Raw genomic sequence first — 121,003 nt, 5'->3', positions numbered from 1 at the left:
TGTGGACGCGTTCATGACCAACTTTCTGGGAGGTCCAAAGTGACTCGTGTAACAGCAAATCATGTGTTGTAAGTGCCTGGCAGTGGTCCAGGTGGTGTAGGGGCCCTGTCACTGGTGCTCTGCAGTCTGGGGCCCCAGCCCTTGCTGTTCTGTACTTTCATACTGCTGTCCCTGGTGCCCTAGTCCTTGTGTCCTGTACCGAGCTGCCCCTTCAGTCCTGTGATTTGGTTTCGATGTCCCCGGTACTCTCTAGTTTGGTAGTCCAGTCCCTGGTATCTGATGTTTTTATTCCGAAGTCCCTGGTGTCCTATAATTTGGTCTCTGTTGTCCATTGGAAGAAACCACAAGATACCAGAGGAAAAATATCCTTACCCTTATCTGCAGGGTTGGGTTGATATGCTGGTTCTGGTGACAGTAACCTATCTATCTGCAGGGCTGGGGTGATATGCTGGTTCTGGTGACAGTAACCTATCTATCTGCAGGGCTGGGGTGATATGCTGGTTCTGGTGACAGTAACCTATCTATCTGCAGGGCTGGGGTGATATGCTGGTTCTGGTGACAGTAACCTATCTATCTGCAGGGCTGGGGTGATATGCTGGTTCTGGTGACAGTAACCTATCTATCTGCAGGGCTGGGGTGATATGCTGGTTCTGGTGACAGTAACCTATCTATCTGCAGGGCTGGGGTGATATGCTGGTTCTGGTGACAGTAACCTATCTATCTGCAGGGCTGGGGTGATATGCCGGGTCTGGTGATAGTAACCTATCTATCTGCAGGGCTGGGGTGATATGCTGGGTCTGGTGACAGTAACCTATCTATCTGCAGGGCTGGGGTGATATGCTGGTTCTGGTGACAGTAACCTATCAATCTGCAGGGCTGGGGTGATATGCTGGTTCTGGTGACAGTAACCTATCTATCTGCAGGGCTGGGGTGATATGCTGGTTCTGGTGACAGTAACCTATCAATCTGCAGGGCTGGGGTGATATGCTGGTTCTGGTGACAGTAACCTATCTATCTGCAGGACTGGGGTGATATGCTGGTTCTGGTGACACTAACCTATCTGCAGGGCTGGAGTGATATGCTGGTTCTGGTGATACTAACCTATCTATCAGCAGGGCTGGGGTGATATGCTGGTTCTGGTGACAGTAACCTATCTATCTGCAGGGCTGGGGTGATATGCTGGTTCTGGTGACAGTAACCTATCTATCTGCAGGGCTAGGGTGATATACTGGTTCTGGTGACACTAACCTATCTATCTGCAGGGCTGGGGTGATATGCTGGTCTGGTGATACTAACCTATCTATCTGCACGGCTGGGGTGATATGCTGGTTCTGGTGACAGTAACCTATCTATCTGCAGGGCTGGGGTGATATGCTGGGTCTGGTGACAGTAACCTATCTATCTGCAGGACTGGGGTGATATGCTGGTTCTGGTGACAGTAACCTATCTATCTGCAGGGCTGGGGTGATATGCTGGTTCTGGTGACACTAACCTATCTATCTGCAGGGCTGGGGTGATATGCTGGGGTCTGGTGACACTAACTTATCTATCTGCAGGACTGGGGTGATATGTTGGGGTCTGGTGACAGTAACCTATCTATCTGCAGGGCTGGGGTGATATACTGGTTCTGGTGACAGTAACCTATCTATCTGCAGGGCTGGGGTGATATGCTGGTTCTGGTGACAGTAACCTATCTATCTGCAGGGCTGGGGTGATATGCTGGTTCTGGTGACAGTAACCTATCTATCTGCAGGGCTGGGGTGATATGCTGGTTCTGGTGACAGTAACCTATCTATCTGCAGGGCTGGGGTGATATGCTGGTTCTGGTGACAGTAACCTATCTATCTGCAGGGCTGGGGTGATATGCTGGTTCTGGTGACAGTAACCTATCTATCTGCAGGGCTGGGGTGATATGCCGGGTCTGGTGATAGTAACCTATCTATCTGCAGGGCTGGGGTGATATGCTGGGTCTGGTGACAGTAACCTATCTATCTGCAGGGCTGGGGTGATATGCTGGTTCTGGTGACAGTAACCTATCTGCAGGGCTGGGGTGATATGCTGGTTCTGGTGACAGTAACCTATCTATCTGCAGGGCTGGGGTGATATGCTGGTTCTGGTGACACTAACCTATCTGCAGGGCTGGAGTGATATGCTGGTTCTGGTGATACTAACCTATCTATCAGCAGGGCTGGGGTGATATGCTGGTTCTGGTGACAGTAACCTATCTATCTGCAGGGCTGGGGTGATATGCTGGGTCTGGTGACAGTAACCTATCTATCTGCAGGGCTAGGGTGATATACTGGTTCTGGTGACACTAACCTATCTATCTGCAGGGCTGGGGTGATATGCTGGTCTGGTGATACTAACCTATCTATCTGCACGGCTGGGGTGATATGCTGGTTCTGGTGACAGTAACCTATCTATCTGCAGGGCTGGGGTGATATGCTGGGTCTGGTGACAGTAACCTATCTATCTGCAGGACTGGGGTGATATGCTGGTTCTGGTGACAGTAACCTATCTATTTGCAGGGCTGGGGTGATATACTGGTTCTGGTGACAGTAACCTATCTATCTGCAGGACTGGGGTGATATGCTGGTTCTGGTGACAGTAACCTATCTATCTGCAGGGCTGGGGTGATATGCTGGTTCTGGTGACAGTAACCTATCTATCTGCAGGGCTGGGGTGATATGCTGGGGTCTGGTGACACTAACTTATCTATCTGCAGGACTGGGGTGATATGTTGGGGTCTGGTGACAGTAACCTATCTATCTGCAGGGCTGGGGTGATATACTGGTTCTGGTGACAGTAACCTATCTATCTGCAGGGCTGGGGTGATATGCTGGTTCTGGTGACAGTAACCTATCTATCTGCAGGGCTGGGGTGATATGCTGGGTCTGGTGACAGTAACCTATCTATCTGCAGGGCTGGGGTGATATGCTGGTTCTGGTGACACTAACCTATCTATCTGCAGGGCTGGGGTGATATGCTGGTTCTGGTGACACTAACCTATCTATCTGCAGGGCTGGGGTGATATGCTGGTCTGGTGACACTAACCTATCTATCTGCAGGGCTGGGGTGATATGCTGGTACTGGTGACAGTAACCTATCTATCTGCAGGACTGGGGTGATGTGCTGGTTCTGGTGACCCTAACCTATCTATCTGCAGGGCTGGGGTGATATGCTGGTTCTGGTGACAGTAACCTATCTATCTGCAGGGCTGGGGTGATATGCTGGTTCTGGTGACAGTAACCTATCTATCTGCAGGGCTGGGGTGATATGCTGGTTCTGGTGACAGTAACCTATCTATCTGCAGGACTGGGGTGATATGCTGGTTCTGGTGACAGTAACCTATCTATCTGCAGGGCTGAGGTGATATGCTGGTTCTGGTGACAGTAACCTATCTATCTGCAGGGCTGGGGTGATATGCTGGTTCTGATGACAGTAACCTATCTATCTGCAGGACTGGGGTGATATGCTGGTTCTGGTGACAGTAACCTATCTATCTGCAGGACTGGGGTGATATGCTGGTTCTGGTGACAGTAACCTATCTATCTGCAGGGCTGGGGTGATATGCTGGTTCTGGTGACAGTAACCTATCTATCTGCAGGGCTGGGGTGATATGCTGGTTCTGGTGACAGTAACCTATCTATCTGCAGGGCTGGGGTGATATGCTGGTTCTGGTGACAGTAACCTATCTATCTGCAGGGCTGGGGTGATATGCTGGTTCTGGTGACAGTAACCTGTCTATCTGCAGGGCTGGGGTGATATGCTGGGTCTGGTGACACTAACCTATGTATCTGCAGGGCTGGGGTGATATGCTGGTTCTGGTGACAGTAACCTATCTATCTGCAGGGCTGGGGTGATATGCTGGTTCTGGTGACAGTAACCTGTCTATCTGCAGGGCTGGGGTGATATGCTGGTTCTGGTGACAGTAACCTATCAATCTGCAGGGCTGGGGTGATATGCTGGTTCTGGTGACAGTAACCTATCTATCTGCAGGGCTGGGGTGATATGCTGGTTCTGGTGACAGTAACCTATCTATCTGCAGGGTTGGGGTGATATGCTGGGTCTGGTGACACTAACCTATGTATCTGCAGGGCTGGGGTGATATGCTGGGTCTGGTGACACTAACCTATGTATCTGCAGGGCTGGGGTGATATGCTGGTTCTGGTGACAGTAACCTATCTATCTGCAGGGCTGGGGTGATATGCTGGTTCTGGTGACAGTAACCTATCTATCTGCAGGGCTGGGGTGATATGCTGGGTCTGGTGACACTAACCTATCTATCTGCAGGACTGGGGTGATATGCTGGTTCTGGTGACAGTAACCTATCTATCTGCAGGGCTGGGGTGATATGCTGGGTCTGGTGACAGTAACTACTAGAAGACAGACCAGGAGTCAATCTCAGGAACAGAACTACAGGCACCAGGTGACACCTCCACCAGCAGGGTAAATGGAGCTTTGATGTAGATCGGAAACTCCAAGACATCAGTCCTTCTCCAGAATAGGAGAATCACAACAGCCTTGTCTTCTAGAGAGGATAAGAAGTAGGAGAAGACAATGGAGGGTGCTGTGGCAGGAGTCAGACGTCAGGGGCCCGTCCAGTTTTTTGCTTCCTCTCCTGTTTGTATTTGTAAACCTGAGAGCCCTGTAACCGGGATGAACATGGCGGCTCCTCCGCTCCCTGCTGTAATAATATCCAAGTCTGACAACTACAACAATTAAGATGCAATTACTGAAACCTCTTTCTCCAAAGACAGGACGTCTGTTTTTACAAGTATTTACAGAACACGTTGGCTCCTGTACAAGAAGACAAGAAGGACTCGCCGCCTCGTGGAGACTTACTTTTATGTAGACACAAGTCACATGTCAGTGCGTGTGCCAGCCGTGCACCCTGACAACTTCATTCACTGCTGCTCTGCATTAGCTCTGACACCTCATCGGCGCATCCTTCACATACAGCCATGAAAACGCCCAAATCTGCAATAAATGGGGAGGGACTGCCGAGGATTGTTATAGTTGTATTCATTGTAGCGGTCATCTATATGTGACGTCCCCCTAAGTACTAGAAAAATGTCCAAAAGATACGAATCCCTGGAGTCTAGTGAGTAATAATAATATCATACCTCCCAACCATCCCGATTTCCACAGGACAGTCACGATTTCGGTGCTCCCGCCCTTAAGCGTCAGAGCCTCAGTGGGCCCCGTCAGTCACACTACAAAACACAAGCGACTACATTCAGTAATATCGAATACAGTCATACAGAAAATCAGAGAATTGGAGCTTTACAGATTTGAAGACATTTTATGGAAACAATATTGCAGCATTATTATAAGATGACAAACCATCGCTTCCTCCAACTCCAACAAAATGGTACAACATTCAGCGCATATAGAGGGACAGTTTTTGGTCGTTTTTCTTGCACTTTTCACGTAGGCTCCCAGCCACAAATTTGTATCCCAAATGGGGGCAACACAGTGGCTCAGTGGTTAGCACTGCAGCCTTGAAGTGCTGGAGTCCTGGGTTCGAATCCTGCCAGGAACATCTCCAAGGAGTTTGTATGTTCTCCCTGTGTTTGCATGGATTTCCTCCCATTCTACAAAGACATACTGATAGGGAAAAAAAAGTACTTATCGATCCCTATATGGGGCTAACAATCTACATAAAGGTTATAGATAGGTTCCTGATACAGACACCCTGATAAATTCCTCAGGTGCACAAGGTGAAGACACATGTTTCTGGAACAAACCTTGTGCAGTTGAGAGCAAAGGAAAGGTCCAGATACTGAACTCATTACCTAAAAGGGATTAGGGTGTCATCTTTGGTGTCTACACAATGGGGACCTCACTACAAACTCCATCATACCACTGGTTTGACACTATGCTCCTCTGGCGAGGAATTATGACTAGTTATAGTGCATAGTTATTTGGTTTCAAGATGGATTGGTGTTTCCCCGCCCCAGGAGACTGGGAGAGTTATCTGGCCTCACCTTGGGGGAAGAGGGGCTCTCTTTTGGTTTGGATTGGTTTGGAATTTCTATCTTTAATCCCTCTTTATTTTATGGTATTGTATTATGCTTTGTAGCCGCATTTGCTTGTCACCCACTGATATATATTTCTGTATATGTTAAATGGCTAGTGCCGACCCATTCGCGGTTAATAAATGTATAAAATTTAGAAAGCTCGTTTTGTATTATCCTATAAGACCCGGACGATCTTGGGGCAAGAGTGGAAAGTAAGGAATACGGCTGATCGCCATGTGAGCCTTGAGGCTTTGGTGAGGCGGTATCCTTCACAACCCCCACAAGATCTAAGCATGGCAGAGAGTTAAAGTGCCCCCCCCTATCCGTGCCAATCACAGTGCCCCCTTTACATTTCCATTCCTATAATTCTCCCATAACCATGCCAACCAATTTCCTTATACCAGTATAATCCACTGGGGAATGGGGCTGAATGAGCCTCTGCAATACCAGATACAGACGGGAGAGTGGCTCCTATCTTCCTCCTAATAGCAGACAATCCCTTTAAGTCACAGAGTTTTCCAAATTCATGTATCACCCCCCATAATCTGAAAAAAGATGATGCTCCATCCATATGACTCCTCCCCCTTACAGGCCGCGCACCTCTCCAGTCTTTATTAGTGCTGTCTTCTTACAGAATTCTGCAGTGGTGACAATCTCACGGGGTGACAGATATCAGCCGCTGAGCCACCGCCGCAGCCACCGCCGCTACCAATTACCGACACTCTACCCCTAATGAGCCATAGAAGAAATCTCCGTTCTCCCCGTCCTGACCTTGTATTGTCTATGTGGTTATTAATAACTTACGTGTCAGGACTGCCACGAAACAGGACGGGTATGCACAAGGGCTCTGAATTCTGACACATATTTTATGGAATTCGGAGTGAAATGGGTTAATAACTTGTCCTTGAATTTCTGCAGCGTGTGAATGCCGAAAATGTGGAATTTCACAGCAGCAGCAAACGGAGACGACGAGAATCTACCGTGACCCGATGACACAAACAACACAATCTACGAGGCTAAAAACTTTCCCACGGCTCAGGCCCTGCACCACTTTACCCCCCACTACCCCAGCCAGTGAATGCCCTGTACAGGTAGGTACCTATGGTATATCCTATGTATACAGCCATATATACCGAGATGAGAATATCCCTTTTAAGAGGTCCTCCCACTATATACACCTTCTCTATATTCACGCTCTTACTTTCCCACCCAGCTGCCATCATTCTGTTCTTGGCTACTGGAGGAGATTCAGAGCAGCATCTCCATTTGTCCCATGGCTGGAGCTTTAGGGTTGCTATACCTACTAGCCAAACTTTGGCTGGGTCTGTTCAGTCAGAAGATTGGGATGCAGAACCAGCCAGGGCTCTAGTTCAGCCTCCAGACATGTGCAGCGTATTGTAGTCTGACACGTACATTGCTCCGGTGCCTGTGATTACATTTGTATCCAGGCTCTGTGTTCTCTGGACTCATTCCCAGTATCTTGCCCTCTTTATCTCCCGTTACTGATTTTGGCTCGCTCTCCTGGCTAACCCTTCTCTTTATCTGTGATATCATGGACTCAGTTTTGGATTGGACTTCTGATATTCCTCTGATTTCTTTTCGTCTATTCTAGTACTTTCCCAGTTTTGACCCTGACTCGTGTTATAACCTATTACAGTTTCATTAAAGGGATTCTACCATTAAAACACATTTTTTTCTCGTTGACATGTAGGAACAGCCTTAAGAAAGCCTATTCTTCTCCTACCTTTAGATGTCTTCTCTGCGCCGCCGTTCCGTAGAAATCGCTCTCCTGGTTAACCCATGGCCACAAGAAAAATGGCCGCTTACACAGTAAGTAAGCGGCCATTTTCTTGTGGCCTGTGGGAATGCGCAGTCGACTCCGCCCAAGAAGATGCGTGAAGAGGACGTGCCTGAAGAAGATGGAGGCGGTGCTGGAGAGTTCTCTCGCAGCATTGGGGACGCCCCCTGTGCTGTTTCAGCACTGGGGCCCGCCCCCAGTGCTGTGAGAGAACTTATTTGCATACCGACAAAAAACGGGATCTCTACGGAACGGCGCGGCGGAGAAGACATCTAAAGGTAGGTGAAGAAGAGCCTTTCTTAAGGCTATTCCTATGTGTTTTAATGGTAGAATCCCTTTAACCTGGAAGAGCAGCTTTTTTCTTACACTTGTTCAGGAGCTACAACCTGGATCCTGAGAAGCCAAGTCCATCTTACCTTGCGTCTGGCTCGGGTTAGCTTTAACCTCTGTGAACCAGAGTGGTGTAGCTTATTGTCTAGCTGCCTGGTGATCCTATCAGTTACCTCCAGCATATTAGGAGATCGTTGTATAGGAATCAGGAGAAAGGGGGTCCACAAGTGCCCCATGTGAATGGAGTGGGGGCCAGATCTTCAGCCAACTCTCCATTCTCTTCTATGGGACTTCTGGGATGGCTAGGCCTGTGCACTACTGCTCCCCTCACATGGGGCACTTATGGGCCCCAGTTCTCATAACCATTGGGAGTACCAGTGGTCAAAACCTCAATGTTCATACTGGACAACTTCAGTTTGTCCGCCCCTCTTACCTTAGACTAGCTCCCCCAGTGGACATTATAAAAAACTGAAATGGCTCCCAGTCTGAGAAAACATCTCCTGATAGACGTTCACTGGCTCCGAGCCATTTCCACCATTCACATCTAATACAATGAGAAATTCCGTCACCTACTCGCCGGTGGATGACTCTGCAGAGGAAACTGACGGGGAGTTAATAGAAATATATCCTGTGATTTTCATGTGTGAGGAATACAACAGCTGTTTGCGATATTGACCAGGCGGGCCAACAACAACACATCGGAGAGAATATTGGATCGATTAGCGGCGACCGCGCCTAAAAAGCGTGGAAAAGCCATTACCATCGAAGTGGCGGCTGCAGAAGAGGCCCGAACAACACATCCTGATGGGTCAGATGGTCCGTCCTTAATATAACCGCTAATCTCCCAATCTACAGATCCATCATTCATCCTGCCAAGTCATTCTCATAAATACACCGCAAACCCGGCCAAGAAAAATATTCCCCGTGAACTGATGCCGCTAAACCTGCTGCGGGGAGCCATGAATCCATCAACAGGTCGCAGCGGCCAAAAACACCTCAAATAGTGTCCGGTGTCAAGTGATATTACTGTGTATAGCCGTGGCCTGGCGGAGGATTATGGGGAGCCCCCGACAAGGCTTAGGATGGCCCTTCATGTATAAGGCCTTTCAGGCTCCTGACTGACATTGTGCTGTTACATTATAACTTGTCATGGCTGCAATAGCAGATATGGAATAAACACGGCTACGTGACAAGACGATGAGATACGGCAGGACATGGAGGTATATACAGGCTGTGTATGGTATATAGCAGTACATTTACCACAGATGTTACACCTGTAGTCTGGATACAAGATGAGATACGGCAGGACATGGAGGTATATACAGGCTCTGTATGGTATATAGCAGTACATTTACCACAGATGTTACACCTGTAGTCTGGATACAAGATGAGATACGGGAGGACATGGAGGTATATACAGGCTGTGTATGGTATATAGCAGTACATTTACCACAGATGTTACGCCTGTAGCCTGGATACAAGATGAGATACGGCAGGACATGGCGGTATATACAGGCTGTGTATGGTATATAGCAGTACATTTACCACAGATGTTACACCTGTAGTCTGGATACAAGATGAGATACGGCAGGACATGGAGGTATATACAGGCTGTGTATGGTATATAGCAGTACATTTACCACAGATATTACACCTGTAGTCTGGATACAAGATGAGATACGGCAGGACATGGAGGTATATACAGGCTCTGTATGGTATATAGCAGTACATTTACCACAGATGTTACACCTGTAGTCTGGATACAAGATGAAATACGGCAAGACATGGAGGTATATACAGGCTCTGTATGGTATATAGCAGTACATTTACCACAGATGTTACACCTGTAGTCTGGATACAAGATGAGATACGGCAGGACATGGAGGTATATACAGGATCTGTATGGTATATAGCAGTACATTTACCATAGATGTTACACCTGTAGTCTGGATACAAGATGAGATACGGCAGGACATGGAGGTATATACAGGCTGTGTATGGTATATAGCAGTACATTTACCACAGATGTTACACCTGTAGTCTGGATACAAGATGAGATACGGCAGGACATGGAGGTATATACAGGCTGTGTATGGTATATAGCAGTACATTTACCACAGATGTTACACCTGTAGTCTGGATACAAGATGAGATACAGCAGGACATGGAGATATATACAGGATCTGTATGGTATATAGCAGTACATTTACCATAGATGTTACACCTGTAGTCTGGATACAAGATGAGATACGGCAGGACATGGAGGTATATACAGGCTCTGTATGGTATATAGCAGTACATTTACCACAGATGTTACACCTGTAGTCTGGATACAAGATGAGATACGACAGGACATGGAGGTATATACAGGCTCTGTATGGTATATAGCAGTACATTTACCACAGATGTTACACCTGTAGTCTGGATACAAGATGGGATACGGCAGGACATGGAGGTATATACAGGCTCTGTATAGAATATAGCAGTACATTTACCACATATGTTACACCTGTAGTCTGGATACAAGATGAGATACGGCAGGACATGGAGGTATATACAGGCTGTGTATGGTATATAGCAGTACATTTACCACAGATGTTACACCTGTAGTCTGGATACAAGATGAGATACGGCAGGACATGGAGGTATATACAGGCTCTGTATGGTATATAGCAGTACATTTACCACAGATGTTACACCTGTAGTCTGGATACAAGATGAGATACGGCAGGACATGGAGATATATACAGGATCTGTATGGTATATAGCAGTACATTTACCACATATGTTACACCTGTAGTCTGGATACAAGATGAGATACAGCAGGACATGGAGGTATATACAGGATCTGTATGGTATATAGCAGTACATTTACCACAGATGTTACACCTGTAGTCTGGATACAAGATGAGATACAGCAGGACATGGAGGTATATACAGGCTCTGTATGGTATATAGCAGTACATTTACCACAGATGTTACACCTGTAGTCTGGATACAAGATGAGATACGGCAGGACATGGAGGTATATACAGGCTGTGTATGGTATATAGCAGTACATTTACCACAGATGTTACACCTGTAGTCTGGATACAAGATGAGATACGGCAGGACATGGAGGTATATACAGGCTGTGTATGGTATATAGCAGTACATTTACCACAGATGTTACACCTGTAGTCTGGATACAAGATGAGATACGGCAAGACATGGAGATATATACAGGATCTGTATGGTATATAGCAGTACATTTACCACAGATGTTACACCTGTAGTCTGGATACAAGATGAGATACGACAGGACATGGAGGTATATACAGGCTCTGTATGGTATATAGCAGTACATTTACCACAGATGTTACACCTGTAGTCTGGATACAAGATGAGATACGACAGGACATGGAGATATATACAGGATCTGTATGGTATATAGCAGTACATTTACCACAGATGTTACACCTGTAGTCTGGATACAAGATGAGATACGACAGGACATGGAGGTATATACAGGATCTGTATGGTATATAGCAGTACATTTACCACAGATGTTACAGTTCGGTCTGTAGATCTTTACACTTGTAGGTTGGTGACATCCCCTATAAATGGTGGATTGGTGATAAATCTAGTGACCGGGCAGGACCAGGTAGTGTTATCATTTGGTGGCGGCATTACTGGGGGACCCTTGTGTATGGGGGAGCATTATCCTGCTGGTACCAGTTGTCCGCCCTGATATGAGAGATAACACATGTGGCAGGATGTCCTGTACATAACACTGAGCTGTGTCCTCGTATCACTACCAGGGGCGAGTTCTGGCAATGGTTGTGCACCGCGCCATTCTATAGAAGAGGATCGAAACGTAAAATATATAGGGCTGAATCTGGTAAGGAATCCTAGTTGGCCAGATGTTTACTGATGAGTCAAACCCTGTGACATTGGTTGGGATAAGTCCAGGACAATCAGGATCGTCGCGTTCTGAGACACTTATGAAGTAATATCCGACTTAGCGGATGGAAGGCTTAATTGTCAAAACCCAAAATGAAGCAAATGAAATGTAAATCCCGTCAATGTTTGTTGTTACCTTTGACCTTTGGAGGAGGAGTCCTGGAAGTGATGATCCCGCCCCCACGGATATAGCCCTGATCACAACATCATCCAGTCTGTCTTGGATGAAATGAAGAGACAGATGGATTGGAGCGAACCTACATCTACAGAAGATCTGTGCTTATCTCTCCAAGATGGCAGCGAGATCCCTGCCCAGTTCTGCATGTGTTTCTAGAATATTTGACACTGTTTTGGAGGCAATGTGTCTCTCCTTGGTCCTATCTCCTTTTTGGCACTTATGCATTGATTGCATTAATCTAACCGGAAGGGGTCATTGATCGTTCTGGCTCCATTTGTCCAACTACGACCCCTTACTCAGCCCATGGAGACTGATATTCCTTGTGAGCGTCACAGAGACACGGCTCTGACCCTCTGGTAATACCGCACCACAAATGTCAGCACATTCCCATGGAGCTATTGTCATTTTATTTCCCCTTATACATTGAGTACAAAAAGTCACCTTCCTTGCAGGCTGCCACCTCCTGACTCCACATCTCCCAACTCCAAAAAAGCAAACACAAGACAATACGTTTCCCTACCTGCTCCCACCAGTGCACACTAACAATGAAAACAAGACTGGCCCGGCGGGTTGTTGCTGCTGCAGCAGTTTTTATTCTGCGCTATGATAATCTTTTGCTTGGCAGAGGAAGTGTATTGATATAGAGCGAAAGAAAATAAAATGGAGTTTTAACTCTACAACTACAGTGATGGGAAAAGAGAAAGGTCAGACATCTGTCAGAGCGTCAGGGGCCGAGCCAGAGGGACCAGGCGGCCTACAATGAAGAAGTCTGCAGCAAAAACAAATCGGCTGCACCCAACACAATGGCTGGAAGTGATGAAGACTCCAACTATTCCCATCGCCTCCACCTCCAGGCCTGTGTGACCGGAGATAAGACATCAAGTGCCGCATGGCATGAGAAAATATATCATCTATCTATCTCCTATCTATCTATCTATCTATCTATCTATCTATCTATCTATCTCCTATCTATCTATCTATCTATCTATCTATCTATCTCCTATCTATCTTCTATCTATCTATCTATCTATCTATCTATCTATCTATCATCTATCTATCTTCTATCTATCTATCTATCTATCTATCTATCTATCTATCTATCTATCTCCTATCTATCTATCTATCTATCTATCTATCTATCATCTATCTATCTATCTTCTATCTATCTTCTATCTATCTATCTATCTATCTATCTATCTATCTATCTCCTATCTATCTATCTATCTATCTATCTATCTATCTATCTATCTATCATCTATCTATCTATCTATCTTCTATCTATCTATCTATCTATCTATCTATCTATCTCCTATCTATCTATCTCCTATCTATCTATCTATCTATCTATCTATCGTGTTGGCCATAAGTATTGGCACCCCTGCAATTCTGTCAGATAATACTCATGTTCTTCCAGATAATGATTGCAATCACAAATTCTTTGGTATTATCTTCAGTTAATTTGTCTTCAATGGAAAACCACAAAAATAATTGTCAAAAAGACAAATTGGATATAATTCCACAGAAAACATAAAAAAGGGGGTGGACAAAAGTATTGGCACTGTTTGAAAAATCATGTGATGCTTCTCTAATTTGTGTAATTAACAGCACCTGTTACTTACCTGAGGCACCTAACAGGTGGTGGCAATAACTAAATCACACTTGCAGCCAGTTGAAATGGATTAAAGTTGACTCCACCTCTGTCCTGTGTCCTTGTGTGACCACATTGAGCATGGAGAAAAGAAAGAAGACCAAAGAACTGTCTGAGGACTTGAGAAGCAAAATTGTGAGGAAGCATGAGCAATCTCAAGGCTACAAGTCCATCTCCAAAGACCTGAATGTTCCTGTGTCTACCGTGCGCAGTGTCATCAAGAAGTGTAAAGCCCATGGCCCTGTGGCTAACCTCCCTAGATGTGGACGCAAAAGAAACATTGACGAGAGATTTCACCGCAAGATTGTGCGGATGGCGGATAAAGAACCTCGACTAACATCCAAACAAGTCCAAGCTGCCCTGCAGTCCGAGGGTACAACAGTGTCACCCCGTACTATCCAGCGTCAGCGTCTGAATGAGAAGGGACTGTATGGTAGGAGACCCAGGAAGACCCCACTTCTTACCCACAGACAGAAGCCAGGCTGGAGTTTGCCAAAACTTACCTGAGAAAGCCAAAACCGTTCTGGAAGAATGTTCTCTGGTCAGAGGAGACAAAAGTAGGAAAAGGCCTCAACATAGAGTTTACAGGAAAAAGAGGCCTTCAAAGAGAAGAAGACGCCCCCTACAGTCAGACATGGCGAAGGTCTCTGATGGTTTGGGGTTGCTTTGCTGTCTCTGGCACTGGACTGCTTGACCGTGTGCATGGCATTATGAAGTCTGAAGACGACCAACACATTGTGCAGCATCATGTAGGGCCCAGTGTGAGAAAGCGGGGTCTCCCTCAGAGGTCAGGGCTCTTCCAGCAGGACAAGGACCCAAAACACACTTCAGGTCAGCACTAGAAAATGGTGGTGAGAGAAAGCCCTGGAGACTTGTAAAGTGGCAGCAATGAGTCCAGCCCTGAATCCCATAGAACACCTGTGGGGGAGGGGGAGAGATCTCTTGGTGGCCGTTTGGAGAAGGCCCCCTTCACATCTCAGGGACATATTTATGCAAAAAGAGACACAGGAATAGAATGTTTGGTGGGGGGTAGACGGTAATTGGTACACACAAGTAAACAAATCATCAGTTCACAAGGCCCTTATCAGTTCAATGAGTGGTCTTTATTGACTACTTTGATTAGTGATATTATGGCTTGTTCCTGTAGAAGGACATAAACCCATGTGACAGATTCAAGTCCCCTGGAGTGTGCCAAACAAAGTCATCCTCTTATATTCATACACTTTTCTGTCTTTCTTGGATTTGAAGTTTCTCCTTAAAACAAAATTTTTTTTATGTCATTGATGATATTATGATCTTGATTGCAAAAGTGTTCAGGCACGGGGAGGTCCATTCTCTGCTCCGTAATCGTGTGACGGTGTGAATTCATCCGCATTCTAAGTTTCTGACCAGTCTCTCCTACATACAGGCCCCCAGTGGAGCATTTGGTGCATATTATTAAATACACTACATTAGTTGTGCTGCAGGTGTAGGTACCTGGGATCTTGTAATCCTTGTTAGAGTTGGGGATCTTTATCTTGTTGGTGGTCAGTATGTGCGGGCAGGTTTTGCACCTTTTCTGTCTGCATGGCAGTGGCTGATGCTGTCTGTGGTAGGGAGGTGCGAAGAGCACCGAGTTGGAGATACCACCAGAGCGTGATCCACCGTGGGAATGGGATTAGGTGAGTATTTTTCTTTATTTATTACATTATATTATTATTGTTTATTTATATAGCACCATTAATCCCATAGTGCTGCACATTATTATATTAATTCCATGGTGCTGCACATTATTATATTAATTCCATGGTGCTGTACATTATTATATTAATTCCATGGTGCTGCACATTATTATATTAATTCCATGGTGCTGTACATTATTATATTAATTCCATGGTGATGTACATTATTATATTAATTCCATGGTGCTTTACATTTGGGGGTTACATACAATACACAGAATATACAGGTAGATATAATACTAACAATGACTGACTGGCACGGTGGGGTAGAGGGCCCTGCCCGCGAGGGCTTACAATCTATGGGGGAAGGGGGTAGAGACAGAGGGAGAGGGGGAGACTGTACAGATGGCGGTGCGGTGATAGTGTTATTGGAGGTTGTAGGCCTTCCTGAATAGGTGAGTCTTCAGGGCCTTCTTGAATCCTGTGATTGTGGGGGTCAGTCTTATGTGTCGTGGTAAGAGAGAAATCTTGGAGACGGTTGTGTGAGGAGCGGATGAGAGAAGAGCAGAGCAGGAGGTCATTGGAGGATCTGAGGTTACGTGTGGGCAGGTAGCAGGAGATTAGGTCGGAGATATATGGAGGGGACAGGTGAGGTCAGAGATATATGGAGGGGACAGGTTGTGGATGAGGTCAGAGATATATGGAGGGGACAGGTGAGGTCAGAGATATATGGAGGGGACAGGTTGTGGATGGCTTTGTATGTTAGCGTTAGTAGCTTGAACTCAATTCGCTGGGCTATGGGTAACCAGTGGAGGGACTGGCAGAGGGGAGCAGCCATGGAAGATCGGGGGGTGAGGTGGATTAAGCGAGCAGCACATTTTAAGGTGGACTGGAGGGGGGCGAGGGTGTTTGCTGGGAGTCCATGGAGAAGGGTGTTGCAGTAATCTAGGCGGGAGATTATGAGGGCCTGGACGAGCATCTTGGTAGTTTCCTGGGTGAGGAAGGAGCGGATTTGATGGATGTTCTTGAGCTGGAGGCGGCAGGAGGTGTTGAGGGTTTGAATGTGTGACTTGAAGGATAGGTCAGAGTCCAGGGTTACCCCAAGGCATCGGGCCTGTGGGACAGGGGTAATTGTGGTTCCATTAACTTTGATAGATGGGTCAGGTGGAGGGGCCATACGGGGTGGGGCAAAGATGGTGAACTCCATTTTCTCCATGTTGAGTTTGAGAAAGCGGGAGGAGAGGAAGGAGGCTACGGCCGCTAAACAATCTGGAATTCTGGCCAGCAGAGAGGTAATGTCTGGTCCAGAGATGTAGATTTGGGTGTCGTCGGCATAGCAGTGGTACTGAAAGCCGTGAGATTCTATGAGTTGGCCAAGGCCAAGGGTGTAGATGGAGAACAGGAGGGGTCCTAGGACGGAGCCCTGGGGGACGCCTACAGAGAGAGGGCGAGGTGAGGAGGTGGTGTGCGAGTGGGAGACGCTGAATGTGCGGTCAGTGAGGTATGAGGAGATCCAGGAATGGGCCAGGTCTGAGATACCAAGGGATGAGAGAATTTCTAACAGTGGGGGCCACTGCGGGTACCTTATCTAATTTGGGGGTGTCTAAGGCGATCTTATATAATGTAAAGCGGATTCCGCGTTAAAATCTGCCTGCAAAAAAACCTCTGTGCGAACATACCCTAAAAGTGGGCGCCCACCTATGAAGCCTTTGCCTTAAGCCCACACACGTGTTGCAATGGCCCTGGTTACATTTGTCTCTACTTACACAGTTGAGGGGTTTGTACAGTGTATCAGCCCGGAGCACAGAACAGGAGACAGGTTTGGTCATGTATCTCTTGTGTTTACTATGAAGCATCTTTTTATTCTCACCCCCTGTCACACTCCTGGGAGCCGCGCTCCTTCCATCACACGAGGTTAGCCTCGCAGGCGTTTTTTTTTTACACAATATTGTTTGCTCTGCAGCTTTTCTAAGCTCCTGGCACATTGACACCAGTGCACATCAGGATTTTCAATCTATCACCTACCGATTTATAAGAAAACAAATAAACTGCACCAATCCCGCAGAAAATAATAGGAAATTCTTCAGACATTCTGTTTTTGCTGGACTCTCCGGGGGCCAATTTTTATATAAGCAATTCTAGGAATTGTTTTTGGAACAGCAAAGTATAAAACACGGAATTCTATTCGATATTGAAGTGAATAGAAAAATAAAGCAGCACAATAACAAAGGATACCGTAACCTTATGAAAACGGAGCCGGTCCTCAATAGTGTGCCCTTCTATAATGCAGCAGGTAAATGTTTTTGGGTTTTTTCATAGGGTGGTTTTTGTAAATTCATGTTTATCACTATAAGGCAGTATACGGAGTCTTAATAAATCGATAAAAGAGGACCATGGGGGGCTGTAACGTAGTACCGCAGGGGTAGGCAAGGCACACATAGAAGATACACCATTGCATCAGAGTGACTCTGATCATAAGCCTTCTTTTTCTTCTCCTCTTGGCCCAGACCAACATGACTACTGCTTCCAATCACACGTATGCACAATTTGCTGCCCAGTCATCTAAGGCTCCGTTCCCACAGAGTAACGTGCCGCTCATTCTGACACGTAAACACGTGTCAGAGTGAGCGCTGTAAAACAAAATCCCATTGACTTCAATGGGTGCCGTCTTACGCGCATTACCCATTGAAATCAATGGGGGGCTTTTTAACCCATTGATTTCAATGTGTAAGACGGCACCCATTGAAGTCAATTGGATTCTGTTTTACAGCGCTCACTCTGACACGTGGCAATGGAGCCTTAGATTCCTCATCTTTCCATGATCCTTCTTACTTTCTCAACACAAACTTGACATTCTGGTGCCCTACCAAAGTCATCCCACTGCGTCCCCTAATACAGTGCCAGCTGTACAGTACCCAGAGTCCCAATTGCAAATTTGAATATAGTGACATAACTAGAACCAACCCAAGCATTATACTATTCGTCATCAAAATAGTAACTATATAGACAGAGTTGCGAAACATTGGGAATGGGAATGTAACTAAAGGCTCACAGGCCCTAGTGCAAAAGCTCAAGCTTGGGCTACGCTTCCTCATCTCTCAGCTATATATTGTAGCAGATTTTACATTTCTCTTTTCTTCTCTATTTGGCCCTGACCACTATAAAGAATTGTTTACAACAGGTCTGTGCACATAAGTTTCTTTTTCCCTGTCAGTGTCCCCACATTGTACTCATGCCCCCTTTTGTGCCACAGTTCCCCCATAGAATCCCACCTTGAATACTGATCAACAATTTTTATTTTTTTTACATAGACTGATTTTTTCTGACAGTGAAACGCTGAGTGTTATACATCTCCTTCCCCTGTCTCATGCCAGTGCACCAGAGGGCAGGGGAAATAAATTTACAAATGCACAGACTGCCAGCTATCAAAGGAAATCAGAAAGGAGATCAAAGAAGTGCATCCAGCCTTAGTGTGGTGAGGGTGACCGGACTGTTCTTCCATCTTGTTGCTGATTGTCTTCTTCCATCTTGTTGCTGAATGTCTTCTTCCATCTTGTTGCTGATTGTCTTCTTCCATCTTGTTGTTGATTGTCTTCTTCCATCTTGTTGCTGATTGTCTTCTTCCATCTTAATGCTGATTGTCTTCTTCCTCCTATCCTGTCAACTCCTCTAGGCCATGGTGTAAATGAAAGGGGACCCCTCTTAGACTCACTCCTGTTGAAAATTACTGCCTGGAATACCAAAACAGTAGTGGACTGACCACATAAATATACTCCCACACCTACTACCATACCCAACTTCCTTATCTTTCTCAATGGGAAACAAATTTAGGCTCTATGCTCTCCAAAGTACAGTGGTCATAAATTTTGGAGGTGACCTGTAAAAGTGTCCAAAACACTCTAATCTTGGAAACCTCCTTTAGTCTAAAGACCCACGTTGAGCTTTTTTGGTTGCAGATTTTGTTGCGGTTTCTTGAGCCAAAGCCAGAAGTGGATTAAGTTGAAGGGAGATGTATAAGCGTTTCTAATATATTTCCCATTCCTTTTGTAGACATGCTTGGCTTTGGCTCAAAAAACAGCATCAAAATCTGCAACAAAATAAGTTGCGTTTCTGCAACGTGGGGCCTCAGCCTTAAGATGTTGTTTTTTTTAAAACTTGTGCCTACAAGGACAGCCAAGCTGTGCCAAACTACCCAAGGCCCGGGAGAGGTGAGTATAAGTGTTGAAGGCTATGCAGTGCTCTGCTACTGATTTATATCAGCCGCCATATTGGCACTTCAGAACAGACCTGCACAACCTAATTACCAGTGATGGCTCGCGACCCCTGGCAGTCTTCACACGACCCCCCCAAGGAGTTGCAACCCACAGTTTGGGAAGCACCGGTCTACAATTCTCCCTTTAGTTTGGATAGTGACTTGATATTATTTATAAAGATACATTTTTGCTATTATAATACAGTAATATCCAGCAATAGATTTAGGATACAGGTTATACACTGTCTTGCCCGGTCTTATTCCAGGGTTGAACGCTTCCATGAGTGTGGAGGTGTCAGGTGTCTGACAGGTAGCGAGAGCTCGGGATACAGAGCAGGGAGACATAACGGCACATTTCCATAAGATTTCGCACTTCGGAGGATGGAGGAAGCGAAGCCTGTGTTTATTTTAAAATCCCTTGTGTTTGCGTTTCAAGTTAAGTGAAAGGAAACTTTTAGTGTTTCCTTATCATCCTTCTGGGGATCTTGAAAAGGAGAACTAGGCCAAGTTCGGAAGGAAAGGAAGCTGTGAACAAGCAAACATCTTTCTAACAGACATATCAAAAATGTGATTATAAGGCAATAAACGGGTGACAGAAATTTAGTATCGTCAACTTGCCAAGTGGTCTGAAATTCCTGGAAGGGACTTGGGATTTATACACCGATCCTCTGCCTTGTTTTGATCAGAGTTCAAGCCTCTTAATTTACTTTATTCAGTTTTCACCTTTATGGAGAATCAATGTGCCCTAATAGATCATTGCCATCAGAGAATCGTCTGGCCATATATCAGTATGGTAGGCAAATGTCCCCCATAACAATGATTTAGCCGGCTCTGCACAGACTGGTCAATCAGAGCACCAGAGGATCCTCCAGTGGACCCAGACTATAACATAATAATGGTCCAGCAGAAGAAACCTGTTACGAGCCAACAAAGTTCTGAACTAGGGGCTGGCTAGGTTAGCTCCAAAAACAGGTACAATGTAGAGGAATAGCAAAAACGGCCCTGAGCAAACAGCTCTTCTCCACAGGGCCAAGTCTGGCTCTGGACGTCTTCACCAGAGCCCCTAGTGGTGGGATGTATTTGGCAGATTCCTTCGGTCAAAGATAACAATAAGTGTGAGAGCAAAGTGCACTTGATGCACCACAAGTGAACTCACCAGAGAAGAACTGGAGCTGAAAAAAGGCCCGAAGATGTCTATAGGAGCAGGAGTCACCTCCAGGGAAGATGCCGCAGATGGTCACGTGGTCGTCGATCCGGTTGGCAACGAGAGGTCAGCACGATACAGAAAGGTCAAGCAGAGGAATGGTCAACAATCCAGTTTAGCAACGTGAGGTCAGCACAGTACAGAGTCAGGATCAATGGAGAGGAGTCTAGGAGGAAAGCATGGCTCGTCATAGAAAGGAGTACCGGAGAACAATCGTAAGACAGAGGCGGGAATCGAGTATCGGAGCCAGGAGGTCAAACACAGAGGATACAACAGGTACAGGGTAAACACTTACTTCCAGAGAACTGAGTAGCCAGCGGTGCAAGAGAAACAAAAGTGTGCTAATAAAGGTTCGGGACAAACAAACAAACAGCGCTTAAAGGGAAACGTACAGAAATCCAGCACGTGCATGTCGCGACTGTAGAGTCACTTACTGCTCCTTAGACAACATATAAGGTATAGGCTGTGAAGATGTCATCATGGTGGTCCGGGGCCAGAAAGAGAAGGAAAATGTATGATTGAGACATGACAGACAGTTTTTGCCTGTGGGCCCGTGAACCTTTAGGCTAGGGATACACTACGAACTGAGATTTAGGCTGCGACTTAAACTGCGTGACCGAACATCGCCGCATTGCTCTGCAACCCCTTTGCTCCTATTAGTGAATAAAGTTGCAATGCGACCTCAAGTTCAACATTTTTGAGTCACTGGGGGTCGCAACATGAGTGAGTGACACCGCAATTTTTGCGTAGCTCTAGTTACGCCCTTGTCTGGTGCGCTGACCCTTATAAAGACTTCATAGGCAGATACAGATGGAACCCCCTTTATTTGGTGTCTGTATACATTCACCCATGTCAAGCTTTCTTCTGCAAGCGCGACTTTTCTACTGTTACTAAGTAAACAAACACAACAAGAAAGTATCTGCATGTTTTTCTACCTTATAGTCAATGACGGAGGGGGCAGCCGTGGACTTTAATAATGTTATTGTGAACATACCCTAAGAATACGACTTAGTGCAATAAAACACAATACAATGCAAACTAATGAACGCGCCTAATCTGCCCCGCAGGGCACTCGTCGTCGCTTCGATAAATTCGTCTTACACGTATCGGGTTTATTGAGTGATGTATAAGCAGCCATTGTGCTGTGTATGTCGGAGCAGCGTCACGTGAAATGGTCAGGACAACCCAACATTAGCCGTGCTGCAGATGTACAATAATAGAATATTTAGCCTGAACAATATATACACTCATGGGAAAAATCTGCAAGTCTGAACATGCACGTGTGTGATTAAGGAGGGACAACTCAATAATGTTATGCTCCACTGGAATGTATTACGAGATATGTTTATAACCTGAGCGCAAAGTCGTAAGCTGGAGAACAAACACAAGACAATATCCCATTCACTCCTTACCTTGGTATCCTATTGGTGGGAGGGTTGTTCGGTCACAACTACCCTCCAAAGCAGAGACGTAGCTAGGGGTCCACAAACCCGTCCTAGTGGGCCTCCAACTCAGGTGCACTGATATTATCACTACACTACAGTGCTATTTTGCTGCAAGATGCTATGTTGGGTCTTCGCCTACAGAAGTGTTTCAGACTTGTCAATTGATGACTTGGCTTTACGATAGATCAGTGGGGTTCCAACACTAAACCAATCACAGTGGTGTACAATGTAATGCTTGAAATCGTAGCCCAGCCCCATTCACTTAAATAGGACTGAGATGAGGAAAGACTATATGACCTATAAATGTGATATCTCAAACATCTTATCCGTGGGATCCTGGGTGTCAGACACCTGCTCTTCTTCAATAGATAACCTAAGGATAAGTCATCATTTGACAAAGCCTGGAACACCCCTTTAAGGTCAATTCTTGCATTTGGTTAAAACATACAAAATCAATGCCCATGATATGTAAGAAATGTTTCTCAGCAGCTACACCATCTTACTCTCCTAGCTGCAGATTGTCCTAATCCCCAATCCGATTGGCACTGGCCAATGCAAGGTGCAGAGAATTTCTTCTGGTATTTACCCTTTAACCCCTATACAGGGATCTGGACTTTGAAGCCCCAGTCCTGCATAGTCTTGGATTGCCAAATATACAGTATACAGGGCCTAAGTAGGAATTGTCAGCTACCTCTATCCTATGACTCAGCTCCCATGGTGCCATAACTGCAAGTGTCCAAAACCCTGCCCAGATAAGTAGATTTACCAGCTATTGCCTTTTGCATGGGGATGGGATTTTGGCTACATGTGGCTGCCCCAGCATGGACACGCATATCTGTAGTCAGTGGGTATGTTTAGTTTGGCTAACAAGTTCTTCAACACAACGCTCTGATGCCCCAGGCCGCACATGTCATGAGGCAACATGAGACAACAGTCTCAGGCACAAACAGGAGCGAGGATCGGTGAGTAGAATTGTTGTAATAATAGGTAGTGGCACAGGGGGAGGTGCAAAAAAAAACCCCCCGTTGTACTCACCTTGTCTCACCTCTCCTGGGTGTCCAGCGCACCCACTGGTGTCCTCTTCAGACCTGCAACTCATATCACATGCACCAGCCCGAGAAGCTTAGAAAATTTGAGTTGAATCAAAGGTGCAATATATTGTACAACATATGGCACAAGATAAGGTGCAACATATTGTGTGGGTACCAGCAATATACTGTGTATCTTTTTTTTTCTTACAGGTTGCCTCAGGCAGCAGTGAGACTTGGTTTACCCCTGCTGATGAGAAAAAGACCACCCCTTGAAGGAAGAGTCATGGAAATAATGATACGGCCCACACAAAGTCTTGATCTCAACATCATCCATTCTGTCTACGATGACGTGAAGAGACAGATGGATTGCAGCAAGCCTTCATCCACCGAAATTCTGTGTTTAGTTCAAGATGGCGGTGGGAACAACCTCCCTGCCCAGTTCTGCCAAAACCTGATGCAAGTGAACCTAGACTAATTGATGCTGTGAAGACAAAGGGCGCTCACACCAAACATGGATGGGATTTAGATTTCTCTTTTGTTCACTCAATTCATTTTAATTAACAAAACAATTAACTTCTAGTATTCTTAGTTTGCACACATACCTAGAACTTTTGCACAGCATTGCCCATGCCTGGGATTTACCATAGAAACAACCCAAGGACCGATTATTATTATGTAGTCATTTTCTTCAATGGCCCATTGTACACCAGATAATGAATTTACCTTCTGGTGAGACCTGCACGATCCTCTTGGCAGTGCTACATAGTAACACTGCATTCTTATTCTGCAGCATTTTTTTGCACACCTGCCTAAAACTTTCGCATGACTCTGCGTAGTACTCTGCTAATGTACCACCAGCTTCCTGCACCATTAATTCTATCAAATCTATTCCCCAACTTTTCTTTCCACATGCTATTATCTTGTCGCGCCGTCGTTTCCTTTTACATTATAGTCTTGTGCTGATATTTTCTCCCTACGCCCACTGCCCTATTTCCCCCCCACTCTATATGGGCTTCTCCCACTATTTTCACAATACTCAGTCAGAATCATTTCCTCTTGGCTTATATCCTGTTACATTAATCCCACCTCAATACTCTTATTAGTAACACAATGATACTCACTTTTCCTGCCACCTCACAATAGACTCTCAAAGCTCTGCTCCTCCTTACACCGGCCGGTCCTACACAACTTTCTCTAAACACATTTTCCACGGCGTTATTGTACTGGTTCCTCCTTACACCGGCCGGGCCTACACAACTTTCTCCAAACACATTTTCCACAGTGTTATTGTACTGGTTCCTATACGACAGTATTCTGAGGCCTTTATGTATGTCCAGTCCGTTTCGACTCTCCCACAATGGAGTGACTGTTTAGGTTTTCAGGCTTCTCATTGACATGTTCATGATTCCTGTCACTTTATGGTTGCTATGTCTACTAGCCAAACTATGGCTGGGTCTGCTCAAGTCGTCAGACACAGGGCCGATCAGACCAGACTTCTGGCTCAGGATCTAATCCAGGTCTGAGGTGGGACAATTAAACCTGGCTCTGGCCTGTGATTTCTCCTATTATCTAGGCTCTCTGTGCTCTTAGCACCCACTCCTTATACTATGCCCTGGTTTACTGATTTTGACTCGTTCTCCTGGTTATTGCTGATTCAGATTTATCTGTCACCTCTTTGACTTGATCGTGGCCATTCCAGTACTCGCCTTCTTTTTGACCACTGTTGTTGCCAGCCAGTCGTTTCCTTATTTACTCCTTAGCTTGCAATGTGCTCCAGGGCTGCACCCTGGCTTCCGAGAAGACAAGTCCATCCCACCTTGCAGTGGGCTCTGGTAAATACCTTGGAGTAGACTTAGACTGTGAACTGAAGCGGTGTTGGATTATAGATAGCTTATTTTGCATGCATATCAGAGAATAGCTTAACTCCTTGCTGACATCCGTTGTAATAGTATGGCAGATACCGTTACTTTAAAGATGGCACCACAGCATAGGCACTGGGTCTCCTATGTATTACACAGCAGAGACCCAGCGGAAATACCTGCGATCTAAGTCATCACCAGTTGTGGGCATTAACCCTTCTGATGTCTTGGTCAAATGTGACATGAGGCAATGGATCACCAGTGACATGTTGGTACCACGTTGTTTAATGAGATTGATGTGCCCTAGAATGAGATCCTGGGACAGTGTCCTGTATCCATGACAAGCCGCCCATGCCTGTCTTCCATACATCTCTATTACAGGCTAAATAGAATTTCTCGACATACTGCAATACATTAGTACTAGAGTCTATTATATTGGTCACCAGACCCCATAATGTACAAAACATAAAAAAATTACATATTTAGGCATCCCAGTGTCACATAAAATATTTTTCCCATACTTTTACGGGTGTCACAAAAACTGTATAAATTTGGTAGCGTCCTAATAATAACGACCGTAGAATATTAATAACGTATTATTTTGGCTGCACAGTGATTGCCATAAAACGAAAACTATAAGAAAATGGCGCGAATGTCTTCCATGGAACTGTTACATTCATGCAGCAGAGGCCAAAAAACAAACAGGACCAGGCCTCGTCCTGAGATTTGGCCTGGGCTCACGGCCCCATATATGGACCTGTGATGATACACATGCATGTGTATGGGGCCATAAAACGAATGTGTTAGGGTGCTAAAAAAACACGGCTCGTACACGATAGTATGCATGGAGCCTTAGGGATATGTTCATACATAAGAATTTGCTGTGGATTTAAGGGCAGATTCCGCAGCAGATTCCACCTCTTCTTCCCATTGTTTTGAATAGATTTTTTCAGCGTCCTGCTCGAGCTTGCCGTGGATTGTGTGACGGATTCAGCCGCCGATTCTGTGGCTCGAGACGCCCTGCTGATTAGATCCATTCATCTAGGCCTAATCAGCAGAGGAAAGTCGTGTTGGGATGTCGATGCCCTGCAATAGCATTCTGTGGAGGTTAGACAACGACAGAAAATGATGAGGAAATTGTTGACAGTTCTCGACACCAAGTATTGTACAATACAGTATGGGGCATTTGTCAACTGCGCTATTTTTGGTGTGCCTTTTTTCAAGTGAAATACTTCCTTGTGGCCATTTTACTACGAGGTGCACAACGCATAATAAATCTTGTGCAAAATCACCTCCTACATGAGACAATTAGGGGGAATTTATGAAGTCCTGCTCTGCAGAACTTTCGCGTTAAAAAGTAGCAAAATAAGAATTTTCAACTTTTTGAACTCAATTGTGAAAAAAATTCACATTTTCTTTACACCAAACACTCCACATTTGAAAAGAAGGTGTGATTAACCTGTATAGCTATCCGTATTCCAGATTTATGTACTGAGATGTCTTAAAAACTTTGGTGCAAAATTTACCAAACATTGGATAAATTTGGCATAAATTACAGTCTCCAGTTTTAGTCTTTTACTCCTCATCTTCCATTAGCCATCACTTTACTGTAATCCTGTTACACAGCCACACGATTAAATTTACACCATTTTGGTGAATGTCTCATTTTTTAACCCCTTTTATTCAAATTTTTTTAAGAGGTGAAACATTAAAAAAATAACGTTGGTTCGGCCATCTTTTTTTCCACTAAGGAGTTCACTGTATGGGGAAAAATCTTTTTAGATGTTTTGCAGTATGGGTGGGGATACCTAATATATTTGACAGTCTCTTGATTTTTATTTCTGATCTACCGAAACAGGGTTGATTTGAAAGTTTTCTATAGGCTCCCAGCTGTCATAGTAATAGATCGGGGGACGGTGATTGTCACAAACATAGTGGCGCACATGTGATGCTGGTAAACAGACGCTTCAGTAAAACATTCCCTCATTACGATTATGGCCGCCTTGTCTCAGCTAGTTGGTGACTATAACAGCAGCTCAGCTTCTGAATGGTCATCATGTTTAAAGACCTGACATCCATCATTATAGTACTGTGGATGTTGGAAAAGGGTTAAAAATTCCCCTTGTAATACATCTCCCCCATACTGCTGTGAGGTATTTTGGGCTTTTGTTACACTACTCAGGCAGTGAAGTGCATAAGCACTAGCAAAAAAGTGCCGAGTGATTTAGGCTAGAAAATAGGCACTTGGATAGTATGTCTTGCAAAAGTAGTTTTAAAATCATGAAAAAAAGCAGCATATGTTTGATGAATGGCCCCTACTGTCTGAAAAATCACATAGTGTGATAGGAATAGTGTGGTAAAGGCAAAAGATGTAAAGCAGAACTATCAATAAAAGGAGGGGAGTAAACAGCCATAGCTGTAAATATTGGAGAACTTCGTAGATAAGGAGGGTGAAAGTTTTATGATTGTCTGATTGAGATCTGGTCCGTGGTTGTGATGCCCCCACCAGGTCTGAGGGCACATTCCATCTACTGTTCTTCACAATCATACCTCTTCTGAGTCTGTCAAAGGTTGTCATTGATTTGTACTCTTAGACTCAACTGTCTGTTAGATGGCGGCCATCAACAAATGAAAAATATGACGTATAAGGCCTAAGAGACGACACTTGCAGTCATGGATGTATTAGTTTTCATTGCAGATCCTTGAATTTTTGAACAATCCTGGCCCAATGGGGAAATCTTTAAACACATCTGATAAATTTTCTGTGTTTTTCATAAGGAAAAATATCTTTGTACCGTTCATATCCTTGGAATATTATAAATGTGAAAGTTTGTTTGTTCCTCAATCACGCAAAAATGGCTGAACGGATTTGCCTGAAATTTGGCACATAGATAGATAGGAACCCCCGATTAACATATAGGCTACTTTTTATCCCGGTAAATGACGTCACTACATGATTGTTAAGCACAAATTTACACACACACTACTTTTGAGGACCTTTGATGACATCACAGGCCCTTCAGCCGTCCCATAGGATCACACTGTGTGGTGGGTGGATCTACACGCTAATTTGGGGGTGGAGCTAAACAGGAGGTAGTCGGACAGTGTGAAAGCATACACTGTATGTACTCTATATACTGCTGTATACACTGTATGTACTCTATATACCACCAAGGCTAGGAATTAGAGTGCAAGCTCTGTATACACAGACACTGCCAGGACACTCAGACAGCACAACCCCTGTGATTGCCCGATGTAGCCGAGCTGAGGCAGCACGGTACCACAGCTTGCTCTGCTCTCCATACAGATGTGCATACAGCTGGGGCTGCTGCGCATATGCACAAATGTAGCAGAGCCGACATACGGACGCCGCCAACCACATTTGGCTAATTATAAGCGGCTCATCGCCAACAACAACCCGCAGACGACGTCGCGGGCAGAAGCTAGTGGCTAACTAAATTGATGTCAGATTGTAAGCTTTCGAGGCTGTAGGCTCCTTCCTCAGGCATAGTTTAAACACAATTTCTGAAGGATACATATTTATGCAAAAAGAGACACACGAATAGAATGTTTGGTGGGGGAGTAGATGGTAATTGGTACACACAAGTAAATAAATCATCAGTTCACAAGGCCCTTATCAGTTAAATGAGTGGGCTTTATGGCTGCTTTGATTAGTGATGTGATGGCTTGTTCCTATAGAAGGACATAAACCCTTGTGACAGATTCAAGTCCCCTGGAGTGTGCCAAACAAAATCATCATCTTATATTCATACACTTTTCTTTTGTTTTTGGATTTGAAGTTTCCCCTTAAAAACCAAAATTTTCTTGTCATTGATGATATTATGATCTTAATTGCAAAAGTGTTCAGGCACGGGGAGGTCCATTCTCTGCTCTGTAATCGTGTGGCGGTGTGAATTCATCCGCATTCTAAGTTTCTGACCAGTCTCTCCTACATACAGGCCCCCAGTGGAGCATTTGGTGCATATTATTAAATACACCACATTAGGTGTGCTGCAGGTGTAGGTACCTGGGATCTTGTAATTCTTGTTAGAGTTGGGGATCTTTATCTTGTTGGTGGTCAGTATGTGCGGGCAGGTTTTGCACCTTTTCTGTCCACATGGAAATGTTCCTGTGTTAGTTGGAGGTGATAGTGAGCTGCTAATCACCATATTCCTGAGGTTTGGTGGCTGTCTATAGCACAGGAGAGGGGGGTCTGGAAATATGGATTTTAGACAGTCGTCTTTTTGCATTAGTGGATGTAGTTTGCGTGTGATTTCTCTCAGCGTCTCCAGGTGTGGATTGTATGTGATGACCAGGGGCACCTGATTACTTTCCTGTTTGGTATTGTATTTGAATAAATTCAATCTTGGTATTCTGTTGGCTCTAGTAATTTGGTTTTTGATTATTTTTGGATGATAACCTTGCTTCAAGAATGTGTTTTGGAGGCTGCCAAGGTGTTTGTCCCTATCCACAGGGTCTGAACATATGCGATGGTATCTGATAGCCTGGCTGTAGACAATCGAGTTCTTTATGTGTTTAGGATGAAAAATGTCCCATCTCAGGTAGGTTGGCCAGTCCATTGGCTTCTGATATTGTGATGTCTCAATTTTGTTGCTCTGTATCTTGATGACTTTGTCCAGGAAGTTTATTTCAGTGAAGGATTAATTGAGCGTCAGGTTGATGGTGGGATGGAACTGGTTGACATGTTCATGGAAGGTTTTCAGCTGTTCAGACTCCGTTCATTTGGTGACTGCATCAACTTAAAACAGACTGGCACAGCAATGGGGAGTAAAATGGCGCCACAGTACGCTATTCTTTTCATGGCCAAGCTTGAGAGCGACTTCCTATCCACCTGCACCACCAGGCCCCGGGCCTACTATCGCTTCATTGACGACATCCTAATCATTTGGCCTCCACCTATTATACTCACTTTGACATACATTTGGCTATGTTTGCCTTAGAAAGCTAAAAACTGGACAGGTTCCTAAGAGCCCTGAAGGTGTTCTAGACTATGCTTTAAACCAATCTAAATGATGGTTCGTATCGAACTTGCTCAACTCGAAACAAATCTTGGACCCAAGCCACCAAAAGAAATGATGAAAGATTTGTCCTTTTCTAGACATGCGACAATGCTTTGGACTAATTGAATTTTGTAAAGGTTGAAATTTGTTTCGGTTAGATGTAGGCAAACAGATCGCCATATTATGCAAAGTGAAATGTTTATAGCCACCACTAAGGCCTTATTCACATGATAGTGAAAAATGGCTGTGCGATGAGCAAATTTTTTCACTTGATTCAAGTTTTCAATTCACAAATTGGGTTAAGATACGCCGCCAGCACGCACATTGGTCCATGCTTGTGATTTTGTAGGTTGAGATTTTGGAATAGCTAAAATAATTTGCTTATGGTATTCTATCAACAGAAAAATATAGCCACCGCTAAGGCCTTATTCACACGACTATGAAAACTAGCCTCATGATGCTCGACATGCCCATGTGACTGCTGGTGACCCAATCACAGGCCAAAAAACAATGGGACAGATATATAAAGGCTGGTGGGGTCTACGTTAGTCTTCATATCTCCTGCGCAGGTGGAGGTTGCACTTCATCAGGAACACGACTCCTTATAAACCAGATGCAGCCTTTGCCGGCCCATGTGCCTGTACTGAAATCTACGCCAGCTTATAGCGATCCTAACATCGGCGTACAAGGTAAGGTGATAAATCTGCCCCAATGACAGTGCATCAATCTCTGTTAAAAAAAAACTGATTCATTCTGACGCCCCCATTAAAGTCAATGGGTCCGTATTTATCGGCTCTCAAAATAGCCATTAAAAACGTTGGGTCAGAATAAAAAAAGACCAAAGAAATTCAAAGGTGCGTTAAAAACGGATGCAAAACAGAAACGGACAAGAAAGGGAAGCGAAACAGGCTTTAAGCGCGGATCGATTCGGCCATTTTTGACAGCCAGGTACAGGGGTGAACCTAGTCTTTGTGCCGCCTGAGGCGGACGTCAGAAAGCTGCCCCCCCCCCAAAGAAGGAGGATGGGGGGGAATGGAGGGGCGGAGCCAAGCTGAGTGGATGTAGCCAAGCTGAGGGGGGCGGAGCAGAGGGGGCGGATCGGAGCGGGTGGTGTTAGCAAGCAGGGAGAGGACCTGCTTTCTGCTAAGCGTGAGGGGCAGCCACTAGAGCAGCGCTGCGTCCACAGGGCCGCCCCAATCCACCGCTTGGTGACGGTGACGCTAAGCCAGTCCATGACAGCTTGCCCTGTACTTGCTTAGGACAGCAAAAATGCCGCCCCCCCCCCCCTCCCGAAGCCCCGGCATAGCGCCACCTGAAGCGGTCGCTTCAGGTTGCCTCATGGGAGGTGCGGCGCTGGCCAGGTAACAGACGCGGCCATGTTCCTGAGGTCTAAGGCCCCTTTATGCAAATCTTTTAATCGCACATAGTGAACACACTGAACGGCGTTTTTTCGTATTAAGCATCCATAATGGGGGTTTGCCGATTGGTCACTATGTTCCGTCTGCGATACACACGACTGTAGTCCACGACCAACGCACAACAGTCGTAACAATTTATAGATCGAATATCTCCGTTCACGGCCATAACTATAGCGTTGGGTCTTCATTAGAATTCCGTCGTCCTCCATTTTTCTCACAGAAAACCGTCGTTTGGTGATATTTTACCTCAGAACCATCGCCCGTCCCCCTCAGATTTACATGGAGCTCAGTATTGGGCGGTCATAACTGATAAACATGACCCCCAGCCCTGACTGAGGAGACTTTCTGTCAGATAGTGGCTGCTCTGCCGGCTGACGACCCCTCCGCCCTCCCTCAGCGCCATCATGATGGGATCCCCCCTCTGCCCAGGTCCTGGCAACAACCATTACTGCGTCACTCAGTGCACCGGCTGTAACCCCGCCCAGCGAGCTCAGCCGTGGCCAATCAGCGCTCAACGTTGACTTTGGCCTCGCCCCTTCGTTATAGACAGCTGCATATTATCGATATCGTGCACCGGCTGTAGCCCCGCCCACAGAGCTCACCGGACAGCCTATCGGAGCTCATCTTTACATGCGCCCCGCCCACCCCGTAGACTGCTGCATATTAATGAACTGCGTCAACGGAAGGCCGAGGTGTCGGGAGAGGAGGCCGGTGTCCAGCTCCTCCTTCACGGGATATACACTTGTCAGCTGGCCGAGCCCTGCCTCTCGCTATATATACCGGGGACACTGCGCCTGAGCGGCCTGATTACTGGGGATCCCGGTGTGTGTGACCTGCCCTCCCCACAGAAGGCGGAGGACACCCCCTTTAATCCAACCATTTCCTGGCAGTGGAGCCCCCAGGTAGGAGCCTTTCTGATATTCCAGTGACCCCCATGACCTCCTGCGACCAGTAGACCCTCGGAGCTTGCACTCTAGTGCACCTGTCTGCAGAGCTGCTGCATCTCTTACCTCCTGTTCACATTACAGCGCTTGTTGTCTGATCATCAGCCATTATTGGTGTGTATAGAATCCTTTCCAGTGCACTTGTCTGCAGAGCTAGCAATCTAATACCTGCCCTTATGTTTGGGGCTGCACAGCTGTCATTTCACTTGACCCTGTGTCTTCAGAGCTTGCACTCTAATTCCTAGCCTTGGTGTTATCTGCAGTGTTGTCAACCTAACCCTTGCTTTCACACTTGTCTGAAGAGCTTGTTTTCTAATCTCTGACCTGACTTGACTGATTTAACACTGACTCCTGCCAGTGCACTTGTCTGCAGAGCTTGCACTCTAATCCTTGCAGTATGCTCTCTAGTCCCTGCCGGTGCACTTGTCTGCAGAGCTTGCACTCTAATCCTTGTAATATGCTCTCTAGTCCCTGCCAGTGCACTTGTTTGCAGAGCTTGCACTCTAATCCTTGTAATATGCTCTCTAGTCCCTGCCAGTGCACTTGTCTGCAGAGCTTGCACTCTAATCCTTGTAATATGCTCTCTAGTCCCTGCCAGTGCACTTGTTTGCAGAGCTTGCACTCTATTCCTTGTAATATGCTCTCTAGTCCCTGCCGGTGCACTTGTCTGCAGAGCTTGCTCTCTAATCCCTTTCGGTGCACTTGTGTGCAGAGCTTGCACTCTAATCCTTGTAATATGCTCTTTAGTCCCTGCCAGTGCACTTGTGTGCAGAGCTTGCTCTCTAATCCTTGCTTTCACACTCCTTTTCATCTATTGCCCTCTAGTCCCTGCCAGTGCACTTGTCTGCAGAGCTTGCATTCTAATTTTTGCTTTTACTCTCCTATGTTCCTGCCCCTGCCAGTGCAAGTTTTGCAGTCTAATTTCTCTCCTAAGCTCATGTACAGAGGTCCTGATATCCCTGTGCTTGTCTGCAGAGCTGACACTCGCTAGTACATTTGCCGTTCTGTCAATACTAGCAGTCTTTCAGTCACTTGGTCAAAACTGCCTTGGTAAAAACAGCGTACAGATTTGGTGCACCAGGTGAAGTGCTGGATGGTTTCCACCTAGAGAATTAAGAAGTTGCATTAAAACCGTATGCAGTTTTTTGCCAATGCACTGTATGAATGCAGCCTTATGTCACTGTGGCCCAAGTCCAAAGCTTGTATGTCATATCCAGCTGTGCTCGTTTCATGAGCTTTTGGTGTACCTGTCTATAGAGCTTGCACTCTACCCTGTGGGTGACCTTGCGTGGTACTGATGCCACTAATACCGCTCCCTGCACTGACTAGGCCAGGGACATCTTGTCGTCTTATCAGTTGCACTGAGCAGTCATCTATTGTTTGTCTCCAGATGTCGGGGCTGTGCATCATCCCATCTGCTACACCCCATGTCCAGGGTATGGTGCACTCAAATGGTTGCAAAACTACAAGTCCCAGCAGCAGCAGCTATTGTACACCCCTATGGATTCCATTTCAGGGCACTTCCTATATCCTTGTGGGGCACATATCATCTTGGGGTTGTTAGAAGAGCTTGCATTCCTGGTTAGAGCTGGTGCTGTAGGGTTGGGACAACATGAGCATGTCCTGAAGTGACCTGAAGATTGTGGAATTTATTGTAGTTCTTGCCATAAAACAGGGCACTGTAGGTCCTCGTAGGGTATAGGCTGATCCCGGGAGGACTGTCCTATTGTCCTGAGTATATGGCATGTTGAACAAAAATCCCAAGAACCATGTAAACAGGTGCCCACCTTTTCGGATCTCTTAAATATTGGTCAGGTGACCAGGTTGACTCCGTTGCAAGCCTCGTTCCGTATTTTGCACAAGTATCGTGTCTCTGGATCAGTTAGCAGTTTTTTTTTTGCTGGTGTAGGGTGATTTATTGTTGTGCTGTCCAAGATTTACAGGGTGCTGACATAGTCACACAGCCCGCACGAAAACTTTACGTCAGGCCTTGTCCCCAGCAGGGTCACAGACCAACCTGGTGCTCAGTATGGGATAATTTCACACGAAGCCAAATATGTTTTTGGAGGGTGGGAGAAAAACCAAGGAAAATGCTCCTAGAAAATCCTTGTAGCTCTCGTCCTGGATGGACCTATTCGGACTCTTCAAGGGATATACCATGATGTCTACCTCTGACATTCTGGTCTGTTATAGTCCAGGCTCATCTGTTGGTCACGTTTGAACAGTTTTGGTTCCTCATCTGAGCTTTCACTGTGTTGGGACCAGGTCTGTGGCGTCGACGGCCCAATCTACTGACTTCTCTAGTCAGAGCCTGAGTCTGACTAAGACTACAACTCCACAGCCCTGTTTGGCAAAAAAAAAATACTCACATCTATTGTAATGGAGTATTTGCATGGTGCCTTGTGGAAGGTTTTGGTGGATGGATATAAATTCTGATTTCAATTGGTCTGAGATAATGGCACAATATTGGGGTATCCAGGGCTATGAGATTCCCGGCTGATCTAGGTGGTACAAACTGGCACCTTATAGTGGGGTGTCTATTGCAAAGTGGCATGGGAAAGAAGGTGGTGGTCTGATTCTGAATTCCTTGGCCCTTAGACCTGATTTGGTGCCAGTACTCGGTCGCCTTGACTAGTGCATGTTGTTGGTTTGTGTATGGCCAACCATTAGTCCTAGTAATCCACCTGCTTTCCCTTGGCTATGAGGCTATATCTGCATGTTCTCTAGCTATATGTCCCTGTACCCTGCGGCCACGGACTTAGCGTAGTTTCCCTTTAGGCAAATCTTAAGGCAGGGACGGAGCAGAGTTTATATCCTAGGTATATACCTGGAGATCATTTGTCTCCGACTACCGGCTAATTATAGAACATGTGGTCAGATGTTTTGCTTAGATGTCGCCCTGCGGTCCGGCTCCTATTCACGGCCAGTCAAATGATATGGGGCACTCGGAGGAGAAGGAGTGACCCTATATCTTCACAGTGACCGGGGAGCCCTAGTGGATCCTCCTCCTTGGCAAACATTCCTTCCTTCTCATCGACCGGCTGGTCCTGCTCCTTGTCGTATGTAGGAAACTGGACACTGCAGAACCTACCTGGGTCAGTATATAATGGGACTGCCGCGATAGACTGTATACAGTCCTATTGCCATGTTGTTACTGCATTAATATGGATACATTGTTGTTGTCTAGCTTTATATATAGTGAGCAGATTCTTGTCATGGCTATAATGAGTATCAGAATGGAGTTTGTCATTGGCCACATCATTGGTGCTTTAGCGTGCACACAGTCATGGTGCATACATTCCAAAGCGTTAAGTGACTCAGTGGGCTCTGCTACATGTGCACGTGGCTGTGCGCTCTGCTGCACGATCCTCTTGTGTTTTCTGCGGCAGCCTATGCCTCGGTAGCCCTGTGTTTATATCTACATGGTGAGTATGTGCCGTCGCGCCTCCTCTTTGCAGCATCGATGGTGTTATTGCTGATTCAAGGTTATGAGTACACAGCTCCAGCTGCGAATCGTGTTAACCCTTCACGGATACCTCTGGCGTATTCGTATTGCGCCACTTACCGCAGTATTAGACGCGTTTGCCGTGTGTGAGGTTAGATGCTGATCCGGTCAATTCTTCCGATCTGCTCTCAATGATAGAAGCCGATGACCTTGAAAGTGAAATCCCTCGTGAAACGCGTTTGTGTGTAATCTTCGCCGTTGTGCAGTTCTCGTTCTGTGCGATGGATTTATTACAATGGATCTTTATTCGATGTCTATAAAGGGTTGGTGATAAATATCCCCCTCGGAGGGGCCCCGCACTGCGCTGGGCTGCTCGTCGCGAGGAGCGCTGGAGGTCTCCCTGAGGCTTCTCGAATTGTGGGAATTGATTCTAATCAACTCCGGCCCCTCTATTGGGGTTAATAGTGACCCCTGCTTGGGGCATGACTTGGCCATGGGCATCAGTGAGTCACTGGGCTCAGGAAGACTCGGCCGGGTGTTTGACTACATTGCGGTGACTTCATGGTTCTAGTAGTTCAGATCTTCAGTGAATGTGCAGGTTAGACATTGAGTATCTCGGAGTCATCTGCGGGAACCAGTTGTGCCTCATACCTCTGTGACGTGACTCAGTGCCCGTATATGTATACGCTGCACGCCATTGGTAAATGATAGGTCTGTATATAAAGTAAGTGAACCCTTCATAGGCTGGAGCGATGTGGACACTTCTGTTGTGTGGCTGGAACATATATGTACCATGCAAACGAATGCTGTCGCCGGTGAGATCCCTGCAGTATCCAGAAGGAATAGGCGAAAGCAACCCAAAAAGTTACACTCTTAAAGGGGTTTCCAGGTTTGCACTTTAATGACCTGTGCTTGGGGTTAGGTCATCAATATGTTATTGGTTGGGGTCTGACAATCAGGACCCCCACCAATCGACTATCTGAAAAGGCTGTGGCAATGATAACCTGTCCAGCAGTTTAATGGTATAGCAGCAGCTCAGTCCCATTCAAGTGAACAAGGCTGAACTGCAATACCAAGCACGACCACTGCTATATACAGCGCTGTGCTTGGTATTTAGTATAGAGGCCGCAGAATTCGCCTGGTCACTGCAGCTTGTTTGTGGGGGTCCCGTTGGTGTCTGACCCAGGATTGGTTAATATACAAGTCCTGCAAAATCCCTGTAAGTTTTAATGGAGAATCTCGTAGGAAAAGGAGGGTCTGAACTGGAGTTTAACTTTAGACTATAGTCATATGTCCGTGCTGACTCGGCCATGGTGTTTATCACCCGAGCCTGCTCTGCTTTACTCAGATATTACTTGGCCATGAAGTCCGGCTGTGTGAATAGGGCTAATGGTGGCCACTTACCTGCTGCGTATCCCGTACAGGGCCAGCACAAGCTTCACCTTCTTCTGGATCACATTGCAGGATAAGATGACCTAGATAGAAGTCTCTACAGAGGCAACGTATCGGTACATGGAGGTCGTGCATATATGTAATGCTACTTGTTGGTGACTCCTCGCACTAGCAGGGGGGAGACCTAGGCCCCCCTGCCCACTTTAGGATGCCTATTGACTGCTTTAAAGGGAACCTTACTCAGACCTCCATGTCCATGGGGATCCCACACCATACTGGTTATTTCAGGTACCCCTTTTCTTATGATCGGTGAAGGGCTCTCCACCAGTCAGCAGGTGATGCTCTATCCAATGGAATAACAGGACAGATCAGAGTGTGAGCTCTTGCACCAACAGCTCCCTATAGTTTCAGCTGTAGTGACCCCTTAATATGAGGACATGGACCCTTATACGGAAGTGGATGCGGTGTCTGTACCCTGCGCCCTCAGACATGGCAGTCACCCTGCAGCAGTGAACCTGTGACAGCCAGCAGTTGTGTTTATGTACAGATGGGGGATGGGCTGATGACATCACAGGACTTGTGGAGGTTGGCTCCTCTGTGTAGGTGTGCGGCTCCTCTGTGTAGGTGTGCAGCTCCTTCTCCTCCATCACACGTCATGCTCTGGACTGTACCAAAATACTTGTTCTGGGTCATAACCTGCAGAGGGGATGATGGCTGTAGTAGTCGTGGTTGTAAGACCCTGTTCCCGTTTGTGTTGTGATTTCCCTTTATAATAGATCGGTGACACGTTGCAGCTATTTGCAGTGATGACTAGTAATGGATTTCGATGGTTGCCATTAAAGGGGGGGGGGGGAGTTCTGGGACTCATTTGATGAGCTGTCCTTGGGGATTGGTGGGGGGTCCCCATGTATCAGCTTCTTGATAGAACAGATTATTTCACAGGTCATGTGATGTCACGTTCACCGGTCACATGGCCTGTCTGTCGCCTTATTCAAGTGGATGTGCTGAGCTGCAATACCAGGCATGACCACTAGACTATGTACGGCGCTGTGCTTAGTATTGAATGAAGAGGCTGCGGGGCTGGCTTGATAGCTGATCGGTGGGGTCCTGGGTTTTGAACCCCTTGTGATCCTAAGGATAGGTCCTCAATTATTAACTCTTTAATTTCCAGGGGGATGTGGGGGTCACATGGCAGCGTACCTTTGGATGGGTAAAGTAGCGCCGCATGTTAGTACCCGTGTGTTCCTTCATAGGAGCAGAAAGGAAATAACAAAGTGGTGCCCAAAGGACCCCACTGAGCCCATAATGTGGTTGGACTGGTCATGGAGCCCGGAATATCACTGGACACAATATCGCTGCATGCTGCTCTATTTTGTCCGACATTATTGACGAAGGCCTCCAATGCAGATGTGAACAGAGCCGAATGGTGCTCTGGGTACAATTGTAACAACCCCTCAGCTGTGGGTATACAGTGAAGAATGTGCCAAGCCCTGGCACAAGAACATCCCAAACTCGATTTACTCTGCAAATGTATGAAACATGGCCGCCTGTGTAGGTGAGGGAGCGCTTTAAGCGTTGCACCTTGCTCTCTGCCAGTCATGGCCGTTGCTTAGTCATTTCTTGTCTGCGGGTGATGACACTTCCCAGAATCCAGTCCGGGCATTAAATATTAAATGTTTATTAACATTTCATCACGTCTGCACCCGGCGGCCACCTTGTCGGCGTGCCAGGAGAGCAGCCCTTCCTGCGCGCCCCTGGTCTCGCCCCCTCGCATTGGCACGACCTCCAAAAACACGGCGAGCTTTACCTACTACGCCAATGTGGTGTAATACAATCTGGGCAGAAGTAGGTCACCGGCTGGGCTGGCGAGGATTAATGTGCGGGGTTTGGATTGTTTGTTTGTGTCTGGCAGCGACACTCTCTTTGTATTACTACCGAGGTCCCCTCCTTGGCATTTAAAGGGCACGTCCACCTTAAGTCACAACTTCTCCAGGAACTATCAGACCTTCTCACCATGAAGTCTTAAAGGTTTCTGTGAAGTCCTTTCTAGGTGAATCGGTTTCTTCCTCCTTCAAAAAGTGACAACAGGAAGTGGTCACCCGCACCGCTCCTACAGGGTTGTCACCACTTCACAGACTCCTTGAGTTCTTGTTTTGATACATTGTTGCCCATTTGTTTCTCACTTGGCAGATTGACCATTGAGAAATCCGAAGGGGCAACAATGTATCAATACAACAGGAGCGTGTCCTTCTAAGGCTCTGCTCTGTTTAAATAAGAGCCCTGACACCCCTCAAGAAAAGTTTTCAGGTTGAGCAAATTTTTAGACAACCCCCTCTATAGCGATTGTCCAGAATTAGAGAAAAATGGCCACTTAAGGGATTTTCAATGCTTAACAATGGATGACTTATTGGGATCGGTCATTATTTGAAGAATGGCGGGGGTCCCAGATGTCGGACAGCTGTTTGGAGGAGCACTGCGGCCTCTTCAATACATACTAAGCACAGCGCCGTACATTGTATAGTGGCTGTGTTTGGTATTGCAACTCAACCCAATGAATGGGACTGATGTGCAAACTGAACATGTCCCATGGTCAGGGAACCCCATTGCACTTCATTTCAGTAACCAAGTCCTGGAAGCCCCTTTAATTCCAGGGAACGCTCCAAATCTGTCCTGGGTGGTTTGTGTTACTGCAAATCTGTTAGTGAATCAACTGCAATACCGAACCCTACCATGGACTAGTGTGGCACTGTTTCTGGAGGAAAGAACTCATGGTTTTCTAATTCTGAACACCTGCAATACCAACTCTCTAGTCCTCCTCCCCCCTCCATGATGCATCATCTCTACCAGTTTTCTATATGGGCACTGGGGCCAATGAAGGACACAGATTAGCAAGGGGCCCTCTTTGTTTCTATGAGGCCCCCGCTCTCCTTTGTATGACCTCACAGTAGGACCAGTACTTGTGCCTTGGGGTCTTGGATTTCCAGGGCAGGGGTCAGTGTGAGTGACTCCATTGTGTGTGCACAGTATAACGATATACAATAAACATATAAAGGGGTCTTTATAGGGCCGTCTGTCCTCACATGCTCGTCGGGGCCTTGTAAGACGTTGCATTAAACCTTTGTGACCCTATAACTTCAGACAGTGAGGTACGGTGGGGATTGCGACATACTGGATAGTAAATAACACTCCTTGACTCGTGCAGGTTCCCAGGCGCTCGTCCTTTCGTTCCAGTTTCTTTACTGTATTTGGCCCTGGCACGGCGATGGTTAATACTTAGTGCTTTGTAATGCTGCTTTTTAGCAAAAAAATATCGAAGGAGTCATCAGTTTTTGTCATTACGGCCGTCCAGCACGTGACTGCACACAGAGCGCGGTTCCCCTTTTCGGCAGTCCCTACAGATCTCAGCAATATGAGGGAAGGGGCGAGGGACGCTGCAGCCGCAGGGCGACACAAAGTGCAGAATCAGGTCTTAGTGTCGCATAACATAAAGAAAAGGGGAAGCGAGAAATGGGGAACATGCCGTCTCCAGACTGGGGGCAGTACAGGCCGGAACGTGGGATGGCGGCACAGAGAAGACCCAGGTGTCCTCGTCAGTCTTTTCTGCTGGACCTGTCCTTATAGGGCAGCCATAATAAGATGAACCTATTCTGTGGGCGCCTGAAATCCGTCCATTCTGGAATTGCTCCTATTGAATATGAACAGAATGCAGGAACTACAGTGAAGACTGACACTTGCAGACCAGTAAGGGCGGATAGTAATTCTGCCATTGTGGGGTATGTGACGCTGTGGACTCCATACAGGCGGTGTAACGTGGCCATTACCGGAGTCTGAGAAGTTTCTTGTCTGGTTTTCTGCAGTCGCTGAGCTGATAACAGCGAGGCAGAAGATTAGGAAAACACAAGGCCTATCTGAGGAGCGCAGGCCCGAGCCTTGGCAGCTACAAGTCCCAGCATGACCTGAGGAGCCAGGAGGTGCCGCAGCGCTGAGATGATGGGATTAGTAGTCGGCGTGTAAACACGTTTCGTCACGTGTCTGGTTACAACCGGCAGAAAAACAAAATGTGCGTTGCAGTTAAGAGCTTAGAGGTGTCGTAGTCAAGGACTTGCAGAGTCTCTGGAAAGTCTGGAACAATTTTTTTTGGGGGGTGAGCATTTGTGGTGATTCCTGGACAACCCTTTTGGTCAGGTGTTCCCTGTTCTCTTCTTCCTGATTTTTGGATCGGTGATGTTCCTCTTACCTGTCCAGCAGGACATGGAGGGCGCACCGGCTTCCTGCGCCCTGGCATACACGGCGGTTGGACGGATTCCCGGTGTAGAGGTCGGCTGACTACACGGCGGCAGCACTCCGAGGGAAGGCGATCCTCTCCAGGGGCCGTGTGTACGGGAGACAAATGGCTTCAAGTATCCGAATATTATAATCAGCCGGCGGACATTAACCCTTCACCTTCCATCCCCGTGGTAGATGTGATCGCATCGGTTACATTGATTTAGGGGCATGGAGTTGCCCCAATGGCACATGTGGGGAAGGGGGTATCTTGGGTGTCGGGCAGGTGTTTCTGTCCTATTGGGACTATCTGAGCATGCGTGTATGTGGGGGGTCAGGAGGAATAGCCGATGAACATGCCTGGTCACAGCTTCAGTCTGTTACAATGTATCAGTTGGGGTCAGTGTTTCCCAATTGCAACCCTAAACCCAGCGGGTTTAAGGCCAAAAGCACAGAATTGTGAGCCCTGGACCAAAAAAAAATCCTGAATAGACGCCACAGAGATGGCAATGCCCTGATCTCCACAGACCCATACATCAGGGGATCAGTCTGAACCCCTAAAAGGAGACCTAGTACCTGTGGGGCTCAGGGCCCTCTAGATACAGACCTGTGGAGGGTATATGACGCCATAGAAAAGAATGGCGCAGTATGGCATCAGGATCGCCCACTGGCCCAAAGTGGAATTTCTGGATGTTATGGAAAAGAGGGTCTCCCCAAAATAAAAATAAAACAAACCCAGGGTTTTAATCTCATTCACAAGAGGAAAGACTGTGCAGGAAGTTTTTGCAGCGTGAGGCCTATCCAAGAGTGTGGCTTTATCCTAAAAGAATTCTGCAATCGGCTGCTGTCATTGGGGAAAGTCGGCGTCTTCTCTATAGCGGCCACTGCAGGGGAAGTGTGGCATTACACGTTGACCATTCAAATGAACACCCGCCCGTGTCCTGTATGGACGCCTTGTTCCACCAGAGTGACCCTCCATTGGGAGGAAGGGGGCCCTAATGGGGTGTATGTTTATATTATGCAGGTGTCTTCTCTCTGGATATCCTCAGAATTATCCTGGGGTTCTTCAAGAAACGCTTGTCTAGACGATCCTTTTGAGCTGAATGTAGTGGCTTCATGCTGACCATGCTTGTCTATACTCACAGCACCCAATCTGCACTAGGATCCCCCTAATTGTCACATGGGGGGCTGTCGCTACACTACTGATCTGCTCCTCCAGCAGGGGGCCCATTGTTGCAGGACACAATAGGGCGGTATGTAATCCCAGTCGCCCTCGTAGGGTGTTGTTTACTGGTCGTGTTCGGACTTGTCACGCGATTGGTCAGCACATTCTTGGGAGCGCAAACATGCCTGTCCCGTGTCATCGAGAGAGAATGTATCCGCTTGATCTGACGCAGGTGACTGGCGTGTTGTCAGATGTGGCCGGGGTGTCAGGCATGACCCTAGCATGCCGACTCCTGAGGTTGACTGATGTGTCGGTGTCCATACTGGTGACGTCGGGGTTCCCGATTGTGCTGTGTGTGCAGCTTGTGGTGCTGCAGTGCAGATGTGTTCTCAGGCAATGCTCTGCAGGCTACAGATTATTGCACCAGCTCTCTGCAACCTCAGCAATGTTTGCAGAATGACTTGTGCAAAACGGGCTCTGTTTAGGGTTGCATTTCTAAATCTCCTTTAATTCTACTCTTTTGCTGGGTGAGTGTCGGTCTTTACTGCGTTTCTGGCATGCTATTCTTGCATCAGGGCCAGGTAGGATGACTATGAATCACCTTCTGTACATGATTTATATCATGTGGGAAAAACTAGACTTTTTCAATTGTTCCTGCGCTGTTTTGTCTCGTGCTCTGGTCACATTCAAAGCTGCATCAACACTTTATTTTCTGACCTGTGGGAAACTCCTGCATAGCCAGACTCTGTTACAATCTCCCATCTCTTCTCATTAGATGACACAGTCTGGTGTAGCATCTCTATTACCCATGATGCACCTGTCAGGGTTTGGAGGGGGGCGCTGTGCACCCTGCGCGGCTCCGGGTCTGCTGTTCTGTTTATGGAGATAATTATATTCCTAACAGATAATAAGTGGCTGTCACGTGTCGCTTTAATAGACCACAGGCCACGTTCAAGCTGCTAATGGTATACAAGCCAGAGCCTGTGAGGTGAGGGGCGGATTTTGGAAATGACGGAGCAATATCTGGCAATTGTAGTGGTGCGGTGAGGTCACCTAGTCTGTCAGTAGGTAGTGATGTCATAAGGTGAGGTCAGTCAGTCTGTGATTGGGTGAGATCACAATCCATGTAGCAGATTAGTCTGTGATTGGATGATGTCACAGCGAGGACAGACTGATTGGATGATGTCATAGTGATGTTACACAAACTATAAAGCGAGCACTTTCTGGCGTCCTACATTATACGATCCTTCTCTCATCACGGGTAATGTTTTTAGATCTGGGGTATTTGGAGATTTGGGGAAGGTTCCTTCTCTTTTGGGTGAAGCTTTTCTCTTCTCTTCTCCTCTTTTCTTTTTAACAAATCTTCGGATGACAGTAAGACGTGCAGCGAGCCAGAAGAGATCTGGAAGAAGTGCAGAAACCTGACTCGGTCCAGGATTGTAATACATTTGTAAACCACAAGACCTGGCAGACCTTCCTTATTTGCTCTGGTTGATTCCTGGGACTTGCTGCAGATTGTGTTGCGAGCCTCTGGCTGTCTCCCATCTTGGGCTGTCTCATCTTGGCTGCTGACCGCCGCTCAGGAATTCTGCTGTCAACTCCTGAAGATTACTTCTGTCTCCCATAAGGCATCATGGAGCTTTATTTTCTAGTGTCAACATGGATTGCAAGCTCCTGCATTTATATATAGACAATTACTTTGCCAATTTCTCTAGGTTCCATTGAAGAGGACCCTTCACGATCTGAGCAACTAAGCTCTCTAACATCTAGTGGGTGTTGTCAGGAAGGGGGCGGGATTAAGATCTCCAATCAGTGGCAGTCAGAGAGAGCTCGGAGTCACGCCCCTTTCCTGCCTGGCTCCATCCACTTGATATTAGGGAGTCTAGTTAACATTTCAGGCTCCATAACAAAAAGCACTGATTGCTCAGGAATGGCGGGAGCTAGAGGAAAAAAGTCCAGCTGTGGTGGAGCAGCCCATATTAAGGATCAGTTGTTGGATGTGGTGAAATGTGAGCACAACTCGTTGCATTCCTATTGTAAAAAAAAAAAATAAATAAAAAAAAAAAGAAAATATATATATATATATATATATATATATATATATATATATATATATATATATATATTTTTTTATTTTTTTTTTTATTTTTTTTTTACAAGATCAACCTGGTACATGTCTTTTAGTTTACAGAGAATTTGACTGGAGCCTTTATACATGAGATGGGTTTCCTGGTGTATAAGAGTCCTCACCGATCAGGCAGCCCCCTTTTATTTAGGGGAGTTCTCTATTCAGGACCTTCATCAGTTTTGATAGATTTGGTGTAATGCCTTATTTCCCCTGTGGGGGTGCTGCAGGAGGAAGCTGGCAGGTTTCATCACAGATCATAACTGATCGCTGGAGATCCAGTGGATGGATGATAAATGTCCTTGGTTCTAGTAATCCTTTAATGTTCTCAAGGGATCCTGAGTAATATGATGCCCAGATGAGATGAGAGGTCACCAGTATATGATCAGTGGGGGGTTTGACACCTGGGTCCCACACAGATCAGCGGGTTGATGAGCTTGCAGCCTAGGGGTGAGTACAGGATGCACAATGCCGTATATATATTGTAGGGACTGTGGTTAGTATTGCTGTTCTGCCCCATGTGACCTATCCTAATATATGCAAGGCCCAGAAAAGCCCTTTGGTCCATTTGTAGTTGGGTCGTGCCGGCCTCCTCTTCCGTAGGCTACCAGTTGCATTTCTGTAAATGCCAACGCTCTTGCCGCCCCTTCTCGTGGCACCTTGGCTGGCATGTGCTCTCCGCAGCAGAGGAGTGAGCCGGTTATTGGGGATATATACAGCTTGTTTCTAGCAGGGATAACACTGACTTTTCCCATCATCAGATTATCTCGTTGTGTAATAGTCAGCAAAGCCGTACACAAGCCGCCATGACCCCGGGAGGAAGATCCTGGCATATTGGCCACAAGTGAACTCCATGTGCCCTCTACTATATTTAACCATCTGATATGCCGAGAATATAATCGCTTTCTTGTCTCCGTACCAGAGCGGCTGTTTTTCATTCTTCGGAAGCTTTTAGCAGTCACACCCATAAGAGCGGCTAAGAGCTTCTATCTGCTCCAGACCAATATTCAATTATCTCAAATGGAAGACGCTGACCTCATACAATGCACGAAATGACTTCCAACGGGGCTCTGCAGCTCCTCCTCGGCATTGACGCTGCAGCATCTTCAAGTGCTGAAATTCAGATAATTGGTCTCTCAAGTGCAGCCATTAGACGAGCTTGGGTCATAGCCATCCCTGTCCTGCAGGCGGAGGGCAGATGTGGAGTTTTGCAGGTGTTTTTGGCCTAACCGTAACTCCAGGATGGTTTTCACAACATTGAACAGATGTTCTTATCTGCTGTCTCCATTTGCACCCATCATATATCTCCAGATACCTTGGTTGTCATCGCTCAAAGAAGTGTTCTTCCTCTTTGTTAGCATTCTGAGCTGACATGTCATGGGCCCACTTTGGTTTTACGTAGTGGCTCATTTGTAAGGCGGGTGAGTGGGATTGGTGGCTTCTCTTGTTCGGGTTTGACTAGACTTCCTTAGAATAATGGTTACTCCACCATTGGCTACGAGCAAGCTACTTAGTGGATGGTCGCGAATTGCAGGAGCCTCCAGAGCTGTTCAGCATTATGTTGTCTACGACCATGGATGCCTCCAGTCTTGCATGCTATCCACCTCAATTTCCAACTATCCTCTTCCCAAACCAACAAAACCAAAAGTTATAATGTATTATGCCTTTCTTTTGAGCCCTCACTTTTTCCAGAAAGCCACCAGTTGTCTCCATCAAGAACTTATCCAATTCTTCCCATGCTAAAATTTGCCGCTCCATCAACCTCTGTTCCTAACCGGGCTTACTCCAAACTAATATTTATCTGAAGAAATATCTTAAAAATGCTGGAGCAGGGCTTTCCCGCAGCGAGCTCCATTCCTGTGTGAAAGCCCTCCATTGTTCCCCGGTAAGCGGAGGCTTTATGGCTGGTAATGGCCGCATTGTGCTCTCGGCTTCGGAACTTTTCATTCAAGAGTTGTTTTTGTCAACAGATTAATTGTTTGGATTATTCTTGTAAAGACCTCTTTTCACACATGTTGGTTTTGGATCCGGGTGTTGGTATTTGACTACTAAGAGGAGTGGGAAGAATAAAAGAACATTCTAAATGAGCGAGATCTGGTCACCTCAGATCTCCGGAGTGGTCGCTGTCCTCTTGTCAACAGTAGTCCACTCCGTGATCAGATGCCTAAATAAACTGGACCATACATTAAAATTGCAGGATCTTCTCTAAACTTCAATATTCCCTCACCTTCATCATGGAGATGGAGCAGATACTTCAAGTTGTCCTTCAGGACTTTAATCTTGAGTCTGAAGTTGATTCCTTCCTCAGGTTTCCACCATTGGGTTCTCCATATTGCTCTATTGAGTCCTAGGGAATGTGACCTCTTCCACCAAGCACTATTGTAAAGTAGTCTTTGGGTCTGGTTCTGAATGGAGTAATGGTGGTCATATAGTGTGGTGTCTGTCAATTAAGATCCTGTAATGGTAATGATGATCCTGATCAGTGTTGTTGCCTTACCTTCAACGTAGAGTTGGGAAAAGAAATATCTGGTTGTCCGTGAAGGTTCTGCACAACGAAGTCAAGTTCGATATTTGACTCTAACCTCTGGCTACCACCATGGTGTTCTCCTTGCTGTTCTGTTTAGTTCCAAGAATGTGACTTCTTAGTTTTGAAGCCTTCCACCAAGCAAATCTCCTTGCCCAGGATCAGATTTTGAGTGGGTTTGTCTTTGATAACTCAAAATCTATGGCTTGTGGTGGCCATACATCATAGTTCGTTATCGAAACCTGTTGTTTTCTGATGGGACACCCTTATACTGATTAGATGGTCATCTGACCCAACTGTCTACCATCGACACGTCAGCTGAACAAAGGATTGGGCATGCTGGTATTTGACATGGGCCAATTCTTCTCACTAGATAAATCAAAGGTGTCCATCAGCTTTCCCAAATATGCACACTTTGTCTTATCCTGAACCAAGAATGCACGTGCACGTTGAAAGTGAAGAGGAATAGCTGTAGGCTGATCCTTAGATCAGCCTACAGCTATTCCTCTTCACTTTCAACGTGTAGGCCAGCTTTTGGGTTAGACCCGTTGTTACGATTCTGTGTATATATTTTTTAAACGACTGACCCGCTAGTCTGCAAGACACTGCATCGAGGTCCACAGGCCCAGATGGGCGGCTGTAAGTCTGGACAGCGGGCTACCAGTTAAACTGCACTGGCAGTCATGTGGTGCGGTACACAATGTGAACAAGCTGCAACAACGCCCTGCCAGTTAACCTCACTGGATTGGTGCACATTACAGCTGAAACAGCAAGGGTGCCAAGGGTTAAACTTCACCCCAGGTCAGCAACAAAACATGCTCCTGCAACAGCTAGGAGCTACAAAGTGAGTAGACAGTTAATTGGGCTACTCATTCCCACTGGCAGAGCCAAGGAATCCTACCTAGATCCCTAGAGACTGCTCCTACCATTAACTGGAACCTGGCCCTAACCTCCTGTCTTAAGGTACTTAGTCAAAGTGTGAGCCCCGGGTGGGCGGTGGCCATGATGTCACGATCATGCTCGGTATGGACAAAATGGGACTTGGCCTCTGAGCGGCTCCAAAATGTCTGAGCATGCTCAGTAGGCCGAAAGCTGGACTTGCACTCCAGACACCTCACTACCCGAGGCCGAGCGCAAGAATTAGATTGACCCGCAGGTGCCGCTGCGCGCTGAAAGAGAACCCTGCGGGACCCAATCCTAACACCCGTTATGCTTGGGACTATAAAAACCTGGTTCATCTCCGGTCTGCTCGGCCTTGGCATAGATGTTCTCTGTAGGCTTCTATCACTACCCAGGTAGGAAACCTTTCCCTGTCTCTTCTGATAATTTTCCAGCTTCACTTCCTATTCTTTCATGAAGCTTTTTACATAAATATTGGATGTCCACGTCATTATAGTGTCCTGGCCGCAAGCAGACTGGACGCCTCACCTGGCTCTGGAGATCTTCTGCATGAACAGCTGTGAAGTCTGTATAATGAATGCTGACATGGTAAATGGGCTGGAAATAATAAAATGTCATTATCACAACCTCCTGTATGGAGCCTGGACAGGACTCGCCCCCTCCCCCTTCTCTATATGACGCTTGTGCCAAAGCCAAGAGTATGCCTGCGGCTTGTTCCCTGTTGCTTCCACCATATTGTGCTGTCATGTAAGGGAATCTGCACAATAATAGGAATATAGCTTTGTATTATAGTAACTACCACAATGGTGAATGGAACCAGACAAAAAATGTGTAAAATTGTAATTTTAACAGTCCATTTTAACCCTTAAAGTTTCTAAGCCAAGAACCCCCGCTCAGATAAATTTCATAAAGTATGGACTCCTTGAGACATGGACACGTACAAGTTGACAGTCTGGGCGTCCATTGTTCCCAGTTGTTGCTCTGTCCATGTTGGTGTATGAAGACTTCTTCTCAGTTAGTTCTCCATGGCAAACTCTACGCAAATTACCGAATGTCAACCAATCCAGAGACCACTCCAAAACGAGAGCCGAAGGTGGTCTCGCTTCCCCTATGGAGGAGTCACTGACTTGAACCAATTTGGTTTTTGACCTGATTGAACCACATAAGAAGATTCTGTTAGCTGTCTTCCATGAGTCAAGTCTTTGGTGATTGCCAGAAGTCCTTCAAGCAATTGTAGGTTTTCGTGAAGTTGATGGGACATTAGACCTTCATATCTTGTCTTGGAAATGTCTTGTGCTGTAATGGACATGAATGTTAGACTTTAGTTGGCTGAACTGGACTATTTCCAGTACGGTTACCGACTCTGAGTTCTTGACCAATGTTCAGTCTTTACCTCTGTCGCTGAATTGGTATCTCCTGACCTCTGGACTTCATGCCGATGCTTCACCACCTTGTTTTATGCTCTTCTTGGTACACTTGTGGTTGCCCATTGGTCATGGCTTTTGTTTCTCCCATTTGGTTCCTTACGTGCAAAACTTTTTGCAAAGGATCATCCACTGGACCAGTGAGAGACCTCTCATTCCTGAGGCCAGTTGAATATCTCAACCCTAACCAGAGTCAAGAGAATAGGGGTTCTATTGGTGAAATGGCACCATCTTGGTGTCCACCTGGTTTGCCTCGTGTCATAGTCGACAGGCTCTCAAGTTTTTGACCAGGACCCAAATCTTTCCATCTTTGGTCAGTCTTAAGTGTTCAGATCTTACTCCTTTTTTTGTTTTTGGCTGAAACCTCTTGTATTCCTTGGGTCGGGAGTCCGCACTTCTTATCGTGTAATGTTGTGTGACCACATTTTAGTTACGCTCTTTAGCAGCCTAGTGACTAAAACAGACGTCCTTGAGTCGTTCCCGCATGTTGAGTCCTGGACTGTGTTAGACGAGTCTGTTTTATGCACGACCTCCCGTGTGTCTCGTTTCTGCCTTATTAGACAAAACTTAATTACCGCGTTGTCCTATTGTCTGCTGGAAGCAGAAGACCCGGCACACAATGTCCTCTCTTCCTTGGGGAAAGCACATAGCTCAGGCACTTGAATGTTATTTTTCTTCTGAAAGTCGTCATTTATCATATTCAAGCCATGTTTGGTGAAAACGCGTCAGGTTTTTTTGTCTTTCTGTCGAGCATAGAGTTTTCAACCTGGGGCTGTCTGTTGGTTGAAAACTACAACGGCAAACCCTGCCAAGTGCAAAAATTGGAGATTGCAAGGATGGAGTTGAGTTCGTCGTAGCCATAATCTACTTAAGTCTAGTGTCCTGAATATTGGGTTACAATTTGCACGTGCAAGAGCTTCCAACGCTCTGGTATTGCTATAGGGGTTGCAAATGCATACAATTCTCCTTAAACACAGTAAGGCTGGTTGAACGTCTTTGATCTCCTCCTTTTGATGGCTGGCAGTCTGGGGATGGTAAATTTATTTTTCCCCTGCCTCCTGGTGCACTGGAGAGCGAAGGTTTATGATACACAGCCTTCCACTGTTAGAAAGGAGAATGGCAACTTCTCTAGTGGCAGATGGCCAGAAGTATATAGTCAAGGAGGAATTCTATGGGGAAGGGGTTGGCACAAAATGGGCATGATAATCTGGCGGCATTGACAGAGGAATGGCATGATGGGAAGTTGGTATCAAGTCTTTATGGCAATTTGGAAATATAAATGCTGGTAACGTGCGCATGGGACGCAGGTGACGGTCATAAGGACAAGTTGTCAGATGAGGGCCAAGCCGATCTTTTGCACCAAGGCCAATGGGCCTCCAGTCTGGTCCCGGTTCCAGACTATTAACCTTATCCAGTTTGTACATACAGTGCCCACGTTACAACCTCCTCCAGTCATTGAGTGGAGAATTGCACCACATCAGGTGTTGAGCTGAAAAATTTGCAATGAGCCCCCAATTATCACCCCGAGCAGCTGTCAGTCCACCTGTCATGTCAACAGATGATGCCGAGGGAATTTTTTCCAGGTAATTTATTTTGGAACGTGCAATTAGTTTATCGTCTCCAATTACAGGAGATCCTATAGAAGGTAAGACTGGTATAGGGGCCCTGAATGACCATATTATGGGGTTCTACATGGAGACAAACACCAAAATACCGCGAAGCCCTCGTGAGACAAGCCACTAAAATGGCCTGCTAGGGGAGCGGTCTTCTTCTCAAAGACGATGATTGGTATGGAAAACTTTGTACTGTATAAGAATGAACTGCCCGGACCCCCCTCTGCCTTCTACCCAGTCTTGGATACTCTCATTACAGTCTTGGTCTCCACAGTCCACCCAGCCGGGATCGGAGACATTGGTCCCTCGAGGATCAACCTCCATAAAGCTCCTGTGACTTGCCAAAGTGTCGAGAATCGGCTATAATATAAGCACACTCATGTTTCCTGTTCTGGACGTGTCCTTGTACATGTCCCCGGGGGGGGGGGGGGGGGGGGGGGGTGTGACCCCCTGCCCCCCTGCCCCCCTGCCCCCGACATTCTCATCAGCACCACCATTGTTCTCCTGTATGATGGAGTATATACTACAATAGACCTGCCGCAGATACAAGTCATGGCCTGCTATAATGCTGATACTTTACTTTCCAAGAAAACCTTTCTAACATAGGGGGGAGGGGATGGAATTAACCCCTTCACTGCTAGTGGAATTTACTTTGTGTACCCATAGGTGTTGGCAGGACCGGATATGTCCCCTGCGGGCTTGTGGTGTTGGCAATGGTCTAAATGCTATTTTGTTGCTGGAGTGTATATAGGTGACGGAAATTGTATCCTGCTTTGCTACATTGTCACAAAAATCCCTTTCGTACTTTTTGTCTTTACTGCTCCCGCATACAACAATACTGCCCCCTATGTACAAGGATATAGATGTATGTCCTTGTTCTATACTGTGGTCTCATCTCGTATATCAATATGATATTTCTGGTCTCCCCTTCATGTCCTATGATACATGTTGTCCCTTAAGGGGTTAAAGCGTCTGATCAGTAAACACGTCCTGTTATTGCCCTCGTACATATTCGTGAGCATCCTCCCCTCGATGAGAAATGTCCCGCAGGCTCCCAGCAGCCATGGGCCGCGGCCCTCTGTTCATTGTATATTTGTTGATCTCATTCATCGTCCTCGTAGCGTCTCTTGTTTTTCACATGGCGTGTCCTGTGCGGTAGAGGTAGGAGGGCAGTGCAGACTCCTGGCTACTCCAGACCCTCCCTCTAAGCAGCAGCCGCAGCCAATGAGCCCAGGCGCCCTCTGCAAACAAACAGGGCTTCTGACCAGGACCAGGACCGCCAGACCACCGGACCCCTCTGCTTCTGGGATCGGATAGTGCTGAGCTGCGGTGCCTGCCACGTCCAGTGACAGCGGCAGCTTCCTGGCGGTTGGATCGGGTAAGACGTGCACGTGTCTGGTGTCCTGCTCCTCCACGGGGCTTATGGAACAGATGTTCTCCCTAACCGGACCTGCGATTTCCTCGTAAATGGCCCCCCTCCCCCTGTCGATGTAGCAGAGGCGAATTTATAGATTAACCCTTTGTGATCTCAGTGCTCGCACCGTCAAAGTCCAAATCCTGTTACCTGCAGAACTACAGAAGGTGCACGATGAAGCTGAGGCCTATAGAAAAATCCTTATACATTACCTGCAGTCCCATGTAACGCAGCCAATAAGACGTGGTGGCAAACTGATTGTATTATCAGATCACCACGTCTTATTGGTTGTGTTACCTGGGACTGCAATATGGGAGTCATCATTGTGTGCCATCGATGGTGTTACATGGGACTGCAGGTAAACTGTATTATCGGGGATAACTGCAGTCCCATGTAACACCATCAATGGCACATGATAATGACTGATACTGCAGTCCCAGGTAACACAACCAATATCTGAGTCATCATCGTGTGACATTGATGCTGTTACATGGGACTGCAGTTAACCCCGATAATACATAGTTTACCTGCAGTCCCATGTAACACCATTGTTGGCACATGATGATGCCTCTGACAATGCGTCAGGTTTACATTGCAGTCCCATGTAGCACATAGTGATGACTCACTGGGCTTACCTGCAGTCCTATGCGTAGTCCCCCGACCTGCAGTCCTATGCGTAGTCCCCCGACCTGCAGTCCTATGCGTAGTCCCCCGACCTGCAGTCCTATGCATAGTCCCCCGACCTGCAGTCCTATGCATAGTCCCCCGACCTGCAGTCCTATGCATAGTCCCCCGACCTGCAGTCCTATGCATAGTCCCCCGACCTGCAGTCCTATGCATAGTCCCCCGACCTGCAGTCCTATGCATAGTCCCCCGACCTGCAGTCCTATGCATAGTCCCCCGACCTGCAGTCCTATGCATAGTCCCCCGACCTGCAGTCCTATGCATAGTCCCCCGACCTGCAGTCCTATGCATAGTCCCCGACCTGCAGTCCTATGCATAGTCCCTGACCTGCACAGATATGTTGTGCCAAATGACACACTTCAATCTGCTGCATCTGAACGCTCTGCTTTTATAGTAATGGCTCACAAGCGGTTAACGTCCATAGGATGCAAATCCCCCGGTACTTCCTCCCCTCTGAGTGATCTATTAACCCCGAGCCTGCCACCTCACTAATTAGTCTAGAGGAATAATGTGCTGTGACTGCACTAATATACGGCCCCCTCCCCCTCCCCATACTGCACATTACCCGACCCTGTTGGGAGCCTTGGTGTTAAAGGGCCAGAGACGTCAAAATATCTGCAATGATGGGGGTGATGTCCATGTTCAGGATTACAAATCTCATAAATGGTCCTCTTTGCTTTATTTCCGCTTCTCTAAGTCACAACCTGCAAAGGAGGAAGCTTACTGTAGGGTTAAAACCACTCCGCCCCCAATTATTGCCAATAGACACTATGGGCAGCCATAAATAAGCATCGGACCATAATGTATCAGTCCTTTAGAGTAACAGGCCCTCTTTGTAGTGGCTTCACTCCTCTAGGTTATAGCGGTAGAGTCCTAAGCAGGGGCGTTCCCTGTGACTTCCTTATATGGGCATGTGCGCAGGGGTTGTCCTAATGGGCCGGCCCCTGAGCTTCTTTTAGCAGCATGCATACCTTTATTGTCTGACGCAAGAGGTGGTAAGACTAGGGGATGAGCTCTGGATTTGTCAGTCGGTGAATTTCCAAGTTATTGGCGATGCCTGAGGCCCGTGTATTCTCTGCATGATAATGTACGAGGAGCTCATTAATGGGAATTACACCAAGTGAATTTTTGTGCCGAGTCTGAGCTCTCTAGTGGCAAAAACCTTCCAAGAATGACCCAAATTAGGAGCGAGTAAACGGATTAAGGCTCTTCCATGTTCTCAGAAGTGTAATTCCAATCCTAGTCGTCAGTAAAAGATCCAAAAGAAGAACATTAAGGAGCGTTCTTACACTGAAAAAGTGAGTTATTCTTATCTCAATACCAAGATATGAGCGTCTGTAGGCCCCAAAATCAGTCTGCACTACTGAGACTTGGTCCTCTTGTGAATCCAGGTCACCTCTATAGCTGCTACTGCCGAGTCCAGCAACGCTGAACCTGACCAATCAAAAGGGGAAGCGTTCTCAGACTTCAGTAGTGCAGTCTCAGGCTTTTGGGCCTGTTAAAGTAAAACTAAATGATGGATTTCACCAGTATAATTTGTAACCCTGTATTATAGGAATCTGTAATCTGTCTTGCAATGTTCTTGCTCTTCTTCAGGATTACAGTAAGGTCCTAGGGTCCCACATTGGAGACCCCTGTCCTGTCTGAGAACACGTGTAGGTTTTGGTTCTCCCCATAGATGAATTTCTAGCTTGGCTAGATTGTGACTTCTTACCTCCGCTCACCCGCTGTGTCTTAAGTTTCTTGTGCATATTTTTTTTTTCTCGATTAAAAAGCATTTTTGAAATATTTTTCCCTTTTTTAGCTCGAAATGTGCAGGAGCCGAGTCTCTTCCTCGTCTCCGTTCTGCTCTGTCGTCTTAACGTTCTATTTATTTGTTGCACTTGAGGTTCGTTTTGCCGACTAGGACTACCCAGAGTAAAGCTTTATGGTCGGCGACTATTCCTGGGGGATTTGGGAAGAACAGGGATACAAGGAACGTTTCCAAGGGGGTTACAATGTCACCATGTGTCTAGTAGTAAATGGGTTACAGAACCAACGCTTGAAACACCTGTAACAACCTGCATGTGCCGGGTGTCCCCTAAATGGAGGAGGACCTTTCTCTTCATGACCTGCAGCCCGATGGCCAATGTCCGATCGATAGATGATCAATGCTTTCTTTGGCCACATTTGCATTTGTTCTGGAGGTTCCTTTCGAAAGTTCTGCTACTAATTCGGTGAGATTTGGGGAATGGCGTTGTATCAGTCTTGCAAACGGCGAAATAAAATGATACAGCGAAGACCACAACTGGTCATCCGCTATAAGAAATATCTCTGTCTCTGTGTCATGCTGAGTGTGGGCATGTTGTGGTCTTCCCCTCCTTCCAACACGCCCTTTCATTCCAGTGAATGATCAGCTCTCCCGTTCGCTCCAGGGTTATGGTAAAAGATGTCCGTTGTCTCGGTGTTGAATGGAATAAAGGTTTCACACAAGCCCCTCATTGCCTAGGGTGGCCGCCTTCCTTCCTGAATTCCCATGTGCTTCTTTTGATATATATAGTCTTCTCTTAAAGGCTTCTTTCACAATGGCTGGCAAAACATTGACTACGTGTCATAATCCATAGCTTATAATAAACTCTAGCATTAAAGGAGAACTCCGCTTATGACCATGTTACATTGATGTCCTGTAGGAGGCCACAGATCAGGCTTTGCAGTTCTGCAACTTTTTGTTTCCGTAGTGTCCATTGTGCATCATTTCTGGCTACTAGTATATAAAGCTTGCTCCGTGTGGGTGGATCTTAGTGGTCACATGGCTATGCTTACCTGCCAACTGACACCAGTGCAGAGGAATTGATACAAATCTGTATGACCTGATACACATTTGTTGGTGTGGTAGGAAACCATATTGTAACAGTGACTACAGGAGGCAGAAAATATGTACAACCAGTCCAGTCTGTCTAATTTTTTTTTTGCCCAGGGCTCCCCTTTAAGTGTTTTATTTTTATTACTAGGATTTAATTTGCAAAATCGGTGCAGGTCAAGTAGCTCTGTCCTGTATCTACTGAACACTCGTAGTCATAAATGTCAGATAGGAGTGCCCCTTTAAGATGTGTGGCCACAATCGCCCGTCTGATAGCAAAGTGTAAGACCATAAAGTAAATCATCTCCCTGTCGGCTCCATTAATGTGGCGCTCACATCGTAAAACTCAGCAATACCGTAATGAAGGAAGTTGTGTAACTCTTGAAGTGCAAACTCTTGTTTTTTCAGGAACTTTTTTTTTGTCTACTGCCCCCCCCCCCATTAAATAATTTTGGCTTATAAAGATTATACCCTTTTATTATGGATTATGGACCCCCCCCCCTCCACAAGTCCTCTTTCACTCGCACTGGTTCCGACCGTCTTCCCGTACTCAGATTTCCAAGTACGGTACTTACCACTAGTAATTAAATCGGGACGTAAGAGGCTTTTAGCTGAAAATTTTGCCTGATTAATGAGCTGAGGAGATTAGGAATTGTTCTACATCGTGCCCTGCTAATAAGTGGAATGTTCTGCATTGAGTCCATCTATGTGCGCACCGCACCTTCTGAGCACTGAATGTACGGCCATATCCGGGCTCCGGGACACCTCTGCAGGGCGTATTCTTAAATCCTACAAAACCTTCTCAAACATTGAAGGCCTCAAGACGTAATCTGTTGGGGTATGGCCCCCACCATGGCCTATTTCCAACACACGGACTCTCTCATTCATGCTGCTGTGTCTGATACTGTAGTTCGGACTGTTGGAACCTTCGCACTGCTTATTGGTGGGGGTAGAGGTGATGGGACCTCCCATGAGGAGCCCTGGATTCTGTGCAGCCACATGTGACTAAACCTCCTCCACCCTCCTTAAGCATCAGTTTAAGATATTGATTGTAAAGTTAAACCTCTTAGGCTCCGCCCCCCCCACGTAGCAAAACGCTGCAGAAAAAAACGTAGCTGAAATGCAACGTGGAGCATTAGTCTTAAGGGGCGTCTCCAGAATCAAGATCTCGGACTCTTCAGGGGTGGGATAAAATAAAAACCGGTAGTAATGACTTAATCCAGTCTTCCTTTTGGATGTTGAGTGTCCAGTAAGACCACTTATTTTTCTTTCAACAAAAAATGATAAAAAATTGAGATTTGCATCTAGGCTCAAATAACATTGAGATTTTATTTTTGGGCAAAATCGCCCAGAATAGAGGTTCTGTAAAGGGTGGACCTTGCTCTGGAGTGTCTAGCACAACCATGTCGTACTTTGACAACCCATTTATTTTTATGGGCGCTGTAGAATTTACGTTCATCATCCATGAGGGCAAATGGGTCCTAGAATTGGGCCCTACTTCACTATCTCCACGGAAGACCTAGGAGTCCAGCGCTCTTCCCCCACTCATTGTTCCTTAAGACTTCTTGGAACCATTGGTCTACCCAACAAACCCATTTTGCACGGCTTGTGTAGACTCCATGACGTTGAGAGAACCAATATCTTGAAAAGGGAATGACGTTGGCCACCAGTTCACTTTGAAAGCTGGCTATGCTCTTTGGAAGAACCCCAACAGAACCTTCAGATTTTGGTGGGATCGGCCATCTAATGTGTGTATGGGCCAACATCCTCTTTGGCCAACCGGCTTAGGAAAATATTAAAACAAAATGTGATCCGTCTGGTTCCCAAAAAAAACAATCCTACAGGCAACGTATTGGTTACACGGTAGATGGTCAGAGTGTCCTGTATGGCCGGTTAGAGCCACCACGGTCTTGGCTGCTCAGCCCATTGGCGGGATGACTGCTTAGCATTGTCTCTGGTTTCCTTTGGGAAGCTTCTACTATGTGAAACTTGAAGGACGATATTGGACAACCCCATAGTTAACATTTTGTAGGATATGTAATCTATCTCCTCTGCCACCCACGCTTTACCGTTACAAAGGTGGCTCTTCCGATGTTCAATGGAGAACCCGACCATGGCATTTCTCCGTCGTCTTGGTACTGAATAGAGTTTCTTAATGTGCTGAAATGTCAAGTAACTTGAAGAGCGCTCGCTGATAACTGCCCTCCATTCTAGTGAAATGCCAAGAGCAGCCAATGTCATTCAAGGGCGAGCACTTAACCTTTGCAGTATTGTTTCGGGAAGACAGTAGGAGCATAGACCGACTAGAACAATACGAGGCCAAGACCGTCACACGGATTGGTAAAATTGCCATTATAAAAGGTAGCACTAATAAGGAGCAGATATTTCGTCTTCAAATCTGCCCCACACCTGTCTCTCGGCATGAGGAGATGCAGTAGAAGGATGGCCTGGGTAAGCCACTCGTCTCAACCCTCTATTGGTGCCATTGGTTGGAAGCCACGTTGGTGCCCCTTGAAGGTTATCCTCTTACTGTATGGTAGACTGGCCGTATAATGGGTCATAAAGAGTCGTGTTGGTCATTGGCCACATTCCTCCAGAATTCAGGGTAAAATGTCTGTCATGGAAGTGGCCGAGAGGTCTACACATTCAGGTGCCCAAGTTTGATGGTAGGCAGAGCTGAATGCTGTAGTTCTTTGAGAACAGAATCTTGGATTTTTGATTTTTCTTGTGAATGACACAATCCTAAATGTGGCCCTTGGAATCGTTGAGGTTACATTGTAACTGGGGCTGTGATTGGAGGAATCCTTTCTAGGGTTCCCTCTGTGGACAGTGAGTCTCCTATTAATATGGAGTCTTCAAGTTCTAGACTCTTGAAGAAGGCAGTCTTCTGGATACCAAAACTCTCTCCAGAAACGTTTGTTCCTCTGGTTGAAGGACTTGGAAAGTTATTGGTTGTCTTAATTTTGCACGGTTGTTATAGCAAAATGTGGTGTCTTCAGGATTGGTAACTTTATTATGTAGTGTAGTAATTGGCAAGGAGACGATGGATTCGGATGAGCCATTGTAGCAGACAAAGTAGGAAGGTCAAGAATGATGTCGGCACCATTATAGAGACTGGAACCAGTACAGGATAAGTAATGTAATGTATGTACACAGTGACTGCACCAGCAGAATAGTGAGCGCAGCTCTGGAGTATAATACAGGATAAGTAATGTAATGTATGTACACAGTGACTGTACCAGCAGAATAGTGAGCGCAGCTCTGGAGTATAATACAGGATAAGTAATGTAATGTATGTACACAGTGACTGCACCAGCAGAATAGTGAGCGCAGCTCTGGGGTATAATACAGGATAAGTAATGTAATGTATGTACACAGTGACTGTACCAGCAGAATAGTGAGCGCAGCTCTGGGGTATAATACAGGATAAGTAATGTAATGTATGTACACAGTGACTGTACCAGCAGAATAGTGAGCGCAGCTCTGGGGTATAATACAGGATAAGTAATGTAATGTATGTACACAGTGACTGCACCAGCAGAATAGTGAGCGCAGCTCTGGAGTATAATACAGGATAAGTAATGTAATGTATGTACACAGTGACTGCACCAGCAGAATAGTGAGCGCAGCTCTGGAGTATAATACAGGAGAAGTAATGTAATGTATGTACACAGTGACTGTACCAGCAGAATAGTGAGCGCAGCTCTGGAGTATAATACAGGATAAGTAATGTAATGTATGTACACAGTGACTGTACCAGCAGAATAGTGAGCGCAGCTCTAGAGTATAATACAGGATGTAACTCAGGATCAGTATGAGTAGTATGTAATTTGTCCTGTGAGGTATAAAATGGTGCACACTAGAAGCTGCACCTATTTCACATTGACCCTGGGAGCCCTGCCTGGTGACCCTCATACGCTACCTATGTGCTGTTTTCAGACTAGCGGGGGTTAAATAGCCCTCATGTTGTGCTCTTCTTATATTAGATCTGTTTTATCCGAGCACTAAACTCAGGTTCGATCATCAAAATATGGAAATCCCAACGTGTAACCAAAGCCTCATGAGAGAGCTCAGGTTCATGGGTTGTTTGTGTAGTCACTCGGTTTTGGCAAGAAGCCGCAGGAGCAGACTGATCTCATGTAATAATGGAGGGGCAGAGATGTCCAGGCATATAGGACAGGGTTATTATAAATGGGGGAGGGGGCCATCTTATGTTACCTTGTGTCTGACAGGAGGAGCTCTGGTGGGGTGTAATTGTAAGAGCTGATGTACGGTAGATGGATAGATCGGAATCGAACAAATCACAGAAATTCATCCTTTATGTTGAGGTGCAGATCTTCTATTAGGGGTATGTTCAGATGCTGCAGATTGCAATGCAAGTAAACCATAGAAAAAATTCATATATTTTAAGTCTTGCAACAAATTTCCAAGTGCTCAGCCTGTTCTGTATTGCAGATTTTTATTTATTTTTTGCAATGCAAAGGGTGAAATCCACAGCAAAGTGTGCAGGTAACAAGTGCACATTTTGATGCAAATTTGCAAGAAAAAATTCTGAACAGACTCTAAAGCGCCCCCTGCTGCTGTCCTGTGGGGTCCTGTTGGCTTCAGGGTGATGCGCCTTTTAAGATACAGTATGCAAAATTTTAAAAAAATTGGTATCTAGTGTTCACTTTGTCAATATGACCAAACTTTCCATCGCCGTCCCCTTGACTAGGTCTAGTCCTAGCCTATGTATAGGGTAGAACATGGCACGGGCCGGGTGGCAGTTTTATATATGCGCCTCATTACTGCCTAGAACACATTGTAAAGCTGCAATTACGTGGGAGAACTCCGCCTGACTTGAGAACACATTGTGCCAGATATCTCGGCTCTCCAACCAACGCCACTATTATCTGTTCAGCTGACACTACCTTTCTGCAGCAATGACATTTACACAATCACTTAATGCGGCTCGCAGCTTTAAGAATCTGCCACAGTCACCACCAGAGCTGCATTAACTGTTTTGTGACTGACGTCGGCCATTTTTAAAGCAAGGGTCATAGTGCAGGGGACTAGTGCCTTAAAGGGGGGCTTCGAGTGTCCTTGTAATGAACAATTCTGCAACTTATAATGGGGCCCCTCCACTATCTCCTATACTTGGTAGCTCTTCAGGGGACACTTTGGACACAAAACCTCTGCACCCCTTAGAGTTGGTGAAAGTTCAGGGTCATCAGACCTGTTGGGTGATGCTAGTGGACTCTGCAGATTTAGAGGGGACTAGAGTATACACTGTAATTCCTCATTCTGTACAAGCCAATGCCGCTGACTCTTTTCCTTAAAGCGGGGTCAGATGAGGGGTCTCATTTTGCAGTAACCCCCATTCCTCACCTCGAGATTGCACAATGCCTGACGCCCGTATCCAACAAATCCTTTTCTACAGGGACGCGGAGGGAAGTCACGTGGATTGGCAGCGGTGATGGTCATATTAATAAACAGGACAATAGAGGAAGTTGTTGATTCCAGGGCTCTGGTTTTATGTGTTATGATGGTAACATCCTAATCTTCCCCTGACCCTTCACAGTCATGGAGGCGACGGGAGAGGCAGAGAAGACATTGTTCATGTGTTATAGATGACCCCGGAGTCACCAGCACCACAACCTAGTGTTATCTGTGCAGTTATATTATACTCATCAGCATTTTAGTAAATTCTTATTCATTTTTTTTTTTGTTTTTGTTGATGCAGACCATGTAACATGATAGGGTTTTAATGTGACCATTCTGACGAATACTGCTCCTATGTACAAGAATATTACTACTATAATACTACCTCCTATGTACAAGAATATAACTACTATAATACTGCTCCTATGTACAAGAATATAACTACTATAATACTGCCTCCTATGTACAAGAATATAACTACTATAAGGCTGCATTCACACGGAGTAAACGCTGGCGTTTTTTGTGTGTTTTTTGCACATAGCGCCGCGTTTACGCCGCGTAGCGCCGCGTTAACGCCGGGCAACGCCACCGCTAAATAGCGCGGCGTTACCGCGGCGCTACGCGGCGTAAACGCGGCGCTATGTGCAAAAAACACACAAAAAACGCCAGCGTTTACTCCGTGTGAATGCAGCCTTATACTGCTCCTATGTACAAGAATATAACTACTATAATACTGCTCCTATGTACAAGAATATGCCTACTATAATACTGCCTCCTATGTACAAGAATATAACTACTATAATACTGCCCCTATGTACAAGAATATAACTACTATAATACTACCTCCTATGTACAAGAATATAGCTACTATAATACTACTCCTATGTACAAGAATATAACTACTATAATACTGCCCCTATGTACAAGAATATAACTACTATAATACTGCTCCTATGTACAAGAATATAGCTACTATAATACTGCTCCTATGTACAAGAATATAACTACTATAATACTACCTCCTATGTACCAGAATATAATTACTATAATACTGCTCCCTATGTACAAGAATATAACTACTATAATACTACTCCTATGTACAAGAATATAACTACTATAATACTGCTCCTATGTACAAGAATATAACTACTATAATACTACTCCTATGTACAAGAATATAACTACTATAATACTGCTCCTATGTACAAGAATATAACTACTATAATACTACCTCCTATGTACCAGAATATAACTACTATAATACTGCTCCCTATGTACAAGAATATAACTACTATAATACTACTCCTATGTACAAGAATATAACTACTATAATACTGCTCCTATGTACAAGAATATAACTACTATAATACTACTCCTATGTACAAGAATATAACTACTATAATACTACTCCTATGTACAAGAATATAACTACTATAATACTACCTCCTATGTACAAGAATATAACTACTATAATACTGCTCCTATGTACAAGAATATAACTACTATAATACTGCCCTTCTCCTATATATTGTATTTCCCAGGCTATGAGTTATACATCTGAGCTGTATTCCGTTAGATTTTCAGTATTTCATTTTCTACTATTATTTTTGCTGCCCCTATTACGGTACATTAGTATTAGCGCCTGTCTGCCGCAGTGTGAATAGTCCCTGTAATGAATGTGTCTGTCACCGCCGGGTCCTCTGATACCACCGGTGACTTTCTCGCCCCTTCCTACAATAACTGATACAATAATTTTTTTGCTTCCTGAACACAAGGACTTGGGAAAGAACAAGGCGGGTAGTTTTTAGTCAGCAGTGAGTCAGTCGCTCTGAGCGTTCTCCCCAAGAAAGTCGCGAAGTGAGTTCAATGGTTTGATGTCCCGGTGGAATATAGACATTGGATTCTATTTTGAGAGGCTTTAGCTTTATACGTCAGAGCTGTGCTTGTAGGAAACTGAAGTAATGCTGCCATCCTGTGCCCGTCCATGGCACCATGCCAACAATACAATGGAGATATTGCAAGGATTGCTTTATATGATGATGGCCTACTGACTGGTGGGAGGTCATACCATTACAGTTACCCTTTGGCACCTCTTTCCCAGTTGAGTACTCCATCCCCTGTCGGCGTTGTCCTGTCTGTGGAGACTAAAATCTTTAGTGGTCGTCCAGGATTCGAGACGTTTGGCTGATCTCTTCCAGAATCTGGACCTGTCCTTTGGTTGTGCCTGACGTTGCAGCTCCACTTCAGATTAATAAATCAGAGCTGTAACACCAGACACAACCCATGGACATGTGCGGCATGGTGTATCGGAGAAGAAAGGAGTCGGCCAAGTCTCTTTTTATATCTTGGACAAGCCCTTTAAAGATGGCAACCCTTGTCTAGGTCTTTGCTTTCTCGTTGAGGGCCTTAGGTTGCCCGTAGACTTTAGAATATGGTCGTCCATCATGGTGCCGTCCAGTTGACTACAGGATTGTTCACTCGACCATCAACCTTAAGACATTCACGACATCGCAGACCTGTGTTGGCCACAAATCTAATGTGCATGGCCGGCATTAGTCTTGGATGGCATGCTTGGATTTCATCATAGACTTTAATTGTGAAGATCACCTTGTTCATTAGGATGTTGAGCACCATTAATGGTGGACTATGGAATAAAACTTTTTGGAAAGACTTCTGGTTATGAAGCCAACAGCATTGTGAGGGTTTCTGCAGATGTTGACTTGGAGTTGAACCATGGTTCTTATGCAGCGTTCTCCCATAAAAAGAGGAACACCTCAGCCAGTCATTGTTGAGAAGCCAAAAGTCCTGGTGGTTGGTCACCTAGTATATCAATTGTTGGCCCATTGGGTCTGGTTTCCTATCATCTATAGATAGATTGAGCTTCTGGACTTGGATACCAATAGCCCACCATAATGGTGTAGATGTTTTGTACCCCAAGATAAAGCCATGATGCCCACTTTATACCACCATAGTCTCATCTGTGTCTTATTAGTCTCCTTGCCAAAAAGTTTCATTCCAATTTATTAGAATTTTCTTGTTTTGATAACGTGCTAATGATGGGGCATGACATTGAAACTCTTCAGATTGGCCAAAGATGACGTTACGACTGTTGGTTATATAGGGTTCCCTTTGTCGTGACCAGGGTTATATGGCCCTCGTCTTCCCTTTTGCCATTTCCTAGTTGGCCTGAACTCCTTATAGAATACCCTGTTTGTTTTTTTTGGCCACGATGGTAGGCGTCTTGGAAGAATGTAGAACGTGTTGGGCTTCTGCATTCCCATCTCTTTGTGTCTCGTCAGATTGGCCACCGATGTGCTATCCTACAAGATACGGTGTGGCTGGGAGGAATGGCTGCCGGCTATCTCATGAATTTGTTCGGGCCTTAGTCCAAAAAATGTGTTATTTATATCCAAACTTTTCACAAGCCGTATCTGTGCGTGGGCCGTACCAGCCGCTCCCCCAATGTCCGTCTTATCGTGGCTTCCCAACATAGAATGTTTCCTTCATTGTCATCCAAAATTGCAAATTTTGTTTTTGTAATTTTTTATTTTTTTTTCTCCCTCCACCGCTCGTGTAGGATGTTTTTTGTCTTATATTGGTTAGTTCATCCTTTCATTCGCCGAGGACTGGGGGCGTCTTATCGGCACCACCACCACTGCGTTCCTTAACTCCGTGTCTCTCCCTCTTTCAGATTATTCAGCCGCTCGATGGGGATTAACAGTGCATCACCTATGTGTGTCGCCTTCCCAGCCTGCAACCGCAAGACCAAGAATTTTACCACTTCTTCTATAGAAATTATGAAACTGGTATTAACTGAATGGCAATTATGGATTTTTAACTCTAATTCACAGTAAACCATTAAGCCATATGATTGAATTAGCACCAAATCCCGTTCTCTCTTGCGCACCCTCACGAAGCCGCGCGGACACCTACACAGCGGAGTCGGAAGTATTACTCGCACGAGGAACGTGTGGAAAGCTGAACAAAAAAAGAAGTCTTTATTTATCTTTGCAGATATATAGTATTAATATTTATATAGAAGCTCTAAGAATATAGATTATTATATATATTTTTGTGGTGGTGAAGATGGCCCCTCAGAATGCCGAATCGGAATCTATGCAAGTCCAGGACCTTCCCTTGGCCAAGCTCAAGAAAGACGAGCCCAAGGAGAACGAGAGCCGGGATGAGACCATCAGCGAGGGCTCTATAGACCGCATCCCGGTCCGCCTCTGGGTAATGCATGGCGCCGTGATGTTCGGTCGGGAATTTTGCTACGCTATGGAGACTGCCCTGGTGACACCGGTCCTGTTGCAGATTGGTAAGTGTTGTGTGGATTTAAAGGGGTTGTCCAGGGACTGACTTCCACTAAGTTCTGATTGGGAATCCTCGGGTGTCCGGGATGGGTCATGTGATTGGAATGAGTGCTTGGGTTGGTCCATCTCCTCTACGGTGGTCACAGGTCTCCTGTTCTATGGTGGGCTAGCTCTTATGATCAGTTTGGCCAGCCGCCATAGCACTGGTGAACATAGGAAAGGAAGGAGGAGATGGAGCGTCTTGTGATCTTCCTCTTGTCACGCTGTGCGGCCTCATGGGCTGTATCTTCTCTTTCACCTTTATTTATAGCCCTCTTCATTTCAATGAATGAATACAATTCCAGGGTTACAGTGAAGACTGACACATTCATGTAGAAGGAGGCTTTAGGCCTTGTTGCAAAATGATTCTTTTCCATTCTTTGATACCTGACAGGTGGGGAAATATTATCCTTTGCACCTTTGGCCGCTTTCCTGTGCCCGCAGGTCTTCCTTGGCACTCCGAGCAGTGACAGGCGGTGCTGGCACCAAATACCAATTGACTTTATCACCGTCAATAACCTGGGTTATCTGCCTTGTCAAGGCCAAATATCCCATAGTGCCGCAGCAATAGGCGATCCTCCGGTTACGACACCTCCCCGCCTGGCAGCGCCCGCACTTTCTGAGTTAATAAGTTGCTTTCAGTATCCGGTGTGGAAAATGCCGGAGGTAAATGCGTCAGGTTGGAATGGCTCTGACAGGGAGACCCGATACCCTGTGTACCGCCATCTGAGACCTAAATGTGATACCCTCAGCCCCTGGGGGTGTGCGGGGGGTGTAGGGTGTCTGTACCAGTCGCTGCAATCACCGCCTCTACGCCTGCTTTTATTTTCTTTCTGCAGCTGATGCCATGACCAGAGACTGGCTGGTAAACCTGTGTATGGGGGGCTGGGGTATGAAACCTTATGTTTTCTGCTCCATTCACAGCCAAAGCTGCATAAGAAATCCTGCATGGTCTGGTATTAGTCTCTCCATAGGGAAAGGGTAATAGAATTATATTAATAGCCTGAGCTCCTGTATCAAGGGGTACGACACAGCTCTACGAACCAACCCCTGCAGCTTTGTGTGTGAGTGGAGAAGAGGAACTGTATGGAACAGGGTAAAGTGACCCGGAAGGTTCTACCAGATACAGATGTCAAGACCTTGAGCCACTTTGATATAGTTCTTCAGAGCTGAAATCTTCCTGGAAATCCTTGTTCAATATCTGACAGTTTTCAGTAACTACCAACAGAATAGTGAGCGCAGCTCTGGAGTATAATACAGGATAAGTAATGTAATGTATGTACACAGTGACTGTACCAGCAGAATAGTGAGCGCAGCTCTGGAGTATAATACAGGATAAGTAATGTAATGTATGTACACAGTGACTGCACCAGCAGAATAGTGAGCGCAGCTCTGGAGTATAATACAGGATAAGTAATGTAATGTATGTACACAGTGACTGTACCAGCCGAATAGTGAGCGCAGCTCTGGAGTATAATACAGGATAAGTAATGTAATGTATGTACACAGTGACTGTACCAGCAGAATAGTGAGCGCAGCTCTGGAGTATAATACAGGATAAGTAATGTAATGTATGTACACAGTGACTGCACCAGCAGAATAGTGAGCGCAGCTCTGGAGTATAATACAGGATAAGTAATGTAATGTATGTACACAGTGACTGTACCAGCAGAATACTGAGCGCAGCTCTGGAGTATAAGGGTGCATTCACACTGAGTAAACGCTAGCTTATTCTGAACGTAAAACACGTTCAGAATAAGCGGCGTCTAAAGCAGCTCCATTCATTTCTATGGGAGCGGGGATACGAGCGCTCCCCATAGAAATGAATGGGCTGCTTCTTTCACTCCGTGCAGCCCCATTGAAGTGAATGGGATGTGCCGGCGTGTACGCTCCGGCATGAGCAGAGCTTGCCGTATACGCCGGCACTCCCCATTCACTTCAATGGGACTGCACGGAGTGAAAGAAGCAGCCCATTCATTTCTATGGGGAGCGCTCGTATCCCCGCTCCCATAGAAATGAATGGAGCTGCTTTAGACGCCGCTTATTCTGAACGTGTTTTACGTTCAGAATAAGCTAGCGTTTACTCAGTGTGAATTCACCCTAATACAGGATAAGGCTTGTATTTCTGACTTATATTTTCTCTCTATATAGTGAGTATATTTCTGATCATTGGCAGAATAAATGGTTTTCCTATCTGACTGAACTCTGCCATCTTCTGACGTGTCTTCATGCCCCCGTTTGCGGTCTGTAGGTGGAGTTCCCCTTTGATCTGCAGTTAGGTTGCCCATTGTCGCTCTTCCTCCATACTTCCTTATGACTTGTGCCTTCACCATCTCAGAGATAAGATACAACCATGTCCTGCGTTGCGATGCCTGTTCTGATCTGGCACGTTCAGTGTTGCAATGGCAGATTTGTGTAACCCAGAAAACAATGAGTCACGGTGGCGTTCTCTGAGCCCTGGAATTTTCCACTGTAGCACATTCTCTTATCGGCTCCTGGAGTTCCTTTCAACAAGACAAGATTTCTGTGAGAAGTCCTGAAACCTAAGGGGGTGTGTGAATTGGTGATACAAGGATACATAATAATCTGGCAATGCCACGGAGTTCCACCCAGCAATGTGCCCTGATCCGGGCGAGGCGGGCACTTGTCCTGGTAAACACTCCTTTTTGATCTTCGAAGAAAGGAATGATTTACGGAAGTGTCTTCTGAATTTTCGATTACAGTGACTTTCCAGTGTTTGCGCTGGTGGTGACTATAAAGACCCTGAAGTCTCTGCCGTCGAGCCCATCGGTGCAGTTGGGATTATTGAATATTGCAGTTTGTGGCCCTGATAAAAATCGGTCCTAAAATAAGTGAAGGGGATATTCTTATCTATGATCAGAATATGTCATGAATGGCTCTGGCATCTCCTGCATCCCCTGCACTTACGTTTCGGGTCCTCTGACCCCTGCTTTGGGACATGGCTCCTCTGAATAGACAGACTTGCATGCTTGGCCACCTCTCGGATCAGATGGGTCTTGTCTCCAAGTAAAAGGCAAAGGACCTGAGAGATAAGTGCAGGTGGAACTGAATCCATGAGACGTCTATGGTATAACCCATGTCCCGTAGATGTGGGTTGACCATTTTCAAAGTGGCCATTTAAGAGACTAAAGATGTGCATGCCCGGCCACCTGTTTTGATGAACTTCTTCTGACCCACATCTATTGGATTTTCCATTAATATCTGATGGATTCGGTTCCTCCTGCAGCGCCTGCATTTATCTCTAAGGTCCCCAGACCCTTGTGGACGAGACTGCTCTGATTAATGGCCGGGCATGCATGTCTCTAGTCTCTTTATATGGTGGTTCAGAAAACCTCCACACCTATTAAACATTGAATATAACATAATTGTGTAAGATAGGAATATCCCTTTTAAATTTGTTTTCCAGGACTTTACTATTGATGACCTAGGACTCTGATCCTCTCTGATCTGCAATTGATTACCTGTCCTGACACTAGGACTAGCATTACAGCGCCATACACTGTGTAGTGGCCATACTTGGTTACTGCGCCCTGCTTACACATTCAGATAGCTGTTGGCACAATGTATCGGCCAGTGGATTCCCCGCTATTATTGGTTAAAAAGCACCCCCTCCGACCATGAAATATAGGCCCTGTTATGTTTCAGTTTCTCTTTCACCCACATTTTGGTAGATTCCTGAGATTGGGAAAACTACAACTCCCAGCATGCCCGTCACTTCTATAGGAGTTCCGAGAGCAGACGAATCCGTGTGCATGCTGGGAGTTGTAGTTTTGCAAAAGTGTGAATGATGGTTTACTGACCCCAGTCCTAGACCCAGGAGCTGTCATAAGACCTCTACCAGTTATAGCGCCCCCCTGTGACTCTGCAGTTATTTTGATGACGTAAGGTGACAGATTTTTCTGTGCAGGACAGCTGGGTCACAATATCCTTTGGGTCTATGATGGCCCATCCTGCTCTTGCCCCCATCTTTCCTATATGGTCTTGCATATTGTGGGGTTATTTTTGCAGTCTCCTGACCGGCGGTGACATCTTTCCCCGCGGCGGTCGCGTTCCTGGTATTATCTCTGGTATGTTGTTTTTGTTTCCACAGCAGGCCGCTCTCCCAGTGACACCATTAGCTCAGGGAACTGGGGCGACTTGTAGCTAAAACCTCTCCGCACCTTGTACGCCGTGATCTAAATCTGTAGCAGGTATGACCGTTATGTGAAGTATATAGGGCAGGGGTGGGGGCCATTAACTGCTTGGGTGCCAAGACTTGTACCCTCTTAAATTTGGGTTTTGACCTTCTAATCTCTGCTTCCTTTCTTCCAGACCTAATACTTGTCACAACTGAGGGTTTGTTACAATTGTATCTGTTCTAGTCAAGCGATCAATGCAAACGTCTCTTCTATCTTGGTTACATTGTATCAGTTTGTCAGTCGCTCACCTCAGATTGTATAGAATGGATTCACTTGTAACAAACCCTCCGCTGTGACAAGTATCAGGTCTGTGCAGGGTTCTCAGGCTCTGGATATAAACAAGAATGTTCCCATTTGACACAAAGTATATCAGACAGATCGGGAGACGCCATGTCCCTGTAATGAATCTGTCACTACCGTCTCACGTTAATAGCCCTGGCTGGCAGGAGCCTGGCATAGTACACATACCTGCGCCCGGGCCGTGCCATGTCTGATACAGGTATAGCTTACATGGTAAATCCCTGCTAGAGGAGGAGCCGGCTGCGAACTGCTGCGGTGATAGCGCTGACCTTGTCTGTGCGTCCTGCTAGTAGTGCTGCCTTTTATGTGCCCAAGGGGGAGAGATATATAGATATAGATATTGGCTTGAGGTTAGATACAGATTATTCCTAGAACTCTTCACATTTTTCAAGATCTCCGCTTGTTGTCAGTGACTCAGAAGACTTCTGGATACAATGAGATGGAAGGTAACCCTGGACCTGGCCAGTTCTGTGCTCCTCCAGAAGTGGAGACCATTGTGTCCTGTCTAGACAATGCTCTGTGAGCTTAACACAGCCGCTGCTACATTCATCATTCTGGCATAGCGGGATGATATTCAGGTGCCAGGGCCTTTTTCTTGTGCCAGCCATGCCTCACCCATCACATTGTGCGAATGTGGGCAGAACGGGGCGTGATTTAGAACAGGAATCTACACCATTTCCTACCTGCCGTAGATTCCTGGTCTGGTGCAGGGATGTCTGACTAGTTGATGTGGAGGCCTTTATTAAGATTGGTGTACAGTATGCCAGTCTTTATATCTTTGCCCAATGTGTCCAGTCTAGATAATGCTCTGTGAGCTAAACAGCCTGGACTCCAGACTGATACATTGTTGCAAACGAGAAGTTTCTGTATCTGCTGCTGATGTGTTGAGTTTGCAGAGCATTGTCTAGGCTGATAGATTGTATCAGCAGAGAGCAGGACTGGCCGGGTACAGGGTTACTGTTTCTTACTTTATCCAGGAGTCTTCACAGTCACTGACGGTGAGCAGAGGCCTTGACCATGGTGCGGAATCAATGTCACCTCTATGAATAGGCGATCACTAAATTCAGATCTCTGCTTCCTGCCAGTGAATGGGAACATTCTTATTTGCATCCAGGACTCCTACAGACCTAATACTTCAGAGCTGAAGGTTTGCTACAGTGTATCCCACCCATGGACAAGTCTCTGTGAGCTAAACAGCAGATACTGATGCATGTCTTAGTATCCTAATTTATGAATAAAATGCCACAAATACAGTGGAAACTGACAAGTCCTAGAAGAGACTGAATCGCAGTGCAGTACTTTTGGGTTCTAATATTTTGTCACTTTATATGCTTTCCCTTTTACATCACGTGATGATTGTAAGCCCTGTGGCCGAGCCGCTCTGTCTCCTGACTGATCCTCCGGTGGCAGTGAATGTTTCCTAGTTTTATAGGTGTGCGTGTTGGGGGCGTCCAGACGACCGCCCTCCGGTGACAGGCAGCAGACACGCTATAAATGTGCAAAACAAGGATCACGTTTCACTAAGAGATTGCTCAGGACACAAGTATCAGATCTCAGGACGGTGGGGACGTCTTATAGGCTACAAGGTGGGGGCTGGGAACAGCGGCTGGGGGTGGGCAGTAGCTGCTCCTCTGGTTCACCTGGATTTGCCCCCTCCCATTCCATTTTTATGTTAATAAAGTTTATTGAAATGTTCGGTTTCATTCCTTCCGCTTTTACACTAATAAAGCTGAGCTGTAATACCAGGCACAGCCTGAAGACAGGTGTGGCGCTGTTTCTTGGAGGAAAGCAGCTATGTTTTACTAGCTATAAAACTTTTTTCACGATATGACCGCAGCAATACAGGAGATAGTCACGGTTAGGAATTGAGTTAGTCTCCTTTAAGGCTTAAAGCTGTTTTCCAATTTCCTGTTATATAGTTTAATAATTAATGCGGAGTTATGTAAATGATCATATACCGTATTTTCCGGACTATAAGGCGCACATAAAAACCTACGATTTCCTCAGAAATTGTAAGTGCGGCTTATAGTCCGGTGCGCCTTATATATGAACCGGGACGGATTATAAGGCGCTCATGGGCAAAGCGGCTTGTAGTTCAGAGCGCCTTATAGTCCGTAAAATACGGTACTCCGGTTTTCCGTTCCTTATCACGGTCAAGGTCTCTGCTTGCTGTCATGGAGTGCTGTGTGCTAATACTTGGCACCGCTGGGGGGTTGTTACTTATCTCCTATGATTGTAGAGATCTCCTGTCCTGATAATTTGTTACATTGTATCAGCACAGAGAATGTATTGATCAGGATTCTACAGCGGATTGTGGACACTGGATCCAACTGTCACAAACCTTCAGCTCTGAGCTCTTGCAAATGATGAAAGTCTATTAAAAAGTGGCCCTAACCCTTGATATAATGTAGTCACATAACTGAAGCTCTTGTCGCCCCGTCCTGTGCGGTGACACAATGTTCCAGACTGCAGCGCGGTCACGGTGCCCCCCTTTAGTTATTTTGTTATTGTAGTCGCCTTGTTGGATAGCTCGGACTTCAGTCCTTGTCCCCCAGGTAGAAGCTGTGTGATGATGTGACCCGCATTGGTATCCTGCAGAACGCCGCCGCCCCCCCATTGGCTGAAAGCCCCTTGTGTAAGATCGTGTGGACTGCGATAAACAAGACGGAGGCGATCCATCAATGTCGGGGGCTTTTATCTAAATCACAGGCGTGAGAGGCGCAGATTGTGTCACCAGTCCCGAAAAATCGCCAGGACACTTCTGATTCACGTGCAGAAAATTTAAAGGGAACCTGTCCCCATGATAGACATCCTCATATTAGTGTCTGATACCTTAATAGAGTTAGGCCTTGTTCAGACTAAGCCTAATGCAGCAGAATTTAAAGGGCAGTATTATGATCACAAGTCTTAACCAGCGATGAGGGGGAGGGGCTAAGAAGAATCTACTTCCTGGTTCTGTGCCGTCACATGATCTCTCCCAACCAGTCAGTAGCTCTGAAAAGCATCATGTGATGTACTCTATGACCCATCGATGACATGATCATGTGATATATCATGTGACACCACAGAACACGCCCCACGTGAGCGAAGTACGGACACCATGTTGCTTTTTCTCAAGGACATGGAATAATCTTAAAGTGTTACATGGACCAAATCCTGGGGCCGGTGTGAGGACATAGAGTAGCCATAGAGCTGTCAGGGTCTGAGGGCCACAACTTCCTATGTGCAGGGCCACCGGCTTATAGAGGTTGCTACAATGTTACTGCAGTAAATAATTCTGAGCATTCCAGGGGTACAAGGTTCCCCCATTTTCATGACCAGTGAGCCCAGGGGTCAGACACTATCAATCCAATACTTGTCCCTTATTCAATAGAGAGAATTAATTAGAAATACTGTACAAGCCCTTTAAATAAATCCGTAATGCAAATAGCTGACAGTTTGTTGCAATGTGTCAGTGCAGGTAATCACATGGCATCCAGTCTGTTCTTGTATTGCTATACTGAGGTCTATTCACACACTGCAGTTTTGTTGTACCGGAGACCACATTAACCCCATTCCAATGAACAGAATAGATTTTCAGTGGCAGAAATTTCTGCTGCATGTGAATTCAACCGAAGGCTAAGGCCAAACTCTGCGGAAACAGCAGGAAAAAAATAGCAGTTTTTACAATCCCAATAAAGTTAAAGGGGTTGTCCCATCACAAGGATCCTATCTATACTGCTTGTAATGTGAATGTAAGACTTTTCCTAAATACATTGCTTCAGCAAAACTGCTTTGTTTGTCCACTATATTACTTTATTCATTTTTTTTTTTGACACATCCCTTGACTTATCTGGTCATAAGTCAAGTGATGTATCTGCTGCTCTCAGGGGGGAGGGAGGAGGGGCTAAGTGCACGGGAGCGAGCCTGGAGGGGGGTAGTTTACACTTTGGGGGAAGGGGCCACCAATACAGACCCGGCATCCGCTGTAATAGAGAGGCGGATGCCTGGGAGTGTAGACGCCGGCACAGGTGAAGCCAGCAGCGGCAGGAGTGATGCCGATATTCCGGAGGGGAGGAGCGGAATAGCAGCAACGCTCCTGCCGCTGCTGGATTCACCTGTGCTGGCGTCTACACTCCCTGGCATCCGCCTCTCTATTACAGCGGATGCCGGGTCTGTATTACATTGTGAAGGCTGTACGTCCGATGCCTAGTGCATCGCCAGCGCACACGCAGGGCCAGCGGCATAGCAGCGACGACTTCTCGCCGCTGGCTTTGCATATGTAACCCCGCCCACCAATGACGCAACAAAGCCGGAACACAGAAGAATTTACTGCAGCGAAGAGTGGTGAGTATGTGACGTGGGAATACCCCTTTAATGAAATGTTATTTGCTCTCATTGCGGGAAAAGAATGCAGCAGGAAATGCAACGTGTTTATTTACCTGCAGACGAAACATGTTACCCCATAGACTTATATGTGGGGAGGTGAAAGTGGAAATGCAAACATACAGTATTTTTTTTTTTTTTGTCTGCTGTGTTTTTTTTTCCCACAGTGTATTTTAGCTGTTTCACTATGTGTAGCCTTAAAGGGATTCTACCATTAAAACCTCTTTTTTTTTTTTTTTTTTTGTGTGGATAAGACGTCAGAATAGCCTTTAGAAAGGCTATTCGTCTCTCACCTTTAGACGTGATCTCCGCCGCGCCGTTCCTTAGAAATACCAGTTTTTACCGTTGTGTAAATTAGTTCTCTGGCATTGATGGGGGCGTCCCCACTACTGCTCGAGAACACGATTCTGTGATGCCTCTATCTTCCTGCGTCACCTCCGATGCCTGCGCAGTTGGCTCTGCCAGTGAGACACTAGTAGAGCCGAGTGCGCATGCCGGCCAGCGGCCATTTTTGGGAGGCCGCTCCAGCATTGAACTACAAGAGCAAGAGCGGCCTCCCAAAAATGGCCGCCGGCCGGCATGCGCACTCGGCTCTATTAGTGTCTTATCCACAAAAAAAAGAGGTTTTAATGATAGAGTCCCTTTAACCAAATTCTGATGTTTTATGTGGTGGCAAATCTGCAGGAATCTCCTCCACTCCGCAGATACTGTACATCCTAGCAGGCGAGCCGCACCATAGAGGGAGGGCTGATTGTGACCGCAGCCTACACCCCTTCAGATACACAAATCTAAATAAATCCTTCCATCAGGAAGGAACCAGCATATCACCCCACCCTGCAGATAGATAGGTTAGTGTCAGCAGACCCAGCATATCACCCCGGCCCTGCAGATAGATAGGTTACTATCACCAGACCCCAACATATCACCCCAGTCCGACAGATAGATAAGTTAGTGTCACCAGACCCCAGCATATCACCCCAGCCCTGCAGATAGATAGGTTACTGTCAGCAGACCCAGCATATCACCCCAGCCCTGCAGATGGATAGGTTACTGTCACCAGACCCAGCATATCACCCCAGCCCTGCAGATGGATAGGTTACTGTCACCAGACCCAGCATATCACCCCAGCCCTGCAGATGGATAGGTTACTGTCACCAGACCCAGCAAATCACCCCAGCCCTGCAGATGGATAGGTTACTGTCACCAGACCCAGCAAATCACCCCAGCCCTGCAGATAGATAGGTTACTGTCACCAGACCCAGCAAATCACCCCAGCCCTGCAGATGGATAGGTTACTGTCACCAGACCCAGCATATCACCCCAGCCCTGCAGATAGATAGGTTACTATCACCAGTACCAGTATATCACCCCAGTCCTGCAGATAGATAGGTTACTGTCACCAGAACCAGCATATCATCCCAGCCCTGCAGATAGATAGGTTACTATCACCAGACCCCAACATATCACCCCAGTCCTACAGATAGATAAGTTAGTGTCACCAGACCCCAGCATATCACCCCAGCCCTGCAGATGGATAGGTTACTGTCACCAGAACCAGCATATCACCCCAGTCCTGCAGATAGATAGGTTACTGTCACCAGAACCAGCATATCACCCCAGTCCTGCAGATAGATAGGTTACTGTCACCAGTACCAGCATATCACCTCAGCCCTGCAGATAGATAGGTTACTGTCACCAGAACCAGCACATCACCCCAGTCCTGCAGATAGATAGGTTACTGTCACCAGTACCAGCATATCACCCCAGTCCTACAGATAGATAAGTTAGTGTCACCAGACCCCAGCATATCACCCCAGCCCTGCAGATGGATAGGTTACTGTCACCAGACCCAGCAAATCACCCCAGCCCTTCAGATGGATAGGTTACTGTCACCAGAACCAGCATATCACCCCAGTCCTGCAGATGGATAGGTTACTGTCACCAGACCCAGCATATCACCCCAGTCCTGCAGATGGATAGGTTACTGTCACCAGACCCAGCAAATCACCCCAGCCCTGCAGATGGATAGGTTACTGTCACCAGACCCAGCATATCACCCCAGCCCTGCAGATAGATAGGTTACTGTCACCAGAACCAACATATCACCCCAGCCCTGCAGATAGATAGGTTACTGTCACCAGAACCAGCATATCACCCCAGCCCTGCAGATACATAGGTTACTGTCACCAGAACCTGTATATCACCCCAGCCCTGCAGATAGATAGGTTACTGTCACCAGACCCAGCATATCACCCCAGCCCTGCAGATGGATAGGTTACTGTCACCAGACCCAGCATATCACCCCAGCCCTGCAGATGGATAGGTTACTGTCACCAGACCCAGCATATCACCCCAGCCCTGCAGATGGATAGGTTACTGTCACCAGACCCAGCATATCACCCCAGCCCTGCAGATGGATAGGTTACTGTCACCAGACCCAGCATATCACCCCAGCCCTGCAGATGGATAGGTTACTGTCACCAGAACCAGCATATCACCCCAGTCCTGCAGATGGATAGGTTACTGTCACCAGACCCAGCATATCACCCCAGTCCTGCAGATAGATAGGTTACTGTCACCAGAACCAGCATATCACCCCAGTCCTGCAGATAGATAGGTTAGTGTCACCAGAACCAGCATATCACCCCAGCCCTGAAGATAGATAGGTTAGTGTCACCAGAACCAGCATATCACCCAAGCCCTGAAGATAGATAGGTTAGTGTCACCAGACCCAGCATATCACCCCAGCCCTGCAGATAGATAGGTTACTGTCACCAGAACCAGCATATCACCCCAGCCCTGCAGATACATAGGTTACTGTCACCAGACCCAGCATATCACCCCAGTCCTGCAGATAGATAGGTTACTGTCACCAGAACCAGCATATCACCCCAGTCCTGCAGATAGATAGGTTAGTGTCACCAGAACCAGCATATCACCCCAGCCCTGAAGATAGATGGGTTAGTGTCACCAGAACCAACATATCACCCCAGCCCTGCAGATACATAGGTTACTGTCACCAGAACCAGCATATCACCCCAGCCCTGCAGATACATAGGTTACTGTCACCAGAACCAGCATATCACCCCAGTCCTGCAGATAGATAGGTTACTGTCACCAGAACCAGCATATCACCCCAGCCCTGCAGATAGATAGGTTACTGTCACCAGAACCAGCATATCACCCCAGTCCTGCAGATAGATAGGTTACTGTCACCAGAACCTGTATATCACCCCAGCCCTGCAGATAGATAGGTTACTGTCACCAGACCCAGCATATCACCCCAGCCCTGCAGATAGATAGGTTACTGTCACCAGACCCAGCATATCACCCCAGTCCTGCAGATAGATAGGTTACTGTCACCAGAACCAGCATATCACCCCAGCCCTGCAGATAGATAGGTTACTGTCACCAGAACCAGCATATCACCTCAGCCCTGCAGATAGATAGGTTACTGTCACCAGAACCAGCATATCACCCCAGTCCTGCAGATGGATAGGTTAGTGTCACCAGACCCAGCATATCACCCCAGTCCTGCAGATGGATAGGTTAGTGTCACCAGAACCAGCATATCACCCCAGTCCTGCAGATGGATAGGTTAGTGTCACCAGAACCAGCATATCACCCCAGCCCTGCAGATGGATAGGTTACTGTCACCAGAACCAGCATATCACCCCAGCCCTGCAGATGGATAGGTTAGTGTCACCAGACCCAGCATATCACCCCAGCCCTGCAGATGGATAGGTTACTGTCACCAGACCCAGCATATCACCCCAGTCCTGCAGATGGATAGGTTACTGTCACCAGACCCAGCATATCACCCCAGCCCTGCAGATGGATAGGTTAGTGTCACCAGAACCAGCATATCACCCCAGCCCTGCAGATACATAGGTTACTGTCACCAGAACCAGCATATCACCCCAGCCCTGCAGATACATAGGTTACTGTCACCAGAACCAGCATATCACCCCAGTCCTGCAGATAGATAGGTTACTGTCACCAGAACCAGCATATCAACCCAGTCCTGCAGATAGATAGGTTACTGTCACCAGAACCAGCATATCAACCCAGTCCTGCAGATAGATAGGTTACTGTCACCAGAACCAGCATATCAACCCAGTCCTGCAGATAGATAGGTTACTGTCACCATAACCAGCATATCACCCCAGTCCTGCAGATAGATAGGTTACTGTCACCAGAACCTGTATATCACCCCAGCCCTGCAGATGGATAGGTTACTGTCACCAGACCCAGCATATCACCCCAGCCCTGCAGATGGATAGGTTACTGTCAGCAGACCCAGCATATCACCCCAGTCCTGCAGATGGATAGGTTACTGTCACCAGACCCAGCATATCACCCCAGTCCTGCAGATGGATAGGTTACTGTCACCAGACCCAGCATATCACCCCAGTCCTGCAGATAGATAGGTTACTGTCACCAGAACCAGCATATCACCCCAGTCATGCAGATAGATAGGTTACTGTCACCAGAACCTGTATATCACCCCAGCCCTGCAGATGGATAGGTTACTGTCACCAGACCCAGCATATCACCCCAGCCCTGCAGATGGATAGGTTAGTGTCACCAGAACCAGCATATCACCCCAGTCCTGCAGATGGATAGGTTAGTGTCACCAGAACCAGCATATCACCCCAGTCCTGCAGATGGATAGGTTAGTGTCACCAGACCCAGCATATCACCCCAGTCCTGCAGATGGATAGGTTACTGTCACCAGACCCAGCATATCACCCCAGTCCTGCAGATGGATAGGTTACTGTCACCAGACCCAGCATATCACCCCAGTCCTGCAGATAGATAGGTTACTGTCACCAGAACCAGCATATCACCCTAGTCATGCAGATAGATAGGTTACTGTCACCAGAACCTGTATATCACCCCAGCCCTGCAGATAGATAGGTTACTGTCACCAGACCCAGCATATCACCCCAGCCCTGCAGATAGATAGGTTACTGTCACCAGACCCAGCATATCACCCCAGCCGTGCAGGTAGATAGGTTACTGTCACCAGAACCAGCATATCACCCCAGCCCTGCAGATAGATAGGTTAGTGTCAGCAGACCCAGCATATCACCCCAGCCCTGCAGATAGATAGGTTACTGTCACCAGAACCAGCATATCACCCCAGCCCTGCAGATAGATAGGTTACTGTCACCAGACCCAGCATATCACCCCAGCCCTGCAGATAGATAGGTTACTGTCACCAGACCCAGCATATCACCCCAGCCCTGCAGATAGATAGGTTAGTGTCACCAGAACCATCATATCACCCCAGCCCTGCAGATAGATAGGTTACTGTCACCAGAACCAGCATATCACCCCAGCCCTGCAGGTAGATAGGTTACTGTCACCAGAACCAGCATATCACCCCAGCCCTGCAGGTAGATAGGTTACTGTCACCAGAACCAGCATATCACCCCAGCCCTGCAGATAGATAGGTTACTGTCAGCAGACCCAGCATATCACCCCAGCCCTGCAGATAGATAGGTTACTGTCACCAGACCCAGCATATCACCCCAGCCCTGCAGATAGATAGGTTAGTGTCACCAGAACCATCATATCACCCCAGCCCTGCAGATAGATAGGTTACTGTCACCAGAACCAGCATATCACCCCAGCCCTGCAGATAGATAGGTTACTGTCACCAGAACCAGCATATCACCCCAGCCCTGCAGGTAGATAGGTTACTGTCACCAGAACCAGCATATCACCCCAGGCCTGCAGATAGATAGGTTACTGTCAGCAGACCCAGCATATCACCCCAGCCCTGCAGATAGGTTACTGTCACCAGAATCAGCATATCACCCCAGCCCTGCAGATAGATAGGTTAGTGTCAGCAGACCCAGCATATCACCCCAGCCCTGCAGATAGATAGGTTACTGTCACCAGAACCAGCATATCACCCCAGCCCTGCAGATAGATAGATTACTGTCACCAGACCCAGCATATCACCCCAGCCCTGCAGATAGATAGGTTAGTGTCACCAGAACCAGCATATCACTCCAGCCCTGCAGATAGATAGGTTACTGTCACCAGAACCAGCATATCACCCCAGCCCTGCAGATAGATAGGTTACTGTCACCAGACCCAGCATATCACCCCAGCCCTGCAGATAGATAGGTTAGTGTCACCAGAACCAGCATATCACCCCAGCCCTGCAGATAGATAGGTTACTGTCACCAGAACCTGTATATCACCCCAGCCCTGCAGATAGATAGGTTACTGTCACCAGAACCTGTATATCACCCCAGCCCTGCAGATAGATAGGTTATTGTCACCAGAATCAGCATATCACCCCAGCCCTGCAGATAGATAGGTTACTGTCACCAGACCCAGCATATCACCCCAGCCCTGCAGATAGATAGGTTAGTGTCACCAGAACCAGCATATCACCCCAGCCCTGCAGATAGATAGGTTACTGTCACCAGAACCTGTATATCACCCCAGCCCTGCAGATAGATAGGTTACTGTCACCAGAACCTGTATATCACCCCAGCCCTGCAGATAGATAGGTTACTGTCACCAGAACCTGTATATCACCCCAGCCCTGCAGATAGATAGGTTACTGTCACCAGAACCAGCATATCACCCCAGCCCTGCAGATAGATAGGTTAATGATCTCTTTGGGTGCCGCCATTGTTCCAAAGAGCTCAGCTAGATAATAACAAAAGCTACACTATCTCAGCAATGGAGGTACCAATTCAAGAGTTGGATTGGGGATGCCATTTGATTCTGGTGACAGTAAACTATCTATATGCAGGGCTGGGTTTTGGTGACAGATTCCCTTTAAACTGATAGTGTGAACACAGCCCTGTACGGCATACATTTATTAAGTGACTCATATGGGGGCCCTTCTTCTTTTTCTGTCTTATTCCATATGAATCCATCTGATGCTTTATTACGTAGCTGTCCTATATGGCGATGCTCTTGTTTGGTGTACACAGCTAGAAATCGCTAAATTTAGGCATAATCCACCTTGACTAACCGAGGGCAGAAGGGCGTCCTTTTGGCTTAGGCCGGGCCTGTATGGAACGCTGTGCTACTTTCTCACTTGTGCAATTTTAATATAATTCAAGAAATTGCGCTTATATCCATCCATTGTGGAATTGCGTACGTCTGATCTACAGAGACAGACTCGGCGGCGTTTCCCCTCACTATCCCCCAATCCGATCTCCATTGGAATCTGTGTCTTCCAGGAATAGTGTGATAGTGATCGGCCCGCACGTGAGCCCCTCGTGACCTCACGTAACCCTCTGACACAGTCAGCACTTCCTGTGAAACACGACTGGAGCGGCTCTCACTATTGTTAGCCCCTGTTACACCGAAGGGGAAAAAATAAAAAAAATAAGAAAAGGAATTATTTACTACGAGCGGTGTCCTGTTTGTTTGGAACTGGCTGGGAATCAGCACGCCGGCCGAGTCTCAGTGGCAGCGGCGCAGACTCCTCGCTATGGCCATTGACTAGCGGGGGAGGGGGCTTGGTGAGACTTCAGACCAGGTAAACAGGATCAGAGGTGCCAGGGAACGGGTCACTCGATTTGTTTCCAGCGGAGTCTGATAAAGTCCGGGAATAATAGCGCTTCCTTGGGAATGTTGTCAACAAGATCTGCAACGTCGCTGCTCACTTTGTTTGTTCCTGTTCCGCTCTCTCTCTGGAAGGTGCTGGACTATTAGCCGAGACCAGACTTGGCGGACAAGGTGAAAAAAAAAAAAAAAAAAATTCACACGCCGCGTCATCTCCAGACGTCTCCGAGCGTGGAAATAACTTCTACAGGAACTCTAAATTTAATACTCGATACAATGTTACTTGTGCAGATTAACATGGAACACTCCAATGCCCCCATCGCCCCCCTTCCAATGCCCCCATCGCCCCCCCTCCCATTATCATTATACAGAGCGGTTCCTTCATTCGTGGCAGGCTGGTAAATACTATGTTCATCCGTTTCCTGGAAAGTTCGGTGACGAGCGATAGGACTGCCATTATAGGGAGTGACAACCCACTGGATAGGAAATCTGCCTAGTTGTCAAGCATTGCAGGTAATGAGACAGAGCTGCCAATCAGTACCTTGGAAAAGCTGAGTGCTTTTATGCCTGCCATGTTCCTTGTCACCCAACTTTTCTAGGAGCAGATGGTGTCTTTTAAATATGATCTGGCGATTTCCGCTGGAGGAGTTGCATTAGGACACAAGGAATTGTGGACCTTAAGATATAAATTCTCACATCCGACCATCTGCATTTGTGGTTTTGGCTAACATGGCGGCCACCTACGAGTGTTTACACATTGAGGCGATTATAAGATCCGTGCGATCTACAATTATCAAAGCATTTAATGGGACTTTGAGGTCATTGATGTAATGGGTTGGCCTAAGAGGATTGGTCAGAGCGTTACATATAGGGTGCAAACATATGGTCCTTGGAAACCATGGTATATGCCCATAGATTACCGCCAAATGCCAGAGGCGAAGCAAAGGAATTAGCGATAATCTGTAACCGCGTGGTCACAATATTTACAGGCACCAGGGCCCACGCTGTGGATAGGTCATCTATTTGGGGCCGGATAACAGGGGTGAACCTAGCCTTTCTGTTGCTATTATACCCCCGAGTATAATAATCGGAGCCCCAGGGGAGGGAATATAATAAACAGTGTTACTCACGTCTTCGGGATCCGGTGTTAATCCTAGCAGGCTTCGGGCCCGTATGGTAATGTCCTAGATGTCACGTGGTCTGGGATATTACCATACAGGCCCAAAGCCTGTGCTAGCAGTAACAGGCTATTACTACTAGCACAGGCTTCAGACCTATATGGTACTGCTAGCACAGGCTTCAGGTCTATATGGTACTGCTAGCACAGGCTTCGGGCCTATATGGTACTGCTAGCACAGGTTTCAGGCCTATATGGTACTGCTAGCACAGGCTTCGGGCCTATATGGTACTACTAGCACAGGCTTCAGGCCTATATGGTACTGCTAGCACAGGCTTCAGGCCTATATGGTACTGCTAGCACAGGCTTTGGACCTATATGGTACTGCTAGCACAGGCTTCAGGTCTATATGGTACTGCTAGCAAAGGTTTTGGGCCTATATGGTACTGCTAGCACAGGCGTCAGGTCTATATGGTACAGCTAGCACAGGCTTCGGGCCTATATGGTACTGCTAGCACAGGCTTCGGGCCTATATGGTACTGCTAACACAGGCTTTGGGCCTATATGGTACTGCTAGCACAGGCTTTGGGCCTATATGGTACTGCTAGCACAGGCTTTGGGCCTATATGGTACTGCTAGCACAGGCTTTGGGCCTATATGGTACTGCTAGCACAGGCTTTGGGCCTATATGGTAATATCCCAGAATGGAATAAAAGATGGCGGATTCTCCAGGGTGTCAGACTCTTGTTTATAGGCAGTGTCTGGTGGGCAACAGACACAGCTCATGGAAAGAGTGGCCGTGTGGAGCGCCCCTTTAACTTTCTAAGAGTATCCTCTACCTACGCCTGCCATTAAAACCCTTGTGCAATCTCTATTATTGTGAATAGAGTAGGGACCCACTATAAAGAGGTCGCCGTGAAGTGGCTAGTGGGCTTATACACCTTGATCAATATGTATACTAAGAACCTCATGTTCAGTATTGTAGAATTTGCTGAGAAGCACTACTAGATCAATGTATAAGATTGGGATGTGCGGGCCATGTTTTTCCCTTTTTGTATATTTCCGGTAAGTTTCTTCCTTCACCATTTTTTTTGTTTTGCCTTGGTACCAGCACTCCCCCCATTTTGCCCAGGTGTTTTTAATTAGCAGGAGACTGCAAAAAGGGACCCACCTACTAGCTCTCAGTCCTCTGACTGGGGCAATATGGTAAGGTGAATTTTTGAGATCTGTTCACATGGTGTGGTGTTGCGTGGTGTCTGCTGCTTCTGTGGTGCGGTGCCCATGGGGCGGCGCGGCCCGGAGCCCTGGGGGCTTGGTCTGGTGGCAGGGGTGTTGCCGGACCGCTGGGTCGCTCGCCCTGTGGGCGCCGTGTTGCGGTTGTGGCGGTCGCTGTGCGGCACCACACCCAGTAGAGTAGGGACCCACTATAAAGAGGTCGCCGTGAAGTGGCTAGTGGGCTTATACACCTTGATCAATATGTATACTAAGAACCTCATGTTCAGTATTGTAGAATTTGCTGAGAAGCACTACTAGATCAATGTATAAGATTGGGATGTGCGGGCCATGTTTTTCCCTTTTTGTATATTTCTATTATTGTGAATCTTTGCATGCAGACTAGAAGTTCAGCAACCCTTACCCTCCATGCGTCACGTGACCGCGTCTTATGACTACGAACCGTGACCAAGATTTGCAAATACTGAACATTTCACTTCTGCTATTCAAGCTCCACATTGTCAGCAGAGGTCATTGTCTTTTTATTTTTTTGCCTCCAGGATGAAAATCTTACAAATGTCAGAGAATCTGCGAGACAAAGACGCCTTTCAGCGATTTCCGCTTTGCATTTAATATAAATACGTGAGATTGAAAGTCTCGATATTAGCCGAGATAGTCGGGAGCGTTCACGGTTCCATAAAGTGCTCGTACAATGTTACAACTTGGTTTAATTAAAAAAATTATAATTATGTAACAAGTTCTGATGAATAATCGTTATTGTCTCCAGTGCAGACCTGTCTGTCTCGATGGTTACAGACTACAAACACACCCTGCGTAGTCTGATCCTGGTCACATAGCGGACTGATAGACTTCTATGTAAATCTAGTCACTTGTTCATTTTTTGGCATGTGGGTACCCAAAAATTTGACCGTTCTGGAGAATAGAATTTCGGGGTGTCTGTCACTCCTCCCGTAATGTCGGCGGTGTCGTGACCCAATGGAAAGTGTTTCACAATCAGGTGACAGATAAAGTATTCAGTTTATGACTTTCCCAGTCCTTACCTTGAAATACCTCGCAACGCCGCTCATCAGGATTTGCACAATGTGATGACATCCTACATAGCAATGAGGTGACAGCACCCGCAGCCATTGCCAATGAGTATTGGGATAAAGGGCACAAGCGAGCGTCGCTCTGCAGCTGATCAGGACATTCTCCGGGCTCATTCATCTATCGCTGCCCGCGTTCATTCACACCAATAACAATGGACAGGGCTTTTTTATCCGCATCCCTTCTACGGCTAAATAAATCAAAGATGATCCAACCAATGTTTATCTAGAATTTCCTGGAAGCGGCGCACAATCGGGGGCTTCATTCCAGCGTAGGATGTGGAGCTTTGCACATTGACAACAGGTTTAGTGCATTGTCCATGTGAATACACGGCCGGCTTAGCAAGTGAATGGCCTCCCGCAGGGAGATCACTGTCACTGGCCTCTACACCATCGCCTGCCACGTGCGGATGTCTCCATGTGACACCGGCGAGAAACGCTTTCCCTGGCCTGAAAACACAAAGCAGCATTCCATTCACTTAATACTAAAAATCCCGCACAGGGAGGGAATATTTACTGTACTCCTCGTAGTTATAGAGGGGGAAGACTGCACCCAATCTTGTATCCTTAAAGGAATAGTCCAGTCATACCTGATACTAACTGCTATAACACTGCCCTATAGGGCTCAATATAACTCCTATGAAATTTCCCATAAGTGTAAGAATGTAAAAAATATGTGTAATAATATAAAAATATGTGTAAGAATAGAACTGCTATAATACATATACAAGTATATAACTACTATAATACTACTCCTATGTACAAGAATATAACTACTATAATACTGCTCCTATGTACAAGAATATAACTACTATAATACTACTCCTATGTACAAGAATATAACTACTATAATACTACTCCTATGTACAAGAATATAACTACTATAATACTGCTCCTATGTACAAGAACATAACTACTATAATACTACTCCTATGTACAAGAATATAACTACTATAATACTACCTCCTATGTACAAGAATATAACTACTATAATACTTCTCCTATGTACAAGAATATAACTACTATAATATAACTCCTATGTATAAGAATATAACTACTATAATACTACCTCCTATGTACAAGAATATAACTACTATAATACTGCTCCTATGTACAAGAATATAACTACTATAATACTACTCCTATGTATAAGAATATAACTACTATAATACTACTCCTATGTACAAGAATATAACTACTATAATACTACTCCTATGTACAAGAATATAACTACTATAATACTACTCCTATGTACAAGAATATAACTACTATAATACTACTCCTATGTACAAGAATATAACTACTATAATACTGCTCCTATGTACAAGAATATAACTACTATAATACTGCTCCTATGTACAAGAATATAACTACTATAATACTACCTCCTATGTACAAGAATATAACTACTATAATACTACTCCTATGTACAAGAATATAACTACTATAATACTGCTCCTATGTACAAGAACATAACTACTATAATACTGCTCCTATGTACAAGAATATAACTACTATAATACTACTCCTATGTACAAGAATATAACTACTATAATACTGCTCCTATATACAAGAATAAAACTACTATAATACTACTCCTATATACAAGAATATAACTACTATAATACTACCTCCTATGTACAAGAATATAACTACTATAATACTGCTCCTATGTACAAGGATATAACTACTATAATACTACCTCCTATGTACAAGAATATAACTACTATAATACTACCTCCTATGTACAAGAATATAACTACTATAATACTACCTCCTATGTACAAGAATATAACTACTATATTTCAGGGGTCCACCCCCTGTAGTCAGCTGTATAAATGAGATAACATGGTGGGGTATACATGTGTTGCTGTTGCCCCCTGTTCTCTTACTCTTGAGACATTTTGGTTGCTCGGGACATATTATAGAGAGTCTCACTATTAGGCAGCATTACATAGTAACCAGTCTATCAGAAATCCCCTTTGTTGGGCTCTTCATTTATAGATTATCTAATCTTTCAGAGAACTTGTGATTTCCTGTCAGTATTTGTTATTTGTTATTAATCTATTTTCGTTCCTCTTTAGTCTTGGGTTCTCTCTTGGTTTTTTCCCTCTTTGACCTTCAGGTTCTGTTTCTTTTCAGGATCAGATAAGATATAAGATTGATAAGATGAGTTTATGAAGATTTGTTTATTTGTTATGTAATAATGATGATGATGATGATGATGATGATGATGATAATAATTAATAAATAATAATATCTCTCCCCTCCCCCACACTGTTATCTGACTGTTGGTCCTCTGTCGCCCCCAGGTCTTCCTGAACAGTACTACAGCCTGACGTGGTTCCTGAGCCCCATCCTCGGTTTGATATTTACTCCTCTTATCGGCTCTGCCAGTGACCGCTGCACGCTGCGATGGGGCCGCCGGCGGCCCTTCATCCTCGGCCTCTGTGTCGGAGTTCTGCTGGGAGTTGCACTTTTCCTCAATGGCTCGGTTATCGGTAAGACACCAAACCTCAATGAATGGCAAATACCTATTAAAGGGGTTGTCCGAGAGCCTACGTAGTTTTGAGTGACCTATCCATAGGATAAAGCATCAGTATGTGATTGTTGGGATTCCGGCCGTGGAACAATCCTACAGCTTCCTTCACCTGGAGACAGCCGGATCAGGTGATTGGTGCGGGGTCTGGGTATCAGACACCCCCCTGAGTCAGATACTGGTGACTGTATTGTATGATGGGTCGTCAGTATCCAGAACACTTGGGGTCATAGACATCCCCTTTAAGCACGAGGGGAGCAGTGTCGTGCACAGAGGAGCGTCAGGTTTTTTGGTACTACAGTCTGAGGATCCCAGCGATCATCTCCTCATAGCTCAGCTGCCTGATAGACTGCAACTGGGAAAACGGCTGATGGGATAAACAGTCGCCCCTTAAAGGGATTGTCCAGGATCGAGTTTGACGCCAATATGAGATCAGTCGTGCCAGACCTTGTGTTTCATCCACCAGAATCTATATACCAGGTATACGGCCGGACCCAGCTCTCCTCCTATTCATTTGCGTGGCAGTAAAGCTGCAGATCCCGGCGAGCTCTGTACACTGTATACATACACTGTAGTGTTGGCGTTGGGAACTGCAGCTCTACTCCCATTCACATGACTAGGAGTAGAGCTGGCCGTGGCTGTATCCCTGGTATATAGTCTCCAGCGGCTGAAACAGCTGATAGGCGTGGGGTCCGGGTGTTGGACCCTGACCGATCTAATACTGATGACCAATCCATATCCACTTCGGCTGGGCTCTGCACTGCCCCTTTAAGGGTCTGCTTCTCTTCTGAACACTGTAATACTTTCCCGTCCTGAACTTGTACTAGTGACACTAAGTTATATACTCCACTCACATCCAGAGCTGCACCAAACGGTTTCCTATTAACTCTTGGACATGTGTCGTTGCTGCCCCCATCTGGTGCATTAGAACTAAAAAAAAAATAACAAAAAAATCCACCTGATAGGCATCTGAACGCTCCTTGCAGCTCTGGGTGTGACTAGAGTACAAGACATGGACCCATCTGTAGGTGTTTGTGTTTGCTGCGGCCGCGCATTGTGCTGGTCAGTAAACAATACTACGAGGAGCGCGGCCTGACGGAACGCGGGGGGGAATCGCTGCCAGCACTTGGCATGAGAAACCTCTAGGAACCTGTTCACAGGGAGATGTTTCCTGTTGTGCGCCGTGTTCCCTTTATTGCATATCTTACAATGCATCCTGTTTCCAGTATTATTTCACATATTATCTCCCTCCGCGCTCTCTGTTCTTTTCTGGGCCCACTGTGGGAAGAAATGACTCCTTCCCTGAAAACAAAAAAAAAAAGAACCCCGCGTAACGGAGACGCAACTCCCACGTACGCAGAACGCCTCTAATCCAGGAGCCCCCTATAGACCACAGCCATAATTATAAGAATAATATCCAGGACGTTCTGATTTATGAATAGAATGCTAGAACTACAGTGAAGACTGACACCATCATGATATGAAGTGGATGCAGTGCAGCTATATAGGTCATTCAGCTCCTCTGGAAAGCTTGGTACAGCTATGGGCATTGCAGTGTACTTGTATATTTTCACTGTATAGGACCGTCTGCTTCATGGATGCAAAGCTTGACACAGTATTTGGCAGGGAGGACATCTTTGCAATGTAGATTCATACACCATTCAGGATATGTAGAAAGCTGGGTATTCCTATGAGCACAATTTTTCTCCATCCTCAATACATTTAAGCACTCCTTGATATAAATGTCACCTATAGTATTATCACCTGTCTCCAGGTTCATGAATAGAATACTAGATCCCGAGTGAAGACTGACACTCAACTCTGGGCCCCCATATTCCGCATCATCTATTACAGTGGAGTGTTGCATTGTGGGTAGGCGATGTCTCTAACCCTGTCTTACTCTTACCAGGTCTTGCCATCGGAGACGTCCCGGAGAATCAGACCATTGGGATCGTCCTGACGGTGTTGGGTGTGGTGGTCTTAGATTTCTGCGCCGATGCCACGGAAGGGCCGATCCGCGCCTATCTACTGGACGTGGCGGACACTGAAGAGCAGGACATGGCGCTTAATATTCACGCCTTCTCCGCTGGTACGTCCCCCTCTAATCCTCTCTATCCTTAAAGTTTTGTTTCCCATCCTCAACTTCTTGAAGACCTCTGCTTGATGTCAGGGAGTGGAAACATTAAAGGGATTGTCTTGGGATAAGAGCCGTACTGCGAGGTGACCTAAAGGATAGATTAAAGGGGTTCTCCACCTAAACTTCTTGCCAAATCTGATCCGTTTTGCAGACCAGAGACAAGACCTGGAGACCTGGTGAGGTTATTAAAAGGGAGGCTCAGGTGGAGATCCCCTTTAAGACTTCTACTGATACCGTAATACTCATTCCCTGACAACCAGATGTAGCCTGCAGCGGGGGAGGGGGGAGAATTATAATTGATGTTCCCAGTGGAGAATACAGTGTTCTTCAGTGGTATCGGCCTGTCCTGTATCCAGCAGACACTCGTCCTCCTCTGCAGCGCTCATGGAAATCGCTTTCGGATAAACCTTTCGCTTCGTGTTACTTCCTTTTGGCAGGCGCCTCTGTTTATGTGACAAGTCTGCGAGCCGCCAAATGGATTTAGGACTCGGTAGTCTGAACGTGACTTATTGGCTTAGATGGGGAGAGTGTTGTGGGCATGCTCAGTGACCTGTGTGACCCAGTGACCATTATCTATTGTCAATGGTGGATCCTGTGTTATCTCTATGTAGGTCTTACCTGCCTGCAACGATCACGAGGTGACAGATCAAAAAGTGATCTCTACAGAACGGGAAAGGAGACTGTATCCGGTGTGAATACTGCAGGGTTTTCATCCGGTTCACCTCCTCCCTGCACATTGACCTCTGCACAGGTCACAGAGCATGCCCACAACACTCTCCATAGAAGTGAATGGACACCTCGTAGAGAAAATAGAATTAAAAAAATATACAATTGATACATTCCGTGACGAATTAACATCTAGACTCCTCCCCCTTTTCTGTGTATGTGGCACAAGCAGTGCTGCAGTGTAAAGCCAGTCTCACGGACAATGAGGCTCAGCTGCAGTCAGGGATCTTAGGTTGTCCATAATGGATCAGAGGTAAAAAGCAGCCAAGCAATATATAACTGGCTGATACCGTGATGTATATACGATTCTGTATTATGCGTGTGTATAATTTTTGGAAACTCCCTTTAAATCTGCTGATTTGCAATATTTAATAACGATTCCATTGTCTATTTAAGGGATCTGTGTCCAGTGCACCCACAATAAGCGGGACTGTAATCAAATTTTTAAAATTTTTCCAATTTTCTGACAAATTGCCAACACAATAAGAGCAAATGATGGTAACGATCCGGAGGAGTCATTGGGCGGTGCTGCAGCAAGCAGCCTTGGAATTTATAGGGTTACTAATGGAGGAGGATAAAACCTGAGTGTATGGATTTGTCATTAATGCAACAAACTTGCATTGACTCCTTTTAAAGGGGGTTTCTAGGTTTTTGATTTAGTGAAGACAGGTTGTCAATATCCGACACCTGGTCAGATGATACACAGTCCTTGTGCTGCAGCACACATTGGACGGAGTTGTTTGCTTCTCGCACCATACACTGTTTCTGCTGCTGATATCAGGTGGTCGGTGGGAGTCCTGGGTGTCAGCCCCCTAACAATCTAATAATATGGATATCAAAAACCAGAAAAACCCTCCAGTCTGTTGGAGTCTTTAGTAGTCTAAAATCTGCCTATTCAACCTTTTACCGCATCCTTTAATAGGCTCTGCTTCACTGATTCCAGCACAGTTGGAATTTTTTCTCTAGCCCCCACCATGCCCGAGCAATCAGTGTTTAGTTTTGATGTCTAATATAGTGACTAGACTCTCTAATGTCACATGGGTGGTAGTAGGCGGGAGCAGCAGGGGGCGTGGCCACACCCACCTGGTATTAGGGAGTCTAGCTAACATATCTGGCTGTGATGATTGCCCGGGAACGGTGGGGGGTAGAGAAAAAATTCCAACTGTGTTGGAATCAGCGAAGCGGCGCCAATAGAAGGAACTGATGGAGGTGGCAAAGGGTCCTCTTTAAGATTGTTCTTATGTCCATTCTTTACACTGCTGCAAAGCATACTATTTTTTTGATTTTTCTTTTTCTCTGTTTTTTTGTTTATTTATTTTTTGCTAATGTCCATCTTTCTTTTTGCACAGGCCTCGGCGGCGCTATCGGTTACATGCTCGGCGGTCTCGACTGGACCCAGACTTTTCTCGGATCTCTCTTCAAGTCTCAGCAGCAAGTCCTTTTCTTTTTCGCAGCCATCATTTTCTCCGTGTCCGTCGGCCTTCACCTCTTCAGTATCGAAGAAGAACAGTACAGCCCTCAGCAAGACCGTCTGGATGATGAAGCCGATACCCTGTCGAGCGTGAAGCTGAACAGCACCCTCGCACCCATGTCCAGGCTGAACGTCATCAACGAAGAGGAACCCTACACAATGTTTCCGGACGATGTCCAGTCCGAGAACGATCTCAATCTCGACTTTCTGGAAGTGGATATTGTAAGGAGCAAAAGTGATTCCGTCTTGCACATGCCCGACGCCACGCTGGATTACGAGTCCGAGTTTCTACATTATATCGAACCCTCTATTTTCCAAGATGGTTCCTACCCAAACACGCCTCGCAGCACCAGCCAGGAACTCCTCAAGTCCAAATTTAACCGCTTGTCTGCCTTCCTCAGGGAGAACGAAAGGGAAGAGGAGATGTTGCTCGATAATCACATTAATGAATCTAAAGTTCCCAATGGTGGAGACTTACTACCGAAAGAAAACATGAACGGACACGCCAGGATAGGTATGAAGCAGTCCTGCACCGCCAACTCTATGCGCCGCCGCAGACATATGTTCTATCGCCAGCCCTCCTACACCTTCTCTTATTACGGCAAGGTTGGGTCGCACCGATACCGTTTTAGGAGAGCGAACGCCATCTTGCTGATCAAGTCGTCCCGCAGCATGAACGACATCTACGACATGCAGAAGAGACAGCGTCAAAGGCAGCGGCACAGAAACCAAAGTGGCGCCACCAACTCTAGCGGCGATACTGAGAGCGAGGAAGGAGAGACAGAGACTACAGTCAGGCTGCTCTGGTTGTCCATGCTCAAGATGCCCAAAGAGTTGTTGCGTCTGTGCTTGTGCCACTTGCTGACCTGGTTTTCCATTATTGCTGAAGCGGTGTTCTACACTGACTTTATGGGTCAGGTTATCTTTGAAGGCGACCCTAAGGTACATCATCCTCAGAACGGATACTTCACTTCACAGAACCTTATTAGAGGGAAAGCTGTAGGGCTTGGGTGGGGTGTAGTGAGTAGAGGGCTAGGTATTGTAGAAGTAGGGGGATTGCTCTGACTAGGGTAGCTGCTATGACTTCACGGGGACTAATATCACTACTGGGGATGTTAGGGATCTGCTTGAACAACTGGAGATGTAGAGGGTGGCTGAGACTATTGGGATGTAGGAGCTGCTTAGACTACAGGACGTGTAGGGGGATGCTGAGACTACTGGGGATGTAGGGGGCTGCCCTGATTATTGGGGATGTAGAGGGCTGCTGTGACTACTGGGGATGTAGGGGGCTGCAGTGACTACTGGGGATGTAGGGGACTGCTTTGACTACTGGGGATGTAGGGGGCTGCAGTGACTACTGGGGATGTAGGGGAGTGCTGCAACTACAGGGGATGTAGGGGGGTACTGTGACTGTAGGGGGTGCAGGGAGCTGCTGTGACTACTGGAGATGTAGGGGGCTGCTGTGACTACTGGAGATGTAGGGGGCTGCTATGACTACTGGACATGTAGGGGGCTGCTGTGACTACTGGGGATGTAGGGGGCTGCTGTGACTACTGGGGATGTAGGGGGCTGCTGTGACTACTGGAGATTTAGGGGGCTGCTATGACTACTGGAATGTAGGGGGCTGCAGTGACTACTGGAGATGTAGGGGGCTGCTATGACTACTGGACATGTAGGGGGCTGCTGTGACTACTGGGGATGTAGGGGGCTGCTGTGACTACTGGGGATGTAGGGGGCTGCTGTGACTACTGGAGATTTAGGGGGCTGCTATGACTACTGGACATGTAGGGGGCTGCTGTGACTACTGGACATGTAGGGGCCGCTATGACTACTGGACATGTAGGGGGCTGCTGTGATTACTGTGGATGTAGGGGGCTGCAGTGACTACAGGGGATGTAGGGGGCTGCTGTGACTACTGGGGATGTATGGGGCTGCTATGACTACTGGAGATGTAGGGGGCTGCAGTGACTACAGGGGATGTAGGGGGCTGCAGTGACTACTGGGGATGTAGGGGGCTGCTATGACTACTGGGGATGTAGGGGGCTGCTGTGACTACTGGGGATGTAGGGGGCTGCTGTGACTACTGGACATGTAGGGGGCTGCTGTGACTACAGGGGATGTAGGGGGCTGCTGTGACTACTGGGGATGTAGGGGGCTGCTGTGACTACTGGAGATTTAGGGGGCTGCTATGACTACTGGACATGTAGGGGGCTGCAGTGACTACTGGAGATGTAGGGGGCTGCTATGACTACTGGACATGTAGGGGGCTGCTGTGACTACTGGGGATGTAGGGGGCTGCTGTGACTACTGGGGATGTAGGGGGCTGCTGTGACTACTGGAGATTTAGGGGGCTGCTATGACTACTGGACATGTAGGGGGCTGCTGTGACTACTGGACATGTAGGGGCCGCTATGACTACTGGACATGTAGGGGGCTGCTGTGACTACTGGACATGTAGGGGGCTGCTGTGATTACTGTGGATGTAGAGGGCTGCTGTGATTACTGTGGATGTAGGGGGCTGCAGTGACTACAGGGGATGTATGGGGCTGCTATGACTACTGGAGATGTAGGGGGCTGCAGTGACTACAGGGGATGTAGGGGGCTGCAGTGACTACTGGGGATGTAGGGGGCTGCTGTGACTACTGGGGATGTAGGGGGCTACTCTGACTACAGGGGATGTAGCGGGCTGCTGTGACTACTGGGGATGTAGGGGGCTGCAGTGACTACTGGGAATGTAGGGGGCTGCAGTGACTACTGGGAATGTAGGGGGCTGCTGTGACTACTGGGGATGTAGCGGGCTGCTGTGACTATTGGGGATGTAGGGGGCTGCAGTGACTACTGGGAATGTAGGGGGCTGCAGTGACTACTGGGAATGTAGGGGGCTGCAGTGACTACTGGGAATGTAGGGGGCTGCTGTGACTACTGGGAATGTAGGGGGCTGCTGTGACTACAGGGGATGTAGGGGCTGCAGTGACTACTGGGAATGTAGGGGGCTACTCTGACTACTGGGGATGTAGGGGGCTGCTGTAACTACTGGGGATGTAGAGAGCTGCAGTGACTACTGGGGATTTAGGGGGCTGCAATGACTAATGGGTATGTAGGGGACTGCTTTTACTACTGGGGATGTAGAGAGCTGCAGTGACTACTGGGGATGTAGGGGGCTGATGTGATTAGCAGACTTTGGGATTAGTCAGACCTTTGACCTCTGTCACCACCTGAGGGGTCCCGAGTTCTGTAACTTCACATTTTTCTATTTTGTTTTTGTTTTTTTAGGCGCTCTCGAATTCTACGGAGCTGTATCAGTACAATGCCGGGGTTCAGATGGGCTGCTGGGGCTTGGTTATATACGCTGCTACTGCCGCCATCTGCTCAGGTAAGACTTGGCCAGAATTGTACAGAATGCGAAGCATATTCTTACATTTTATTACATATCTGTCTCTGGGAAAGCTGGGTGACCTCTGTTGTGAATGACCATTGTTACTCTCTGAGGTTATGGTAATTCTGTTTGGTTACATTGTGATACCGTATATACTTCCCCTTCCATATTCTTGCCTAGAAAGCCTGTCAGGAGCACAGAAAAGCTGAGTGGGAAGGATTATGGCAGCCATACTGGATGTCACTTAGACACAGATATGGCTCCAGCATGTTACGTTGTGTATATGTGTTAATATGTACACGTGTATATAGTGTTACCAGTCCAGGGATAAGCGCTCGGCTCCTGACTACGGGCTCGGCCTGGCTCCGGTGTCAGCGCTCAGCCCGCAGGAGCAGTAATTAAATCATGTATCATGCTGGGCGAGGGATAAGCTGCGGCAGATGTTGCCGTTTTCGTCGTCTTCTCATTGGCAGATGACTAGGATTTCTGAGGAGACAGTGACAGCACGCGGACGGCCATGTGTGCCCGGAGCAGAGAGTATTACCGAGAGCAACGCGTGTGCGGCAGTATAACCGCCATCATCCCGGTCAGCCCTGTGTCACTGCTACAAGGTCTATGCACCGATGCCACAAACATCTTGTTCTTGCCCCTTTTACCCCCTTAATCCTGTCCTATTACTTGAGTGGGACCAACTACAAGTCTGTGCAGCATAAGCAGGTAGTCTATGGTATGGCAGAACGTCAGCACAGCAGTCACCCCTACAGATGGTTCCTAGTCGTCCGAAATAACCTCAGCCCACAAAATACACTAAGGTCGCAGCCGAGGGGTTTAGGCATTGTCCTAATCTTGTCTTGGCTAAAAAGTCAGCTTATTATATATGTCATTGGCAATTCGTGTACGTCAGGGTCCTACACCCATCACCCCCACTCATCTGCTGGCTACTTATTGTTGGGGTGGTGGGTGTAGGACCCTGATGTCCACTGACTGGCTATGGCTTATATAAAGTTGCTCCCCAACCAATCTAATATTAAGGATTTTTCCTAAAGATTATTTTTGCTGATCCGTTTATGGGTTAATAGTAACAGTGTCTATCAACAGTAAATATGTTCATGGTTACATCCCTGGTGGTCTAGGAGTGTGAAGGGTTCAGTAACATCCCTTTAGGGTCAGAACGATGGTTAGATCCCTGATGGTCTTAGACAGTGAAGAAACTAATGGTTAGATGCCTGGTGATCCAGGATGGTGAAGGGGTTATGATTTACATCCTTAGTGGTCTAGGACAGTGAATGGGGTTAATGGTTATATCCCTGGTGGTCCAGAACCATGAAAGGGCTAATGGTTAAGTCCCTAGTGGCCTAGGACAGTGAAGATGCTAATGATTAGATCTCTGGAGGTTTAGGACTGGGATGGGGTTATGTAACATCCCTGTAGGGTCAGGACATTGTAGGGGCTAATGGTTACATCCCTAGTGGTCCAGGACTATGAATAGTGTAATAGTTAAGTCCTTGGTGGTCTAGGACAGTGAAGAGACTGATGGTTAGATCCCTGGTGATCCAGGATGGTGAAGGGGTTATGATTTACATCCCTAGTGGTCTAGGACAGTGAATGGGGTTAATGGTTATATCCCTGGTGGTCCAGAACCATGAAAGGGCTAATGGTTAAGTCCCTGGTGGCCTAGGACAGTGAAGATGCTAATGATTAGATCTCTGGTGGTTTAGGACTTGGTTGGGGTCATGTAACATCCCTGTAGGGTCAGGACATTGTAGAGGCTTATGGTTACATCTCTGGTGGTCCAGAACCATGAAGGGACAAATAGTTAGATCCCTGATGATCGAGGACTGTGAAAGGTTTATGATTACATTCCTGGTGGTCTAGGACAGTGAATGGGGCTAATGATTATATCCCTGTTCTGGTTTAATGAAGAATCGTGGTCAAAGGGGTTATGAGTTACTCCCTGGTGGTGCTGAACTGTTTATGGTGGTCCAGGAGACAGTATGGATTTCAGTTACAAATCTGGTGGTCTAGGACATTGAAGGGGTTATGAGTAAATCCCTGATGATGTAGGACTGTGAAAGGTTTATGGGTATATCATTAGCGGTCCAGGACGTGAACAGATTATGGTTATATATCTGGCGGTCCAGGTCCTGTAGGATAGTGGTACGTCTTCTAGTATCCCCTACTACAGTCCTACTGAAACCTTCTGCTTGGATCCATGGCCACCTTCTTGTCTTAGAAGACCTTCTTAGGCTCAGATTTCTTATGAACCTGTCAATAATCAGTTGTCCATTGTTTCCCGCAGCCTTGCTACAGAAGTATCTGGACAATTACGACCTAAGCATCAAAATCATCTACATCTTGGGAACCTTGGGCTTCTCCATCGGCACCGCGGTGATGTTCATCTTCCCCAACGTCTACGTCTCAATGATAATGATTAGCACCATGGGAATCGTCTCCATGAGTATCTCCTACTGTCCATACGCCCTACTAGGACAATACCATGAGATGAAAGAGGTGAGAGGACATTGCAAAAACGTAACTTCTTTGTTCCATAAACGGTGCCAAACCAGTCACCTTCTGCAATACCAGACGCGACCGAGGTGTGGCGCTGTTTTTGCGTGTATGATATCCTAATTGTTCTATTCTTTTTCCATACAGTATATTCATCACAGTCCTGGGAACTCCAAGAGAGGCTTTGGCATAGACTGCGCCATCTTATCTTGCCAGGTTTACATCTCGCAGATCTTGGTGGCCTCGGCCCTTGGTGCGGTGGTTGACTTTGTGAGCACCGTTCGAGTAATACCTCTGGTGGCTTCCATAGGCTCCTTCCTGGGATTTCTCACAGCTGCTTTCTTAGTCATATACCCCGAAGTCCCAGACGAGAACAAGGAGGAACCCAAACGCCAGGTTGCACCAGATGCCGAAGCCATCACTAACGGAGTGGATCCCGAGAAGCCTCTGGTGTTGAAGCTCTCCCCCAAAGGGCAGGCAGCAGCTCCACCAGAAGTAGAAAGCGAATCCGCCGTCTGAGCAGGTGCTTTAGAAGAAAAACAACAAAAAACGGGAAAAAAAAAAAAAATCACAACACATTCCAGACCCTACCAACCCGCCCATAGCGGATGTCTAGACTCCACCCAACCCACCACCCCTACCTTCACGTGTGCTCATGTTAAAGAAGTGACCTCTGGGGTCATTTCCAAACAACCATGAGGGAAAAAACATAGTAACGAAAATTAGAAAAAAAATTATTTAATTTTCCTACGGCAAATTCTGTTGTTTTTTTTTTGGTTTTTTTTTACAAATTTTGCCTTTTTTTTTCTCTCTCTCGAAACAAAACATATGATCTTAGCAACAATTTGCGGTTTTCGGTATAAACCAACACCCATCAAAGTGCATCGGCCAGCGGCGCGCAGTGGATTCGCCAAATCATTTGATTTGCAAAATTTAAAGAGAATTTACCCCAATTTTATAATTTTTTTTTTTACTAATTTATTCTATCGGATCGAATGCACCACATGTCCGCGCGCCGCCGGCGGATGCACTTTCACCTCAGAGACTGTATAAGCAATTGCAGCCTGTACTCAGCATCCGGACACCTGTCGCCACCACCAAGTGAAAAAGCGTAAATTTTTTACAAGATGGCGTTTATTTTATTATTTTTTATTTTACCCTTTGGATCGTTTCCATATAATTTGCGCTAGAATGTACCAATAGTTTGGTTTTACAATGGCTTGACAATTCCGTCCGTGGGCGGGACATGCGTATGCGGTTTGATTTATCTCCATTTTTTTTTAAACCCCACGCCAAAATTATAGGATTCCTTTTCACCTGACGTCAGGTGTTCTAGATCTAAAGCAATATTACCCCGAATTCCTCAGTCCAATAACGCGTCAGGTTGGGAAATCTATGGCTATAATATATAATATCGCTATATTGCACCGGAAAAGAAATCCGCTTTCTATCCAAAGCAATTACTGTAATTTTTTTTTTTTTTTTTTTTTTCCCATTTAATTTTTCAAAAATTTTTCAGAAACTTCTTTCTTTTCGGGTTGATTGTATCTGTATCTTTTTTTTTAAAGGTTTTATTGCCTATTACAGGTTGACTAAGGAACTCGTTCACACTCCCGTATATGCGGTGTCACTACCACACTGGCGCATTTTGGGTTCTAGGCCGGGTTCAGGCAGGGAGGTTTAGCGTGGTTGAAAAAAATTTACATTTCAAATTACTGAAAAAATTTTACACCTCTCGGTGCTCTTGTTAGACTTTCTATGTCCTTTTAAACATACAAAAAATTTAAAACATTTTTTTAAAAAATTCAAAAATTGAGGTTTATGCGTAAATGGTGAAAAACCTCCGTGTGTGAACCCGGCCTTAGCGCAGTTTTACACAGCGGTATTGACGGTCTGCATTTTATATACTCATTTTTACCTAATGGGCCAAATTGAGTGAAGGTGGATTTTTTTGGATGGTTAAAAACGGGGGCCCCAAGTGTATCGCAGACCGTAAATACGGCCCTTGAGAATGAGTGAGATGGCTGTATAGCAGCAGCTGTGCATACTGGTCGATGATTAGGTCTCCTGCTCGGCCATTTTGTACGACTGATCACCAGGAGGCGCCTCGATCACTAGTGATTTAAAGGAAATCTCCAAGAAAAAGTTACAAATGATCTATTCCTCCAGTGATTGTTACAGTTTGGTTTCTACACGGCGCCAACTAGTGGCTGTTATGATAACACACGCCAATCATCAACTTTGGATGAGATGGGAAAGAAATGGATGGAAAGTGATGCATCATGGGTAATACCAAAAAATCACTCTCCTATAGGGGAGGCCATTGGCCCAGCGCGCAGTGATAACGGGAGATTTCCTTTAATTTTCTATCATCGGGGCAAAGTCAACGAGACAGCCATCTCTACCTTGTCTGCTCAATGTCAGTGTGCCGTGCATAAGCCAGTATCGCTGCGGAGTTTTAGGTGTGTTGTACAGCACAGAATCTTTAGTGTTGGAGTTTTTTGGGCACGTGCATGGGAGACTTTTTGCTCCAAGCAAGAATTCTTTCCTTTTTTTTTTTTTTTTTTTTTTTTTTTTTCCTTTTCGTCTTCTTTGCACTTTGTGATAATCGATCATCCGTCGGAATCCTCAATCGTCGTATGGACATGCATGGTTTATAATATGTATATAGTAGATTACTGGCATGCAGAAAAAAAATTCATTATTTGCCTTAACGACATCGCTTTTCTAAGAACGGAATAGTTGTTCTGCCGCCGGTCAGTAGGCGCCGGGCGGGAATTTACCGATACTTTATGGATACATAGGTGGGCGTTTGCTTTACCATGCAGAAATTTATAGGATCCTCATAGCTGTACAGTACAATACCGTTAATCCAGGCCCTGACCGATGCCGGATGTCCAGACGTTCCGGATTACCATAAATCCACAATTATTATATACAATAGTATCACCGCTTTAGTATAACTGTTGCTTGTTTCCTCTCAGTCTTCCATGTCTGGTTTTGCAAGATTTTGAATCAGGTGGTTCTGGGGAAAAAAAGAGTAAAAAATTTTGCTGGATTAAAGGAATTTTACTGTACTGACCGTATGTGTTCAGCTTGCAACATTTTGCAGGTTACATCTAACGTAAAAACATGTTAAGTGACTCTAGTAATATCCAGAGCTGCATCTAGCAATTCTGTTGGTTGCCAATTGGAATCTAGAGTGCTGAAAGACACGCCCCCGAGGATCTGTCCTGCTCAGATTATGCAGTGCAACTGCTGGGACAAGGCGGTCAACACAATGGTGAATGCAGCTCCTGATGTGACAAGGTCACTTTTATGATGTAGATTGTATCTAAGCTGTAAAAGGGAGTATCTAAGCCTTAAAGAGACGTGCGACATCAAGTAAACCGAGCCCATCACCTGGCAATGCAATAAGAATCTATATGCAGAGTGTAATGATGTGTTACCCTCCTAATGCTGGCACTAGACCGATCCTGGTGGATTTTTTTTACGGCAATACTAACATTTTTCAAAAACTTTTTTTTTCTATCTATATATTACTTGAATTTAAGTCCCAGAAGCCATCAGGAATCTGACCAAATCTTTACAGAGGGCCGACGGCCGGCTCAACACTTGAAGTGAAGATGACTTTTAGCTGCTATTGTACATAAAGACAAGACAGTGATCATCGAGACTACTGAGGCTTCCTGCAGTTACACACAGCCATAAAGTAAGCTGCTGCAAAGCTGTGATCAGCGAGGCGGCCATCATTCCTATTAATCTAGTTTATAGGAATTGTCCTTAAAGGGGTTGTCTGGGATTAAAAACAAATGATGTAGTCAGGAAGGGACAGGACCACCACAGCCAAAATACCGCACTCCGCTGTATACTGCAGCAAATCTAAGTGCATATTCATATTATGGCCCTCCCCTCCTGACTACATGTATTTTGTTAATCCCAGACAACACCAGAAAGATCCTCTGTCCGTGCTCACAGTATGTAGACGCTAAATCAAACTTTTTTTGCAGCTCCCCCTAGGTAGGCGGTGGCACTACAGATCTCCCAGCATGCACTCTGCTTTCTAAGTGGCCAGTGTTTAAGGTCATGTGGCTACAAGATGTGATATAGTCACAGGAAGCTCTGTCTGCTGCACAAGAGATGGTCTCTACAAGCAGCACAGATCTATTGTAAGTCCCTCCCACAAGGAAGCAAGACTTGTAAGCCCCTCCCACAAGGAAGCGAGGCTTGCAAGTCCCTCCCACAAGGGAGCAAGACTTACAAGTCCTTCCCACAAGGAAGCAAGACTTGTATGTCCCTCCCACAAGGAAGTAAGGCTTGCATGTCCTTCCCACAAGGAAGCAAGACTTGCAAGTCCTTCCCACAAGGGAGCAAGACTTGTAAATCCCTCCCACTAGGATGCAAGAATTGTTTAAGGTCCCTCCCACTAGGAAACATAAATACAGACCATGCAGCTTTAACATACAATCAAGACAAGTGTAAATGATATATATATATACAATATATATAAATATAATTAAGATTCCGACATGTGACTGGTCACTGGCAATGTCTGTAACAGTGTAGCTGACACTTTTATCTGAAAGTTGCTGGGACAAGCCTAAAGACTAAACAATCATGTGACCTGGTATTTACATACGTGGTCATACGTAGAGGTTTTATTTTCATATACATTTAATTTAGAGATATATTTGGAGAACAGAGATATAGCGGGGTATCACAGGAACCCAAAGACCTAATTGCTTCCTTATTAAACAGCGCCTCACCTGTCCGTAGGTTGCATGTGGTATTACAACTGAGTCTCATTCACTACAATGGGGCAGAGATGTAATACCAGATGCCACCCATGGACAGGTGTGGCGCTGTTCTTTTTAAAAGGAAAGCAGCCATGTTTTATTGAAACTGGACATCCCCTTTAATGACTTTAGTAATGTACAGATTGAGCGACTTTTTAACTCTCCAAAGACTGTACGAAGATGTTAGTAGACGGATAGACCGACCCTATTGGACCCAGCCAGGATGGGCCCTGCTATATTCGGCTGGCGGACATCAAGGCTGAGAGAAAATCGGAAGAGTATTTATTTGGAGGAGAGTCCTCCGCGCAGATTGTGAAATGCCAAAATGTCTCTTTAAATGAAATTTAAAGGAGAACTCCAGTCAAAAATAAAGCGCGTAGTATTTTATGTGTCCCCTCCCTGTGATCCCTGTTACAGTACGGTTTCTACATGATAGCAATCTATAGTTAACCTATAACACTTAATTTCCCACAGTAATTGGCTCCACCCCCGCTTATTTCTCAGGAATCAGTTCCACCCCTGCTTATTGTGACCAGTAAACCCCACCCATTTTCAATCCTCAGCTCTGTCAACTTTGGTCTCTTAAAGGGACCTATTAGCGCAACATTTGGTCATGACTGGAGTTGTCCTTTAAGCTTTGACTAGTGCCTACAGTTTGGTGATGAAGTATTAATGGTTGTTACAAGGTGACGTTATAGTGTTATTTATTAACCTACTGATTGTATCGTTGGGGTTTATTATTTTTGGGGGATGGCGTTTTACCCGACATCTACGTGTTGGGTTTATACGGAGGGAGTTTACGTTATAGATCCCTATCATTGCTCTATAAGGCGTTTCCGTTCAAAGCGGGGGCGGGCACAAGTGTAACCGAAACTGTAACGGTAATACTTTCATGACATCGCAATGAAACAAGTTTCTGGTGCCGATTTGGAGACCTGAGTCTGATCCTTCACCAGACCTGCACCAGGATCACACCAGACCGATCTGTTTACATAGAGTCTGGCTGTCCACAGAGGTTGGAGCGGTCGTTCCTATTGGTGTTGGGGCAGATCTGGAAATTTTTGGCACCATGTATAGAAAGATGATATGTAGGGAACCATTAAGTTGTCTGTTACTGGATGGCTGAGAAGTGTACAGCACTCTAGTATAGGTTCGCACTCTTGTTTGGCGCCTGATATGGACCCATCCACCTACATTGGACAGGACAAAATCTTCTGCCATCAGGAGTCGGCGCCAAGACCGCAGGGTTAAATCCTGACAATCTTCTCCCTATATGAGGCTGTTCTCTGTCCACCAACAGTACTAAGGCTAAGGTCTCGGCACCAAATACCCAGATAGGACTTAATATATTAGAAGTGCACCCATTCGTCCTCCAGTGCACCATACTGTGCCGAGGATAGTGCTTGGCGTCAGATATAGCTCCCTATAGCGGTGCAGGGTATGTTTGGTTACTTTATAGCAGCTTTGTGTGATATTTTGTATTGTTTTGGCTTGCCCAAAGGATGATGGGGGTTGTAGTACTGGTTGGCAGCTTTCAGCCTGGTGTACTGGGTTGCAGTATTTTTTTTAAGGCTGTGCTGCCGTTGCTGGATGTGCCGCACAATAAGGGCAATTAATATCCTTGTTGCGGTGCTCAGGGAAGAAACTGATGCTTCTTGTAAGATGGGTAGAAGACGCGGTGACCCCGGCATGGCGCCATATCCCAAAGAACAGTCTCTTTAGTGCCCTTATTCACTATCTTGGTATTCCATATGCTATAGGACACTGTATATAGATACATTATAGTTGGACCCCTACAGCAATGGCGGCCGTTGATTATACCCAGAAGGATGGAAAGTCTTTGTGTTAGTTCATGATTCACATTAGTCGAATGGTGGACAGAACTTCCTCACAGCTGGATCTATAGCTGGTGCCAGGAAATCCCGAGCTCTCTATAGATCTATAGATTAGAAATCCTGGCCCATTGTAAGGGCTCGGAGGTGTAAGTAGATGGCGATAAGAGATCCAGAGAATATACAACATCTTCTGGTCATGGCAGATGATCAACCTTCCAGTGAGGTCTGTGGACCAGGTCTATTGTGTGGTCTTCTCACTTATATTCCCGTATTTAGGCGGCCCACAACTCGGACCCCTGTAAGGTTATCAGCCCCAGCATGGCCTGCTGTCCCTTGTTGCTGGGGGTGCAGGTGTAGCTCCTTGTTCTTGATGGTATAACACATAATATGACCACCCGGAGGTTGGAGACATATATTGAAGCTCCTGGACCTAAAGCAAATTCTGTAATATGTCCTCCTTTCTTCTGAATCTCTTATAGCTCCACCCCTGAGGAATCCATCCACTGCCCCTGAACTTCAATCTACTTAGTGTGTTTGCTCAGGGCTCAAAATTTAACTCTTTCACTTCCAATTATTCTGGCATATGTTAATCCCTATTCCTTCTCTTGTCCGCAGAGAATGGAGCACTGCTGGGGTCATCACGTTTGTGTGTTGCACATAACGTTGCGACATAAGCCTTAGTAGGTATAGAGTTACATTATAACACACCAAAAATGACATTGCTGCATATGGCAGAGACCACTGAGAGTCAGCAGATCCCTTTACCTGCCCCTAGCTATGCTCTATCTATACAGCCCTATATACATGTATACTTCTCTGCAGGGCATGTTTCCTTTATTTAATATTCATTATGTGCCTCCTTTATGTGTCATTGCCTGGAATACTATATTATAATGTAGGTCAGTTACATATACATTCTACTCCAGAGTTGCTTGTATCCATATATTTATTTAAAGAAACTCTCATTAAGACAGTAATAAGACTTAGGCCTGCCCCCGAGGTTCAAGCAAACAAATTTAAACCTCCTTTATGGGTCCTTTCCTGGATTCTTATATTGTAACGTTGCTCAGTTACCTACACTTTCTTCTCCTGAGCTGCTTTTATTCATCTCTCCATTTATTTCTTTAAGAAAATTTAATTTAAACAGAAATAAGACTTGGACCCGCCCCTGAGGTTCAAGTGAATCCAATTTAGATCACCATGACTTTCTATGGTGATCTAAAATCGGCTCACTTCAACCATGGAGTGATCTGGATCTTAATACAGGTGCTAAATTGCACCTAAGGCCTAAGACTCACTTTTTTTGGTTTTAAACAATTGCATTTATTAGTCCAATGTTACGTTTTATTGTCCTTAGAGTCTAAAAAATAGGTGGGAGAAGTTACCAAAATTAGTGCAGGGGAAAGCGGATAGGACTGAAATATAATGGACCTTTCCTTGCCCTTATTTTAATACTTCTTCCGCGGGTTTCTCACCCACAGTGCGACCCACCTGCAGTGCGGCCAAGGCCTCTCCCTTTGCCTTGTGGCTGCTGCGGGCCCCTCCCACACCATTGCACTGCACTGTCCCCCTCCTCTTCACCCTGCCCCCCCTTCCCCCCAACCCGCGACCCTGGGTGACTGGTCAGGTGACTGTGCATTGCATCAGTTGTGGGCATGCATGGAGAACCACGGGTAGACGGTGGCTTGCGGAAGTTTGTCCCAGTTCCCCTTGACCCTTCCCACCCCCGGGGCCATGGCGGACTCACCGATCCACGTCGCGGGCTGGACTCCACAGATGGCGGCATGTCCGCATATGCGACGTCATTTTCTTCCTCTCGCTCCGCGGCCGGCTCGAGCCTCTATAGCTCCGCCACCTATAGCGCTTGATCCAATCGGAGAACAGCGCGAAGGCCTGAGATGACGTCATCTCAGCTCCTTCAGCCTACACCGTCCGCGGCAAGCTACGTGGATGGCGATGCACCTATGTTCCTTTCCGGGTGCCATTCTAGGGTATGTGTCAAATTTGAGTGTTATCCGTTCGCCCATTTTGGCGTGAATGCGGAACAAACATCCAAACACACAAACTGATACATTTATAACATTAGTAAGGATACACTATAACCTGCTCGCCATATGGCCGGTTGGATTAGAACTTGTAACCCTGTTATCCCCGGAGATTCTATTTTTACAGATGTTTTTTTCCAAAAATGTTTCGCCCCCCCCGTGACCTAACCCCCTAACCCATGTACAGAATAATTCAGATTTACGAAGAGTTGACTATTTTGGTAAGAGAAGCCTGTAGGGACTCTGTATATACCCGCAGAGATATATGGCAGATGGATTTACGTTCTATTCTTTTTGTTACATAGCGCCACCTCCGATGTAACGAAACACTGAAACGACACGCAACTTTTTTTTTTTTTTTTTTAATGCCTGGAAATCTGCACTTTAGGCATCTGATAATGAAGAAAAAAAAAGATTCTGGTTCTATAGTGAACTGCCCGATACACAACTACTTTTTTATCAACTTATTAAGTTGAGCACTATCGTAGCTCTTGCTGAGTTTAGCGAATCTTTATAAGCGTGTGTTAAACACATGAAGTCGTCTGTTTTTAAAGAGGGTAAAAGGGATTAAGCGCGAGTGACGTCACGAGCGACCGATCGCCGAGTGATTTTGGTTTTGTCGTTTTTGTTTTTGATTTGTTATTACACTGTGGAGCTTGTATTATTATTATTATTATTATTATAATATTTTTTTTTGTTTTTTTTTTCCTGTTTTTGATCATTTGCATGATTTTTTGTTTTTTTTGCTGTAATATTATTGAAGCCATGTTCTGTTCCGTGTTTTATTTTTTGTTCAATTTGTATGATCTGGTTTAATTTAAAAAATAATAATGATGATGATGATTAAAAATAAAATAAAAAAAATAAATAAAAAAAAAATTTTTTTTTGAGGATTTTTCGGATCCTCCGCTCTGTACACAGTGTATTTCGATACGTTGTTCAACAGTTCGATCTTAATAAACATTTCAGTAACTGAGTGGCGTTGCGGTTATTTACACCTTCAGTGATTTGGGTTTTGTTCCTTCCATAGATAGCCCGAAGGCGAGCTTGGCCTGATTGACCTGGGAAGGTGCACCCTCGGCTCCGGTGCATTGGGGACGAAGACCGATTCGAAAAGGTTTCATTGGAGTATCAAATTGGTGTCTTATGCTCCAGTCACTTCCAAAGCTGCATTCAAAATTCTGCTATCGCTTAGGTTATAGGGTCTCAAATTTAGCAGTGAATTTTTGTGCTCTCCTGCGGTGCATTTAGGGATATTTGGAGGACGGTATTTAACAGTTTTTCACTTTATAGACCTGTACTGATACAAAGTTCCATCCGGTCTCCAGTCACATCCAGAGCTGCAATAGGGATATCTATCAGCTTCTCCTCTGCTCAGATAACAGCATTTAGTGACCTGCTTTACAGCACAGTCATGATCACAGGCGGCAATAGTCTGGAGGCGACACATTGAGGCCTATGGGAGAGTTTTGTAGACATGCTCAGTGCGGGGAGGGGGAGGAGATAACGTGACATCATCTATTATGAGTAGTGATGTAATAATGGCTCGGCGGTGTTATCTATAGAGGTGTTATCTACTGTTGTAATACTGCCTGTAATTTGGTATAAAAAAAGTCGATATTTTCGGTGACCAATTCCCTTGGAGTCTCCAGCTCTGATAACAACCCTGCACTAGAGTAACAGAACCACTAGGACTGTGAACGCAGCTCTGGATGTGACTGGAGCATTGAAGTTATTTCAATCTTATATCTGGACTAAGAAGTAAAACTTCAGGAGCCAGAGATGTTTTATTGTATCTGTGGAGGGAGGTGAATACAAAAATGGAGGAAAACCTGAAAATGACAAAATATTGTACAGACTATGATATTAAAGAGGAGCTCCAACTATTCTAAAGGTGAAGGTGGACGTAGGCCTATAGGGCTATACAGTCCAGGTGTGGGTATACAGTGTTGGCCAAAAGTATCGCCCCCCTGCAGTCCTGTCAGATAATCCTCGCTGTCCCCCAGATAATGATTACAAGCACAAACTCTTTGGTAATATCTTCAGTTATTTTGTTTGCAATGAAAAAACACAAAAGAGAATGAAAAAAGTCACATCATTGATCATTTTACACAAAACTCCAGAACTGGTGCGGACAGAAGTATTGGCGCCCTCAGCCTAATACTTGGTAGCACAACCTTTAGACACAATAACTGCGCACAACCGCTTCCGCTAACCAGCAATGAGTTTCTTACAAGGCTCTGCTGCAATCTTAGACCCTTCTTCTTTGGCTCCTGCTCCAGGTCCCCCCTGAGATGTGAAGGGGGCCTTCTCCAAACGGCCACCAAGAGATCTCTCCCCCTCCCCCACAGGTGTTCTATGGGATTCAGGGCTGGACTCATTGCTGCCACTTTACAAGTCTCCAGGGCTTTCTCTCACCACCATTTTCTAGTGCTGACCTGAAGTGTGTTTTGGGTCCTTGTCCTGCTGGAAGAGCCCTGACCTCTGAGGGAGACCCCGCTTTCTCACACTGGGCCCTACATGATGCTGCACAATGTGTTGGTCGTCTTCAGACTTCATAATGCCATGCACACGGTCAAGCAGTCCAGTGCCAGAGGCAGCAAAGCAATCCCAAACCATCAGGGACCTCCGCCATGTCTGACTGTAGGGGGCGTCTTCTCTTTTTTCCTGTAATCTCTATGTTGAGGCCTTTTCCTACTTTTGTCTCATCTGACCAGAGAACATTCTTCCAGAACGGTTTTGGCTTTCTCAGGTAAGTTTTGGCAAACTCCAGCCTGGCTTCTGTCTGTGGGTAAGAAGTGGGGTCTTCCTGGGTCTCCTACCATACAGTCCCTTCTCATTCAGACGCTGACGCTGGATAGTACGGGGTGACACTGTTGTACCCTCGGACTGCAGGGCAGCTTGGACTTGTTTGGATGTTAGTCGCGGTTCTTTATCCACCATCTGCACAATCTTGCGGTGAAATCTCTGGTCAATGTTTCTTTTGCGTCCACATCTAGGGAGGTTAGCCACAGGGCCATGGGCTTTACACTTCTTGATGACACTGCGCACGGTAGACACAGGAACATTCAGGGCTTTGGAGATGGACTTGTAGCCTTGAGATTGCTCAGGCTTCCTCACAATTTTGCTTCTCAAGTCCTCAGACAGTTCTTTGGTCTTCTTTCTTTTCTCCATGCTCAATGTGGTCACACAAGGACACAGGACAGAGGTGGAGGCAACTTTAATCCATTTCAACTGGCTGCAAGTGTGATTTAGTTATTGTCACCACCTGTTAGGTGCCTCAGGTAAGTAACAGGTGCTGTTAATTACACAAATTAGAGAAGTATCACATGATTTTTCAAACAGTGCCAATACTTTTGTGATTGCAATCATTTTCTGGAAGAAAACGAGTATTATCTGACAGAATTGCAGGGGTGCCAATACTTTTGGCCAACACTGTATATAAGGTATAGAGTATATATGGACCACACCTGTATTTTTCCTCTTATAAGGGGGGATTCACATGAAAAGATTCTGTTGCACAAAGCTGGTGATAACCACAAGAAAACCTGCAGGTGTGAACGCGTCGCAAGTGTCATAAAGTGGACAAAGACTTCACGGATGGGAGGAGTAAAGCATAAAAAGTGCTGCAAAGATGGCACATTATGGGGACCTCTGTGAGTGATACAGTTATGGGGACATCATCCAGATATGGACATGTTTGTCCAGGCTACAACAGGACGGACGTGGACTATTCAGCCTGAACGGGCAGGAGTCAACCAAAGGGTTAAAAGAGATTTTTACATTTAAAAATGTTGCAAAATGTTTCACTACATCCAAATAAAAACAAAAACCCATAAAAATAAGAAATACAATCCAAAGAGTAGAGGAGTCTGGCGGCTGCTCCCACTGCAGAAACACGCAGCGTGTCCGCCATGAGTGACCCCAGCTTTAGGGTATTTTTTCACACTTATTTCATCACAGAAATTGCAATGCAATAGGTGTTGAAAAATTGTCACCTATTTTTAGCCTCACACACAGAAGTCTATGGAGAGGGGAGGAGGAGGTTGGTGATTGATTTGTTGCCTCGTTGGGAGGAGTTTTAGAACCTTCTCTTCAAACAAAGCAGAGCTCCCCCTCCTGGCCTGTGTAGCAGCTGCCGTTATTTGTGTGTCTTTTCCACAGCCATCTCCTTTCCTCTCCATAGACTTCTATGTAAAAATGCACTCAGCCCTTTCACTACAGAGCCTCCATGTATGTCAGGCTCCTGTGTTATGTCGCTGATGTAGCAGTGTTGTATTCAGTATAGCAGAGATGAGTGTGACACTGCCCTGTATAATGTTATGGAGCTGACACATAGGAATAGTTGTACAATGCTGCCATCTCATGGACAATTCTTGTACTGCAGTTTGTAAAAACTTTCTGTTTTATTTCAAGATTATATTTAATAGGAAACTGCATAAAACTGTCAGTAATAATAACACCGAGGCCTAAATCATCTACTATGTAATACCATGTGCTTGTAGTATAGGGTGTAACGGTCACCTGTCAGCATAATACGGGTTACATTTTGCCATCTCTGCCTAATTTAGAGCAACCCCTTTAGATAAACCTTGTTTTTGCCCCTGAGAAGTATAGAAGATATATTTGTAGACACTGGATGGTTACCCTCAGTTCTGTATAACTATCACCATAGATTGTGCTATATCACATACTCAGCTCTGCTGTATCTGACAAACTCTACAGAGCACCAGTCACATACCTCCCAACTTTTGAAGAACCAAAAGAGGGACAAAATGTGCGACGCGTGTAGCGCGCCACGGCAAATTTAGCCCCGCCCACTTTTGTGTTGACTCCACCCACTTGTTAATTTTTTCATGTGCCCGCACACAGTATAATCCTCCTACAGTCACCCGTAAATTATATGTCCCCCCTCTATCTCTCCCCCAGTTTCATATACACCCTTCATCTGCCCCCAGTTTCATGTCCCCCTTCCATCTCTGCTCCCAGATTCATGTCCCCCTTCCATCTCTGCCCCAGTTTCTTTCCCCCCCTTCATCTGCCCCCAGATTCATGTCCCCTCCATCTCTGCCCCCAGATTCATGTCCCCCATCTCTGCCCCCAGATTCATGTCCCCACATCTCTGCCCCCAGATTCATGTCCCCCATCTCTGACCCCAGATTCATGTCCCCTCCATCTCTGCCCCCAGATTCATGTCCCCCCATCTCTGCCCCCAGATTCATGTCCCCTCCATCTCTGCCCCCAGATTCATGTCCCCCATCTCTGCCCCCAGATTCATGTCCCCCATCTCTGCCCCCAGATTCATGTCCCCACATCTCTGCCCCCAGATTCATGTCCCCCATCTCTGCCCCCAGATTCATGTCCCCACATCTCTGCCCCCAGATTCATGTCCCCCATCTCTTCCCCTAGATTCATGTCCCCCATCTCTGCCCCCAGATTCATGTCTCCACATCTGTGCCCCCAGATTCATGTCCCCCCATCTCTGCCCCCAGATTCATGTCCCTCCATCTCTGCCCCAGTTTCATGTCCCCCATCTCTGCCCCAGTTTCATGTCCCCTCCATCTCTGCCCCCAGATTCATGTCCCCCATCTCTGCCCCCAGATTCATGTCCCCCATCTCTGCCCCCAGATTCATGTCCCCCATCTCTGACCCTAGATTCATGTCCCCCATCTCTTCCCCTAGATTCATGTCCCCCATCTCTGCCCCCAGATTCATGTCCCCCCATCTCTGCCCCCAGATTCATGTCCCCCCATCTCTGCCCCCAGATTCATGTCCCCCCATCTCTGCCGCCAGATTCATGTCCCCCCATCTCTGCCCCCAGATTCATGTCCCCTCCTTCTCTGCCCCCAGATTCATGTCCCCCCATCTCTGCCCCCAGATTCATGTCCCCTCCATCTCTGCCCCCAGATTCATGTCCCTCCATCTCTTCCCCCAGATTCATGTCCCCTCCATCTCTGCCCCCAGATTCATGTCCTTCCATCTCTGCCCCCAGAATCATGTCCCCACATCTCTGCCCCCAGTGTCATGCCGTCCTCTCTATCTCTGCCCCCAGTGTCATGCCGTTCTCTCCTTCATCTGCCCCCAGTTTCACTTTCCACCTCCACATTAAACTTACCTTCTCCTCATTCCCCCGATGCACTCTGCGCGCCTCTCTCGCTGACACATATGCGGCTGAAGCAAGGAGCAAGGAGCGTCCTATGGACGCAGATCTGAGTTGAAATCGGGACATACCTCCCTCCAACCGGGAACATGCGACACGTCACTGGAATCGTGAATGTCCCGCGGAAATCGGGACGGTTGGGAGGTATGCAGTCACATGACTATATATGATATAAAAGACGGACTATTGGCGGCCACCTAGGAACAGACAAAAATATAGTGGCCTAAATACCGAAGTAGAAGCGGTAGCGGCTGCCACAAGACCTGGGCATGAGGGGTCCGGTGGGCCCTTGATGGAGTTACCCCGGCCGGCAGGTAATGGGCACTATTTACTTACCAATCCTGGCTCAGGCGACAGAACATAAAAATCTCTGTTACTCACCTCTCCTGGCTCCAGCAATCTTTGGACCTATTTGGTGACATCTCAGACGTCACGTGGACTAGACCATTGTCATTATGTGTCGCGATGCAAGCCCGGCTCACGTGATGTCTGCTCCAACATTCAAGATGGCTGAAAGTAGTGGGGAGTGTACCAGAGCCCAGGAGAGGTAACTAACATTGTGTTTTATGTTTGTATCCTCCCCTGGGTCTCCGATTATTATACTCTGGGGTCTGAAAAGAGCCCGGAGTATAATAATTGTTCATGGGTGTCCACAGAGGGGCATAATAGTGTGTGCAGGGGCCACTATGGGACATAATACTGTGTGCAGGGGCCACTATGGGGCATAATACTGTGTGCAGGGGCCACTATGGGGCATAATACTGTGTGCAGGGGACACTATGGGGGATAATACTGTGTGTAGGGACCACTATGGGGCATAATACTGTGTGCAGGGGCCACTATGGGGGATAATACTGTGTGCAGGGGCCACTATGGGACATAATACTGTGTGCAGGGGCCACTATGGGGCATAATACTGTGTGCAGGGGCCACTGAGGGACATAATACTGTGTGCAGGGGCCACTATGGGGGATAATACTGTGTGCAGGGGCCACTATGGGACATAATACTGTGTGCAGGGGCCACTATGGGGTATAATACTGTGTGCAGGGGCCACTATGGGACATAATACTGTGTGCAGGGGCCACTATGGGACATAATACTGTGTGCAGGGGCCACTATGGGACATAATACTGTGTGCAGGGGCCACTATGGGGTATAATACTGTGTGCAGGGGCCACTATGGGGGATAATACTGTGTGCAGGGGCCACTATGGGGGATAATACTGTGTGCAGGGGCCACTATGGGGGATAATACTGTGTGGGAGGGGGGCCAGTCTTTGCTAGTTATGACACTGCAAAAAAAGATGACGTTTTGGGGTTCACCAAAGATCTGACTCGGTGACTAGAAGGCAGTGGACCCCAAAGTATGGCTCCAAAACTGCTGAAAAACTACAACTCCAATCATACACCACAGACTGGGATACACTGTGTCGGAGAATCTGGATTTATACTGGATTTCGGGCTGACTGGTTTTATTTCCAATTTGCCCACTAGATGGCGACATGGGAGAATATACTGTATATATATTTTTTCTTTTTTATCAGCGCATACAAGGTGCTTGTAAAATAATCTCCTCGTCATCAGTGCACACTAAGAAGGTTTTATCTGTGTTTTATTTTGCAATTATTTTCCTAATTAAATATTTCACAATTATTTGCAGCATTCAGTAGGATACTTTACTGTTACATTCAGCTCTTCCAAAATACTCTGTGCTGCTGGGGGCCCTGCTCCTTCCACAATGTAACTCTCAGTTTTTGACCTCCCCTATAAGATCAGCACACTTCTCTCCTGAAATACTCTGTGCTGCTGAGGACCCCGCACCTTGCACTTACTCTCATCTTGTGACCTGCTGTATGATGAAATATGTCACACTGTGTCTAGTCAGGATACAGATTGTCAGCTAAGTCTTAGGAGGCGACTTCTGTACAGACGGCCACTAACTAACAAGCCTTGGTCATTGGCTGACTACCTTGTCAGTCTGGAAGGCGGCCAAGCCGAAAGTAATATCAAACATAGAAAAATGGTGACATCCTAATGAGAGACTACAGGACATAGCCTGGGCTGAGGGTCTATGACAATGGGGTGGGATACCTGAATTCAGGGCCAGATATTGGAGCCTCCGGTCGCCTATAGATCAGCCTGACTACTTCCGCTGTGCACCAGCTCTGCTTACAGACAGGTGTGTTCTTTGTTATTTCCTTTTTATTAGTCTATATTTTTATTACATCGTGGTCACCTCCTAGTGGTGACTGTATAATCTGTATGTAGTGAGCTCCTCCTAGTGGTGACTGTATAATCTGTATGTAGTGAGCTCCTCCTAGTGGTGACTGTATAATCTGTATGTAGTGAGCTCCTCCTAGTGGTGACTGTATAATCTGTATGTAGTGAGCTCCTCCTAGTGGTGACTGTATAATCTGTATGTAGTGAGCTCCCTCTAGTGGTGACTGTATAATCTGTATGTAGTGAACTCCTCCTAGTGGTGACTGTATAATCTGTATGTAGTGAGCTCCTCCTAGTGGTGACTGTATAATCTGTATGTAGTGAGCTCCCTCTAGTGGTGACTGTATAATCTGTATGTAGTGAACTCCTCCTAGTGGTGACTGTATAATCTCTATGTAGTGAGCTCCTCCTAGTGGTGACTGTATAATCTGTATGTAGTGAGCTCCTCCTAGTGGTGACTGTATAATCTGTATGTAGTGAGCTCCCTCTAGTGGTGACTGTATAATCTGTATGTAGTGAACTCCTCCTAGTGGTGACTGTATAATCTGTATGTAGTGAGCTCCTCCTAGTGGTGACTGTATAATCTGTATGTAGTGAGCTCCTCCTAGTGGTGACTGTATAATCTGTATGTAGTGAGCTCCTCCTAGTGGTGACTGTATAATCTGTATGTAGTGAGCTCCTCCTAGTGGTTACTGTATAATCTGTATGTAGTGAGCTCCTCCTAGTGGTGACTGTATAATCTGTATGTAGTGAGCTCCCTCTAGTGGTGACTGTATAATCTGTATGTAGTGAACTCCTCCTAGTGGTGACTGTATAATCTGTATGTAGTGAGCTCCTCCTAGTGGTGACTGTATAATCTGTATGTAGTGAGCTCCTCCTAGTGGTGACTGTATAATCTGTATGTAGTGAGCTCCTCCTAGTGGTGACTGTATAATCTGTATGTAGTGAGCTCCTCCTAGTGGTTACTGTATAATCTGTATGTAGTGAGCTCCTCCTAGTGGTGACTGTATAATCTGTATGTAGTGAGCTCCCTCTAGTGGTGACTGTATAATCTGTATGTAGTGAACTCCTCCTAGTGGTGACTGTATAATCTGTATGTAGTGAGCTCCTCCTAGTGGTGACTGTATAATCTGTATGTAGTGAGCTCCTCCTAGTGGTGACTGTATAATCTGTATGTAGTGAGCTCCTCCTAGTGGTGACTGTATAATCTGTATGTAGTGAGCTCCTCCTAGTGGTGACTGTATAATCTGTATGTAGTGAGCTCCCTCTAGTGGTGACTGTATAATCTGTATGTAGTGAACTCCTCCTAGTGGTGACTGTATAATCTGTATGTAGTGAGCTCCTCCTAGTGGTGACTGTATAATCTGTATGTAGTGAGCTCCTCCTAGTGGTGACTGTATAATCTGTATGTAGTGAGCTCCTCCTAGTGGTGACTGTATAATCTGTATGTAGTGAGCTCCTCCTAGTGGTTACTGTATAATCTGTATGTAGTGAGCTCCTCCTAGTGGTGACTGTATAATCTGTATGTAGTGAGCTCCCTCTAGTGGTGACTGTATAATCTGTATGTAGTGAATTCCTCCTAGTGGTGACTGTATAATCTGTATGTAGTGAGCTCCTCCTAGTGGTGACTGTATAATCTGTATGTAGTGAGCTCCTCCTAGTGGTGACTGTATAATCTGTATGTAGTGAGCTCCTCCTAGTGGTCACTGTAAATCGGTATGTAGTGAGCGCCTCCTAGTGGTGACTGTATAATCTGTATGTAGTGAGCTCCTCCTAGTGGTGACTGTATAATCTGTATGTAGTGAGCTCCCCCTAGTGGTGACTGTATAATCTGTATGTAGTGAGCTCCTCCTAGTGGTGAATGTATAATCTGTATCTAGTGAGCTCCCCCTAGTGGTGACAGTATAATCTGTATGTAGTGAGCTCCTCCTAGTGGTGAATGTATAATCTGTATGTAGTGAGCTCCTCCTAATGGTGACTGTATAATCTGTATGTAGTGAGCTCCCCCTAGTGGTGACAGTATAATCTGTATGTAGTGAGCTCCTCCTAGTGGTGACAGTATAATCTGTATGTAGTGAGCTCCTCCTAGTGGTGACTGTATAATCTGTATGTAATGAGCTCCCTCTAGTGGTGACTGTATAACCTGTATGTAGTGAGCTCCCCCTAGTTGTGACTGTATAATCTGTATGTAGTGAGCTTCCCCTAGTGGTGACTGTATAATCTGTATGTAGTGAGCTTCCCCTAGTGGTGACTGTATAATCTGAATGTAGTGAGCTTCTCCTAGTGGTGACTGTATAATCTGTATGTAGTGAGCTCCTCCTAGTGGTCACTGTAAATCGGTATGTAGTGAGCTCCTCCTAGTGCTGCCTGTATAATCTGTATGTAGTGAGCTCCCTCTAGTGGTGACTGTATAATCTGTATGTAGTGAGCTCCTCCTAGTGGTAACTGTATAATCGGTATGTAGTGAGCTCCTCCTAGTGGTGACTGTATAATCTGTATGTAGTGAGCTCCTCCTAGTGGTAACTGTATAATCGGTATGTAGTGAGCTCCTCCTAGTGGTGACTGTATAATCTGTATGTAGTGAGTTCCCTCTAGTGGTGACTGTATAATCTGTATGTAGGGAGCTCCTCCTAGTGGTGACTGTATAATCTGTATGTGCTGAGCTCCCTCTAGTGGTGATTGTATAATCTGTATGTAGTGAGCTCCCTCTAGTGGTGGCTGTATAATCTGTATGTAGGGAGCTCCTCCTAGTGGTGACTGTATAATCTGTATGTGCTGAGCTCCCTCTAGTGGTGATTGTATAATCTGTATGTAGTGAGCTCCCTCTAGTGCTGCCTGTATAATCTGTATGTAGTGAGCTCCTCCTAGTGGTCACTGTATAATCGGTATGTAGTGAGCTCCTCCTAGTGCTGCCTGTATAATCTGTATGTAGTGAGCTCCTCCTAATGGTGACTGTATAATCTGTATGTAGTGAGCTCCTCCTAGTGGTGACTGTATAATCTGTATGTGCTGAGCTCCCTCTAGTGGTGATTGTATAATCTGTATGTAGTGAGCTCCCTCTAGTGCTGCCTGTATAATCTGTATGTAGTGAGCTCCTCCTAGTGGTTACTGTATAATCTGTATGTAGTGAGCTCCTCCTAGTGCTGCCTGTATAATCTGTATGTAGTGAGCTCCTCCTAATGGTGACTGTATAATCTGTATGTAGTGAGCTCCTCCTAGTGGTCACTGTAAATCGGTATGTAGTGAGCTCCTCCTAGTGGTGACTGTATAATCTGTATGTAGTGAGTTCCCTCTAGTGGTGACTGTATAATCTCTATGTAGTGAGCTCCCTCTAGTGGTGACTGTATAATCTGTATGTGCTGAGCTCCCCCTATTGGCAGCAGCAGGTATGAAAGAATGTTATCATGTAAGGTGTCATCAATGTCCGATCAGTGGATCTGTGTAACTTCCTCTCACTTTCAGGGCACCAATTACCTGATGACTCAGAGCTATTATATACAGTCCTATGAAAAAGTTTGGGCACCCCTATTAATCTTAATCATTTTTAGTTCTAAATATTTTGGTGTTTATAACAGCCATTTCAGTTTGATATATCTAATAACTGATGGACACAGTAATATTTCAGGATTGAAATGAGGTTTATTGTACTAACAGAAAATGTGCAATATGCATTAAACCAAAATTTGACCGGTGCAAAAGTATGGGCACCTCAACAGAAAAGTGACATTAATATTTAGTAGATCCTCCTTTTGCCTCTAGTCGCTTCCTGTAGCTTTTAATCAGTTCCTGGATCCTGGATAAAGGGATTTTGGACCATTCCTCTTTACAAAACAATTCAAGTTCAGTTCAGTTAGATGGTCGCCGAGCATGGACAGCCCGCTTCCAATCATCCCACAGATGTTCAATGATATTCAGGTCTGGGGACTGGGATGGCCATTCCAGAACATTGTAATTGTTCCTCTGCATGAATGCCTGAGGATTTGGAGCGGTGTTTTGGATCATTGTCTTGCTGAAATATCCATCCCCGGCGTAACTTCAACTTCGTCACTGATTCTTGAACATTATTCTCAAGAATCTGCTGATACTGAGTGGAATCCATGCGACCCTCAACTTTAACAAGATTCCCGATGCCGGCATTGGCCACACAGCCCCAAAGCATGATGGAACCTCCACCAAATTTTACAGTGGGTAGCATGTGTTTTTCTTGGAATGCTGTTTCTTTTTGGACGCCATGCATAACGCCTTTTTTTATAACCAAACAACTCAATTTTTGTTTCCAAAATGAAGCTGCCTTGTCCAAATGCGCTTTTTCATACCTCAGGCAACTCTATTTGTGGCGTACGTGCAGAAACGGCTTCTTTCTCATCACTCTCCCATACAGCTTCTATTTGTGCAAAGTGCGCTGTATAGTTGACCGATGCACAGTGACACCATCTGCAGCAAGATGATGCTGCAGCTCTTTGGAGGTGTCTGTGGATTGTCCTTGACTGTTCTCACCATTCTTCTTCTCTGCCTTTCTGATATTTTTCTTGGCCTGCCACTTCTGGGCTTAACAAGAACTGTCCCTGTGGTCTTCCATTTCCTTACTATGTTCCTCACAGTGGAAACTGACAGGTTAAATCTCTGAGACAACTTTTTGTATCCTTCCCCTGAACAACTATGTTGAACAATCTTTGTTTTCAGATCATTTGAGAGTTGTTTTGAGTAGCCCATGATGCCACTCTTCAGAGGAGATTCAAATAGGAGATCAACTTGCAATTGGCCACCTTAAATACCTTTTCTTATGATTGGATACACCTGGCTATGAAGTTCAAAGCTCACTGAGGTTACAAAACCAATTTTGTGCTTCAGTAAGTCAGTAAAAAGTAGTTAGGGGAATTCAAATCAATAAAATGATAAGGGTGCCCATACTTTTGCACCGGTCAAATTTTGGTTTAATGCATATTGCACATTTTCTGTTAGTACAATAAACCTCATTTCAATCCTGAAATATTACTGTGTCCATCAGTTATTAGATATATCAAACTG

The 121,003-nt window shown here is 46.1% G+C and overlaps 1 protein-coding gene across 3 annotated transcripts; it reads left to right on the top strand.

Annotated features, from left to right (window-relative positions):
* Nucleotides 1–32,502: 32,502 nt before the first annotated feature.
* SLC45A4 (solute carrier family 45 member 4) lies at nt 32,503–109,768 on the top strand. Of its 3 annotated transcripts, XM_075270045.1 has the most exons (9): nt 32,503–32,712; nt 65,655–66,281; nt 88,472–88,660; nt 90,608–90,787; nt 92,911–93,974; nt 96,306–96,405; nt 98,708–98,919; nt 99,064–99,439; nt 108,623–109,768. In XM_075270045.1, the coding sequence occupies exons 2-8, from the start codon at nt 66,050–66,052 to the stop codon at nt 99,433–99,435; spliced, it is 2,349 nt and encodes a 782-aa protein (XP_075126146.1). In that variant the 5' UTR covers nt 32,503–32,712; nt 65,655–66,049; the 3' UTR covers nt 99,436–99,439; nt 108,623–109,768. The 3 variants fall into 3 exon arrangements, with proteins under 3 accessions (XP_075126146.1, XP_075126145.1, XP_075126147.1); XM_075270044.1 differs by lacking the exon at nt 108,623–109,768 and having other exon boundaries at nt 99,064–99,615; XM_075270046.1 differs by lacking the exons at nt 32,503–32,712; nt 108,623–109,768 and adding an exon at nt 36,121–36,179 and having other exon boundaries at nt 99,064–99,615.
* Nucleotides 109,769–121,003: the final 11,235 nt, after the last annotated feature.

This window comes from Leptodactylus fuscus, chromosome 4 (assembly GCF_031893055.1).
Source record: "Leptodactylus fuscus isolate aLepFus1 chromosome 4, aLepFus1.hap2, whole genome shotgun sequence".
Classification (NCBI taxonomy): domain Eukaryota; kingdom Metazoa; phylum Chordata; class Amphibia; order Anura; family Leptodactylidae; genus Leptodactylus; species Leptodactylus fuscus.
Note: the sequence above shows the minus strand (reverse complement) of the source record. Positions and strands in the feature narration are given on the sequence as shown.

Coding starts and splice junctions, on each gene's coding strand:
- SLC45A4 (XM_075270045.1), top strand. CDS start 66,050: ATGGCCCCTCAGAATGCCGAATCGGAATCTATGCAAGTCCAGGACCTT. Junction 66,282..88,471: donor ACCGGTCCTGTTGCAGATTG/GTAAGTGTTGTG, acceptor TGTCGCCCCCAG/GTCTTCCTGAACAGTACTAC. Junction 88,661..90,607: donor CCTCAATGGCTCGGTTATCG/GTAAGACACCAA, acceptor TACTCTTACCAG/GTCTTGCCATCGGAGACGTC.